The 119,868-nt window shown below is 39.7% G+C and overlaps 8 protein-coding genes across 11 annotated transcripts in view; 2 read left to right on the forward strand and 6 right to left on the reverse strand.

The window, feature by feature from the left end:
• Nucleotides 1-2,671, reverse strand: part of rpe (ribulose-5-phosphate-3-epimerase) — a 3,333-nt gene extending 662 nt beyond the window's left edge. Inside the window, exons 1-6 of the mRNA XM_044217521.1 lie at nucleotides 2,503-2,671; nucleotides 2,077-2,156; nucleotides 1,756-1,895; nucleotides 1,400-1,534; nucleotides 142-228; nucleotides 1-30 (exon numbers count right to left, since the gene is read on the reverse strand). The exon at nucleotides 1-30 is cut by the window's left edge and continues 662 nt beyond it. Coding sequence (XP_044073456.1) covers nucleotides 1-30; nucleotides 142-228; nucleotides 1,400-1,534; nucleotides 1,756-1,895; nucleotides 2,077-2,156; nucleotides 2,503-2,624 — 594 coding nt within the window. The 5' untranslated portion in view covers nucleotides 2,625-2,671. The remainder of the gene's footprint in view (nucleotides 31-141; nucleotides 229-1,399; nucleotides 1,535-1,755; nucleotides 1,896-2,076; nucleotides 2,157-2,502) is intronic.
• A 25,456-nt stretch (nucleotides 2,672-28,127) lies between these two features.
• ackr3a (atypical chemokine receptor 3a) lies at nucleotides 28,128-34,245 on the reverse strand. The gene is made up of 2 exons (XM_044217548.1): nucleotides 33,968-34,245; nucleotides 28,128-31,257 (listed from the first exon to the last, which is right to left on the reverse strand). The coding sequence occupies exon 2, from the start codon at nucleotides 31,189-31,191 to the stop codon at nucleotides 30,055-30,057; it is 1,137 nt and encodes a 378-aa protein (XP_044073483.1). The 5' UTR covers nucleotides 31,192-31,257; nucleotides 33,968-34,245; the 3' UTR covers nucleotides 28,128-30,054.
• A 10,419-nt stretch (nucleotides 34,246-44,664) lies between these two features.
• LOC122886065 (NAD(P)H dehydrogenase [quinone] 1-like) lies at nucleotides 44,665-46,167 on the reverse strand. The gene is made up of 6 exons (XM_044217934.1): nucleotides 46,026-46,167; nucleotides 45,731-45,895; nucleotides 45,521-45,651; nucleotides 45,328-45,441; nucleotides 45,141-45,242; nucleotides 44,665-45,053 (listed from the first exon to the last, which is right to left on the reverse strand). Exons 1-6 carry the CDS (start codon nucleotides 46,027-46,029, stop codon nucleotides 44,754-44,756), a joined length of 816 nt encoding a protein of 271 aa, XP_044073869.1. The 5' UTR covers nucleotides 46,030-46,167; the 3' UTR covers nucleotides 44,665-44,753.
• An 8,544-nt stretch (nucleotides 46,168-54,711) lies between these two features.
• On the forward strand, nucleotides 54,712-59,506 carry LOC122886017 (helix-loop-helix protein 2-like). 2 transcript variants are annotated; one of them, XM_044217875.1, is made up of 3 exons: nucleotides 54,712-55,238; nucleotides 55,748-55,781; nucleotides 56,237-59,506. In XM_044217875.1, the coding sequence occupies exon 3, from the start codon at nucleotides 56,397-56,399 to the stop codon at nucleotides 56,769-56,771; it is 375 nt and encodes a 124-aa protein (XP_044073810.1). In that variant the 5' UTR covers nucleotides 54,712-55,238; nucleotides 55,748-55,781; nucleotides 56,237-56,396; the 3' UTR covers nucleotides 56,772-59,506. The 2 variants fall into 2 exon arrangements, with proteins under 2 accessions (XP_044073810.1, XP_044073809.1); XM_044217874.1 differs by having other exon boundaries at nucleotides 54,712-55,910.
• Nucleotides 59,507-60,225: 719 nt separating this feature from the next.
• LOC122885924 (vang-like protein 1) lies at nucleotides 60,226-81,580 on the forward strand. The gene is made up of 9 exons (XM_044217703.1): nucleotides 60,226-60,411; nucleotides 65,525-65,774; nucleotides 66,757-66,928; nucleotides 72,260-72,688; nucleotides 74,167-74,342; nucleotides 75,576-75,709; nucleotides 77,415-77,565; nucleotides 78,511-78,745; nucleotides 79,463-81,580. The coding sequence occupies exons 2-9, from the start codon at nucleotides 65,704-65,706 to the stop codon at nucleotides 79,721-79,723; spliced, it is 1,629 nt and encodes a 542-aa protein (XP_044073638.1). The 5' UTR covers nucleotides 60,226-60,411; nucleotides 65,525-65,703; the 3' UTR covers nucleotides 79,724-81,580.
• Nucleotides 81,581-82,808: 1,228 nt separating this feature from the next.
• Nucleotides 82,809-90,650, reverse strand: casq2 (calsequestrin 2). Its single transcript, XM_044216522.1, has 11 exons — nucleotides 89,009-90,650; nucleotides 86,485-86,569; nucleotides 86,217-86,317; nucleotides 85,998-86,109; nucleotides 85,444-85,517; nucleotides 85,245-85,375; nucleotides 85,088-85,133; nucleotides 84,951-85,005; nucleotides 84,269-84,369; nucleotides 84,047-84,121; nucleotides 82,809-83,944 (listed from the first exon to the last, which is right to left on the reverse strand). Exons 1-11 carry the CDS (start codon nucleotides 89,243-89,245, stop codon nucleotides 83,663-83,665), a joined length of 1,299 nt encoding a protein of 432 aa, XP_044072457.1. The 5' UTR covers nucleotides 89,246-90,650; the 3' UTR covers nucleotides 82,809-83,662.
• Nucleotides 90,651-91,385: 735 nt separating this feature from the next.
• Nucleotides 91,386-111,297, reverse strand: LOC122885439 (potassium voltage-gated channel subfamily E member 2-like). 2 transcript variants are annotated; one of them, XM_044216523.1, is made up of 3 exons: nucleotides 111,159-111,297; nucleotides 92,189-93,104; nucleotides 91,386-91,842 (listed from the first exon to the last, which is right to left on the reverse strand). In XM_044216523.1, the coding sequence occupies exons 2-3, from the start codon at nucleotides 92,315-92,317 to the stop codon at nucleotides 91,525-91,527; spliced, it is 447 nt and encodes a 148-aa protein (XP_044072458.1). In that variant the 5' UTR covers nucleotides 92,318-93,104; nucleotides 111,159-111,297; the 3' UTR covers nucleotides 91,386-91,524. The 2 variants fall into 2 exon arrangements, with proteins under 2 accessions (XP_044072458.1, XP_044072459.1); XM_044216524.1 differs by lacking the exon at nucleotides 92,189-93,104 and having other exon boundaries at nucleotides 111,159-111,290.
• LOC122885437 (sodium/myo-inositol cotransporter-like) lies at nucleotides 93,281-111,295 on the reverse strand. 2 transcript variants are annotated; one of them, XM_044216519.1, is made up of 2 exons: nucleotides 111,159-111,295; nucleotides 93,281-107,812 (listed from the first exon to the last, which is right to left on the reverse strand). In XM_044216519.1, the coding sequence occupies exon 2, from the start codon at nucleotides 107,537-107,539 to the stop codon at nucleotides 105,404-105,406; it is 2,136 nt and encodes a 711-aa protein (XP_044072454.1). In that variant the 5' UTR covers nucleotides 107,540-107,812; nucleotides 111,159-111,295; the 3' UTR covers nucleotides 93,281-105,403. The 2 variants fall into 2 exon arrangements, with proteins under 2 accessions (XP_044072454.1, XP_044072455.1); XM_044216520.1 differs by having other exon boundaries at nucleotides 111,061-111,197.
• Nucleotides 111,298-119,868: the final 8,571 nt, after the last annotated feature.

The following is a 119,868-nucleotide window of genomic DNA, read 5'->3' on the forward strand; positions in this document are numbered from 1 at the left end:
GCTGCCTGACACAATCATGTTGGCTCCCGCCTGGAGAAAACATGAGCACATACAACACTGTAAGAGACACTCACAAAATCTGATTTGAATTTTAGGTGGTTATTTTAACAGGCTGATATGTGCAGTTGTGTTCTTGTATACCTCTGCACACTTGTGAATGGTGTCAGGGCCGACCCCTCCATCTACTTCAATGTCTAAAGAAGGGAACTGACTCCTCAACCAGCTCACCTGGGTCACATGCACAGAAATAAAACAAAGAGCTCAAAACATGCCTATCAACATTTCTATAACACAATTTTCAGATATTAGCGAGAATGCAAAGAGAGAAGAGAGTGATGTGGGTTAAAATCAAAAATGTCCTTTTGACCAGGTTTGAATGCAGGTCAGACATAATTTCTGCGCTTTGATGAATAAGAGCTTCTAGCAGGGCTGTGAACTATTAAAGACATTTAAACGACATCTAATCGACTTCCTATTCGTGTTAAAAAGAGAAACGAGATGAGAGACAATGAGAAGGCGAGAAAGAGAGAGAAGAGAGCACTGAAAATGAAACTTATCTTTACTTGGTACTTATGTAATATCATTTGGTGTATTTCTGTAGTTTAGCAGAAACCTGTAATTGAAGTCTCATTGTGAAAGTGAAACGTAACTTTACCTGGCACTTGTATGTTAATGTTAGTCTGTATATTTTTAGTTCACCAGAGGTGTGTATGAAACCACAGTTGCAGTCTGTCATTATACCCATGTCTCCTGTGTGAAACACATACATAACAATCATCTTGTTGAGATTTATAATTCTTGTTTATACAACTTGTCTGATCTATCCCATAATTATTTTGGCTGTAGGGAGTTCTGCTTGTCATGAGAACCCAGCAGGTGCCTAAACTCTGTCTCTTCCCCTAACAACAACTGTGAATCAGTAGCAATGAATGAAGCATGCATCTGTAATTGCAGTGGCTCAAAGAGAATTGGCCAGTAGTTTGTTTCTGTCACAAAGGTCAACTTGTTTATGTATTCTCCATGACTGTGATAGCGTGCTTGTTATGTTACCAGTTTACACAAGGCACAAAGGTGTGGCACAATATGCAAACTGCTGTCTTTTTGTCAGTGCACTGCACATTTGATATGTGCTGATAAGTTTTAGGGTATGGTATATACTAGGGGAAAGCAAAATATTGCCATACTGGTGATTTCAATGATGCAGAAATCTAACTTCATCTCTGCTCTCATGCTGCTATCTTAATGTAACACAACGTCAAATCAGTAGGCTGCATGTACTCCACTATGGCTCGCTATGTATCTCATTGTGTCTCAAAATAACAAGAGGACCATACAGTAGTATAGACCGACAATGAACACCACTTGTTATTTTTTCCTCTACCTGTGGTGTTGTCCTTACCTTGGGCATCATGTCCTCCATGAACTTCTGTCCTCCAAAGCCAGGTTCAACAGTCATAACCAGAGCCATGTCGATCTGGTTAGCCCAGGGTGCTAGCTCTTCAACAGTAGTACCAGGCTTTATGGCCAAACCCACCTATAATACTCACATAGTGTTAGTAATCAGACATATAAAAAAATAATTCACCTCAGAACTTGTATGTTTATAGCTGATGCCAATATTTCATATTTTCCAATCAACATCATTTGCTACAGATTCTGATAGTATTTTCAGACAACCCTGCCCAATATATGGTTCTATACACACTAAAGCTCTAATGCTATTCTCTCTCTTGCTTTGCAGCATTATTTTCTCACCTTCATGCCACTCTCTTTTATCTCCTTGATGAGGTTTCCGGGGTTGGTGGTGGCCTCTATGTGGAATGTGTACTGGTTGGCTCCTGCTGCAGCCATGGGCTTCACCCACTGCTCCGGCCGAGACACCATCATGTGCATGTCTGCAACATTAACTCTGTCACAATACTGCACTCCACCACACAGCAGAGGCATTCACGATTCAATTCAATGAGGATAACTGGGTTAAAGTCTATATATATATATATATATATATATATATATATATATATATATATATATATATATATATATATATATATATATATATGGGGTTTCTCTCACCAAAGAAAGGGTCTTGGCCTATTGACTTCCTTAGGCACTCTACCATGGGATGTCCAAATGTGATGTTAGGGACAAAATGCCTTTGAAGGGAAATAAAAACAGAACTTTAACTTCCAGCCGTGTTGAAATTTTCTCATCTTGCATAAACAGTTGCAAACTAACGCCTTGCATAAGTGTTGAGGAAGATATAACAATGTCTAAACTAGCAGGAAGAAGACTTGAAAGACAGTATAATGTTTGACACTTCACTAACATACTTAAGCCAGAAAAATCCAGTTACATACATACTGGCTTCCCCAACTTAACTTCTGGCAAGCTAGCTTAGCTTGTTGATGTTAGCCAACTTTAGCTCTCACGCATTGAACTTCCATCGGTTTGCTAGTCGTTAGCATTCTAGTTTATCTAACTAACTACTGACAAACTGACCCGTCCATCACATCAAGGTGCAGGTAATCTGCCCCGGACTCCATCATCCGCACACACTCGCTGCCCAGACAGGACAGGTCGCTGCTCAGGATGGACGGACCGATCTTCGCACTGTAAGCCATGCTGTTTACTGTTACTGCTGTTGCTAACTGCCTGCAGCCTGGCAGCTAACACCAAGCCAAGTTAACCACAACACAAAGTACAACTTCCGCTGACAACCTTCAAAATAAAAACCACAAGTAGACAGTAGGGACTTTGAATGTTGGGACTATGACAGGGAAGGCTAGAGAGTTGATTGACATGATGCAGAGAAGGAAGGTGGACATACTGTGTCCAGGAGACCAGGTGGAAAGGTAGCAAGGCTAGAAGCTTAGGAGCAGGGTTCAAGTTGTTCTACCATGGGTCAGATAGGAAGAGAAACGGAGTAGGAGTTATCCTGAAAGAGGAGTTTGTGAGGAATGTTCTAGAGGTGAAACGAGTATTAGACAGGTTGATGAGTCTGAAGCTGGAAATTGAAGGGGTGATGTTCAATGTTGTGAGTGGTTATGCCCCACAGGTAGGATGTGAGTTAGAAGAGAAGGAGAAATTCTGGAGTGAGTTAGATGAAGTGATGCAGAACATCCCCAGAGGTGAGAGAGTGGTGATTGGTGCAGATTTCAATGGGCATGTAGGCGAAAGTAACAGAGGTGATGAGAATGTGATGGGCATGTTTGGTCTTCAGGACAGGAACGCAGAAGGACAGATGGTGGTAGACTTTGCAAAGAGGATGGAAATGGTTGTAGTGAACACTTTCTTCCAGAAGAGGCAGGAACACAGGGTGACATATAAGAGCGGAGATAGAAGCACTCAGGTGGACTACATCTTGTGTAGACGTTGTAATCTGAAAATAGTGTAAAATAGTGGTAGGGGAGAGTGTTGCCAGACAACACAGGATGATAGTGTGTAAAATGTCTCTGGCGGTGAGGAAGATGAAGAGGACAAAGGCAGAGCAGAGGACGAAGTGGTGGAAGTTGAAAAAGGAAGAATGTCGTGTAGTTTTCAGGGAGGAGCTGAGACAGACTCTGGGTGGTCAGGAAGTGCTCCCAGATGACTGGACCACTACAGCTACTGTGATCAGGGAGACAGGTAGGAGGGTACTCGGTGTGTCATCTGGAAAGAGGAAAGTGGACAAGGAGACTTGGTGGTGGAACAAGGAAGTTCAGGAGTGTATACAGAGAAAGAGGTTAGCTAAGAAGAAATGGGACACTGAGAGGACTGAAGAGAGTAGACAGGAGTACAGGGAGATGCAGCGTAAGGTGAAGGTAGAGGTGGCAAAGGCCAAACAAAGAGCATATGAGGACTTGTATGCAAGGTTGGACACTAAAGAGGGAGAGGTGGATTTGTACAGGTTGGCCAGACAAAGAGATAGAGATGGGAAGGATGTGCAGCAGGTTATGGTGATTAAAGATAAGGATGGAAATGTATTGACAGGTGCCAGGAGTGTGATGGGAAGATGGAAGGAGTACTTTGAAGAGTTGATGAATGAGGAAAATGAAAGTGAACGAAGAGTAGAAGAGGTGACTGGTGTGGAGCAGGAAGTAGCAAAGATTAGCAAGAGTGAAGTGAGGAGGACGTTGAAGAGGATGAAGAGTGGAAAGGCAGTTGGTCCTGATGACATACCTGTGGAGGTATGGAAGTGTCTAGGAGAGGTGGCAGTAGAGTTTCTGACTAGTTTGTTTAACAAGATCTTGGAGAGTGAGAGGATGCCCGAGGAATGGAGGAGAAGTGTACTGGTGCCAATTTTTAAGAACAAGGGAGATGTGCAGAGCTGTGGCAACTACAGAGGAATAAAGCTGATGAGCCATACAATGAAGTTGTGGGAAAGAGTAGTGGAAGCTAGGCTAACGGCAGAGGTGAGCATTTGTGAGCAGCAATATGGTTTCATGCCTAGAAAGAGTACAACAGATGCAGTATTTGCTTTGAGGATGCTGATGGAGAAGTACAGAGAAAAGAAAGTAGAGAAAACGTATGACAGGGTGCCAAGAGAGGAGCTGTGGTATTGTATGAGGAAGTCTGGAGTGGCAGAGAAGTATGTTAGAGTGGTGCAGGACATGTATGAGAGCTGTAAGACCGTGGTGAGGTGTGCTGTAGATGTGACAGTGGAGTTCAAGGTGGAGGTGGGTCTGCATCAAGGATCGGCTCTGAGCCCCTTCTTGTTTGCTCTGGTGATGGACGGGCTGACAGATGAGGTTAGACAGGAATCTCCATGGACTATGATGTTTGCGGATGACATTGTGATTTGTAGTGAGAGCAGGGAGCAGGTGGAGGAAAATCTAGAGAGATGGAGGTGTGAAAACAGGTGTGGAAAACAGAGGAATGAAGCTTAGCCGCAGTAAGACAGAATACATGTGCGTCAATGAGAGGGACCCCAGTGGAACGGTGAGGTTACAGGGAGCAGAGGTGAAGAAGGTGCAGGACTTTAAGTACTTAGGGTCAACGGTTCAGAGCAATGGAGACTGTAGAAAAGAGGTGAAGAGGAGAGTGCAAGCAGGTAGGAACGGGTGGAGAAAAGTGCCAGGTGTGTTGTGTGATAAAAGAGTATCAGCAAGAATGGAAGGAAAGGTGTTCAAGACAGTGGTGAGACCAGCGATGTTGTACAGCTTAGAGACAGTGGCACTGAAGAAAAGACAAGAGGCAGAGCTGGAGGTAGCAGAGCTTAAGATGTTGAGGTTCTCTTTGGGAGTGACGAGGACGGACAGGATCAGGAATGAGTACATCAGAGGGACAGCTCATGTTAGATGTTGTAGAGATAAAGTCAGAGAGGCCAGATTGAGGTGGTTTGGACATGTTCAAAGGAGAGACTATGAATATATTGGTAGAAGGATGCTGAGGTTGGAGCTGCCAGGCAGGAGGTCTAGAGGAAGACCAAATAGGAGATTTATGGTTGTAGTGAGAGAGGAGTATGTCAGGATCAAAAGATAAAATGTAAGAATTAAGAAATTAATTCCTGCATTGCTTTGTCAATCAGCCTACATTTTCATCTACCATCTTTGAGGTCAAACAAGTTCCATTGTTTGGTGTTAGCCTGTTCTTCTGTCTATACTTTAATTAATATTCTTCTTTTTCATGCAGTCTCAACTATTGTAAGGCAAAATTTCCTCACTTCCGGTCTCACTCTAGGTGTCAGTGTGTAACTTGATGCAATTCTAACTCTGGCCCATGTTCTGGCCTCACACTTCCGCCTTCAAAATAACAGTGCCTACTTCATGACACTAGATGGCGAAAAGCTCATATGGGTAATGAACTCTCATCTCAGCTGTACACAGTGGATTTCATTTGAATGCAAAAACGGCTCAATACTTGTTATTGAACCTTTTTTCATATATAACGTAACGTTTTTGTCCCCTGCATACAATAATTACCTGCAATTAAAAATGTTTCTTAATCTTAAAATGTTTCTCTGTTATGAAAAAGGCTAAGCCATTTTCTGAGAAGTCATAACAGACAATTCTTGGAGTACAACCTAAAAACCAGATTTCTTTTGGGCTGTTTAGTAATAGGACACTTTGTTGGGTGATATGGGACACAGTGTTGTAATCAGTGTATTGTGTTTAGTAGGATATGTTAAGTAACATGGGACACAGTTTACAAAATGGTGTAAAAAAGCAAAACATTTCCAAACCTTTTGAATCCTTTCTCAATTCAAATGATCCAGCATGCTCTCTGCTTCTGTTTTCTCTCTGTATTTGGTCATTGATTTCATGTTTTAATGTCTCTCAGATTTCACAGACGTATTCTTGTCAGCTACCACCCACCATCTGTCTCATTCTGCTGTGCCATCACTTGAAATATAAGTTACGTGTCAGTATGACAAGATAGATATTTTAATGGCCTCATAGAAGAACACATTTTTACACTTGGTGCTATAAGGACACAGGCATTTAATGATATAAAGTTGTCTGGGCTTTAGAAAAATAGGTTTTATTGATTCAAGCAGTTGGCTGGATGGAGAGCAGGTTATCCTGCAGGGTTACTATTGTCTGCCAAAGAACTGTGATGAATCTATTCCTCAAAAGAAAGAAAACCTCTTACAGAAATGAAAAAAAAACCAGTAGGACTCTTACTTTTAGAAAATCTATTAATGTCCCATAATACCTGACAACAACTTAAAAATGAACAAATGATTAAACAGACAAAACAAGCAAATATGTTTCCTTGCTTGCTACCCATTCAATGATGTCACAACTGTGATGTCTTACCAATTGGATCATGTGATATATATCATGTATAAGTATCGTCAGTTGACACAAGTTTGTGGACAGCTTCCAGACAAGGAAATATACAAGTTTTAGTCAGTCCCAGATGTCTCATAATACCTGCATAATCCCATACTTTATGACATTTTATCTCCCTCGATTTGTTTGTCACCTTCATCATCTTGGACACAGTCCTCTGAAATGGTATGAATGTTTTTCAGATGAGCGTGTAAGTTGTTGTGATTTATAAGAAGCAGATGGCTGAGGTTTTAAAAAGCTTCTGCAGCACTTTGCTGAGGCTCAGCCCACAAAGAGCCACACTCATATACCCAGATTGGCTAAACAGAATCTGACATTTATGTTTTACCCACATTTTGCATTACTGCAGCAATGATGAACAGTGATGGCACAACATACTCTGGCCGACAGGAAGATTTTTGAGTAGGGTGGATGCAGAGTGAGTTGGCTTCACAAAGAACTGGGGCCTCAAGAGTCTCTGAGGAAGGTAATGAAAAAGCTTCAGGCTTTAACAGTCATTTTGTGGACCGGTTCCATAACTGCAAGGGGCTGAGTTTTATAAGTCTGTCCATACAAAAGTCCCTAGTGGTGTGCTCCCTGATTCTTAAAAGCAGGGTTGATGGGGATGTCCAAAGAAGATTCACTGCAGCTCATTAAGTGACAATTATCGTAGTTAAGAAGATAATATTTTGAGCAAGGGAAAATTTGTGGTTAAATATTCCATTTCCACAGAGGTCACACTCAAGGTTGATGCATTGCACCAGCCTGGATGATGCATTTGTGTTTTGTTTTTAAGAGGGGTCATTCTTTTTCCTGCAGCTGACACTAAGACACATTCTTTGCCTTTACTGTAAACACTAAGCACATCATTTCAGTCAACCAAAGGCTTCTGTTCACTGGAGGTCCCCATTAAAGACACCTTTTTTGGTTTACTGGTGGAAGAACAGCTCAGGAATGTGACTTGCACTCATTTTCAGGATGCTGTGAAGCTGTTCTCTATTGCTCATTGTTGACATATTCTCATTTAAAAACACTACTAACTGGTACTGTACCAGTACTGTACTGTCACATACTGTATGCTCACATAATTACCTTATTGACATTGATATGTATAATAAACTTTTTTTAAAAGCACTATGAGAAATGCTATGAATATGAAAGTTTTTAATTATTCTGAGTTGTATTAATACTGCACATTATGTATAAAGACATAAATGAATCCATTATTGTTGTAAAGCTGATTCACCAGGCTTACATTGTTGAGCTTCAAGTCTTGCCTCTCTGTAATACCATCTCATCTTACTAGAGGTATAGGGTGGGCCCCTCCAGATTTAATGGCAAGACTTTCAGAATTTATTTGGATGATCAAAATCCTTAAGTGTGTATATGTACTTTACATATTCTACTTCTTTGTGGCGTGTATGGTCTGTGGTCCTAATGAGCTTGTGGATGAAAGATTTCTTGTTACATGCATTCCTGCATCTCAGTCATCTGTGAAGACAATTAAAAACTGTCTTTTGCTGAAATGTGGAAGACTAATCAATTCCATTCCCGGTCTACTAAATTAGTGTGTGTTCATTTTCATATGTATTAGCTGTTGCCATTTTTTCGCTGTTGAACTGCTAATTAGTGTGAGTATTCTTTTAAATGAATATTTGTTTTTTCATCTTGTTCCCACAAGGTATCAGCACTTTTTCACTAAGTTGGCATGTGGCTTCATCAGCACTTTCAATTGTGTCCCTGTAAGTTTAGATTTAGCTTTTACAGTTGGCTAATTAACAGCTACACAGCAGCGTGTATTAAACATGTTTGAACTTGTTAACAGTCTTTTGAAGTGCATCATTTACTGACCATGAATTAATTATCTGGTAAATCAGTAGCAAGCTCAGCTCCAATGAAGAACCCACTGAAAACAACGTACTGAAAAACAGCCCCCTATGTCACAATTGCTGATCTGCAGGGGAAATGGTGTGCTGATTACATATAGGAACGAATTGTATGTGTACATTTGCATTCAGCAGTATGTGAGCTGTACCCTTAGATAAGTTTGGTTTATATGACCTTTAACTTCTGCAATAGAAGTTAGGAACAGGAATGGAGACGGTGCTGCTGTGTTTTTCTTTTTCTTGTGCAGTGGTTGATTATTAAAGACTTGGTACACCTCCAAACTTTTCATGTATTATCTTGATTGAAACCTTCCTCCTGCTTCCCTCCAGCAGTTCACTAGCCTCCTGAGCAAACAGATAACGATAACCCAGTTTCTTGTGATGGTTGGAAGGAAAGGAACACATGTCCTTGCAGCCTCTCCCTTCCTGGGCTTTATGTCATCGTGGTCAGGGTCCATAAGTGGAAAGGGAAGCATGGGGTAAGTGCTACCTCCCTCTGCTAGGTTAGGGGGGGTCACAGGGAGTATTTTTGTGTGTGTGACTCCAGTATGGATGCTCAAGATGGGGAGTAGGATTAGGAAAGAGCACAGCAGGACAGTCTCTGCATCCTGTAAATTGCAACTTTATATGTTGTGTATAATTTTAAGATATAATTTTACTTTTCAAGGCCCATTTTGAAAGTGTTCAGCCTTGCCCATTATACAAGTCAATGTTCCCTGAATGTTGTAGAAAGTCTTTTCATTATGATGATGCACTCACAGGGAATGCAGTATCTGCAAAGACTCATTGTGGCCCCCAGACCTGTAATCATTAACCATGTTAGACTGGTTAACGTTAGACTGAGACTTTTGAAGCAGGAAAACTAAAGCTGTGGTCTTTATTTGTGCTGTTCGGCCTGTGCTTGCGGGATTTGGGGTGTTCTTAGTGTACGTTGTATGTCACACAGTATGTCACACCATTACAAGTATAGAAAAAGCTCATTTGAAATCAGTGAAGTGGTCCTTTAACATTAACATATTTATTTGGTTAGATGTTGTCTTGCTACATGTCCAAATCTGCTAGTGTCATCAGAATAATTAGCTTTATGCCAATTTTTTAAACAGCATTAAATCAGTTGATGTCATGGTGTGTATTCTTTGATATGAGCTTAACTTTATGTAGCCTGACCACAGCACACTTCAGAGCACTGGTGGCCAGCATATTATAGTAACTGCCTGTGAAAACCCCCGCTAGGGAGAACTGGACCCTTCCACCAGTCATAATCTAGTGCTTTATGGAGGACATAGTGTCACTTCACAGGGCCAGAAATGTGACTACAGGAGCACCGCTGACATTTCAACTTGACAGTGTGTAGTTATGAAAGAATAAAAACACAGATTTATTCAGAATATATTTTTTGTGATTTAATACCAGTCGCCCAAGGGTTATGTGTGCAAAGCTTACCTCCCGACTTCATAAAAAATCTAATCCTCCTGATTTAATCTTTAATATTTGAAAATTGTGGATGCAAGAAGACTGCTGAAAAAAAACACAGCAGGGTTTAATATTCCCTCACAATATGTGCTCTAAGAGTTCAGGGGTTTGGTTTATGAAAAAGGGAGAACCTTTCCCCCCCTTTAAACTGTGTGTAATCCTGTATTTGGTAAATTGTCCTTTAAGATATGTTTTTAAATAGCTGTCCACCAACCTAAATCTTAATGCTCAAATAATGTCTCCACATTGCATTGATACATTCACACATACATGATACAGGCACAGTCTTGAAGCTTAAGCAAATCTGGCAACAAATCTGAGAGTAAGAAAGTATTTGTCCAAACTCTTCTCTGTATCCATAGTATGCAGGCTGCACTGTGAGGATTCTCTGCTCTGCTGGAAAGAGTGTAATGTGCAGGCAGTGCTAAGAATACAACACAAACATCAGCTGTAGAGCATTACTCTGCTGTTGAAAAAAGGACATGTAGCAAACTAACTGTTGTGAAAAAACGTGAGAAATATCATTATCACATGATCCAAATGGAAGTATGAATCCTGACTCCATCTGGTGCTTCCAACAGCTGTTGGACCTACTGTGGAAAGTGCCAAAGAGTCGAGCAGTATCAACAAATTCTCCAAAATCCTTGTCCTCAGTAAAGAGTCATTTAGGGATTTCAACTGCAGCACACTGCAAGATAGATAACCAGGATGCACACAGATGCAGTTACGTACATAGTTGAAACATGTGCACTTGTTCACAAACTTGAACAAACACACACTAACTCTCCATGACATTCTCTCTAACTGTCTTTGACAGGATGACTCTCCAGAGAGAAGAGCAGTCAGTGACCCACACCTAGTGACTGCAAACAAGATTGACATTGAGACTTAGAAAAGTTATTGATTCAAACCAAATAGCAAACGGGGAAAAATGCGCAATAAAAACAGTTGCTAACAAAATCACACAGTTTTACAATATTTATGAGATCAAAGTAATAGTTACACACAAGGTTGTCATTACAGATGATGAACACAACTGAATGCTCAAACTTCCAGAAGCTATTAAAACGAAATCATTTGTAAACTGTACCATGTGTTTCTAAGACTTTAACACACAATGTTCTGCATGTTGGATTAGCATCTGTGGCTGTGAGTGAGTGAGTGTAACCAGTACAACATTCAATGAAACAAGGAACATTTACTAGAACTAACAAGTTCAACTCTATAATCTCAGATTTCAAAGAGCTAAATAACCTCTCAAAATTAAAAATACTCGTAGGAGAAGGAGACAGTGCATATCTTGCTGTCCAATATGTATCAACATGCCACAACCTGAGGGACAGTGAATGACCTACACACACTCACACGCACACACACATTCATAAAAAATAAATGTTGCAGTGTTTATGTAGTTTTCACTTTTTGTATTTGTAATCTGTTTCCCATGCCAATAAAGGCAATCTGAATTGAACTGAATTGATTACGTGAGTGCAGCTGTATTGGTAGTGCAAAGGCAAAACTATAAGCAAGTCCCAAAAAATCGGCTGTTAGAGTAGCTGATAAAGAACCTTACTCTTCCTAATCTTGTTGTTTGGTGTATTTTTCTTAGACGGGCAGATGACTCACCAAACGCAGATAATGTCACTTAATGTCAGGGTATTTCTGATGCAGCTTATGCTCAGCCACTTCAGTCATCGACACTAAATGTCAGGTTTTCAAAATAAAAGGGCATTGGCTTTCTCTCCAGATTCATCTTTGTTTATTGTAACATTTATTTAATCAAGTAATGCCATTGAGATCAAGATCTCTTTTGCAAGAGAGACCATAGTTTAGCAACCATACAGGGTGAAAGAGGCACATCGTTCCAAAGCACTAAATATTTCATAATGCAATAAAGCCACAGCTTGCATGTGACATGACACACCAAGGTGTTGTGCTCTCCCTGCTGTTTATCAAGTAAAAAAGTTATCAATCCATACCCTATCGCTCAGCACAGAGAGGCAGTCTAAAGTTACCTTTGAAATGGCAGAAAGTAACTCAAACGCACTGAACAACAAATTCATGATGATTGTCACTGTAATAGTATCATAGCTTGGATTTCTGTTACCTTTATACTCCTTCTGAGTGAATTTTCAGTCATGGCAGTGAAACATGTGAGCACTGTTATCAGGGGAAATCGCTTGTTCCATTAAGAAAAAGGCCTGTGTGAGTGAGTCGAAAGACTCACACATGCATCCTGACAAAGTGTTGTCCAATTAACCTCACACAGAGAATGGACGGAAGTGAGAGCAGGAGTGTGATGGGTTACAGCTCCCTGGAGACACACAAACTTAAGGCAGCACTTCACCAAACTCCATGTTTTATTGTGGCAGAGTTCCTACTATAAGTGTTTTCATTCAGCCTTCTGATATCCTTTGAGGTATTTTGGCTTCTTTTACTCTGCTCTAGCTGCTGCTGGTTGGCAGCATAAAAGGCCAATATTGACTTTACTGATGTGTTTTTGTTTGGCATGGGAACGCTTCAGGCTTTGGCTTGTGCTGGCCTCTTTGAGTGGCTTACCAGAGGGGCCTGGCAGATAGCCAGCATGTATAGCAGCTAATAATGGACTCTGCTATATAGAACCGCTCTGCTCATCAGATGAGACAAGATGGAGTGGAAAGAAACAGCTATATTGATATGAGCCACTGTAATTTGGGATAGCACAGCATTGCATAAAAATGGTATTACAGTTATGGTGTTATCCACAGATGTCAGAGATTAATGGAGCATTTAACTTGGCCCCTGTTGATTTCCTGAAGCATAAGCACTGGAACACTGGAGAACAGCTCCATAGAGGAAGGTACTTGTGTTTTATCTTCTCTGCCAGGGAACATCCCGTGGCATTGAGAGAGAATAATAGAACACAAAAAAATATGGATCACAATTGAGGAGCAAGGATCAATGGGCCCTCTTCCAACAGATTTCACGAGCTACTCCATCAACAGTAATGGAGGCACGATAGGGAGGTGTTGCAGCACACCCAACACAAAGTAAACCACAAATTCACATGAGCCTTGACAAATGTTTTTCTCACTAATGCGGAAACTATCTGAGAGACAAATAGAAACGCTGGCAATTTTGGAGGAGATCCACCCAGCAATAAAGTTTAGCAACGTAACAAATCAATGTTGTTTTTCAGGCTGTGACAGGGTGTTCCCTTACTGGGTTATGTATGGTCTAGCACTGGAGAACCAAAGCTGTTTGTGGTTCATTAGGGTGGAATTCCCTTGAGTAAAATAACCAGTCATGCGGGTAACTCATTAATTACGGTAACCATGTTAGTCAAGGATTCCGCTTTATTTTTGCGAAGACAGCTTTTGTTATTACAGTTTCTTTTCTACCTAATATTTTAAATTGTGAGCTGCAAAGAAAACGGTAATAAGATTGTCAAAAAACAATGTACTTTTATCTAATATATTGCATAAAATCAATACAATACAAAATGCAGTACTTTAATATTATATTTTATCATTGTTTGAACTGAAATAATTGGAATCTTCCTAATGGAATGAATGTTGTTATTTAAAATAATAGTTTGACATTTTGGGAAAGTCTTTTCACTTTCTTGGCGAGGGTTAGATGAGACTATTGATATCAGTATCAAGTTTGTATGGTAAATATGAAGTTACAGCCAGCAGCCAGTTAGCTTATCTTAGCATAAAGACTGGAAACAGGGGGAAACAGCTAGCCGAAGGTAACAAACCAACCAGCCAACCAGCGTCTCTAAAGCTCAATAATTAGGACATTATGACCTGTTTGTTTCTAACTAACTCTCTAACTCTCAGCATGAAAGTGAATAGGCATATTTTCCAAAATGTCAAACTATTCCTTTGATTTATATAAAATACAAGTAGACATGTACCAACATTATAAATGCTATACAAAATGCAGTACTAATGTTACATTTTATCCTTGTTTGAACTTAAATTACTGGAATATTCCTTAAGGAATGAATTTTGTTATCTAAAGAAATACTGCTTTGTTTTGGGAAAAAAATGCTTGTTTGCTGTCTTACGAGGAATTAGATGATAAGATTGATATTATTTTCATTTTGTTTTGATGTTTCCACGTATGTCAACATAATGCAAGTCTTGTTAAGAGACCACACACATTCTGTGATGATTTCTTGAAGACTTGATTGCTGTAAACAAGCAACATATTTTTACAGTCTGTCTTTATGTAACAATGTGATAAAACTGAAAACAAACTGCTGATATGTCGGCAACTATTCACTAACAAATAAGAACAAACAGTAACAGTACCAGTAACGGCCATAATGCTGCTCAGGACAACCTGGGTTTCTCTGTAGTTGTGATGACAGTCACGTAAATTTCACTTGTGCATTCCTGTGGTATTAAGACACTCATGGATCCCTGGCAGGAATTTCCCCTGGCCCACTTTCTGTTTTTCTGCTGTGTCCCTGCCCTGCCTCTGGAGGTGAGGGAAAGTTCAACCACACCAAATCTGGAATCTGAAAGAGCATCTCTATTTTTCACATACATAGTGTTCCTCTGCACTGTTCTTGGCGCTCGTGTTCGGCAAAAATTTCACTCATAATTATTTTGTATACTTTTGGCAGGTTCCTGAATTTATAATGAAAGTAAAACAATATGTGTGTTTCTGTGTGTGTTTTGTCTGTGTGGGTTTGTTTCACAGTGTACTCAGATCTGTGTCGAATCCTTTGTGTAATACAAAGGCTGAAAATAATGCTCAACAAACTCACGAATACATAAAGGAATAGGATAACTGTTGATTATGGTAGTGACCAGTGGGAGTATCACTTTACTTGCAGACAAAGGAAAAGAGAGGAAAAGAGGAAACTGGTGAATAACATCTTCAAATAATACCAGAAAAACAAGAAGTGATTCATATCATTGACTTGGAAACATCTCAATGTTCTGTGCTGGAAATGTTTTTTTATAGCAAAGAGCAGCTCGTTGCCATCAGGGGCCAGTTTTCATCATTCTGTCCAGAGCTGTCTCCAAGCTGTGTTCCCCAAGTGATTTCTAAACATTTGTAAACGTAGACTATAATCGATTTCACCGTTGTGTAAAATCGTCCATAAGGGTTTGACATTTTCAGTGATGGCAAAGATCAGGAGAATGGAGACATGGGTTGCAAGGGTGGGACTCTGGGTTTTCCTTCTGCGTCATTCCTGAGAAGCGGTGGTATATATCATGTCCAGATGTTTTTGCCGGTCAGAGTGGACACTGCGATACCTCCCCTCTTTGCTCTTTGATAACTGAATGATTCTTCACTTTACAAAAGATTTACTCTTTAAAGCTGTTATAATGAATAGTTTTAAAATAATGGTGGATGAATGTGTAATGTGAAAGAGGTTGCTCGTAGTGACAAACCCACTAATAATTATCACCAGATTCTGTTAGTCCTGCGCTCTACAGAACGTTTTAGCGCCTTTTTGCTGCAACTTTACTGTTTTGGTTCACTCTCTCATAATGTTGTTTATGGCTGTGCTATTGCAGCTGTTTTCAGCTAAAAAAGCATACTAAAGCCCTAAAGTGGCCAAAAAAGTCAATTAATGCAGGTTTAAAAATTTCAAGCCACCTGTCCAGGTACTGTAAGATGTCACAAATCAACAAATATACATTTCACATATGAAATCCTCTGTGAGGCCTGCATGTGTGTGAGCAATGTTAGTATGACTCTCCTTAGACTGTAGTGGTGTCCTTTTACTTCTGAAGTTCTTCTTTATCCTGCACCAGAGGCCAATTTCGGTTATTTGCACACTTCTGCTTCTATTTTACAAGTCAGTATTGTTTCCCAGCAGAGCAACCACCTGCAGCAGCTCTATGACACCACTTTCATCACCACAGCATTCAAGTTAAGACATTTATAGCTGCAACTGTCACTCCATAGCTCGATTCTGACTCATGCTGGAAAACTACTCAGTAACTAAATCACAAAAACATTATGTAACCAGGCAAAAGTTTACACATCACAAATGGTGACATTTATGTGATTACTTCTTATTTGTAAAATCATGATACTCAGTATTCCTGCTCAGAGGAGTGAGTTTTCTTTACGGAGCACATGGCAGCTATGTCAGGACCTTGCTGACTCCCTGACAGTGAAAGAAATTAGGTAATACTGAAGACCACTGTTACCACAGCAGTGCCTTATTCCTGAACCCAAACTGTCAACCCCTTTATCTCACCTTCATCATGCTGACACCGCAACAGGGACACACTTAGATACAAGATCATACCCCCATCAGTCATTTTACACCAAATGTAGGAGCCTACCACAAGCCCTGGAGGTAAGATAGGAAGCAGGACCCTACAACACAGTGTTGTAAAAGACTCAGTTGAAAGGTGAGATCTGCACTGGAATTACTTTTGCTTTGGGCTGATGGACACTAATGTCACCTAGAATGCTCTGTAACTGCATCCCAGTTTAAACTGAAACTACAACAGGACACAAAACATGGTGAACCCACAAGCACAGATGGTTAACGTAGTAAAGTGTTCAAGCTGACGAAACAAATAGAAAATCAGAAGACAATAGAGGCTGTTCTCTCCGCAAGATGAGACCATTCCATTTGAGAAGAACCAGGTCATGGGAATAGGATCAGGGAAGAGCGACCAAATGTACACTTAAGTACACTAAGCGTCTCATGACTGATGCTAATGGAATAGTAGAGTTGATACTGTTACTCAGGACTGTGTGTCATGAACACATTTACCTCTGTACTGAGTTACAATCCCATTTCTTTCAGTCATTACCCCTCAGCTTGTGAATGAAACGGGCTGAAGATGTTGCATGGAAGTGCAAATCCACAAGTTGATTAAGCTATTCGTTTAAACATCTTTAAGCCTACCTGAAGCTTTTACTGAGCCTGCCCTTGTGAGAAAGTGTAAACTGTGTTGCCATATGTTCTCACCCGCTGGCATGACATGTACACACAAATTTCCAGACATGCATGGGTGCATACTGCACATTTACAGCCACACATATGCAGAAAGCAGCACACACATGTGCTCAGAGACATCTGTGAAACACACGGCTTGATTAATGTGTGTAGATTTTGAAAGAAGGAGGCTGAGCCTTTGATATCTGTATATCTGTGCGTCCATTACAAGGCCACCTACTCAGCACTATTTATACACCGTACTGCAAACATAATCCTCATAGCGGGAGAAGCAGGAGGAGGGGAAAAGTCTGGTGAGAATGGGTGGAAAGTAGTGGAAAAATGTATGAAGATTTAATTAAGAATGTGGATTAAGGACTGAAAATAATTACACAGTGAAATGACAGAGAGGGAGGTGAAATGTTTTTATAGCTTGGAGCAATGTAAAAGGGCACATGTGTGCGCTTGTACTTGACCTGTGTTTTATGTGTGTTGGTATTTGTCCACCCCCAGAAATAGGTCTGTGTGTGTCCAGTCTGTAGCCTGGTGTGGATCAGGTTCGCTGCCTGTGTGTGTCCCAGCCGTGGACCCCCTCTGGTGGACTGAGGTGATGGATGATGCCTGGAAGCTCTGGAGCTGCAGAGTGTTCATATGAGTGCTGTCTGAGCAGCTACTAGGCAGTTATAGATGACGGATGCTTTTGAGTTTGTATGCATGTGTGAATAAGTTTGGGTATGAATGAGTGACAGGTTACTGATGGCTGTTGTGTTTCAGGTGTTATTCTAGCATTATTGATTACAAGGTGACAGGTATGTGAAGGAAAGCCATATAATTCTGTAGCAGAGAGTGGTGAAACACACACCTACGCATGCCTCCTACCTTAAACTTGTGTTTGTTCAAAGCCCCCACTTCTCCTATAGAATTACAGACCATATACCAAGTGTAAGGCCAGGATGGAAAGCCCAGTATGGGTTGCAGCCTTTACATGTGACATATCAACCTCAATGAAAATGTTCATCCATCAATCTACAACACAGAAAGGGATAAGTTTACAGACCAGACTAAAAAACTTTACCACTTTTCATCTGGTGAAAGGTAGGATCCGTGGAAGGCAAGCACGTGATTCTTGACAAAACCAGTTTGTCTACTGAGAATACTTCTGCATACAGTTAAACAATGAGCCTTTGTTTTATACAGGTAAGTGCTGTAGCATACGTCTTGACTTCATCATTGTTTTACTGATATTCCTCTTCTTCTTCTGTGCAGCCCCCTTATTTGGTAACTTTTAAGAACAATTTAGCTGTAAACCCCCCTGAGATCAACGTTAAAACAAGAGTCAACAGCCCAGCATAGTGTTTTTTGAGCTAAATGCTAACATCAGCATGCAAACATTCTGAGGTTATGTTTACCATATTCACCATCTTAGTTCAGTGAATTAGCATGCTATCATTTGCTAATTAGCACCAAACACAAAGTACAGCTGAGGCTTTCATTTGTTTTGCAGGTATTTGGTCTTAAACCAAAACAAGGACAAATTACAATTTTGACCTGATGATGGTGCTAGATGAAAAATTGAGGGATCACCACAGTAATTACAATTTACTCTGAGGTTGACATGAATGTTTATGTGTATCAAATTTCATGGAAAGTCATCTAATAGTTGTTGAGACATTTCATTAAAAATCACAAATGTCAACTCATGATGGAGCTAGAGGAAAAGTCATTAGAATTTATCATTTGGGGACCATGAATGTCTATACCCTATTTCATGACAATCCATCTGACTGTTGTTGAGATATATGTCAGTCTGGACCAAAGTGGTGAACAGACATGGTTAGCATAGCTAAAAACAGATGGGTATGGTAAATTGTCTTGTTTTGTGTGTCTGTATGTAAGTTTTAGTGTGAATTTAAATTTAAACCTTTATTTGGATGTTTGCAAATTGACCTCAAAATGAAAGTGCACCAAAATAAATTATGTTTCTCTGTAATTTTTCTTCCTTTCATGTTTTTTGTCATTTTTTCAAAGGGTCTTCGTTTTCATTAAGGGGATTTCCACTCAAATTAGAAATTCAGACACAAAATACTTACATTCCATCTCTTGCTCACTCCCTCCATCTTTCCTGTAATCTCTGGCATTTTCTTGGCTCCAAACCCCAAATGATGGTCCTTTGATGTTCCATGTTACTATGGCAACTTAATTGGACAATGCTGCAAATTATCAAGATCATACTTTTTTTCCAATGAGATGAGATGCTACTGAGATGAAACACTAGTGCAGGGTTGTTTTTTTCCCATGTCTACATGGTACAGCTAAAATATAACGCTGTACCGGACAATAACTATAAATTAAACTTAGTGAAAATTGAGTTCTCTATACTGTACTTAGAATCAATCTGATTTACCATAACTCTAGATAATTGGCCTTCTACAGTGGAGCTAGGTGGTGCTTGCTACATTAGTTATTTTACTGTTTCTCCTACAGCTCTCTGTTTCAAAATCTTTGTTTTTGACAATGAAATAGCTCCAGCTGTGACAACAATGATGAAATGAAGCAAATAAACTGGTCATTGATACATGAGGGTGACTCAAAACCACGGGGACAGAAGAGGACAAAGCCTGAGTTCAACTTCTGAAAATCTAAGGCCAGAGGGGAAATACAATCCATGGCATGTTTTCATTTGGTCATGAATGCGATTTGGTGTCGCACACACAGACATTGGGTGTGTCAGCTCTCAGCTTCCCCACCCAAACCACCCAAACCACCCTCACACCCATACCCGGAAACTACAGCTTCCTCCCTCCATTCATCTCCCTGAGATCTTGTTTTATTTCTCAGGAGCTGTTTTACAAACTCATTTGTCAAGCCACACAAAAGTTTATTGAGTCCTGTGAAACCAAGCGTAGGAAAACAGTGGCAAGGAAACTCATTTTATACACAAAGAAGGATAACAGAAAGAAGCAATCAGTTTGGTTTTGAGGTTAATGTAGCAAGGCCAACTGCAGCAAACCTCGTCCACAATGAGACAGAAGTTTCAGTTTCAGAATCAAAGTTGGTTTATATTGGAAACAGTCAAATGTAGTTCATCTTGTTTGTAAGGGTGTATTCATGCATGCTCATTATGATTTCCTTCTCATCCCAGCCGGGTGCGTGAGGGTTGCTTGAGCTACAGAGTGAACCGTCAACCAAAACAACATAATGGAGGAGTTGAGTGAGTCCCAGGGAAGCAGTGGAAGTTTCATTCCTGCGGGGGGGAGTAACTGTGGTGTTATGGAGGATGACGAGTACCTCTTGCTAAAGCCAAGACACTCCGAGGTGGTTGTTGAATGACATACAGACATTCATTTTCACCTAAGGGTGTGAATAGTGTGTGTGTGTCATGGTGGGAGAAACTCCCTGTAAACTGATACCATGCAGAGTCTATCTGTCCTGCTATCCAGAAGAAAAAGGAAGCAGAGAGGGAAAATATGTTTTTCTTTTCTTTTCCATGACAGACATAAACACTGACACATCATCAGTGACAATAATTGTTGAACTAACATTCTGTATATACAATAGAGTGTCTGTGATGAACAATGTGAATTGTGGATGGGTAAAGATGGAGAAATGCAACGTAACCACAGCTGCAGCTATAAAGTCTAAACACAAAAATGTGAAAACTTCACAGCAGGAGTAACTTTGTCTCCTTGAAAATATATACTACTAAATTGCAGCAACAAATACATATGAAGGAAATGTAATGCCATCACGATTACGTTTTCTGTTAACATAATGAGGAAACATTGTTATGTGTGTGTATAGGTGTGTGTGTGTTGATCTGGTGAAGATTCTGCTGCTTGTGTTTTGTATTTATATATATTGCATCACTTAGGGACTCACTAAATTAGCTGTCCAATGACAATAAAGGCATTCTGATTTTGATTTAATTTGCCAAGTTGCAAAATTATACTGAATGTGTCAGTAAAATGTTCTGACAACATATTTCATTTGTTTTCCATATAATATCTGCTCTTGCAATGTAATATCCATTTGTAGCAACTAAAGCATGATTCAACATTTTTATGGTTATGTATAGGCACTCACAGCTTTTTATTAAGGTTAGGGAAAGATCATGGTCTTGTAAAATATTGGACGAGACACAATGTCTTTAGCCTTCTTTACTAACCACAATCTTAGGGTAAGTGCTTCTGTTAACTAACATAACTGTAACGCTTAACATAATCCAGGCAGCAATTTCCTTACCTAAAACATAATTGAGAAAACTTATTAACAGTATATAAATTTACCATAATTTCTAGAAGACCTCCAGGAGAGACCTGGATTTGACTCAGGATCTTTGTTCTTTTTGTATGAGCTGAAAAACTGTCAATGGCTTTGACAAATCATTATCAAATCATTATACAAGAATAATGTATGCTAACCCCCATGACCCTGTAATGGAGTCAGCAGGTGTAGAGAATGAGTATATACAGTCAAATTACATTTATTAATTCATGCCATCTCTTTTTCTTTGTTTCCCCAATGATTTTGTTGAGAGAAGACTGACTTGGGGATATTGCTTTACATGGAGTCTTTTTAAGAATTCAGGTGTTTTAATGACATTTAATAATTTCCAGGCAAAACTCAAATAAGTTGAATTACATCTTTGGCAACATACAGTATACTCTGTGTCATTTTATACTGGCATTCGTTCAAATGGTACATTTCATCTTGGGTAAGAAACTTTCAGTGATTGTAATGAGAATATCAGGATACAGAAAAAACAGAATTGCTATTGTGTGCGCTGCATTAATTTCTGAAGGCAAAAGCTGGTAACTCTAGTTTGGGGGATTTCCATGTTTTCACCTTAGCTGTAGAATTTTATGCTCCAGCGTTGTAGAAAAAGACACAGACCTTAGTTATATATACTTTTCAAAGCCAATATAAACTATTGAATGTTCTTAAGACTCTCTGCTTAGTTCATCAAAAGAATAAAATTTTGGGGTGTAATAATTTGACTTCAAAACACCTCCACATGACTGATGCACTATTTCTGAGTCTCACAAAGCCTATTTTTCAGGAAAAATCTCATGAAAGTGGCATGTCTTGCAAAGACAAAAGACTGAGGAGGCAACTTCAAGTTTATGAAGCTTGTTAAAGTGGGTTCTGGTGCAGTGATGTCATGTTGCTTTTGTTTTAACACACAGGCGTATATTTTCAGTGGAATGCCCGAGTCTGACCCCAGACAGGAACCAAAGGAGGACATTCGTCTGCTCGAACACCGTCACAGACAAAACATCACATGCAGCCAAAAGTTGGTATTTTTTTGTCACTTCAGAGAGGCACATAAAACGTACTTTTGATTTTAGCTGTCACTGATAACACACCCTGTCAGTTGAGATAAAAGTGTGTAACACCTTCTTTCTATTATTCTCTCCCAGGAGCCTCATCATTACCTTGAGGCAGTCTCAAAGTGCTGTAGGTAAGTCATTCATTATCCATTTTGGAAAAAGGGGTTGATTTGACAGAGTGAGACACTATGATAAACATAACTAAACTGTGTACTAAAGCTAGATTTTTGACCTTAGTACATTGTAGCTCTTTGGGTGTAGCATAGGTTCTTTGTGTTGTGATGTTATGTCTTATAATCCACTCTCATTATCTACACACCAGAGAATTAAAATACTAAATATGGAAAGATAAGGCAGATTAGTTAAATAAACAATGGTTGAATATAAATAATGTGATACTTTCACATGAAGTTATAATCAATATCCTCCTGATTCCTGGGTGCTAGTAAAATGCATGACAGATATTTAAATAATAACACAGGCAAAAGGTTTGTGTGGATTTGTGTGCCTCCACAAGCCGTAAAGCAGCTGCCTTCTCTTCTCTGACACATCTCTGAAGTTTCATCATCGACTCTGACAAGAGTGTGCTGCTGAGCTGATTGAGTGGAGAGTGAACTTAAAGTTGCACATTAGGCTGAGCTCTGAAAGCTGGACGGGATGCTGGATGAATTAGGTGATGTCTAAACACCAGATCAGTAGTTTGGGCACGTAGTGTGGTATAAATCAGCCCCCCCAAATATCAAGCCTTCATAGCCATGAAGGCTTGATATTTAACTGCCTATACAGTTACATTTTCGGATCTGGAAGAGATTAGAGCTTTCACACTAACAGTAAGCCATGGGATGGTTTATGAGGGGTTGAGCATTATCGGGCATGGGGTGGTAGGTAACGGGAGGGAACATCACAACCCATTATTCATGGTACATGTGAAGCTTATTTTGGAGCACTCTGTGTCTAATCTGGGTTTGGACCATAAATAAGAGTAAGAGGTGCAGTCCACAGGCGACCAGCTCTGATGGATATTTGAGCCAAGCAATCTGACTATGACAAACAGCTAGTCTTTTGTGGTTTTTAGCCGTACATAGTTATACTTTTAAAGAAAATTTGCCCTAGTACACCTTTTGGAATCATTGTGTAAAAGCCATATTATCATTAAAGCTGCACTAATCCATTTTTTAATATTATCTATGGAAAAAAATGACTGCGTAATGTAAAAGGGGTTGCACTTAGTGACGAACCCACAGAGAATTATCACCAAACTCAGCAGTTCCTCTCAGCGTGTGTTTTAGCATCTTTCAGCTCATTGTTTTGGGTTTTACAGCACACAGGTTTACTTTTTTAGTCCCAGTGCTCTTATCAACCAGTTACCAGCAGCAGCAGGCAGCTGTTTTCAGCGAAAAAGCTCCAAAAACCCATTATACACTTCCTGCCCAGCACCAAACAGCGGACAGACAAAGTTAGCGACTACCTGGTGAACATAGTGGAGCATTTAGCAGCTAAAGGGCCAGATATTACTTTCAGGAGTTGATGGAGACCAAACCTAAGCTAAAAAGAGAGTGAATATTGAACTTACTGAACTTATGCTGAATGAGTAAATTGGCAACTGTTTGCTAGCACGTTTGCCATATCAACTTCATAAAGTGATAACATGTTGTTTACACCTTCAAACAAATCACTTACTGCTGGTTTAGAGATATTCTTTATTGTGATCATTTGTGTAAAGAATGTTCTCCTCAATATGATTCTCCTAATAATTATGTCCAGTAATAAAGGGTCGTTCATCCAAATTACAAAATATCATATTTAAAACATTCACCAGTAACATCTCTTTCCTAACAGAACCCACTGTATCCACACTTAAATTTGATTCACTTCCATTGTATTGGGTTGGAGACAGAAATCTCAGAGACAGATATCTCAAAACCTGGACAAATAAAACCAAAACTCGGCGAGATACCAAAAAAGTTCATGTGTTTTTGGTCATTTGGTCAACCTAACCATTTAACATCCCCTCAGCTGCAGGACTTTTCGCTCTGTTTCTCCCTGTCTGAAGCAGAAAAAAATAGCGTGCATGGGCCATTAGTTCTCAAAGACCTTTACAGTATCATCATTAGTCCTCAACACAGTAACATAAATTCCAGCTTTGGTCAGTCCTCAGTTTCTGTTGATGTATTTCAGTGCACACAAAGAATCGGGCCTCAGGTTAATGTTATCAGGCCTGCGCTAGGAAGGTTAAATAAGCCATGACTTTGTAAATTGACGTGCGCCATTGGTGTTGTTTGATGCAAATTCAGGTCGGATGGTCTTTTAACAAATTTTTCCTTTCACCTTTTACTGAACATCTGTGCAACATCTGGCCATAGCACTAGTCCTCCTCTTCTGACAGGAGTGGAGTCATGGAGTGTTAAACTAACCCTATCCTCTGACTTTCTTTATACTCACACCAAAAACTCTCTGTGAGCACAAGCAGCTGCTGCTTTCTCCTTCTACTTCACTAATAATTCAAGACCCTTTATTCGCCACAAGTCCTCATGTGAAATTCCTGCCAGACTGAGGGAAACAAGCACAGACTTGATTGGGAATTGAACTTATTCTAAATTCTTGGAAATGGGCCAGAAATAATGTAAGTTGCATTTAACTACACATGCATGCAGTGTATGTACTTAGTACATTTTGAAAGTGTGCTCCTTCTGTAGAGAACATAAAAAATTACAGTTGGTCTAAATTACTCTCCACCTCTGCACCTCCTCCCTGTTTCATCATTCATTAATGTTATCTCTCCTCAGCATAAGGTATAGACTATCATCGTGATGTAAAGCAACACTCCCTTAATCGACTTCATTTCTGCCCATTTCCTATACTTTGTAAATCAAGCTGAAACAGATAGCACCATTAAGAATGTAACTCATATACGAACCAGCCGTAAGAAAACCCAGGCCTGAGTTTGACATCGGATGATTTCAGTATCCAGTTTTGAATACTGAAATCACTGAGCTTTTTGAATCTCACAAATTTTGTTATAAATCTTTCCTTTTGTTTGGAAAGGACAGATTTACATTATGCGCTCCAGATAGTGATACAGAAAACTGCAAACAGCGAGACAGTGTGTCTTAGAAGTAAAGTGTTAAGAGGGCAACATTTCAGAGTTTACGCCTGTGTAGGCAGTTTAACATTTCACCCACTGTACAGTGTTTGGGTTTCGCATAGAAGACGGGCTCAGTAGTGTGTTTGACACGTCCTGTATAAGCAACTTATAATGGGAACAAAGGAGAATGAAAAGCTAATCATAACTGGCAAACTGTAAAAGGAAGCACAGTACTTCCCAGCATATGTGCTTGCCAAGTAAAATACAAGCCATTCAGTCACGGAGCAGCAGAAGTGTGTGTTACACTCTGTTCCCCCTCAATGTATTCAAAAATGACACATGAACATCTACTGTAAGGGTGGGATAGTTTAGAATAATGGGATTTGGTCTTTAATACAGTACAGCACCTCATCTGGAAAAAACAATTGAACTGCAGTATCTCTGTCCAAGGCTGGATTAGCAGCTGGGCAAAGCAAGCAACTGCCTCAAGTGCAGGAGACTCTCAGGGCCCAAAGCCTCCGGGTTTGCTGTGTGGCAGTTGGTTTGTGGTAATTTGATGCATTGATTAATATAAACTGGAATGGGAGGGGTTTTAAATGGGACCACCTCCAATTTTAAACATCATCAAGTCTGTTTACAGATCTTGGGGAGTACTAATGCATATGTGAAAACCGAACATTTGGCGGTCGAGTTGCATTGTGGGTAATGTAGGTGCCAGGTTTTGACAAGGAAGAGCAATGAGTAGAATAAAAAAAGATGACCTTTCATCTTATCTTTTCTTTTATTATCCATTGTGAGTCCAACAATTTTATACTGTAGGAGTGAAACTCTAAATCAGTGGAGTACTCTCCGGGTTTTGTACCTAATCTTTAGGCCCTGTCTTCTAGAGGGGTTATGTTCCCAAATCGACTTTTAATGACTTTAATATTTCAGTTGATATTATTCTTACATGGTGCATATTCTTAGATATTCTTAAATTCAAATTTTATCAACTTATAAACGTACTGTGGCTTAACAGGGGCCCACAGTTCACTTTTCTCCCCAGGGTCTGCTTGCAGGTTAATTTGGCCCTCACTCTGTTAAAAGCAAAAGTCTGAGTTCCTGTAACTACAAAGCTGTCTTATTTACACATTGCATCTTGTTTAGTACCTTAGTTGGTGGAAGTTCACTGACCTGGAGCAAGCCGTCAGCAGGCTGCAGCATGAGGAAGATATTGACAGGGTTCAGGTCAGACGAGTAGGTCTTGTGTGGGGAAAATCATTCACACAAGAAAGGAGAGGAAGGCCATGGTTGTGGCAGAGGTCACACCAGGCGTGCTGGAAGATCAAGGCAGTGTCTCAGAGAAGAAGGAAGCTGGGAGGGTATCATCAGCAGATCACTCACTCGGTTTGACCTTTGGAAATCCCTGCACAGCTTCCTCATCAGAGTAAACTATGACACCTGGCCTGCCTGCACTAGTGGTTCAGCAAGAGTGAGTGCAGAGCTGCACCTCTCTTGTCAATGCAAGCCTTCAACACATTCTGTCAGCAAGACTATACTGTCTCTGATGACATGATTCTGAAAAAGGAGGCAAAGACAATGGAAATCCGTAGTTAAGAGTTGAAAAACCAAACAAAAAGAAGGATGTGATTGTCCAAAATTATTTTCAGATCTTAGAAAGAGGGGGCATACAAACAAAATGAAAAATGTCACCGAGGGACTGCTGACACTTCTTTTTTTATTGTGAGGACACAAACGACAGCGACTCTTCAGTAAAAAAAAATCTTATCCATTTCCTCACGATAGGAGGGAACACTGGAAGGAGCCGCATCAACACTCCTCCCCTCAGGCAAAAATGACGGTTGACCTTGGCAGGGACATCTCCCAGGGGGATCAACACATTCCTTCGCCCAGACAGTGGTGTGGTCCTTGGCCGCCAAGATGGTCTTCCTTATTGAGCTCATCATCCCATGGGAAGAGGGGGGCAAGGAGGCAGGCTGGAGGGTTGTCATGTATCCTGAGGATAACAGTGGCAGGGTGTTGCCCCTCCCAAAGGAGAGTAGGTCAAGTACTGGGGTTAAAGGAGTAAAACACAAATGAGTTGTTGTCCCCATGTGACAATTCTGCAAGAGCACAGTTGGAGGTGCAAAAGACAGCAAAGCCACACTAATATTACCATGCACCTGTTTAATCTTCTGAGTTGTTGGGGGCAAATTGGCACTTTTGATGGAGCTAAAGTGTTTAATTCTTGTCTCACTGAATGAGGAAACACATCATAAATCTAACAAAATATTGTACTGGATGCAAGAGAACAAACTCATCAGTCTGTCAGACTGTGCCTTTAAATTGGCAGGAGTAACATCTCTTTCTTCTTTTGCTGTCTGAAAGAAAGTTGGGGTGACAATATTTGAAAAATGTATATTCTCTGTCACACTAAAGTCTAGCCCATGTTTCATAACTGAACCACGACTTGCCTAGAGTACAGAGCATAACTCACATTACTGGGATAAACTACACAAAGTGCTGTTATGTTTTAGCTGATTCTGTTTGTTATGTATGAATTCAATGCCGCCAATGGAGCAGTGAAAGCATTTCTGAAACACATTCCATTGGAGCTTCTCAGTTAAAAAACATTATTTTAGGAATCTTGGCATGGAGGTATTACATTGTGAGATTATTTTGACAAGAACCAAATAAATCACTGAGGCAAAACATTTTATCTGTATTTAATATATAACAAAACACATGTTACACATTACAATACCAAAGGAATGCCTTGTTCTTGTAGACACATGTCCGTGTCTCCAGTCTTTTCTATTTGCAACGATGAAATCTTTTCAGTGTAAAAGCATACATGTGTAACCAATCACATGACACAATGCGCTCTATGTCAGCATATCAAAAGAATATGTTTTTTCCTACAACAGACAGTGAGTATACTGTATAATTCAAGGTTTGTGACACATACATCATCATCTCTTGGTGTCAAGCTGTGGCAAACAACACACACACACACACACACACACACACACACACACACACACACACACACACACTCTAAATTAATGCAGTGATGTTTTTTGTTATTTGGTCCCTAATAAACACTTGGTTGTTGCACACCACAGCTGCTGCCTACATGAAACTAGTAAAGCTATTCATTCATGTTATTTGGTCATAAATGTTTTAGCTGTCTGTGGCCTGTGTGCTGACACAGACCACATGGATATGTGCATCCTTTCCCATCCTGTTAGCACTAACGCAAAATATAGTGACACTACAGTATATTACGTAATGCTGTATGTTTCAGAAGAGACAGGCGCTACATCTATCTGCTCTTTAAGCTCAGTAGTCGAGCCAGTTGAAACCTCCAGGCAAAGTTTGGAAATATTTTGAACCAAAAGAAAACTGAGAAGTCAATAATTGTCCATTGGACGATGTAAATCATTTGTAAGCACAACACCTCAGCTTTCTTTAAAGGAATAATTGGACATTTTGGGAAATACACTTATTTGCTTTCTTGCAGAGTGTTAGATGAGAAGGTTGATACAGTACCACTCTCATGTCCGGCATAGTCCAGCACATAATTTCCTGTAAAAACCACAATTGTTCGTTTTTACACTTTGGTTTTTGTACAGATTAAAGAAACAAGATCTAATGTGTTATTTAGTGAGCTTTGGAGGGGCTGGTAAGCAGATTTTTTGCCTGCATACAGAGCCAGGCTGGTTGTTTCCCCCTGTTTCCAGTCTTTATGCTAAGTTAAGCTTAGCAACTGGCTGTAGCTTCATATTTAGTGTACAGACATGAGAGTGGTATCAATCTTCTCATCTAACTTTAGCAACAAAAAAAAGTGTATTTCCACAAAAAGTCAAAATATTCCTTTAACTATGAAACACAGACCACACACTTGTTTAGACAATTTACAAACCTTAGTCGCATGAAAGAACTCAAAACTGATTTACATTACTTGTCTGAAGGATTCAACTGATGTGCCACAAGGTTATGATTAACAATGAGACAGCAGGACTAAAACACTGAGCCAGTCAGTGGCTCGACTAACATGATGAGGCAGCATTGTATGAAGTGGAGCACTGAGCAGACATCAGTGTGTGAAGACTTTGAATTACAATATGAAAGAGGCAAAATAGTTCAAATGTACAGTATATAAATATAACTTGATACAAAAAGATTAACAGTATTACTCTACTGATACTAACAATATCTAATGCCTGTCAGATTATGCACACAACCCACACAAACACACACACAATAACATCCTACATACACAGTACAGGCAATGATTTTAGATATTTATGGTCACTGTTTTGGCTTATCAAAGAAGTGACTATATTCATATGATTTCAGTATCAGCTTTTATAATAAAACTTGCTTTCTAAGTGCTTTTAAATCAGTCCATCAAAGCTGATATTAGCCAGCTTTTCTACATGACACAAACAGATTTCTGTAAAAAAGATGCTGATTGGCTTTTTTCTCTCTTCACTATCATCTAATGTCAAACACAATGCTGATAGCAGGCAGATTCTGATAAGAACACATCAGTTGTAACATAAGTTTATATTGCATTAAAGCCATTTAGATTTAAAAACAGTGTTCAAGAAATGTTAATTGAGTTTTGTAAGTTTCAGATCTGTGGTGGATTTTCTACAGCTACAGCAGAGTACTCAGTCTCAGACATGTTGGAAGCCTCGATGAGGCGCGCCAAGCCCGTCCTCGTGGAGTATTTAAAGATGAAGGCCTTCATGAGGTCATAGCGGTAGTTTCTGTTGATGAAGTTGTAGAGGATGGGGTTAAAACAGCAGTGGAGCAAGGACAGGCACTGGGTGAGGTGTAAGGCCACGTAGATCACATTCTCCAGGCCACAGGTCAGAGTCACCAGGCCCAGCTGAGACAGAGCATCAACCAGGAGGACGCTGTGGTAGGGCCCCCAGCAGCCCAGAAACACCACGATGTAGGCCAGGATTACCCTGCGGCTCACACGATGCTCCTGCTCCACTGTGGAAGACGATGAAGAAGAAGAGGAGCGAGTGAAAACACTGGCTAGCAGAGCGTAAAACACTGCAATGACAGGGAAGGGGAGAACAAAGCCCAGCAGGATGAAGCTCAGCTGCACGCCCACCATCCACTCCCTGGGGTTTTCCTCTGGGTACACAGGCCTGCACAGCATGGTGTCCCCATGTGTTGACTTCACTGTACGCAGGAAGTAGGTGTCTGGTAGGGAGGCGACCAGAGCCAGAAGCCACACCCCTACACACGCTCCACGGCGGATTAGCTTCCTGCGCACGCCTCCCTCATTGTCACCGTGCTTCGTCACACTTAAGTAACTGTCAACACTCATGCAGGCCAGGAAGAAGATGCTGCTGAAGAGGTTGACAGAGAACAGCAGGTGTGTGAGTTTACATGCCCCCTCACCAAAGGGCCAGTGGCCATGCTGGGCCAGTGAGCTCACCCACACAGGCAGGGTGACGCACACACACAGGTCTGCAACTGCCAGGTGAGCGATGTACATGTGTGTCTCATGGCGAGGGGTGGAGTCTCTTTGTGCACGGATGTTTACCCAGAGGACTAGAGTGTTAGCAGCCAGACCGACAATGAAGATAAAAGTGTAGAGGACACACATGGAGTAGAGCAGAGCACTGCGGTTGAACGCCGTGGCACACACCATTGCATCCACACTCGATATGTTGCTAAAGGCGTCGGAGAAGTTGAGGTCCCCCCACGACTCCCACAGGTCCTCCAGCTCACTGGTGCTCAGGCTCATTTTTGCAGCACTGGGAGAAGACCACAGACCACTGGGAGGTAACACACACCACCTCTGGGATAGATCCTGTAAAAAGAAGATATCAACTCATCATTTCTTGCAGCATACATTTATCTGTATAAAGACAGCTAAATGCTACCAGTTTTTTCATTTAACCTTCTGGTATCATATTTAAGAAGCAATTTTCTGTTACATAAAGCATGGCTTATTTTACCCATGTGGACTCGAACTGCATGAGCTAATAAAACATAAAGCCATTTGTGGTATGCCACCAGATCCTGAAGAATCTTAATGTGGTTAACTTGTTAAAACACTGCTTTCATGAGTTAATAGAGGCTCTCTGTTGCCGTGTCACAAACACAGGAGTTCTCTGTGATTGATGTGCAGTCAGGGGGCAGTACAATGAATGTTTACATTAGCTCCACTAGCACAGAGTGCAGATTAGACATAAGGAAGTGGGATCGAGAAATCCAAACAGGGTGTATTTCCGGAGCGTTCCGGGCATTCCAAGATAAAGTGTTGGTCATGGTGGGAAACCTGATGCCATTTTAAAGAATGTTTTCCCTTAACATGCTTGTTATAGTAAAAAAAATCCCATGTTTCTCATCTGCTCTTGAAAGAGAGGGTGAGAGAAGAGCTGTCACCACCCAGATGATCAAAGAAAAGGTTGCTCATAACCTTGAATATTCCATTTTACAACATCTGAATCTTATAACACAGGAACACATGAACACAATTTCAATCACAGGGTACATTAACGCTATGAGTAAGGTGACTGAAGCAATATGCAAGATCATAGAATCAGTAGTCTAGAGTAGCTTGGCATGCCAACAACCTGGCACGATTCTTTTGAGCCTGGAGGGCCACTGAAATGTCCAACCCTGCATGGCCTGCATTCACAGTTTTTTGCTGTGATGTCTCTCTCAGCTCCCCTAACTGGCAGCCTGCCACAGTGGAAAGATCAGAGGTGAAAGGCAATAGATCAAAACCAGAGCACGAGTGGCTTAACCCTGCTGTTGCCCCTGACTGACTTGTACACCCACAGAGTGAATTGTGCGCAGAGATCAGCGGGAGGCTTAACGCCTGCAAAATGGTCCGACCTATAGGTTAAAAACAAGGGTCACTGACCACTGGGTGACACAGCACGCCGGAAAGCAGTGAAATGTGACCGCGTCAGACATCTGTCTGTGAAGGAGACTTGTGCTGTCCACAGGATAATTGGCACAAAGTCACAGAGGATGATGAAAGAAAAAGGCAAAGTGAAAATAAGTATGTACAAGGACACCTGGAACATATTAAGATGTGTAGCTGTCAAGTGTGTGTTATGTCTGCCTTTGGTATCTGTAATCGGTGTGCTTGTGTATTTCCATTTTATGCTACTGTAAACTTCTACTCCACCATATTTCAGGGGCAAATATTTAACTTTTTTATCCACAACATTTATTGACCATGGTATTTCCCCAGTAATAATAATGAAATAATCTGAAAAATAATAATATAGCATGCAGGTGTATAGGTTATTGTAGGCTGTATAGCAAATTATTGAGCTGAACTGATTTAGGGAAATATTAGATTTTTGTATGATTTTTGCATCAATGCGATAGAGTACCTTGATTTTTTGATCTGTAATAGATTATTTTTTACTTTGGTATTGATACTTCTACATAGCAATGGGTCAAAATACTTCTTCCACCACCGCCTGTGGTAAAGCAGTTGCAAGAAATGTCAGAATCCTGATGAAACACTGGAAAGTGCTTTTCATTCTAATAGAGAGATTTTCTATGCTGAGATAATCCCTCACAATGGTCTCTGTCTAATTCCCTTATATTATATGGAAAATACCTGGAGGTGCCAGGTACCCCCACAGGCTTCAAGCTAATTAACCTTTTAACACCCACATCATCAGATAACAGACATGTAGCTCATCTCGCCCTCTCTCTCTCTCTCTCTCTCTCTCTCGCTCTTTCTCTCTCTCTCCCTCCCTGTTTCTCCCCTTTTCACCCCGCGAGCTTCCAGTTACAAATTAGCTGAAAAAGTCTTTTGTTACTCAATACACAGAAAATAAAAGCGACTCAATGCATTTTCATGTGCTAATGCTGCCGACAAGAATGCTGCAGGTGCAGCATGATTGTCAGAAGTTTCTCCTGTCAGTCGCTATTTGTTTGCTTTAGTTTCGGATAAAATCTTTGCCCTTTAGGACAGGACATCAGGTTTCCCCGCAGATTACGAGTAGAAGTGTTGCCTTGTGCGTCATTACGCACAAGTAGCGAATCCAGCGAAAGATCCCAGGCTGCTGCTGACTGCAAACTCATACAATGCCATTGTTGTCATTGCTGATTTATATCTGCCTGGAAACAAACTTCTCTTATCAGATGTCAGCTTGGTAAAGGCTACAGTAGCCTGACTTCGTGTTTGAACGGTTAGGCAAATAAACAAGGCAGAGACACGCTGGGAAGATGGAGAACTACAAAAAAAAATATCACCAAAATGTTACTGAAATATCCCTATTAGAACTTTCTGTTTCTCTTTCAGTAACAATATTGAGCATATGATTTTATCTCGGTTTGGTATCTGTAATAATAAGAGTTAATAAAATTGTTAAATGTTATATATTTTATTCTCATTAAACTCATTAAGTATATTTTCATAAATGCAGTATACGCACTGATAATCGCAGGTATCGAGCATCTCAGAGGCTTTTAAAGTGTTTGATAGCCGAGAAACTTATTTTACACTCTCTTCTCCTGCCCGACGTGAGCTCATTTAATCAGCTTACCTGTTTTTGATTCCTCCTGAAGTATCTTCTTTTAAAGAACAGATTTGTTTTCGCTTCGTTTTGATGCTGAAGGATAACTTCAACTCCACTGCAGGAAACTTCTGCGCGCTACACCCTCCGCCTCCTTAAATGAATCCTGCTCCTTGTTCTGCACTTGCTGATACTCAGAAGAGCTACGCCTCCGAGGCTGGTCCTAACAGCTGCGTATTGACATGGCATCGCCTCAGGCGTTCAATAAACAGCAAGCAGCCCGGCGAGTTTCGGCCAGACGAAAAAAAGAACTCGCGGGATTTCCTGCTTACGACGCACATATACACATTGCTGAACATTATATGTATTACTTCATGCACTGTATAGGACAATATTCAGGATGTTATTATCATTGTGTTATATAAAAAAGGCGTCTAATATATAAACTTTTTGGGAAAGTGGCTATCATCTAAGAAAAATGGAATTATATTGTATAGTTAAGAAAGAAACAAAGAAATATTACTTTTACATAAAATCCCAGTGCTTTTTAAATGACACTCCTACCTGTTTAGACATTGCACGTATGTTCTGTAACAGAGATTTTTAAAAATATAATACATAATGAATAATAATAATACATAAAGAAACATGCATGCAACATTCAACATTAAACTGTATGTTGCCGTTTTGTAGGTTTTGTATGTAGTATGTAGTATGTAGTAAGTATGTATAGCATAATATTCTATATTATTATTATCATTTAGGAAAGTGACATCATCTAAGAAGAACACGGTGATATTGTACAGTACATGCAAACATTTTGACATCTGTTTAGATGCTGTACACATGTTCTGTAACAGTGAGTTTTTTGTTATGATTTAGTGACTATAGTGCTATATGTAGGCTAGTAAGACATAATAAATAACAATACATAATAATTCATAAAACATTCAACATTAAACTGTATTTCACCGCATTTTATTTGACATGCAGGTCTATGTCTATAACTTCTTCAATCATATCATTCCTGTTAAGTATCTATAACATAATATTCTATATTATACAGCATAATATTTTATATTATTATTATTATCAGGTGTTACAAACTTGGCTCAGGCTTGTAACAAAAGGGAATCCACACACACAAAAGTTCCAAAAGCCAAATCAATTTAATTAACTAATAAGAAAATAAGGTGGAGTGTGGCAATCTGGATGTAGTCAGTGGTGTGAGGCATGTATGGATGAATGAAAGTATGTGTGTAAGTGTTGTAACAGATGCAAATCCAAACCAAACTAAAAAGGTATGAAGGCCATCAGAATATGCTGAGGCTGCCCAACAAGAGAGAGCACCGCCTGGGAGAGCAGCCCTTTTGTGCCTTTGACCCCTCCTTCCTCTCAGGTGCAGGCAGTTGCTCTGACAACCCATCTAGGCTCCTTAGAAAAGAAAACAGGAAGCCAGACGTGTAGGCTGTCACATAGGGTAAATGTATAATAAACACAAATGCACAATACACATTAACTACATTAAACCATATTACAAGGGCACCTCCTTATGCTCCCTGCAGTGCCCCACCCAGTTACCTAAATATGAAACTAGAGCTGTAGACATTCTGTTTCCACCCAAAACCAAGAAAAGGGTTAAACCCAACATCCAGTTCCGCAGAGAACTGAAAACACCCTCTGAATAACGAACAACACCAAAAACTATATTCATGATTTATAGAATCATTTTGAACAATATGACCAAATTAAGGTGAAATTTTTTTTTTGTTTTTTTTTATTAATACAATGCTTGTCTTGAAACTATGAGCAACAACATCAGCTGCAGAAGCCTAATGTGTTTCATTGTCGTTTGAGCCTTATTCAGTCTCCTTTCAGGCACATCCTCTGGAAGCAGCACAAAGCCGTGTGGGAGGCTCATGTGTTTACTGAAAGCTGCTGAAAGCTCACCTGCAACTCTGGTGGCCTCACAGCTGCTCCCACCAAGGCAATTAACCCCAAGTTAAATACAAAGTCAGAATCACAAAAAGAAGAAGAAACTGGAATTTATAAAAGTATACACATTAACTATTGTTTGAAGTGTCGCATCGTGATAATAAACTTTGATAGAGCTCATAAGTGAAAGTAATTCTTTTTATGTCATGTTCAGTGATTGAAGAATATCCAGCAAGTTTGCTCAGCTAAAAGATACCGTTGACTTGTACAGGTCACCTAAAGTTTATTTATTTATGACTGTATGACCTGTATTCAGCAATGAAATGCAGCCAGCAGGCTACTCTGACCTCATTAAAGAGCAGAGTAGTGAAGTCAGTTTCAATGAGGCTTTAAAGAGAGCTCCCACTACGCACGCATACCCATTGTCCTCCATATCAGGAGCATCAGGGGGGATTTGTAAGCCTTTCTGTAAAGCATCCACAGCCCTGCAGACTGCTGCCAACCTCTGTTCTGCAGTCCTGATTCACAGGGAGGCCGGTCTGGGAACAGCAGGGGTGTGTGTGTGTGTGTGTGTGTGTGTGTGTGTGTGTGTGTGTGTGTGTGTGTGTGTGTGTGTGTGTGTGTGTGTGTGTGTTGTCTGAGAAAAGGCCATCCAGCTACCATGTACCTGCAAGAAAAATGTTCTCATTAAGAATCTAATTAGAATAAGATGGAAGAGGATTACTTTAGATACATTTTGAGTGATGCAAAACAAACATGAACATACAACAATAAGGAAACACCAAATAGAATTTAATACATAGGGCACAATTAAATGAAAGGAAGTGAAATTAAATTAAGTTACAAAGTTGATTGACAGTTTCTGTGTGAGCCACAGTCTTCACTCCACACACTTTCACCTTTTGCCTGAATCTGTTCTACTATTGGTACTTTTGTCCACTTTATACATATGACACCTATTGCATGTATGCCAGTTCTGGAAGAGGAGTCCCTCCTCTGTTGCTGTTGTTAAGGTTTCTCTTGTTAAGGTTGAGGGTCTTAGGATAGAAGATGTCTTTTGTTGTACTGATTGTAAAGCACTGTTAGACAATTTTTTGACTATAGGCTGAATTATTTAAATGGACTTGACTTTATGGTTTTGACAAAGAAAATGTTGCTGGGATGAAGCGTTTTGCTCTATTTGTGTCCATGCTCAAAACAACATCCAGGGTTTTATTTGATCACTATTCAAACACAAGTGTGTTTCCCTAATTCTTTTTTAGAGAATGTATTTATACAGTATGGTCACTTTAAACTATTCGTACAGTATTTTAGACAAGGCCAAGTTCATCGTACACATTTTCACAAACAGGACAAACAGAACGATCAAGAGATAAGGAGATGGAAAAGGGAAGGCGACTACAAGAAGGAAACAGGGTAACTATGACGTTAAAGAATGAGGAGGGTGGACGGGGGTGTGGGAGAAAAAAGTTGAGGAAAACAGAGGAAGCAAGATTGAGAGAGTTATTCCTAATGACTGCTGTTTCTTTTGTAGTTCAGCCCTGCATCACAGTGGGGGGTCTGACAGACACAATCTATTTTCGTGCAAATCTCCATTCAGAGGGTCCCCCTGAAACTCATTCTCAACCACATCTTTACCATCACTCGACCTCCCTCCTACTCTGAGGCACCCTCTTGTATTTCTATACTCCCTCACATTCCTGCTCTTCTAACCTCACTCATCTTCCACTTAATTACTTATTCATTTACAATTATCTTTCAGGAGTATAAGGGCCTGTGTGAGTGAAGCTGAAAGTAGTGCTCACATGGAGTGGATGGAGCTTGTGAAGAAGTGTGTGAGCATGACGGAGCAATGGACGTGAAAAATTTGAAGGACAGAAGATTGGCAGCTATTTGTTCAATTGGACTTCGTCTTGGTTTTTCGAGCCAGTGTTTTATCACTGCTGATATTCTGAGCTTGTGATGAGGTGATCTTTTGTGTCTCTCAGGGATATGTTCATGCAGGTGCGTGTTTGGCAGAAAGAGTGCGTCCCTTGGTAAATGTAGCATTCAAGGCATTCCTCTCATTGACAGGGCGGGACACCAGCCCATGAATGTCAGTGAAACCTGAGAACTGCTCAAATGTCTAACATGCAATATGCCTGATTTAGATAGGTATGTGAAATAAATTATTTCTTAAACCTGATTTTTAGACCATGTGGGGACAGCAGAAACAAGCTGTCCCGACAAATCATTACGTTTTAAGTTGATATGGTGAACTTGTTAGCAAACAGTTGCTTATTTATACATCCAGCAGCCACAGAGCAACAACATCATTGGGAGTTATATTTCTGGCCACGTGGTGAATGTAACTCTCCTCTCTGTTCACTCTTCTTTTAGATCTGCATTGTTTGCTCTATACCAACTTGAGGGAAATATCTGACTGAAGATGCTAAATGCAACATTATGTTCACCAGCTAGTTGCTAACTGTGTCTGTCTGCCATTTGGTACTTGGAAGGTACAGTGGGCTTTTTAGAGCTTTTTCACTGAAAACAGCTGCCGGCTGTGGCTGGGAACGGCGCTGATGAGAGCAGTGAGAGTGAACTCTGTAAAGCTGAGGGGAGCTGCAGAGTTGGGTGATAACTCTCTGTGGGTTTGTCACTATGTGCAACACATTTCACGTACACATAATTTGATCCATTTTTATTAAACCAGAGTAAGAGTTCACAGCCATGCTAACTGTTCTGTGGGGCTGTACTTGAGCTAAATGCTAACATCAGCAAGCAAAGTATTGGACAAAATGAAATTTGGACCAGATGGGGGCACTAGATGAAAAATCAATGAATCAAAATGTATAATTCACCCTCTGAAGACCATGAATGTGTGTGCCAGATTCCACAGCAATTCATCCAATAGTTGCAGAGTAATTTCAATAAAGAACTAAAAATTCAACCTCAAGATGGCGCTAGAGGGAAAGTCAAGAGATCACCAAAGTCAGTAAGACACATAGTCTGGGAACCATACATGCTCATAAAAATTCCATAGCATCCATCCAACAATAGTTGTTGAGGCATTTCAGTCTGGACAAAAGTGGTGGACAGACCAACTGACAGACAGACAGACAGACAGACAGACAGACAGTGTCATCCCTAGAGCCATACCGCTAGCATGGCTAAAAATATTGATTATAGCATCTTTAAAGTCTTGCAAGTCTTTACATTGTCTTTCTCTCACTGGCTTTCAGAGCTTTGCTGTCTTTTTCTCTCTGTCTCTTTGTCTGACCTCACTGAATCTGTCAGTGCCTTCATGCTTAGCTGTTGACCGTGACTGGCTGTGGCTCACACAGTCCATTGACTTTGTCTATCATCTCTGCACGCAACAGTAACTCAAACAAAGTGCAAGGTCTGCTTTCCCCTAGCCTTACAGGTTTCTGTTCACCCCCACCCTTTCAGCGCTCTTGCACACACACAAACATACACACCCATGTTCATTAATATGAGCCAGGTCATTTGGATCATGCAGAAGATGGATAAAAAGCTGAAGAAAAGTCTTGCTCTAGGGGACAGCGAGTGTCCAGTATGGATTAGTGAATGACAGAATCTGTCCACAGGCGAAGCGATGAGAAGGTGTCCGTCTCACTGTGTTCCTCTGGGGGCTGTAGCTTTAATCTAGTAATCCTATCCTGACAATCCTGATGTATGCTTCACAACACGCTGCCTTCCCATGCTGCTGACACAGAGTTCACAGATAAGGTGGTTAACTTTCACCCCTATTGTCCTGTCACGCTAAATGAAAAATGGACCATCAGTACTGCTGGAATGCGCTGGTGTTTTGGAGAAGCCTGCAGCAATAGCTTCACCGGCTACATTACTTGTAGGTGTTGCCTAGATAGCCTACGGCTGTGCATGGGAGCCTCAGTGTTGACATACTGTCACTGGGATCAAGTTCGTGGTTTAACTTGAGTTTGAAACTTTTAAGTTACATCAACAGTAAACAGGCCATTTTAACATAGACAAAGTGACGTTCCAACTGCAAACAAGAAATGTCAAGTTTTACAAGAGCATGAGCACTGAGGGAAAACCAAACACTGCAGGCTTTATTGGATATAAACAAGACTCCTCAGCAACTCAAACAAGATGATGAAATAAATAATGTAGATAAACATGTTAGCAGAATGAAGCCTGACTAACTTTAATGGGAAAAGATCTAAATGGCGATACACTGTAAATATCATGTCCTTTAAAAATTACCCTGGGGCACAAAATGATTGATCAAAATTACCAGAGCAACTTGTGATGAAAAATTACCTCAAGCCATTTTTCTCTGTCCCAGGTGGTTCCTATTCATGGTCTCACCACCGATTGCATACACACAAGCGAATGTGGCACTGCAGGGGGATTACGGCCAGGATGTGGCAACCCAGGCAGCATCTGGAGTTGAGCCCTGTGCGCCTGGAGCTCCCAGTGAGGGGCACTAGCACTAGCACTCCCATTCATCTAGTCTTTCTTCATAGTCTCATCTGTAACCCTGAGCTTCAGTTACATCTATTACTCACAGGCAACACACATATGAGGCCATTTGTAGTCTTTCATTGTTTATACCGATGTCTGACAGTTGGAAAAATATTCAAGGGAGATACATGAAACAAAAGCCAGAAAAAAGACTGAATCAGAGATAGAAAGGAAACATCGGAGCAAGGGATCAAACAGGAGTGAGGGACAGGAAGTATTGTGTTCACCATGTGTCTGTTTCCCCCATCACTCTGCAGGCTGTGGTGGAGATAGTAAAGATCTGCTTCTCATTATAATATAGAAAAGGATTTAGAGAGGAGCATAATGGGTGAATGCAGTCTTAACCCTGTCACTCTGATGCCCCAAACTACCAAGAGCCTTCCCTGAACCTCCCAGCCACACTCAAACCTCAGCTTGTAAATGCGAAACAGCTTTGCTGCCTCACGTCAGCCTCCCAGTGCCAGGCACCCCATACTTTAGAGCCTGAATGAAGGCCAATAGCCTGATGTCCACCCATTCATCAAAACCATGATGGCAGGCCTTCCGTGTAAGAGTTTCAAAGTTGCACAGTGCAGGCTTGCCTGGGCCCTATCACTGCTAGCCGAGCCGAGTGAAGCGTATGTCAGGAGCCTGATTTGTGAAAGTGTTTGCTTATATATGTGGTAAAATACAATCAGTTCCCCTCAGGAATACGCCTCCAGTGAACATCCATATCCCTAATGAGCAAAAGCTGTGTGCAAAAGTCCCATTGTAGTAAAAGTTTCCTGTGTATTTTCACACTGGTGAGAGGAGAAGACTAACACAAAAGAAGGATGGAGATGAGGATGAAAAGAGCAAGGCATGAAAGAGACATCCTGCAGAAGTTCATGAAAAGAGGAAAGAGGCAGTGATTGTTATTATTTTTTCACCCATGTTTTCCTCTCCTTTTTTGGACCTTGTAAAGAGCTCCTTGGCTCTATTTGTGGTCTTGTTCCTCCACAGCTGTTGTAGTCCACCCTTTTTATCATTTTTCTAACCAGCTGTTCAGGCTGTGATCACAAGCATAGGGCCCTGAGAGATTTATCTTTGATGCACAGACAAGCATGCATTTTCAGATACTCATGCAAGTAGTTAACACCCTGATTTATGAGAAAATAAAACCATAAAAATACTTTATCTCCTGACACGCCAAAGGCAAATCAACCTGAAATATATAAACTGTTTTAACAATGTTGCATGTTTGAGAAAGGGATATGTAAAGCAATGTTTTGTTGGACTATCAACCTCATAATGATTTCTCTTTAACAAAGAAGGTGGGAACTTATCTGTGTGCTGTAAGAAAAACCTGAGGCTACTTTGATTGGTGTAGTTTGGGGGATGATTATGCTCAGATGTCAGACTGAATTCCTCACTTTCATAATCATGGGGAACATACAATGGACACTCTGTGATATGAAAGTAAAGGGGGCAGTTAGAACTTCATTTAAAGCATAAAGATAAACGCCAGTGCAGTTCTTCATTACAAACCTTTCCTGCTGCCAATCTTAATATAACCGCCCTGGACTGTGCCTCACTTTCCTCATGTATATGCACACATGGACTCACTCTCATACACACTCTCTCACACACAGGCAAAGTTCAACAAGCTGTGGTTTTCATTGAGGTATAATTGATTGGATTTGAATGCAGCTCCTGAAAGAGTGAGAGAATGGTTGATATAAATAATTTGCCTCATTTCCCAGCCAAGCTCTTTTTCTCCTGCACTTTACTCTGTGCTCTCTCGCTCTTTCGCTCTCTCTCTCTCATCGTAGTGTTTAATGGCTGGCTTGTTGTTAACCCTATGACAGCTGGTCTAAACACAGGGACCCATTTATGGCCTAATCAAAACACCCAAAAGACAACAAAGAACACATCTGGCTCAGCACGGCATTCTCAATGTTCTCGCTCAAATCTCACTGCAGTTTTAAGGAATCATGTCTTTATGTATATGTTTTTTACATTTACATTTTAAACTTTATTCCAATCCTTTAAAGGAATAGTTCGACATTTTGGGGAATACGCTTATTTGCTTTCTTGCCCAGAGTTAGATGAGGAGATTGATACCATTCTCATGTCTGTATGGTAAATATTAAGCTACCTGCTAGCCGTTAGCTTAGCTTAGCATAAAGACTGGAAACGGGGGGAATCAGCTAGCCTAGCTCTGTCCAACGGTAACAAAACCAGCACATCTAAAACTCACTAATTAACTTCTTGTTTGTTTAATCCTTGGAAGCTGTTTCCAGACAACAGACTCCAAGAAGTTACTTTGCCTGGACAAAGGACAGTCTGTCACACATCTCCCCATAAAGCGTGTCATTTTCCCACTTTGGAAGTAGTCGGGACCCAAGGTGGCAGTATTGCACCCCAGTATTTACCCCGTCTGAAATCACTTCAACTCTTGGCTTTGAAGTGAATAAGCCTATTTCCTAAAATTTCAAACTATTCCTTTAACACAATCCTAGCTTGATGTTAATAAAAATAATCTCCACATGCACAGTGCGTTTGGTGAAAAGTGTGGTTATGAATTAGGTCCACTCAACCTTCAGGCTTTGTCTCAACATTATATTGCTATTTTTTTAACTGAAGGATTGTGTGTATTTGAGCTTTCAGTAAAGCAGAACTGCTTTTCCGGAGACTCTGTTCCATGGCTGGTATAAAACGGTGCCCACTTCCTCCCATTGAACCAGCCAAAAATGGCCTTCCCTGCAGCCAGGCTGGGAGAAATGGGATCGACAATGGGCGAGCAGGATGGACACCAGATCAGAGACTGTGGTATAACCCTTACATACATAAACACTCAATGCCCCCAAACCCAGCAATTCTAACTCAAACACTATAGTTTTCTGTCTGGGACAATGATGCATAAAGAAAAAGCTAAATTCTAAATCTTCAAACTGACAATAGTCCATGTTACTGTGTAGATCTGATGCAGTAAGCCTATTTTAATTATATGAAAGAAGCAATTAGTGCATAATGATTTACACATTTCAAACACTTCACACTCAAGACATTTCATCCACACTATCATCTATGACTCCTTTCATATGGTAAGAAAGTGTTTAGCTGAGAAGCCTCAAGTCTTAGCACAACGTTAAACAAATGTCTTATTTTGATTACTGAATTTCTTCTGCTTTTTGACAGCAAAAGGAGGAAATGATCTGAACCTGTTCTGGCTTCAGAGACAGGTGATTATGAAACTGGCCCTGACTCAACACAAACAAACAGTGACCTTGTGAAACCTCAGCTGTGAAATACACACACCGTCAAGTTCCTACATGTCAAAGGCTGTGGTCTGGACATCAGAGTGCAAGGCCATTTCCTTGAGTGTGCCCCCTCACCCCACCCCCATCTCATTTCCTCCATACCCAAACAAAAGATGCTTCTCTGGGTAAAGTGCTTGGCTGCTTATGTTTGTGTAGAGCCCCAACCTGCTTGCAAGCAGACTCTTCGGTCGTTAGCATGTCTGTATACAGGGTATAGAGCACTTCCGCTTCAACTAAACAGCATGCGAGACAATTGTTCAAAATAAGCAGTCCAAAACAAAGCACACAACTTACCTCACCCAAACATTCAAGTCACAACTTCAAGAAAATGAGATTAAGCTTTAATGCACTTGCAGAACCAAAAGACTGGTGTTCATCACTACCCTCCAGCTTTCATCTGGCTGTTGGGTAGGAGTGGTTTCCCCCTGTCAGAATAAACTCCTTGTTTAGCATATTTCAAATCGAGTTTAGGGTTCAGCTGGAAAGTCTTCTGCCCATTAAAGCAATTAGGGTGTGTAAAAGGAGGGGCATGTCTCAAGATGCCCAGTACATCTTAGGGGGTCAGAACCAGGATACCATTCTAGAGATGGGACAAGTAGAAGAGCATGCTTTGAGAGTGACAAAGGCCATCAAAGTCCCAAAAAAAAAAAAAAAAAACCTTGGTAAAGTATTCACTAGCTGAAAATATTGACTCAAGGAATCTTTTAAACTTTGTGCTGTTTAGTAAAACATGCATTAGTGTCATACCCACTAACAGCAAAATCTTGCCAATAAGATCCCAGTAGAAGCTTGAAAACGAACATGTGGCCTAATACTTGTTTTTTTCTAGAAATGGCCCATTAAATACTTCTGGTTGCCAGAGTAACAAGAAATGAGTTAAACCTAGTTGTGAGTTATTACCCTAAGACTTAAGATAATATTGAAATATGGTGCAAATGCTGTCCAAGTCCTTTACCTGACTTTCTTGTTGTACATTACATACAGAATTTAACTTGCCATGATTCAATTACCAAGACAGTATGTTTTGAGTACTTCAGTAATGAAGCATTTTAGTCTTATTTTTTTTTTTATTTTATTCATTTAAACAAGACACTCAGTTCTTGTTGTCTTCAGACTCCAGCTTTCATCTGGTTGTTAGGTGGCAGTGGCTTGCCCAGGTGAATCCCCACAGTCAGTCCAAACTCCATAGTGGCATGTTTTTCACACACTTCAGGCTTCAGCTGGAAACCCTTCTCCCCATCGAAGCAGTCCAAAGGAGTGAAGTTCAGTGGTTCTTCTTCTAGGAGGCCTTGCAGACGTGTACGCCAGCCTTCAAGCATGGTGGTGCGTGCCTCAGAGGGAACGTGAGATGGAGCCCAGAAGATTTGAGGGGCCAGAACCTGGAAGCCACAGTAGTGCAAGATGCCATTCTGGAGAGAGAAAGTGTTGATATAGTCACTTGAAATGCTGTTCCCCCCCCCCCCCAATTCAAACAGCCCATTTCTCTTAAGCTATACCTGTAGTGGCCACAGTGTGACATTCATGTCTCCATTAATGCCATTTGCACTGAACATGGACTCATGAGACCCAGTGGTGAAGGACAGCATGGCTTTTTTGTCCTGTGCAGAAAAGACAAGAAAATAATAGAAGGGGGAAAAAAAGCTGCAAGACTTGTAATGCAAACTAGTTGATTTGATCCCTTACCTTGAAGATTCCCTGGCTGTATCGCTTCTCTTGAGAGTAGGCGAAGCCTAGTGTGAGCACCCGGTCAATCCAGCCCTTCATGATTGCAGGAAGCGTGAACCAGTACATGGGGAACTGAGAAGTAGGAGTTAGTTTGTGTTAAACCCTTTACATTAGACCCTACATTAATATACATACGTCACTCAGGTTCTACCTGAAAGATGATGAGGTCTGCCTCAGTTAGTTTACGTTGTTCTTCAGTGATGTCAGCAGATAGTTTTCCTGCCTCCCATGCTAGCTTGGTCTCCTCTGCATAAAGGAAGTGATCTGCATTCTTCACATCACCTGCACAGACAATGAATGTTGTAATCAATTCTGAAGAGCAGTCAAAAGCTAAACTTTAATGCCAGAGATATTTATATACCAGTGATGTCCTCAGCAGTAGCAGTGGCTTTAAATTTCATGGCGTATAGGTCAGATACTTCTACTGTGCAGCCCTTAGCCACTAAAACTTCCACAGCAGCATCTTTAGCTGCAGCGTTGAATGAGCCAGAGCTCTGGTGGGCATATACAATCAACACTTTGGTTGCTGTTGAAGCAAGAATTAAAGATTAGAAATTTTACAAATGAAACACTAGTACAACTTATGATATCCAACCTTAAGAACACTGTCAAAACTTTAAGCAAATACAAGAAGAAGTCCAAAAAAAACCACTTACCCATTCTGAAACACACTGTCAAGAATGCACTTTATAAATATCTGTTGATGAAAAGAGCTGTTGGTACTGGAGCAAAGCCCAGGATGCTGTTTTTATACACCAAGCCTTCTGGCTCATTTGCACTCTCCCAGGTGCTGTCAATCAGCAATCAAGCTCATCAATCAATCAGCTGACACTGGGGTATTATCTCTCAGGACTCTCATCCACATATCTACATATCTTTTACTGAATTTGGACAGCATTTTTTAATGGGGAGTGGAATTTTTGTACCACTAAAAGCCAAGAATATGTAGGTTTTATCGGTGAAAGCAGCTGCAGATCCAGCCTGTTTTAAACACAGAATAAGATGATAATCTACTTCAAGGCAATGTGTGCTTTTCCCATTTTAGCCTACCCAGCAAGAGACAGAGCGTATGTTTGTCTGTCTCTTTTCTGTGTGTGTTATACAGTAACCATGTGGATATTTAAGAGTATCTATGTCTGTGTACAAGATGTTTAAAAATTGTGTGCCACTCCTGATGTCTTCAAACCACATGAAGCAGATGTGGTTGAGTGATCCTCTCACTCTACTGTTACTGGTTTCCAGCTCTGTTTTCCGTTACATTACTTTCCTCTAAAGAAACAGTTGCCTGCGGTCGAGCCAGCTCACGAATGTTGCCCCGTAAAAAAAAATGCAAAAAAATAGACTCAGCAATGGACATCAAAGGCAGACATGAGCTGGAACACATCTGGGACCAAAATCAGTCCTAAGTCCCATCTATCCAGCCACTGTGAGGAGGAGGGGTTAATGAACAACTGCTACATAGGCTCACATGCATGCAAGCACACCACAGTCTCACACCAGAGTGAGTGCTTTGTCAGCTATCTTTCTTCCCATTGTCTCTCCTTTTTCTCACTTATTGAGAGTAATTTGAGTTTTAAGGGTTGGTAGGTACAGTATTTCATAACATGCATTGTTCACATTTAAAATTATGAGGCATTTTGGTGTTTACGAGGCCTACTCTTTTCATCTCTGTGGCCTCCCTGTTTTTTTTACACCATCACCACACTAGTATGTTGGTCTTCATTGTGCTTCATAATGAGCCTCTGGCTGCATTCTCTCTGTTGTGACAGGATGGGATCATGTGTTTTGCTGGGAGGTATGTTTTTATGGTTTGTGATGTATTCAGCTACATGATCCCCAACTGATTTGTTGCAAAATGGCACGATGTGCTCACAAGTATGTTTCACACTTTCTACTACACATGTCAGATATTTGGTGTGTACTACTCAAGGCTTTCAGCCCGGTTTACGTATCTTATTCTGGTCATACAACATAAAAAGAACATCTGCAGCCCACCTTTAGGAGCTCCTTTACATATAACCACAACCATGTAATTATTATTATGAGTACATAGGGGCATAAAAAGGTACATACACAAGGTACACACACATAAGTACAGAGGCTTTTGGCTTTTTTGTCTTTATAATAAATGCTGGATAATAATATGAAAATGTAGCTTACAGTGCCATCACATGGCCAATGTGAGAAAATACAATTTGGTCATTTTTATATAAGGCCAAACTTAAAAAAAAATGCTTATACTTACTGCACTGAAGGATACGTTGCAACACTAGATGTTACAAAAGCAAAATAAGATTATAATATTTTTTGTAAAGATGACAAGGACAACACTAAGCTATTAGCAAAATGATTACCAAACTGGCCTACCAGGGTCCTAAGGGATCAAGAGGCCTCTGTTTGAAGTGACTGAATAAAATAGCAGAAAAAGGCCGGGTTCAGTCAAAAAAAGGGATGTCCCAATCTCTCCGTTTTGGCTCCTGATATTGATCTGAGTTCTTTCATACTGGGAATCTAAGTAGAGTAAGGGCACCTCATCCAGCTGCATTAAAATTAGTAAAGAAATTTAAATATGTTTGGCAGCAGAACAGATCTGCCTTAAGAAATTATTATATTATATATTATATTCATTTGATGGTTCTATATCAAATTTTGTAGTATCCCATAATTTCTTGTATAATACCTGTGGGAAGGGGTGTCACTGTGGATCCGCTGTGGTGGGAAGCTCTGGACTTCATCTTCAGCATGAACAGAATACTAAAGTTGAGGTGCATTGTTTGGATAACCTGCAAAATGTGACTGAAAAGAGGCAAGATTGCGATGGAGTGGGTGTGGAGTGCCTTTTTGGCACATCTTTGCCCAGGGGCTCAGTGTCCCATGATCCATCTGTTTTCCTACCATACAGAAATTTTCCTCCTGTTTTGTACCACTAGATGGTGACAGTGCTCAGTTTCTCTTCCAGTGAAGAGATTGATTTGACACAGTTTATGGTTTAATCACAGTTTGTGACTAGCTGCCAGAGCTTGAGGAGGTTAAGGCCAAGTGAGTAATAGACCCCCAGATGGTGATTCATGAATTGTGGCTATATATTGGCAGAACAGAATCATCGTAAAGCATGCAAACTGCAACCTTTAACAGATTAATGTCACAGATCTAATCACTGGAATGACCAGAAGTAAACAGAGCTCCAGGATTTACTGTGATACTTCTGGCACACTCTCAGCACTGCTGCCTGGCAGGGATACAAATTAAAAGTCTTTCAGGTTGTTTCAGCTGGAGGAAGTTTAGGTCTTGCAGAGGCCTCTAAAATATCTTCAAAATATTTGCTAAACTGGACACTTCCGCTACTGTCTCACCATTGTAACTCAGTCATCAAACACACACAAATTATCTGATTATAAGAGAAAATGTCACTATCCCTGACCCCTTTTTCCATGTTAACCCTAGCCCTGAGATTAGTTTAAACTCATACAGTATCTGCCATATTACCTGAAACTCAGTACGGTTATGTACCTTTTAACAACAGTAGGTTATCAGCTTTATTAGACAGGCTAAATTATGGTGTGACTGAGATTAAATTACAAGAAGTAACTTCCATGAAATGAATTCTCTTCAACAAAGTAGTTATACAGTAAGTACTAGTCCACTAGAGAGCAGCACACACCAGTAAGCGCCATGTTGCATCACCTGCAGCAAGGAAATCACCCTTTCTCATGACTTTGACATTGCAGCAGCTGCACCATTGCTGGATATTTATACAAAGTATGAAACTGTAATAAAAGTTTGTGATTGGTAAAAACATTATAGTCAGATCAGGCAAGAGCTCCATTTTATACATTTATATCAAACAGCTGCTTCTGTGGTTTCCTCTCTTAAACCAGAAGCTGTTATGATTTTCTAAAGAAACAGAAGTGGCCACAAGAGGATACATCTGGTGTATCCTTAAAAACGACCTGTTTCGTTGAGTGGATGTGGACAGTACTACATCACTGGTTGCTTCCTCAGATATACAGCATAGATGACCAAGCATATGAAAACCTCTTATACACCACATGCAAGAGTGCTTACAAGCAAGTGTCTGTAACTCATATGCATATGCATTTAATTTTTTGGCTTAAGAATAACAACTCATATCGAATCATTTGCCACATTTAATTGTAGATAACTTTAATGCCTTATAAAGAAAGCAGGTGAACATAAATAAGAGGCCTCTTTACTGTTGGCTCTTAATGAATCAAAAAACGTACATAGGCTTTTATATGTATGTCACAGCATGCATAGCATACTGATCTCAAGGTGGATTATGCTCATGTTCTGTTCATGTTTGTATTGTAGGATGGGCAGAAAAGTGTGACTAAGATTGAAAACATCCCCAATGAGATAGTTCTGAGTTCACAAAATCACAGTAAATTAATATATGTTGGGAAGAAACTGTCAAGGGATTCTCATTCTGATATCTATAATGATGGAAAACAATGAAAGCCTCAAGAGAGGAAAATGTAATCAAATCTTTCTCTCACCTTCAGTTCCTCACACATCTGTGGTAGTCTCCATTTGGATTAACGTTAACATCTCACAATACTTTCCTTATTACTGCGGTCAAAGACGGTCTGCTCGGTCTGGATTGTCTGCCTTATTCCTAACCAGCTTCAAAACCCCTTTTTATATAATGCTATTACTGTACGTATTGCATTTGGCCTGACTTGTGACCATGTATTTTAATCAGTTCACATTCCTGGCTGTTATATCAGACCAATAAACTGACCTCAGTTCAATTATAAAGGGGGGATAAGGGTCAGCTGACAGCTGTGAATGTGAGTTTCCTGGCAACGGATGGTCCCAAAATAAAGAGAGATACACGCCTCTTCTTGCAACAAAAAAGAAAAGGAAACAGAAAAGAATTTACATCATGCATTTGCAAAGTTGAAATAAAGAATCTGTCTACATTTTTTTTGACACGACTTAGTAACTTTGATTACTTTGTGTCCTCCTCTTTGTCATTTTTTCTTTTTTAGTTTTTCAATCTAAATTTCATTTTAAATGCTCCCTGCCATTGCAGTTTTTGCCCTTTTCTGATGTCTCTTATTTCATTGTATAACTTCAGTTCGAAAGTTAATATATATGCTGATATACTTCTGCTCTACTTCAATGGACCAGTCAATGTTACATATTATAGTCTCATACTATGCTCAGCTATTCTTCTCTTCTGTCCTCATCAGGATAATAAGGCACTTATTATGTGTTTGTCAGCCAAGTAGGGTTTCCTGAGCCAAAGCCCCTGAAGGCAATGCAATGAAGGGATGTTCACTGAACTGTGACAGCGTCTAGCAGCACAACACGGAATTACATTGTTAATATAGTGGATGACAGACAAACCTTGTGCATATTTATTTAACGTTACAGTACCGGCATGTAGTGAAATAAGAGTCACTGCTTCCAGATTAAATTCTCTGACTGAAGTGAAAGTCTCCATCATTATCTGTCTTTATCTCTGCCCCTGAGGAGTTAGAAACAGGTGTCCTCTGTAATGTCTGTCTTATTGAATTAGCTGAGCAGAAGTCCTATTTAAGTAGTTAGAGTAAGCAACAAATTGAAATTGCTGCTTTTAAGTTGGAAGGAGATAACTCTGGAATTTTAACTCACATAAAACCTCATATATGCATTCCCCAGTGTTATTCTCAGGTTTGCAACAAATCTGTCTTCTTTGCTTTTCCATTTAAGCTTCTTCATATCAGCTATATTTTGTAAGGGCTCTGTTTACTGCTTCATCCTGCTTCTCTGGGTTGTTCTGTCTCTTACTTTACTGTTGGGAATCGTGTGCCCAGGCCTGAAAGCAAAACTGAACTAAGTGCCAGATTGAAATTAAAACTGTATGAAAACTTGTTAAGGTGACTGGATAGGTTGTTTGTTTTGTTTTCAATAAACAGAAGACAATGGGACAACTCCACTGTATTAAATTATAGCACAGCTCTTAACTTTACTTTTACAAAGTGATGGCACAAACTTGGTACCACATCTTTTAATTTTCTTGAAAGAACTGCTCCATTTAAACAATTTAAATTTAAAGTAAATATTTATCATGCATTTACTGTATTATTATAAACTTTATTCTTCATATGTTGCACTGTATACAATGTAATATATTCTGTCTTTTCTTATTCAAATAGGATGCCTCTAATTAATCGATTAGTCGATTGACAGAAAATCTGTCACTAACTATTATCAAAATAAGCGTTTGTTGCAGCCCTGACACAATCAGTCAGTTCTTGTCCTTTATAGTCCCAACAAATGCATTATTCATTTGACTATAATTTGTGATGAATACTTTTGTCATTGACATTGTCTAAAGTGCCTAATTTTCCTTCAATAATTAATTAGAAAAGATAATGTGCTTTTGGAAGTTGTGCCAAAAACCTTGAGAAATGCAGCATAGCTGCTGTAATGTCTCACCTCTCTTCCCCTCCTCCACTCCCCTCTTCCTCCTCACCGCTGTAGCCATGGTGACAAAGCTGATCGATTAGATGTCATCTGATTCCAAAACAGCAAAAACAATATGTGACAGCAGATGGTAACCAGACACAGAGGAGAAGTGAGGAGGGGGTGGGAAAAATCAGGGACCACATTAAAATTAAACTACTTCAGCTCATTTGCATTTACAGTGTGTGATTTGTTGGTAACACATTAAGGTTACAGAAATTGGCACATGGACGTGACAGAGGGTAAAAGTGATAGAAAGAAAGAGGAAGTATAGAGGAACAAAAAGTTGGACTAAAACATGCAGTAATATATGCAAACACAAACAAACACAGTGGGTCAACACAAACTGTTTCACCACTGAAATACAGATATTGCATATGCCTTGACATATAGTTTGAACTCGGAAACATACTGAAAATGCATTTGTTTTACTTTGGGTGTTTGCACACACATGTTCATTAACACACAGACGCACAAGTGCATGCATGAACAGATGAGGAGGAGGAGATGAAAATGTGAGGTTTGTGGCACTGGCCTTTAAACAGATGGTGTCCAGGCTCAGACAGACGAGGAGTTAAACCCAAGAGAATTGGTGTAAAAAAGGGGGAGGAGAGGACACACGAGAGAGTAGTAAGTGTAGAAAAGGGCACAGAACCTGAAAGTCTTCCTATAATATGTTCACAGGGGATTCTACTGAAATCAAGTGGTTGTTGTAGTTTTTTGAGTGTTGTCCATTGGAGGTCTAGTTTTACAACTGCAGTACACACACAGGACTTTTTATTATATGATTATATGATCTTCATGGCATCACATGCATCATTAGTCCTGGCCAGGTGTCTGAGCTTATTCCAGATCTGCAGTATAGAGTTAAAGTTCTGACAGATGTGGAGGGATCAGGCATTATCTGTTCATTAGACCTACTGTGAAGTTAGACTGCAGTCAAAGCTGGAACTTTTAGATAAAAGAGGTTTCTCTCAAAACTCTTAAATGAAAGGTAGATGAATAAAATAGGGAATTTAAGAGAAGTATAGACAGACTATTATGTGTATAGCCTGATTTGTTCAGGCCAAGCTGCAGTATCTTCTTTGCTGTTTCTTTGAGAAAAAAACATTTAATCTTGACATTAATTGTATTTTGTATATTTTGCATATATTAGAGACCGTACACATAAATCAACATTGAATAAAATGGAAATGCCAGAGTTAGCCAAGATTAGCTTGTTTACATATGCAGTGCCTTGCTAAAATGTTATGGTCCTACCTACAAAGATGAAGATTCAGGCTCATGAGGCAAGAATCTCTTTCAGTGAAATAATGAGCAAGTAACATTTTGTTTAAATTAAAGAGTTACTCTAGTTTTTTGGTTTGGTCGTTTGTTTTCATAAATAATACTGGCCAGCTGCATGCCTCTACATGGACGGTATTGATTGTTAGATACTAATAAATGGTAATGATTCTAATTCATATACAGGACAGGATGTTTTTAACTGTTAAAAGGTTTTGATGGACAGAAAGGGACATTTTCAGATCTCATAATATTTGATAATACTTTACCAAAGAACCAAAACTATTCTCATTGCATTCTCCTGAATATCATATACATCCCTAAATAAGGACGTATCCCTTTTTCACCATTGTTGTTTTCACTTTTTTCACAGTTACAATGTACACACATATGATGTTGATAGTTTAAGAGTCTAGATTTGATGTTAAAATTCAACGGAAATGAAAGTGTTTGAGGCAATTTACACTCCTAATACCTCAATATACAACACATATCCAAATCAATGAAAAAGCCACATTACATTTAACCAGACTGGAGAAATGCAAGGTAAAGGATGCATTCCCTGCCCTCGAATCAATCATGTCATCACAGAGAAGGGTGTGCAAATACTAATGTTTACTAACAACAATTCTTCCTGTGATGAGCAGCGTCTCCAGGATGATATTTCCCAGTCGACAGAAATGGTCACGTCTTGGAGAGGGAATGATAATGATGTTAGCCATATGCCAAGGCCTTCTCAATAACCACTCATGGTCCCCACTGAGCGTTTATGGTGCCATTTCTGAAAGTGTCTGAGGAAACATTTTCCACCATCGGCACAGAGGTGGAGGCCCTTAGGTGATTTACTCGCAATGATTATGTTAGTAATGATTAGCAGTGACATTTCACTCTAAGAGTTGAGCAGATTAAGCAAATAAAATGCCAAAGCCCCAATACCACACCTACCACACAACAGCCTATACACACAAACTGAACCACAATCAGGCTTTATTCTTCTATAGATACTTTACATGTATTGTAACAAAAGGCACTAGATTGAGTAACTTGGTATCCATCTTTTTTTTCCTGCTTGAATAAGTGAGCTGTTTTGATGTCCAGCCCTCATGCAGACTGCTTCTCCCTCACCCTCCACCTCCAAACCCTGCATCTCTATCAGCACTGGGCCTGTTAAAGTGCTGCAAATGGCAAAGCACGTGCTCTGGTGAAATTAACAGTTCATGGCCAAACCAAATGTTGTGCACTGTGGTTTACAGATTCCCAGCTATCTACAGGCCCATTGGGGCTTTTAAACCTCTCATCACTAGCTCAGGCTTCACAGATATGACCCAGTCTTTCTTCAGTCAAAGGCTACAATGAGCTGTTTCTGTTTTGTTGTTTTTATTTTGTAAGTTTTAATAGACAGACCAGGTGGAGGCAATTTTTGTTTTGGCATGAGACTATAAGACAAATTTCACTCGATTTTCTTTCTCTTTAGACACAGGTGCTCACTTGACCTTATACAACAGGATCCAGGAAACTATGGCGTCACTGGAATTAGTTTCACGTCAAGCAGACTATAATCAATTTACGTTCATCGACAACAGGACTGCTAATAAGTTCACTTGGTTGTAACCTTTAGAAGGAAACTCTGCACCTCAAATAAATCGAACTAGTAAAGCTCTGCATGCATGTGAGCAGAGAAGAGGTTTGGACAACAACTCATTATCCCGCTGTGAGTGTCGTCACTTCGCTCCAGTTTTGTAGGGGTGTCTTATCTTGCGCACAAGCAGGCGAGATTGGATGGAAGAAACAGACAGAGAAACAAGCCAGACTGCCACTTAGCCCACTGAAGGATGTGATGGGCACCTGACACCATGACGGACAGGGAGGAGGACGAGCGGGACTGCATCGCTTTTTCACCCTAAATCAAACCTAATCTCACGTCCTGTTTCCAGCTCTTTAATTCGACTCAACAAAATAAAAACCAAGACAGCATGGAGGCTGATGGAGAGATAACTTTACCTGCTGGTACCTGCACTGACGAGGGGATGCAACTTTAATAATATGCGAGATTCTTGAATCAGTTGGTTCAGTTTTTTTGTTTTTTTTTTTTTTTTTTTTGGATGTGCAAGGTAAGTTAAAATCTACGGTTTACGTATCCTGCACCTTTACTCAATGCTGCGCTGTTTCAAAGGTTTCAGCTGTTTCTTTATAAAGGATCAGCTGATTGTAAGCTGTAAGTGTTTACAAGTTGTTGTTTTTTAAAGTAAGTTTTGTTCAAGCTTGAAACATAATGAAATGCAAACACACACTCAAACACAAAAGAAATCCTAGCCTTCAAGCTACACCTGCTCGTTCGAAACAGGCAGCTGATATGCTAAATAATAAGTCCAGAAGAAGAAAAAGAAAGATATTTTGAGTCGGTAATGGGTTATGAAAAATGTATTTTCCTTAAACAAAAAGGGTTACAATTCCATCCATTTCCAGTGTAGAAGTAATTTCACCAAGCAGAATATGATGTTCACCTCACTAATGCTTGGTAATTCCATTCTTCAATTATTTTGAGACTACGAAAATGTATTTTAAATATTCGTCATTTTACTAAATGATTTAATAAGTCGCATTTGTTTTTGTGTTTCAGCACCTCGGACAGCGCTGGTCTCTGCTAGCAGCAAGTGTGTAGATCCGCCACTAGGGGGCAGCACAAGTCCCTCGTATTTAGGGGTCCTCTGTCTTTGGCCAAGTTTTACAATTTGACCTAAAAAAGATTAAATCTGACTGTCAAAAGAGCGGCAACCAGAGATGTAATGAACACAAGCCGACAGTTATAATGTCACACAACAACTAAAACTGTATTTTTAGAAATTGCATGAATGTTTGTAGGCTATTGTTCTTAAAAATAAAGCCTCTTTCGGAATTAAAGCTTGTACAAGTTTGATATGCTCCATCTACTTAAGATGCTTTACATTGCATTAATGTAGAGCATGAGTTTTCGTATGTGAAACAAAATTGCCTTTCCTTGCTTGATATTGGTTATATTTTTCCCAGTTCCTGGCAATTAGTCATAAAACAGAATCATGTCCAAACATCTCTGGATGTATTTTTACTGACTTCTACCATTCTCCTTTAGGATCGTGCCAGTTTGCCTTCAGGGATTTCTGCCTTTCTTTTTTCCTAAACCAAACCTTTCTGGTGCCTAAACCTAACCAAGTGGCTTTCTGGCAGAAAGCCTTTCTGCCCCCCCTGAGGGCAAATTTCACCCATGTGCTTTCCAATCTGAGGACAGAAGCATGATGCTCAGTACTGACCAGCCCGAGGCCGACCTGCCCTGGGGACAAACGGACACCGAGACCTTTCTGGACACTTTCAACGTGCAGTGTGGGTCCGTGCCGGCCGATCTCGCGGACGGAGAGAGCAAGGCGCGCTCCGTGCTCGTGCCCGCTCTCAGCAGGGAGGAGAAGAGGCGAAGGAGGCGCGCGACGGCTAAATATCGATCAGCGCACGCCACCAGGGAGCGGATCCGTGTCGTGGCCTTCAACGTGGCCTTTGCAGAGCTGAGGAAACTGCTCCCAACGCTCCCACCAGACAAGAAGTTGTCCAAGATTGAGATCCTGCGACTCGCGATTTGTTACATCTCCTACCTCAACCACGTGCTGGACGTTTAGGCTGTGAGGACCAACAGGAGGACGGACTGAGGCAGGATGAGTGTTTGTAGCGAGCCACGACAGCTGAATGATTTCTAGAAGCAACTATAAAGGATATTCATACCACAGTTTGAAGAATACCCTGTAACTATACTTGTGGGGTTATAAGGTTATATTAAACTAATGGAGTAACTCTACACACACACACTGTTGACTACTGTGCATCCTAAGATTATTAGGGGACTATCACACAGATTTTTCATCATGGAAAGACTTGCAAGACTATAGGTTTACTATCATCAAAAGGGTGAAAAGAATGGAAATATTTTTAAATCTGCTGTATGTTATAGTTGTGTAGCCAAACTACTAAAACACTGCAATGCTCGACCTTAAATTTGTTGTATTTAGTTCAATCTGTTGTGACTTTGTTTCCTTTTTGCACCAATTTGTAAATATATTTATTTCAATCACACACAAAAATAGTCTACCAGACTTTTGTGTGCTTTGACTATGTGGGATTCAGTTGCAGCTTAAATTGCATTTCCAATCCATATGTTGTAAATAAACTGTGACAGCTAAAAGATGTTTAAGAAACCTGTTTGATCCCAGTTATCTTTCAATATCTCTGAACCCAGAAGGTCTTTGCAAAGGCACAATCTGATTTGTAGGCCTTGTTCATCTTAAAATGTGTCTTTTGAACACATTTTGCAAGTAGTTTTATTTCTTTTTGTAGCTCTTTTTTATTTCAAGTAAAAAACCATTAAGGGAAGCTACCACACAAGCTGTTCCTCTTCCACATGTGTGAGGTCTTGGTATTTGCTGGGGTTTCTCTCCCTCTGGACGGGGCAGGTGTTTCTCCAGACGAACCAAAACAACCTTATTATGGCCATCCATCTGCTTCGTCTCTGGACGCGCACACACACACACACACACACACACACTAATGCACATACATACAAATGAGACAGTAATGTGAAATTATACAAGAAAAAACCTTGTTTCACTAACGCTAATTCTATGTAGCAGTGATAAACTTACTGTAGGTGAAAGTGGCAGTGAGAGGGGGTCAAATACACATTTTAGAATATTTTTCAACATTAGATATGCATGATTGTCTTACTGTCAGCAGCCCACAGTCAAAGACCCATTTTTTCTACTATATACTAGGAATTTCTATTTTAAAAGACAAGAAAGAAAGAAGTAGTAGTAAGTCAACATGATTTAATTAATACATTTGGTAACTTTAGCCAAAAATATCCAAGCAAACCAGTTCCACTACCACATTTTGAAATGGAATCTGCCATTTCTTTTGTCATTTCATTTAGTCAGATGGAATAATAAATAATTTATGGTCACATTGAACATTTGAGGTTTTTCTCAATGTTTTAACATGCTGCCCTGCCTTTGCACATTACCAGAAGAGGGCTTTTATATTTTCATATGAGATCAGGCAGTGGATATAAACTCCTGCTTGTCCCTTTAATTTCTCTCTCCATTAGTCAGAAGCTGCCTGTGCTCCTTCTCTCGTCCCCTTTATGTGAGTCTCTGCGGTGTAATGTGGCCCAAGGGGCTCGAGGTATTGTTCATGTCCACTCCAGCAGCAAGAGTGACAGCCCTTTGTCTACACACGGCACATTGCACACACTGCACACTTGGTCTACACACTGGATACAATAGGTATGTTGGGGAGCAGAGGGAGAGAGGCCAAGCCTAACATCAGATTTTAAGATAAATGGGGCAGGAAAAGTTGTGAAGCTCATATGGTTATTAATATTCTGTGGGTCAAATACTAAAACTAGGCAAGAACTTTAGGCTATTTAAGTCTGCACACATACCACAGTGTCTGGGAATTAGACTTAAATTTTCTCTTGAAGTTAAATTTACTTTCATGTGTGAACAGGTTGGGAGCTGTGGTTTGATGTTATTCTGGACGTTCCCTCTTTAAATGTTATGCTTCCTGCATACATATCCTTCAGTTTAGTAAAGACTTGTCAGACAGTGTTTGGAAGGAGCAACACTGCCCTCTGATGGAGTTTCATAGAGGGAAATGTAACTAAAAAAGTTCATATTCACTTTTTTATATCCTTAGCCTCTGTGGATGTATAATTTAAAGGGAATCTTGCACATTTTGCCTGTTGTTTAAAGAGGCCTTTCCTAAAATATATTTGAGACAATTGTATAGGCATGTGTATCTGTGTCACTGATGCCTGCATGCTCTGCTGAGTAAAGACTTGCAACAGTAATGGTTTAAATGTTTGCCCTCTAGGCTTAGAGTCTTCCTCTGGCTTGTTTTTTTTTTTTTTTTTTTTTTCCTCAGGACCAGTTGGTTTTGCGTACATCAATGACGGTGGCTCACATAAGTGTTTTTTTTTTATCACCACCTAACCCAAGTTGTGTGTGTGTGTGGAGGGTTATTGCTGTTCAGGTGATATTCAGAGTTATAGCTGCATGGTTTTTGTGTGCCTTGAGCCATTGAAAACACTGCTTTGTTTGCATTTACTGTAGTAGCTGTTCTGGAGCTTTCAATCATATCACATGAGATTCACCAGCAGATGGAGTTTGCTCAGTTGTTTTGAAATTGTAGATGTGATATGATCAAAAGCTCTGGAACAGCTAATAAATAGACCTTGAGGTGACCTTTTTTGTCAACTGCTGTTTTTAAGGTCATTAAACTCAACACTGCTATATTGCGCATTACTGATAGTATTGTTGTTGCGTTTTGCTCTTGATGCAGTGAATAAAATGCAGCAAACATCTGTTGGACATTTAATGAAGTTTTTATTTTATTTTTTTTACAAATACCTCCACCCTGCCACCTGTTACCACTGTGGCCTACCTTGGGCTTTTTTAGGTGCAAAAGTGACTCTTTTCTTTTCTTGATCTTATCATGTTATGAAAAATACCCGCTCCAGGCATGTTTTAAGACACATAAAAACATTCTGCTTTGAATAATAATTTGTCTGATGTGTTTGGTTAAAGTTCAGTGAAATACAAACTCAAGTAAATTACATCTACTCATTCTCCCTCATTGAAAAATGCAGATTTCAGAAATTCTGGATGTCTCCTACTTTGCTGAGTCCACACTCAGCGTATGTGCACTGGAGGTTTCCACATCACACTTGTTTAAGCTGCATACTGGACCACATTTACCTCCAAACTAGTAGTGATGTTACAACATCACCAAAATCAAACTCAGATTTTATGATGAACACAGAGAAACTTTCCTCCTTCAGCAGATGAATGTGAAAACAGCCTTCAAGTGTCAAACTCTGCGCACACATCATTCTGCACAGTGAAAGTTAAACATCCAAGAGAAGTAACAATGAGCAAAACACATTTTTGAATGGGGGGTGATTTTAAACTTTGATTCAGAGGCAAAATGTACCAACTTCCTGCTTATAGCAGTTCTAAATCTGTCGTAAAGGACGACCTCTTGTGGGCTGCATCTGAAAATACTCATTTTAGTGCACTTGAAGTGTAGTATACCTCCATGCTGCCTCCCTCTCCGGTGCCGCTAACCACAATGGCCAGGCTCGTATGAGGGATCTGCCCCTGTCAGTACAGTGGGCTAGACGCGCCTCAGCAGCAGTAGCAGCAGCAGCAGATTCACTGACACCGAGACGCAAGCGGAGGAATATGACACACATCTGAGAGGGAAAAGGTAGGTAAATGAAGTGATAATCGCGATGCTTTGTTCATTACACCGGGCATATCCTTCCCAAAAGCCTGTGAGCCACCTCTCACAGGAATTGCTGATGAAGTTCAATGCTGCCGTCGTGGAAAAAAATGGTTTCCTTCTCATCAGACAGATGTAGCGTTTAGTCCTCCTAACCCATATTTATGTGGGGGCTAACCTTCATGCTTTTTATTTAGACACTGCTCCAGTACCTCTTATGTGTAAACAAATAGATAGAACCTTAAGAAGGCATGCGTTATTTGAGGTGATAGCAGCTTACAACCTGCTGTGATGTGTTAATGGTGTTCAGGATGCGACTGAAACGAGATCTACTGTAACCGAAACTGCAGCTGTGTAACAGAAGTAACAGCACATCCCCGGCTCGCTCAGACCCAGAAGCCTGTAAAATAAAGGGCGTTTCAGATCAAGCGGCCTCTGCGGGGTGATGCTGTGTGTCGCCATCAGCAGCAGCTGTCTGGAGAGCACACTGTGCACAGCTGGATGAGGTGTTACTATGACTGAAGCCGCTTCACGTGCCTCCTCTGACACTGTCTGTGCTGTCCTCCTCAGTGTCTCAGAGTCATGATGCTGCAGTGAAACTGTGCAGCACCTACAGTCATTTATTATTGAGCAGTGCTGACAGGTCCTGTGCAGAGAGGTGTAGGGACACTGCGAGGTATATGGGAACCCCTTAAATAGAAAAGTCATTCCCTGGAAGCTATGAATGATCAAAAGAAAGTGGTGTTGGCTCTGCTTTTGTCATTGTTCTCTTTTAAACCATATTTTCTGGCTGGCAGGGCAGTGTTTCACAAGTGAAGAAGTGGAGCTACCTTTAGGCTACTGAGGAGCATTAGCAGCCTGAAAAGCTTGCATGGTGTACTGCCTGATGCATTGTAGAGTAGTGTACCGTAGTGTATTTACAGACACTGCTCTTAAATAGGAATGTACTGAGATAGCTCTCCCACGCGCACCACCTCACTCCCTCTCCCTCTACTGTACTCTTATTTAGTTCCACATGAGCGAATCAGAGGGGACTAAGTTTGCATTCCAGAGAACTGTGTCAGGTCTTAACTTTCTCCTTTTACTGTGGAGTGTGTGGTTGTGTGTGGGTGTGGGTGTGGGTGTGGGTGTGTGTGTGTGAAAGGGCAGCAGGGTGGGAGTGGCTGAGACTCTATCCAGTCACTCAAAGGTCACAGGTTTGCTCTCTGCACATATCTAACAAATACCTTTGTGCCAAGAATCAATTGTTAACGTGTCACAGCAAACAATGAAAGGAACATACACAGGAAGCAAGTTCCTAATTACATCATGTATCCTAGTGGTGAGGTCTACGAAGTAAGAAAAAATGCTGTTTCCATGGGAGTTTTCATATCTCTGCATCCTTGGCTCAGTTTGTGTAATTTTAGTCAGTCAACAGCAATGTTATAATACGTTAATCAGCAGCTGTTCCTCTGGGTTATCTGAAGTCCATGGAGGGATTGGAGATTGTTATCACTATAAATAACACTGGCACACACTGTATGGCCCATTATTTGATTTCAAAGAAGTCTTACCCAGATTGCTGGATGTGTGTTACTCATGTGTGTTTATGTGTGTTTGTCTGCTTATGTTTTTTTTTATTACACCAAAATAATATGCAGCTGAAATAATTAGTTTGTAATTCTGTCGATCAACAGAAAATCAGCAACTATTTTGATAATCGGTTAATTGTTTAAAGCATTTTTTTGTAAAAATGCCAACAATTCAGTTGTTCCAGGTCCTCAAGTGTGACTATTTGCTGGTTTTATTAGTCTTCTGTGATAGTTAATTAAATACTGTTGGCATTTGAACTGTTGGTTGGACGAAACAAGCAATCTGAAGAAGTCACCATGGGCTCTGGAAAACTGCGTCACTATAAATGACTCTGTATAGACCAAACGGTTAATCCATTAATCAAGAAAATACTTAGCAGATTAAGCAAAAATTAAAATAATCATTAGTTGTGGCCCTAAAGTAATATGTGTTGTATATGTAGTAGATGGGGTTTTGTACTTTGTTGATTGCTTTGAAATTGTGAAACAAACGATAAAGGAAATAAACTAACACAGCAGACTCCCAGCTGCTGCATCTGGCAGATTATGGCATAATGCCACTAGGGCAGGGCACACATGAAGGAAGGAAGGCACAAGGGCTAATGGGTGTGAGGGAGGGCACAGATGCCATGGTAACCAGGCCTCAGCATGTGCTCTAGATGAGCTATGAGGCTGGTCTGTGCCGTTTAGGGTGCCAACATTGCATCGGACACTTTAATGGAATCTCAAATTCCACACCTCTCCTTCTCTGCCCAGATTGGAGACCGAAGTCTTTGTAGTCAAGGACATTAAACTAAAATCCCACATTCTCAGTTTTATTATTAATTGATGAGTTGCATCAGCAGGGAAAAATGCTGCAAACAACCTGACCTATCAGATGTTACAGCTCTCCGCACGGAGACCCACACATATTTGTTGCAGTAGTGCAGTCTGTTTAAATTCTCTCTTTGGAATAAAACAAAAAAAAATGAGCCCATAACACCTCATGTGCCTGTACCTCTGAGCATGACCATATGTAATTACAGTAGCTCCCACTGTGCAACAGCCTCCATCCAATAAACGAACACGTTAATGAGTGTTTGTTTTACATTAGTGTCACTTTCTGCCCTTGTGAATCTCTTCTTGGTGCAGCCAACCAGAAAGGTCTGTGGCGAAGCAATTACGCTTCACTAGAGAATCCATTTTCCACACAGAGTCCCTCACAGAGGACTTCTGAGTTTTTTGGATGGACTGACTCAGAGTAAGCAGGCAGCCGCACGTCTCTAACGCACGTTGTTATGCCCGCATGCTTTATTCATAGTTATCCGTTGGTTTGTAACCGATAGTTTTTCTTACCCCGTGGCTGCGATTTTCCACATGGCCTGGTTCACTGTGCCTCTTCATGCTCGTCTCGTGAATGAGTGGCCTCTCAGAGGGATCATCTTGGCCCACATACCACTGCCATGCGTTCATAGATCAGCACTCAGGGGGTTAACAGCTTTTATTCAAAGCATAGCCTTATTCATTTAACCATACGGGTGCTGGGTGTGATGAGAAGCCATTGTTTGCTCTTTGTGCCCTCTCACTGTGCCACCCCCCACCCTCACTCTCTTATACACACACACATACACAAGTGTATCACACAAATTTACTCTCAGCAGGGGTGATTGATTATTGCTGCTAGATGGGGCCTCCTGCCCCCGGTGTTGTCAAGGCAACAGTGGACGCTCCAGATGTGGGTTAGAGATGAGAGATATGACTTTCTTCTGTCAAAAAAAACTCTGCCTTGTGTTTAAAATTTGATGCAACATCAGCTTTGATGCTGTGAGTGGTATGTTCCAGTATGTTCATGTACAATATTTATTGAAGTCCTGCATATATAAAGCTCTGCCTTATTCAACATATGTTCCCCTGTTTCAATAGCATAAGTGGCTGTATCAGTAGAGATTGATGTCCAATTCTTGCTCAGAGAAACTGTGCTTTTTGTCACATATGTGTGATAGTAAGTTACTATACAGCTCTGCAAGAAAATACAAATTTTAGCTTTTGTCTGACACATGTAATCCTGTAGACAGTCAGTGGTAATGTACATAATTTATATGCATTGTACAGCAATCCCTAATGGAAAATCTGTGGTTTCTCATATATGCACCGTCCACATTTCCCATGGTGGGTAACGGAAGGAGAGAAAAACTTTCAACCCGATCTGTATCATCTTAATGGAAATCAGCTATATTGCAGTGTCTTCTTCGAACTCCATGCCACTGTGTGCATTCACATCTTAATATGCTGAATGGGCTATTTTACTGTTTATATGCACCACTGGCTACAGAGATAACAAATAGCTTGTAAATGAGGAAGGAATAATCCCGGTTAGTAAAATGAGACTGTGCTGGGGATAGTGATTGGCAGGTGGTTGTCAGGACAACAGCTGGGAGACAGACAGCGTGTAGATTAAGGTCTAAATGAATGGTCATGCATGGTGAAGCACTAAGACATCCTCATGCATCACACAGCATACATTAGGGCCCAGGAAGTGAGTCTGGTAGATTCAGTCTGACCCTCATATTGACTTAAATGGGAATGACAGGATGGAGAGGTAGTTCATATAAAACTGAGAATTTAGTTGTTTAAAAAAGGACCATATTTTATTGCTTTCAATATGGCCATAGCTATTAAAGAGGACAATATGGTAACATCCTTGTTTTATTTATTTATTTATCTATTTATTTTGTGGATGTATTGGTTTTAGCAACCTGATGGGAATTTAAATTTCTACAATTAAAATATTGCACATGGGGGATTCCAGTATTTTTTAGAATCATTGTGTTTAAATTTGACTGTTTTTATTCCAAAAAGTAATAAATAAATAAAGGCATCAGCATTACTCCCGAGAATTGTATTCCTGGCAAACATTTACAGAAAGGACAATTGAATTACTAAATAAATAAAATGTGAAAAATCAAAGAAATTAGAGACCTTTTTAGTTTCTATCAACAATCTTGTAAAAGTAGCTGTTGTATTGTGTCAAATTTGACATTTTGAAACCCATTTTTCAGTCATATCTTCTAATAGTGCTGTTTGAAACTGGTTGCACTGGCTCTTTTCTCTGAATCTCCTACAGTAAGTCTGTAGGATTTTCAACAAAAAAAATATAAAAAAAATGTATATTTAACCTATATTTAACCAGGAGGTCTCCTGAGATGCATTATTTCTTTTACAGGAGGGAACTGGCCAAAATGGCAGCAAAATTCACACACAATTAATTTGAGAGGCATAAAGGAGAGAGCCTGACTAACAGTTACAACCTTCATGAAACATGTTTTGAATGTGGCTGTCCTACAGTACAGATAATAGAAATGGATGATGTCTCTAATATTTTGATTACTGGTTGTTCTGCTCTCTTTTAATATACATTGAATGATAAGAATCAGCACAAGTGTGTACAGAAATATACTGCCTGGTAGCCTGGCTAGTGTATCAAATGCGTTATTTGTTAGACGTTGCAAGCAAGTTTTAATGCAAGCCTCTATCTCTCCATCTCTCAGGTCAATGTGGCTACTAAAGCAGCTCTCTGGAGTAGTTGTCCGTCGTAGTGGATTCCCGAGTCCCGTCTCTATAGCAACCCATTCCTCCTCCTGAGTACTGCTGCCAACTTACCCTCTCTGCCACACGACGAATCTCTCCTCATCCCCCTGGCCAATCGCCAGCTCCGAACTGCGTTGGAATGGACACTGAGTCGACCCACTCGGGCTACTCCTATCACTCCAGCCGCTCTGGGAGATCAAACCGACATGGGTATGCTTCCTGTCTGCTCGCCTTTCCATCTGACTGTCTGCTGCTCCGCTTTATCCGTCCATCTCTCCCTTTTTATGACTCCTAGATCACATGCTGCATCTCTCACAGTACCCTTTGCTTTGGTATTTCATGTAATGCCTTCAGTGCACTTTGAGTTTGTTGTGTTTGTCTTCAGTTATGAGCGGGACACATGTTTGTTGTAGCCAAATAATCAGATGAGAGACTAAGAGAGAGACAGAGAGGGAAGAAGCTAGAGATTGAAACAGACAGAGTTTGTGGATTAGGGTCGTCACAGCTGAGTGGCTCTAACCTATTTCAGTGATTCACTCGGTCCATTCTGCAAATGAGTGAATCATTTGATTCCCGTCCTGCTGATGCCACGCCTGTGTTTGTCTGCATTTCCCTTCCTTTCCACCAGCTTTTTGCCATGTAGGGCTGCAACTATTATTATTATTTTCATTATTGAATAATCTGTCTATAATTGTTCCTATTCCTAATCCAACCTAATCAATTAATCACTTAGCCTATAGAGTGTAAGAAAATAATAAAAATTGCCAATCACAAGTTCCCCAGAGTCCGTGGTGACATTTTCATATATCTTGATTTGTCAGACAAATGGTCCAAAACCCAAAGATATTCAGTTTAATATCATAAAAGACAAAGATAAGCATCAGATTTAAAGCACATTTTTCAGAAGCTGGAACCAGGACACTTTTTGCTTCAAAAAAGATTTAAATGATTAAAAGATTGTCAAAATGGTTTCCGATTAATTTTCTGTCAATCGGCTTATTGTTTCAGCTCTTGTTTTGTGCGTGTATTTGTGTTTGAGTACTCATAAACAACTTGGATGATTTGCTTGTATGCATGAGTTTAGACCTGAAATTATCAGTCACACATATTTTGATAATTGATTCTTTTGCCATTTGTCAACCAAAAATGCTTCCAGCTTCTTCATGTTTATTGTGTGTCTGTTCAACTCCAGGGATCGAAGCCGTGAGCGGCACAAGGCCAGCAGCAGTAAAGACAGCAGTCGCTCTGAGAGGTCCGTCGTCATCAACCCCCCTGACACTCCCTCTCAGGACTCCCCTGTTCACAATGGAGAGCCACTGCCAGGAGAACCCTCGCCAGTAGCAGATCATGGAGATGAGGCCCAGGTATTTTCCATTACAGTGTACAATGGAGTAACATAAAACTGTACACACTACAAAAATGGAATGTCTAAACTGTGAAGGAATGCAGGCTGTTTTTTAGACAAATGATTTATTCATTTAGAATAAATCAGAAGGCCCAGTAATCCATCTATGAATTCTGCACCATAACCTTATAAACTCGTCCTCACACAGCTGGCTGCCCATTAGCACAGCATCTGACACACAATAACAATGGTGACAAGGGATCAAATAGGTCAGAGGATTAGCATCCCTCTTGTAGGCCTGGACGGATTTGTACGGACACTGTGTTACAGTGTGTGTGTGTGTGTGTGTGTGTGTGTGTGTGTGTGTGTGTGTGTGTGTGTGTGTGTGTGTGATACTAGGTATAACTGTCATGCCTGATAGCTTTGAAAGCAGAGAAAATTGGTTCCAGTCATTCCATAAAGCTGATTTTGCTGAGCTCTGCAAGCAAAATAGGTTTTTAAGTAGACGCAGGGAAGCAAAATGCTGTGATAACGCAGCTCAAAGACAGAGTGGGTATTGAACTAAGTCAACGCTGCAGGGATTAAAGATGCTTTCAAATCGTGATCATTATTTAAAGAAGTTGTTTGTCATTTTGGGAAATACACTTATTTCTTGTCTTGCAGAGAGCTGGATGAGAAGATCGATTCTACTCTCATATCTGTCAGTTAAATATGAAGCCACAGCCAGCAGCTGGTTAGCTTAGCTTAGCACAGAGACTGGAACAGGGGGAAACAGTTAGCCTGGGTCTGTCTAAAGGCAAAAAACTAAATTCACATATCAGCACCTCCAAAGCTCACTAATTAGTATTAGTATAGTATATCTTGTTTGTTTAATCTGTACAAAAACCAAAATTTAAAAAAAATATGTTGTTTTACGGGGTGTTATGTGCTAGACTATTTCTTTGCCGGGAGCAGAGACTTCTTGTCTTGTTGACACTGAAATTGCTAGGCTTTATAACCCCCTCTAGCAACTTGTTGTTTTTACATTTTGGTTTTTGTGCCTATTAAACAAACAAGATATAACATGTTAATTAGTGAACTGTAGAGGTGCTGGTAAGCGTTTTCTTTAGCTTTGAACAGAGCCAGGCTAACTGTTTCCAGTCTTTATGCTAAGCTAACTGTCTCCTGGCTCCAGCTTCATATGCAACGGACACATATGAGAATGGTATCAATCTTCTCATCTAACTCTTAGCAAGAAAGCAAATAAGTGTATTTCCCAAAATGTCACACTATTCCTGTCTATATCCTATAGATTGTTCTTCAGAAAGAACTCTGCCTTTGGCTGCCTTCACATGTTCTCTGACCTAGTTGAAATCCATAGTAAAATTGTGTATGTACTGTTAGTTTGAAGAGAAAAACGTGTGTGTGTATGTGAAGTGGCTGAGTACAAGTTGCCTGCAAAAGATGTAGTTCCCCACAGTGATTATAATTTAAAAGTATAGAATATTATTTAATGTGATTAGGACCTGAACGTGTCTCCAGCCAGACTTTTTGACCATTTCTGAGACGTCTGACCTATTTTGCCGTCTCTGCTCAGCATTCCCTTCTGGCTGGGCAGCCACATTCCACCCTGTCATGTGATTGTCAGCTTGTAGCTTACGTCCATTGTCCGCAATGTAAGGTAATCTGCCATTGTATTACATTAGCCCTCCAGACAAATATGTCCAAATGGCACAGCAGCAACAGCACCATCATTACCACCACCACCAACACCAAAGTCCACCCCAGCCAGTGTTTTTTTGGAGCAGCTCTGTTAGATGGCAGAGCTGTTGTAACATTAACAGGCTCCAGTGCAAAGAGACATTCTCACAGACTGAGATTAGCTTTAGCATCCAGCCAAATGCCACTTTGAGGAAAGCTGATATGAATAATCCTCCATGTTTACACGCATGCCTATGACATAAGGATACGGTCTTGGACCACAGCTCCTGTGTGTGTGTGTGTGTGTGTGAGTGAGTCATAGAGAGAGCGCCAAGTCTGTTACTGAGACTGTCCATGCTTTGTGCCAGAAGGCAGCGGCTTCAATTCACAATGTTAGCTCCAGCAACACCAAAGCGTATATGGAGAAGCACATACTCTTGTTTTGGAATATCACACTTTGCTTCTTTGCCCTTTTCAATGACTACATGGACACACACACCTACTCATATCTGCTACACTCACATCTTTTTATGTAATGTAAAAATATCCACCACAATAAAATGAAATGAGTAAATTAAATGAGTAAATTGTAGGAAACCTGCCAGACATTTTAAACTTATGCCATTTGTTTTTGTCCCATATCTCCTATGACTCATTTGAACACAAACACATACACAGTGACACTGATCTGCTCACCAACACAAACACACCAATGTATAAATGTCGTTTTAACCTCCACCCAGGCCAGTGGGGCTTAACCATTGTGTTTTGCAGTTGGCAGACTGTTCGGTGTGTGTATGTCTCTGTGAACGGTGATAATCAGTATGTTGTTGTGCTTTGTGACGGTGAAACAGGCCTAACCATAATCCATATTCACCCTCTGCCAGATAAAAAGACTGCCAAGTAAGCAGCAGGAGTCATGTTACTCTCTCTCTCTCTCTCTCCTGTAACCCTTCTCTGTTTCATTCACTCTCAATTACTTAATCTTTTCCTCACTTTACTGCATATAGAGATCAGGCCTGATTAGTGTAGCATTAATCTTTGGGATTTTAAATCTTAAATACAGCCTGTTAAAACAACAAACAATAATTCCAGTGAGACATCAGTCCAATCCCTATTTTATGATTGCAAAAATACACATTTTCCACATTAATACACGCAGCAGGAGTTTTCAGACTTATCCACTCTAAAGGCTGTTTATTTGGTGAGAAAATCAAAAGCTTAATATGGACAAAGGACCAAAATGGAGTGGGAAAAAAGACAGATTTCAGAATTTGGTCCACTATGTATACTCTAAAAGACAGCATCTGTGCACAAGTAACAACTGAGCAAACTTAATCTACTGATGAATACTGTGTAATGCTGTCAGATGCTCCAGAATAATAAGTGGACCTTAAGTGGAGATTGTTTAGTCAACTACTGTTTCCACGATTAAGAATGAACTGTCAAGCTTTGTTTTTGTATTCCCACTTGTTCTGCTCTTTCACTGAAGTGTGGAATGACGTTGATTGTTCACAGACCCTGTTCCAAAGGTTGGGACCCTGTTAAATAACTTGGCTTAAGAAAGAAAAGGAGCAAAAAAGGAGAGATGTGTGAGGAATAGAAATGAGATCAGATACTAAATGGAGTTGACACTGCACTTACATAGCTGACCTCTGGCCACACACATTAGTCTGGCAGACAGATACCAAGAATTAAATGCTGCTTCTGCATCCCCCCACAGCCTTTCTTTCGCTACTCATCTATGTCTATTTCACACCTTAACCACTGCCACCCTCCCTCTCTCACTTTCCATCCCTCTCCTCTTCTCATGCTCATTCATCTTCTGGCTCTTGTTGGCATCTGCTCCTCCAGCATGGCTGAGGTAATTAGCTGTGAACAGTAATGGAGGCAGAATTCATATTTATGTACCATATTCATGCTTCATTTTCCTGATTGGAAATATGCAAACGCAATGTTGATTTCATATTTCACATTCCACAAATAGCAGCAGGGTTCACTTAATCTTAGAAAGTTATATGAACATAATAGCCTGGGGTGGCACAGTTTAAAGTGGGATACAGACACTCAAGACAGGTGAGAATGAATGTGACCGTCTTCTGTCTGTGTTACTCACAGCCTGTCTGGTTTCCCAGACATCATCAAGCCCATATGGCTGGAGTTTGGGGCTTTATAGACAGTCTGATGAGCTTAGGTGTATGCGTGTGCACACGTGTTTGAAGCCATGAAGGTATATCGGTTCAGCTTGTCATTTTTCTAGCCCTCATCTCTCTCCCTCTTTCCGCAGCTGCTGCTCCTGTGATTGGTTGTAGTTGGAGAGATATACAGTGCAGTTGCACTCTAGGGGAACATAGAATGGCTAATTACCTAAATAATGACAGGCACACAAAAAAATTAATGCCCTTTAAGAGCAGATTTGTCATAAATTTATTCTCCCTGTGTCTCTTTGTTGAACAGATTTATTCTTAAAATTACCCTAATTTGCAATGATGGGCCTGGAAAGCTTCAGCTTTTCTTGTTGTGATTCAGTGTGTGTGTGTGTGTGTGTGTGTGTGTGTGTGTGTGTAAGTGTGTACCCGCATATGTCAGTGTGCATCTTCCTGCCAACGTGAATGTTACTGCGCGTCCCAGCCTGTCATATTACATCAGTGGGACTTTGCAGGGCCTGTCATAATGACACAAAACTCCAAGAAAATCAAACATCTCTAAATAGCGTGTGCACAGTGCATAAAATCTGTGGTGATTGAAGTGAAGTGAGTAAAATAGGATAATGGAGGCATTGTTGCCTGTCAGATTCATGTTTATATTTATCAGTTGATTTGCCAGTTTCTCATGAATTTGACTCTGGTTTGTCTATTTTGTCAACCATTTTACAATTACAAACACATGTCTCTTACCGCTAGTAGTATCTAGCAATGAAGATAGTTTTTGGTTTTCTTTGCCCAGATTATATCCATTTTCTCCTTTATCCCAATACAGTAGAGGTTAACAGATTTTTTTGTGGTCCACACAGCGTTGAAAAATTAGACTACATTTAAAGCTGCACTAGCCAATGTTTTCATATTTTCAATGGATTGAATAACTATGTGTAATGTGAAACAGGTCGCTCCTAGAGACAAAGCCACAGAGAATGATCACCCAAATCTAAGCTCCTCAGCTCGAGTATTTTAGCATGTTTTAGCTCATTGTCTAGGTTTTCCTGTGCATTCTGCTCTCATCAACCTTGTTTCCAGACACAGCAGGCAGCTGTTTTCAGCAAAAAAGCTCTGATAAACCCACTATAGACGACCTGCCCAGCACCAAACGCCAGACAGACAAAGTTAGTGACTAGCTGGTAAACATAGTGGAGCATTAGTATAAGCTAAAAAGAGAGTGACTACTGGACATACATTCATATGAATGCAAATGTTGCATTGTGTATGCTGGAAGTATAAATAAGAACCTGTTTTGTTCATTTAACAATGTGATAATATGCCATTATTGATTGTACAGCTTGTTCTGCTGCCCACAAATGGCCAAAAACATCAATTAATGCAGCTTTTTTTTTCAAGTTTTTTGTGTAATTTCGGTGAACCAACCCTGTGTCAACAATCCAACATATCCATATCCAAATGTACATCCATTGCTTGTAACATACCCTTCCTTCACCTTTCTTTCTTTCCTCCTTCAGGATGATAACTGGGGGGAAACCACTACCGCAGTGACAGGCACCTCAGAGCTGAGTATTTCCCAGGAGGAAGTGGTTGGACTAGGGAAGGGAATACAGGACCGGACCCAAGGCTTCCGCCGCTATCTTCCCCTTGCTGTGGGTTCGTGTGTGGGGCTGCTGGTGCTAGCCACGCCCCTGGTCTTCCTGCTTCTTCCGGCTGTCATGTGGCCCGACAGACTGCAGGCTTGTGGCGCAGCCTGTGAGGGCCTCTTCCTCTCGATCGCCTTCAAGCTCCTCATCCTCCTGGTGGCCATTTGGGCCTTGTTTCTCCGACCGGGCCGCGCCAGCCTGCCCAGAGTGTGTGTGTTCCGTGCCTTCCTCACCACACTTACACTCTTGCTCACCATGTCTTATTGGCTCTTCTATGGGGTCCGGATCCTTGATGCCCAGGTGGGTTTGAAAGTGTGCTACAGTATGAGTATTTAATTTATGGCTCTAAGAAAAATAGGTACTCTCTGTTTAAGTTTTACAAAATATTTTTATTATTTTCATATAATGTCATTCATGGTTGAAAAACATTTTATTTGAAATTTAGGAGCACAATTTAAGAGAGTTTAAGGGGTTATTTAAAACAGTAATGAGGCTGCTGCATCAGAGCTGTGTGGTTTTCTCAAAATAATTTTAAAAAATGTGACTCAAACATTCTCTGTGGCCACGTTATGACTTTTATTCATACATACGGAGTCCCCTAAAGGTCATGGCGAGATTTTTTTGAGGACTACTTTTGCATATGTTTTGCATTCCCTCACAATACTTTTGTGTTACCTCGCAATATACCTTATATGATGTCCGTTGCAAAGAAGTTATCAGAGAGAACATTATCAAACTTCTAGGTAGGAGCTGTATGTATAAGGAACATCAGTTATTGCTCCACAGACCTTCTACTAAAACCTGTTTCAGCATTAAAGATTACTTTAATTTGTTTTGTGCAAAGAACAGAGGACCTTGTGCAAAAATGCAAAAAGCTTTCCAACTTGTATTGGTCTGCATTCCTGATGTATCTCTGCAAGTGGTTCAGTGTTGTCTGCTCTTTCTGTGACTGAACCACAGATTCTGTTTGCAGCATTTCAGTCGCCTTCTTGTTTGTTGCTTTCTTTGACTTGTGCTGTATTGATACAAATACAGCACATTAGCTTAATGAGGTATATTCAAATGCACATCTGTAATAACGCCTCTGAGGATGTCTCCTTTCTTCAGTTAAACCCCTCTGGGGTACAGTAGAGTACAGAGTACAGAAACGAATGAAACCGACAGCATCCTGCAGATTAACCATTCTGCTTTCTTCTGGAGAGACCTCTTGATCTAAGAATTTGATTAATTTTACTTTCACTAATTACATATCCATGCATGCCTATTGAGCAGTAGTACTATATCAGCATACTTAATGCCCAGTTCAAAGTAAAGTTCAATGAACAGATATACTGCTGCATTGCGCTGGGAGCAGCTGAGCGGAAATAGACATATGGCTCAGAAGGAATGAAAGAAGAAAAGTATTGCAAAATCTTATGTTGTACAGTGTGCACATAAGCATAGAACTTTGAGTTTTTATAGTTTTAGATAGCTCTTGGATTGTTTTTAAGGTACCATTTTAGGTTATTCTAGATTAAACCTCCAAGGAGGTGTAATCTTTGATATTTTTATTAATGATTTTATAATTGTATTTTGTTTCATTCATATTTTATGTTATCTGTGTGTTGTTTGTGTTTAACGCGTTACTGCTGTCTATCCTGCCCATGACTCTCTTGAAAGATGTATTTTTAATCTCCATGACACTTTCCAGGTTAAATATAGGTTAAATAAAATTAAAGAAGAGGTTTTCACCCAAAGCAGTGAATGTTTTCATGAAACCTGTGATGTGGTATAAGCAGGATGAGGACTACCATGGTATCGTCCAGTTTGCCGTGTCCCTTGTGGACTCCCAGCTGTTTGTCCACTACCTGGCCGTGGTGCTGCTGGAGCTTCGTCACTTCCAGCCCTGCTACAGCGTGTGTGTCATGCGCTCCACTGACGGAGAGACACGTCACTACAACATAGGACAGCTCAGGTATGAACGCTCTCTCACTGTAATTACCTCCTCTGTGTGCTTTACATGCAGTTCCTAATGAAAAAATATGATTGAAAACGATTTTACCTTTTACAGTTTCACATGTGAATATGAACTTTCTGTACAGTACATGTTGAGACACACACACTGGCACTTGATCACAGTCATTACACTCTATCATGTTGAAGTATGTGTGTAATTGGAGACTCATGTCCACAGGGAAGACTGGCACAGGCAGTAATTGAGTTACTCATCAGCCTCCGCGTCTAGTTTGCTCAAGGCGAGCTATTCTAGTAGTTCGGGGGGAGGGATGAGAAAGTGCCGGACACAGGCGCTATGGTTGTCTTACTTTGTTTCTATTCTGATCGAGTGTGTGACTACGACAGGACAAAGAGACAACAGTGGTAATAAGATAAGGTTTAATGGCTTAATGGGTTTATCATTTGCATTCTTCTTGTTGGTGTGAATGAGAATTAATTTGCAGGATGGTAAACAGGAAGTTAAGACCTGTACAGGAGGCAGAAACACATACACATTGTATTCATAGCTTCCAACAACTTAAAGGGGAACTGCACTGATTTTACACGTCAAAGTCTGTTTACAGTTCTTGGGGAGTACTACTGCATATGTTAAAAAAAAAAAAAAAGAAAAGAAAGAAAAGTTATATAAAGCCTTTTGTGGCAACAGGGAGCTGCGCGAAATCTGATAAATTGCCTCACGTGATGTCACTTGAGTCATCGTCGGTTGCAGCTGAAGACTAGAAGTCTGAAAATGAAAAAAATCTGGTGTGGAGTTAGAAAGAAGTGAGCTTACCAGACCTATGTAGCCCACTCCTCAGCTCTGCTCAAGGCTAGCAGCTCGGGCTACATTAGCCACTTCTAGCATAACATACCTGAACCTCAAGTTGCATTGTGGGTAATGTAGGCGCCAGGTTTTGACAAGGACGAAGAATGCATGTAATAAAAAAGACAATATCTCTGGTTATGCTACATTAATTTTTATCCTTTTTTGTAAACTGTCATCATGAGTCTGACAATGTTTTAGGAGTGCAATGCTAAACTGGTATAGTCTTTTAATTGAAGCAACATTTTAATTTCACATAGGTCTTCATCAGGAAAAACTCACTGTCCAGTGGATTCATTATTCAGTGTCCTATATAAGTCAGCCATAATGTAAACCGTATCCCTACTGTCTCTGAGTTTTCTCTCTCTATCCTTCTCTCATCTCACACAGCATTCAGAGGGCTGCTCTGTCCATTTTGGAGTATTACTACAGAGATTTTCCACTCCATAACCCAGCACTTCTCTCTGCCTCAAAGCACCGGGCTGCCAAACACCTGGCCGGCTTAAAGGTCTACAATGTGGACGGTTAGTCGCCTCATCTGTCCCAATAGTTACCTGCCATATTATATTACATTTTTGTTGTTGTCCCCTTTGTTGTTACCTTTCATTCCGTGTTCACCAGGTTTTCCACTCCTTCTGCTTTCTTGTTATGATGTTTTCCTTTCCATCTCCATCTCTTCCATAAGCAGCTTTTAAAAACAAACTGAGAACATACCTTTTGGACAGTAAGTAAAAATAAAAGTCCTCAACATCACTCGCACAGCATTTTATCACAGGAAGCCGCAAATTTCACGGTTCAGTTCACTCCATCTCTAGTGCACTCTGAAGCCTCCGTGCTTGACATAATGTATATACTGCATCTGTGGCAAACACTCCAGCTACACGCGCACACACATACACACACATGCTCTTGATACATTGCCTCCCTGCTCCCACACACACACATTCTGTACTGCCACATATTGGACTCTTTTTAAAAGGGTCTTTCACTCGCCATCCATCAATCCCCCATTAGCTGCACAACACTGAGGATTTGATGATCTATGGCAGGGATGCAGTATGGGATATGATGTCCTCATAGCACCTCCAATCCACCCCACCCCCTTTCCTATCAAAGTGCAGCAGAAAGGCCTCTAGGGGGCCGTGGATTTTCAAGCCTTAAATAATTCATCACAGTAACGCTCATTCCTCACATACTCCCACATCACTCCTTCCTCCCGCTTAGCGTGTCTCCACCTCGGCTCGCTCTGGCATTCTTTTTCTACCCTCTTCTTTATTTCATTTTTTGCTTGCTTCAACCCCCACTCACCCTCCACCCACCCACCCCATTTCTCTCATTCAAAGTCATTCACAGGCGCTCTTCTCATAGCATGAAAATGTAGGCCAGAAAGTTAAAGAGGCTGGTGTTTACCCATATTTTCATTGGAAAATATTTATAAGGTTCCCTGTGCAAATGATCTGACAGCATTCTTTCCACAGTATACACTAGGATGGTTTTTCATCCATGTTTTATTACTACATTCAATCTCTCTTTTTCTCCTGCACACACACACATAAACACACATATGCAGATCCGATTATTAATTATTTATATCTTCACCTTACCTGCAGCGTTTACTCCCTATAACCTCCCCCAAATTGTACTGATCTTCATGAATATGGACCAGATCTGACTCCCCCACAATAAAAAACCCCATGAACTCTAATATACTGCTGTACAAGCTCCATTAGCTTTATGGGTTTGTCACACAAACCAGTAAATTCACAGATCAGACAAGAACTATGTCCTTTGAAGTGTAAAATGATGAATATTTAATCCACACCCCAATAAAAAGGTTTCTGCATCAGACTGTCTGTGGAGAGACATGGATGCTTCCAGTAGAAATTGCCTCTTTTCTCAGTGCTATAATTAACATTCTCTCTGACTGAGACACATGATCTGGCAGGATGCCCCAGATAAGTAACAAAGATTAACATACATTCTTCTCAAATCTTTCTCAAACGTCAGTGGACTTAAAAATGAACATAATACTGGCCAAGGAGGTTGATTCCCTGTTGTTTTACACCTCTTGTGATGTGTAGATCTGAGCTCTCATCCCATCTGACCTTTTCTGTCCATGATTCAGATTGAGATACAGCCCATTAATCAGAGTCTGGTGGGGTCAGGTGCCACTACCTCCAGGTCAAACTGATATAACCAATTTGCCTGTGTCCTCTCCTTTTGGTGCAGCCCCAGGGACCACAGCAGGAGCGCAGCCTGGTAATGGGAATCAGACACGGACCATGGTTACAGCTGCCGCCAAGCGCAAAGACAGCGCCCACAATGAGCTGTACTACGAAGAGGCCGATTACGAGAGAAGAGTCCGTAAACGTAGAGCCAGGTGAGTCATGGGAACAAATGACAGCATGTCGGGCGGCAGCTTACTGATCTAAAGACTCTTTCGGCCACACACCTTTGTACGTAAATGTGATGGCAATTTTGCACGTCGGTTTGAATGAACTTCTTGTTTTGCCTCCTTAAAGGAGAGGTTCACAATTTTTCAAGTCTGTCTTAAAACAATAGTCAGGTGCCCATATGAACCTTGAAACAGGTTTTTGTTGCTATAATCATTCCTCTTGTTCATACTGGCCATTAAAAAAATCCCTTCCTAATGTGCTTTCAATGTAAGTGATGGGGGAGTTAGTCAAGTCAAGTGGATATCTTCCAATGTTACAGTCTTTTTAGTAACTATGGATCTTTTAATGGCCAGTATAAACAGGAAGTATAATTACAGCAAGCAAAACCTGTTTCAATGTACATATGGATGCTTGACTAAAGAACTGAGAAAAAACCCTTGTACAATCACATTTTAAATCAAACCTGCAGTCTCCCTCCCTATATTTACAATTTTTATTCATGCCCAACAGGATGGATGAAAATATAAATATCATGCAAAAGAGTCCCAACTTAACGTCTTGTCATTCTATGCATGTGCTTTTGTTGGACAAGTGAGAAGCGAGATGAGCCATCAGACTCACGATTGCTTCAATAGCAAAATTAGTTTTAAATCTCTCACTGATGGATTTTGGCTCTTTCCATAACAGTCCTGTCATGTCTGAATAAAGCTGTCAAGAACGTTGACATAACTGACAGAATGTCTGAATGACTAAAAGCCATTACTTTAACTTTAAATGATAGACGAAGCCAGCAATATTATGAATTCCATGTCTGAAAAGGACTTAACACTGGTGCATCAGAGTGTTGCTTAATGATCGGTATGGATTAAATACAAGCATAGAGATCTAACAGTAAGCTAGGTGCCGTGTGTATGTTCCTTTTTTGTCAGGCTGGTGGTGGCTGTGGAGGAGGCCTTCACACATGTCCGGCGGATGAAGAAAGAGGATGAGCATGCAACTCCATCCGACATTATGGATGTGCGTGAAGCAGCTCTGGCTATATTTCCCTCCATGGCCCGTGCCCTGCAGAAGTACCTCCGCACCACCAGGAGGCAGCACTGCCACAGCATGGAGAGCATCCAGAAGCACCTCGCTTTCTGCCTCGTCAACAACATGAGCCCTAAGGTGAGTTTGACTTTGAACCCTTGAATTAGATAACTGAAATTCTAATGAGAATAGATATGTTACAGGACCTGAAGGATAATTCCAGTTTATTACAACTTGGGTGTTGTTTTAATAGTCCTGGCCATCATGTCTCTCAGTTATGATAACAGTGTACTCACCAATGTAATTGCTAAGATCTGGGAACACAATGACATTGCTGCAAAAAACAGGGTAACAAGCCAACACTTTAGCCTGATTATCCAAACCACTTTTAAACTAGGATTGTGGAACTCCAAAAACACACAAAAAATCTCAATATTATGGCATCTGTTTACTACTTTTTGAGCTCTTATTTCTTTAAACCGAGGACAGATTTCTTTTTTTTGTTGTGCTGATATCACAGTTCACATGGCATGAAGAACGCACAGAGGCTTGGAGTTGCAGGAATTCTGGCTTGCAACACGTTTCAACCTTGGCGCTCTTCCTCAGGCAGCATCAGGCAACTTGTGTTTCTTGCCTTGTCTCACAGTTTGTAGTGATGATCTCAACAGTTAATGTAGTGGTATAATGTTGTTTTTGCAATTAGGCCAAATGGTGGCCAAAATAATGCAAACAAGACCAACTGAGGTTGTAATAAACTGGAAATAGGTTTAAAATAAACTTCTCAGTATTGTGCTGTTAAAAGAAAGGTTTTCTTGGTGAACATTGTAGTGTCATTGGCTGTTTCTGTGTGTCCAGGCTTTCCTTGAAGCCTACCTGGCCCCTGGTCCGACCCTGCAGTACGCCCCTGAGCGCTGGATGGCTGACCAGTGGACTTTGGTCAGCGAGGCTTCTGTCACTGGCGGTATAAAGGAGGGGACAGAGTTCCTACTGAGGTGTCTTGACTTTAGCTTAGCTGTGACCATCAAGAGCATCCCTTACATCCGACTAACTGAGGAGTACATCGACCCCAAGTCTCACAAGTTTATACTGCTGCTCCAATCAGAAACCTCAGTTTAACAGCGACACAGTGGACCAGTGCTGCTCCTCTGGACTTAGAGGACTGTTACAGTTATCCTGCTGAATTTTTCAAAAATAACTTTTTGTACTGTTTTTTGTACTTATGTTTATGTAATTTTCTCACATAGAGTTATCTTTGTGTCCTTGTCTTTGTCCCGGGCGACATGAAAAACGATAAAAGACAGAAAACGAGAGGGAATATGCTTTGATTTCTCTGTCCTGACATTTGCAGAACACAGTTCAGGTATTCCTCTATGCACTGCAGATGACCCTCACAAGTTTTCTTCTTCCTTTATTTGCATGTGCCAGTGTGTGCCTGCGAGCGAGAGTTAATGATTTTAGGAGGAGTGTGTGATTTAGGTGTGTGTGTGTGTATGTGTGTGTTTTGAGTGTAGTGTACACCCGGGATCTGTCTGCCTGTCTCTTCTTTCTCTTTAGAGTTACTATAGCGACCAGGACATTTAACATAACCCGAACCTATTTCACCAAAACTGCTCTTTTCCAGTCTTAGCAATGATTATTTAACTGTCCTGTATTACAGATGTATGTACAGTATTTATATGTGAATATACTTTATCCCTCCAGACTTTTTATATCAAAATTGTGCATTGCTTGAATGTTTTTTTTAACCTTGTCAAAGATTTTTTTTTTTTTTTACCTTGTCTGTTCGTGCTGTATTTGTGGAGATAACTGGACTGTTAATAGGTGAAGACATGTTTATAAATGTCAGACAAATCACTGGAGTCTCTCGGACTGAATGCCAACCACAGTACAGCTGAATACAGATGGTCTAACCAATAGAGTATGAATAAACACATGTGACTGCTCATTATGTTTGCTTTTGTACAGTTAGGTGTGTGCAGTGTACGCTGATCTTTTTGTATGGTAGCAGAGACAAAATGTTTGGACGGCTATGAGGTTCATGTGGTAGACCTTTTTATATCTCATATTAAAACTGTTGCCTTTGTGCTGTTTAATTGCAAAACATATGCCCCTGATTTTCATCTAAATTCATCATGAAAGGGGTGTATTATTACAGCGCCTCTCTGCATAATGTAAATCCTGTCAGCCAAGTGAAATATACTCAGCCATGAGCATAAGACAATGCACAACCTAAAGGAATATTTATTTCAGCAATTTCAAAAGATTTAGGACATTCTCTCCAAATCTCTCTCCAAACTGAATAGTCACTTATCTCATGCTGGCAAGTGTTTAAACAAGTGTTGAAAATTAATAATTTTGTGTAAATTAGCTCAACCCAGTGTCAGTATTTCTACTGTCAGTATTTTGTCTCAGTGTCATACTACTGCCACCTGTCTACAGCTACTGCAACAGGAACACTGTCCTGAGCATCAATCAAACTGTTAATTTTAATAAATATTTGATCTGTATTTTTAAAACCCTCTGTATTTATGAGGCCTGTTATGTTGTAAATTTATATTTACACAAGTGTTAACTGTGGTCACAGACAGTGTAGTTTTGTTTAGGCTTTTAGAATGTTGATGGTTGTAAATAGTTCTTGACTACACATGTGCCTCAGTTATACATATTTAGGATGTGCTCAGCATTTGCAGTTTTCAAGCGTGTGTGTGTGTGTGTGTGTGTGTGTGTGTGTGTGTGTGTGTGTGTGTGTGTGTGTGTGAGAGAGAGAGAGAGAGTGAGAGAGAGAGTAAAAGAGAGCATAGGGAGCAAAGGGAACATAATGAAGAAAAGAGATTGCTTTCCCAAATGTCATGCAGCTAACTAGTCATGTTGTCTAGTTGTCAGCTGTCTTCTTTTATACAACCGAACATGTAAAATCACAACAGCTGTGTCAAAGTCACATTTGTAAAAAATAAATCTTTGTATTTCAAGGCATTTGATTATTGTTGTATTTTTATGTAATGATGATTGATATAAATGGGTCACCTGGTATATTTTATTAAGAATGGTCCGCTTTTAGTAGCCTTTACAGTAGCAGTTTGGCTGTTAGTGAAAAAAAAAATCCTGAAAAAACTGTATTTAATGAATTTTACCTGATGAAGGTCTGAGGACTAAAGACATTTTTTTGGTTCTTGTGTTATTTTGAGGAAGAGTTAACAACAATAAGGTCTATATACAGTATAGTTATTATATTGGTTATACAGAAGTGGGAAACATTTCTTTGCATATCTTATCCTCATTAGAATTGTCGCATTGTATTAATTTAGTATTTTGTATTCAACAGAAAGGTGACTTTTCTCGCACCTTTTGTCTGTGAGTAAGACAAATGTAAGTAAGTGTGTCGGTGTTCACGACCAGACGTGCATGTGAGTGCGAATATGATGAACTAAATATTAAAAAGAACATTAATATTTCTTACACTTCCTCCTGTGTTGAACCCAGGCAGGATTAAAGGTTTCTATCAATGTCCAGCTATCAGAATGTCAGGCATAATGAACACAGTGCACATCACTTTATTTGAAATAAAATTACTAACTAACCATACATTACAAAGAATATTAATTTGATAAGGAAAAATATCTTCTGAATAAAAATCTTGATGTGTCTCTCTTGAGGTTCATTTTACTGGTTAGCTTTTCAAACACAGGCTTTGTTCTGTCTCAGTACATTTGAGAAGTCGCCAAGCACCCATGGATCAAGAAACCTCCCCTGTCGTTGCATATTGTGTTTCTTTAATTGTGTGCAGAGGGCGACGAGGAGAGAGCAATGAGTTACAAAAGAAAAGAGAAAGCAACAAAGCAAAGTAAAAGTGCAGGGATGCAAGAGAGGAAGAGAAACATGAGGAATTAGAATTCTAATGAGCTTTACAGCATCAATCCAGTGGTGTAATAACAATATTATCTCCCCATGCAGCTGCTGCCTGCCCCATTAATTCAGGTGAGAAATAAACCTGATGGAGAAAGAGGAAGTAGTGAGTAGTGATGAAAGAAGAGATTAGATTTTTGCTATTGATAAAAGAGATTGTCAGCATGTGGTTTTACAATTTCAAAGCTGTAAGCCCCCGGGCAGAAAATGTACCTTTTCTAGGTAAACCAAACATTAAATCTTAAATTGTATTACTTGAAAGGAGGATGGAGAATAAAAGCAAAGGGAAATGGAAACACACATTTACCAGCCAGTTTGGTTTATTGACACTGAGGACAATGAGCCACAACTTATGTAATTGTACAGATTACAAGTAAAAGAAATTACATTTTTAAAGTGCTGCTTAGTGGTGGAAGAAGTACTCAGATCCTTTACTTGAAACGTGAAATTGCCAATACAACAATGTAAAGATACTCAATTACAAGTAAAAGTCCTGAATTCAACATTTCACCTAAGTAAAAGTACAGAAGTATTATCAGCAAAATGCACTTAAAAGTATAAAAGTGAAACTACTCGCTCTGACAGATGATGACATAGAGGGCTCATGAGATGATTAATGAGGTAGGAGAGAAGAAAGAAAAAGTTCTGCTACAAAAGACTGTATTTATATTTTGGACTCTAATCTTTACTCTGAAGTGAGGAGCCCACAATAGACATTACTTTTTGTGGAACCACTGTTTTAATTGTTAACAATATGTATCTAATAAACTTCATCATATGTTTACATATTTAAGTAAGCAGTGTTTCTCTTGAAGATTGAGGTTTTCACAATTTACTTGTTTAAAAGAAGAAATGAATTTGATGACAGTGATAGTGACATCGACAGTCATTTATTATTAACAGACTTTATATATATGAATGTCAAAATGTAATTTGAGGCAAATGTCTGGTCCAGACATATAAGTATATACTGTATATATTTTATTTTAAATCCCAAAACCCATTCCATTTCTGGATATTAAATAGACTTGCTTATTATTAGCAGGCACATATTCAGTACAAATTTGGAATTATTTATTTTACTGTACAGTAGTTTGTCTGAAATTTATGTTAAAAACTGAAGAGTCAACATATATTCTCCATGGCTATGTATTACTCATCATCATCATCATCATCATCATCATCATCATCATCATCATCCTCTTCATCATCATTGTCGCCATCCTCCTCATCACCATTATCGTCACCATCATTGTCATCATTATCTTCATCATCGTCGTCGTCGTCATCATTGTCGTCATCATCGTCGTCATCGTCGTCATCATCATCTTCAGTGTTGACTTTTCCAGAGAGCACATCCTCAATCCACTCCTCCAGCTCCTGGGCGGTGGGCAGGTCCTCGTCATCGTCCATCTCCATCCACACGCTGTCAGCCTGCTCACAAACACACAGGCAGAGAGGTCAAATGATGTCAGGAGAAACTCAACACAACATTCGTGTCACGTCAGACAGGCTGTTAGGTTGTCAGGGACTTACATCTGTAACATTGACAACTCCAATCTGTGGTCTGAACAGGTCCACCTTGAAGGTCTTCTCCCAGTAGGGGATCAGCTGAAGGGAGTCAGTGAAAAAAGAGACCATATTAAGAGCACAATGTAAGCTAAATATCTATCCACATGGTGTCTTTTTTAGATGTTTCACTACTTTCTTGTCTGCCTGCCTCTGTGTCTGTCTAAGCCCAGAGGTGTCATGGCTCACCAGGGGAAAGTCATCAGGGTCAATCCAGATGATGCTGAGGTCAGGTAGGTGGGTGTTGTCTCTGGCCACCTCCTTCAGGATCTCCAAGAACTCGTAACCATCTGGAAGCAATTTTACACAACGTCAGTTGTGATTCAAAACTTATTACAACCAATTTAAAGAAACATTTTCATGCTGGTAAGTTAGATATAAGGCTACAACCAGCAGCCAGTTCGCTTAGCTTAGCATTAAGACTAAGAAGAAACAGGGAAACACATTATATCTTGTTTGTTTTATCCATAAAAAAAACAAAAATGCAATGTAAACCCAACACGTTGTGGTTTTCTATTTCTGGGTAGAATGACTTCCTGATGAGACTGGACTATATAAATAAAGTTGACTTGACTTGAATATTATGTGTGACATTAGCCTCCTATTGTCAATTGTCTGACTGTTTATTTGTCTTATTTTAGCTTGTCATGCATTAACCTGTATGAAAGGTGCCGTCTAGAGCAAATATGTTCTACAGTCTCATGTTTATCCACTCCAATAACAAATAGTGTAATATTATCAAGAGTACGGTCTAGACCTGCTCTATGTGAAAAGTGCCCTGAGATAACATCTGTTATGATTTGGCACTATATAATTAAAATTGAATTGAATTTAATAAATTGAATTGCCATAACATATAACATGTTCTTACCAGGGTCCTCCTCCTCTGCAAAAGCTACAATGTGGGTGCCCTCAATATCATCCTCCTGAGAAGAAGAGAAATTGGTTGGTGTCAGGAAAAACTAAATTTAAGTTGTTAATGTTGCCTGCAGCCAGACAATCACGCACCCAGGTCTCAAACATATCTTCTGCACGCAGCTTTCTCAGAGTTGGTCTGATGGCACAGAAACACATTGCATGTTACAATAGACCTCAAAAAATGCATCTTTTAAAAAAGTTGGTTAAATACACATTTGTTGGAGTATTCAGTTCAATATTTGTTTACCGCCTGTGTTCAGTTATGAATTCCACCAGATCCTCCTCAGAGTGAGGCTTGCCTGGGATGGTGACTGCCTCCTCCATGAAGGGCTCATAGAAATCCACCTCATTCAACTTCAGAGTCAGCTCCTTGGCCACCTGAAGCAACAAAGACAAATCACTCAAGAATAATGATGTGTCTGTTTATTTGTTTGTTTGTTACTTACAGATTTCTCAAATGTGGCAAAGAACTTAATGTAGGGCTGGAACTGCTCTGCAGCTTCTTTAAATGCATCATAGTCTGAGGATTAAAGAGAACAGGGTGAAATAAGGAGAATACATTTTTTTGTAAGCAACAGGGTTTTGTTGTATTCTTGTTTCCTGATCACACATCTGTTTGTGCTTTCTCTGGCTCTTGTATACATGACATTTACACACCAGGGAGCAGAAATAGCTGAACTTTGACCTCCACTTAATGCTCCCACAGTTGGTCAGATGGGATGTAGCTGTAGCTCAAGTAAACTACTCTAGACTCAGCTCTTCCACAGTATGTGAGATGTGACCAGGCAGTGCAGTGACAGCTGTGTGTGCAGCAGTGGTAAAAATGGATCTGTAAATCCATGGAGATGAGGGGGTTAAAATGCACTCATGTTATAATAAAGGGCATGAGCCACAGAAAGCCCATCACAGACCCAGCTAACAAGGTACTATGCTGTGTTCAGACAGCAAAAAACATACATTTTACAAACATATCATTCATGCAACAGCCTCACACACTCACGATCAGAGTCCTCGCTCTTGAAGTAACCAATGAGGCGGATGTCTTCCTCCATCCTATCAAAGGCTCTCAGCTCCAGAGCATTTCCTATCACCTCCACTGGCTCCTCCAACAGCTAGAGACAGAAGAGGAGAAACAAGAGGGGAAAGTTTGTGACTTTGGCAAGACTGGTGTGGATTAGTGCTAGCAGCTGGGAATCTGCCCTTAAATCACTCTACTCACATCCAACAAGAACTCGACCAGGGTGTTAGCAGAGAGCAAGCCGTCAAACTCGATCACCCGATCAGCCTTAAAAACATACACACTGCCTTCCTCTTCCAGGCCTGTGTTTGAGGGAAATCACATATCAGTACATACATTCAAAGACTGTTCTTAAAGTTATTTGACCCTTGACTAAATCTGTGACTAAGGGCAATCATCTTTCAGGACTTGCAAGTATCAATCAGTTAAAGGAGGCTAAATAAAGGTTCTGCAGTATTTATATACTCACCCAGTTTCTTTGCCACCTTTGCATCTTTGTGGGAGTCGACCATTCCAAATCCAATGCCCTTCTCTTCCAAAACCTGAGCTGCAAGCTGCAGCCAAAAGAAAAAAGACCATGAAGGACTAAAAGGTAAGAACAGGACTAAACACATGAGATGTAAAGAAACAAGACATAAAGAAAATTATTCATTTTGGATTTTGAGCACTGGAAACGGAAAAGTCAAAAACAAATTCAGTTAAAATCTTAATTGAAGCTGAAAGATGAATGGGAGCTTGACCACAGTGTCAGGTAAGGTCTTAAGAAAGAAAAAAGACCAAAGTTGGCAATATCACAGAAGTGCTGAAGCTGCCCAGGGGCCATGGAAACACACTTACGTAATCACCCAGACTGCCTTGCTCTAAATATAACCAAAGCAAGAGTATATGTAATTGTTCTGGCAATTGTTCTGTGAAGTACAGTAGGTGAGCTAAGTTAGACTCCGTCCTGCCAGAAAAGATTCTTACACAAATGGAACAAGCTTGTTTACACTTGTAATGTGCTGTCTTCAACCTTTGGACAAATAAATTAATTAAAATTAAAATTATTATTTAAATATAATTAAACGTATCCTTTGGAGTTCTGACCACTAGTAGCACTATGCAGCAATGGTTTTTATAAGTGGGTACCCATTTTGTTTGCATCATATACGAGGACGTTCATGCATATGTGTGCGCATGCAGGCGGTGTGTTTCATGTCCTGCCATCGGTTTATTGCTATTCTGCTGATCTACAGTTGGTGGTTGTAACACGCCAACAAATGTAGCAATGTGCCAACAATGGCAGTGAATAAGAAAATTGCTTGCAAGAAAACATTAATGTAAACAATGCACGATTTACATAATATCTTTTGTATGTTTACAAGAAAATTCCTCAGGGCACCTTTAAAGAGTAACTAAATCCCCAAACCACTTTTTTCAGCTGAAAACCAATGTATATGGGTATTTATCGATTCGGTCCAAATCTTGACATTTTAGTACAAAGTATTTGGCCCCCTGTCGTGTTATAAAAGTCACATGTCACGTTTCGCCGCTCTGATTGGTTGTAGGTCTGGGCCTGCGTGCAGTCTGCAGGTCCGTCCACCAGGCTCACAAAACTCAGATCAAACTGTCAAACTAGGCAGTACTAATCAAATATTAATCAAGATTATGTTACTGTATTGCATATTTCCCGCCTCAAATGTTTTCAGAAACACATGTCAGTGTATTTTTTAACTGTAATCTGAGAAAGTTTCTGACCAGGCCGCCATTTTGTTCCTGCTTGAAAACGGACCAAGCACCGCTCCGTCGCTCAGCGCTACGTAACGTCACACGTTTCGTTGCTCTGATTGGTTGTAGGTCTATCCAATTGCGCCCCCTCCCAACGCTGCCCATGTTGACACTTTTTTGCGTTCTGGAGGAATTTTTGAGATTTCCAGGGTATATGCAATTCAACCAAAACTTTGGGGTTTAGGTTCATTTTTTTCCCCCACCAATTAACAAAGAGGAAGTGAACAGATATCAAACAGGCTTAAACGATCTGCAAGTTGTAGATTTTTATTTTGGGGCAAATATGTTAAATACTATATCTGCTCACTCTGCTCACCAGCAGTTATCAGTCATCAGCTTTAACAAGTTCATCTTTGTACATGGTTACTGTACGCATGGCCCACCTGTGCTGTGTAAAATAAGTGAAGCTAATATCAGGACTGAACAGCTGGGCTCAAATTACCTTCAACAGATCAGAGAACAACTCACCCTCAGCCATGTGTAACATGAGACAGGGCACAATGGATCTGTTTCCTACTGTATGGGATTCAAACAGAGAGATTTAATCTATCAATTAGATGTGTATCCATCTGCTTAGCTGAGCCGGAATAAAAAAATACCTTCAAGCTGTCTTACTTTTGCTTTGACCACCAAAGTCAACTACAAAAGAGGAGAAGGAAGTTGTGCCCTTCACATGTATTGCTCAAAAACATAATACACATGAGTTCTTGGCCTATTTCTGCCAGTGAAGGAGAGGCACAGGGAGAATCAGCCTGATACATTTCTAAGGGATAGAAGCACACATTGAATTAAGCTAATAACCTTAAGTGACAGCATTGCATCTCACTGGACTACTGTGCACTCACAGAGTGCATACATGTACGCATTGACCTTGACAAAACTCACACAAACAAACATTAAAATGGAAAGATCTGGAGTTTTATATCGCACCAGTTGGCTCTCTCTCTGATTACTTGAGCAATAACGTGGAGTTGTTATATGCTAAATCTTTTATATGAGTCTGGTTAATTGGACTGTAAGTGTCCTCTCTCATACCACTGCCACTAAACCAAACCTTGTCCTTTCCTTTATCTTTCTTTCCTTTATCTCCTTCAGTGACACCTTTATTTTCCATAACATTTTTAATTTCATTCCTGTTCTTTTCCCTCTGTCCTGTTCCTTTATTTTGGTCCTGCACCTCTTCTCTACCTGCTTCCTGCTTTGTTTTCCTCTTCTTAATACTTTACCTCCAGCACCAACTCAGTCATCTGGTGTTGTTTTTGCAGCTCCTTGTTGTCTGGTATGGGCCCATGGTAGGACAGGCACAGCATGCTGTGCTTCTTCAAGGCTTTCTTGTAGTTCTTGTCATTGATATCTAGGACGCGGTCTTTCCCGTCATACTGTGGGAACTCCAGGCCCTTCTCGGCCGGGGCCAGAGGCACTAAGCTCAGGCAAGGGAACAGGAACAACCACAGGGAGAGCATGGTCCGGAGCTACCACACACCCCGGAAAATCAAAGTTTGGTTTTAGGTTCACAGTATAAAACTGTACAATCTAAAAGGTCACCTAAGCCCTGTGAATGGGTAGGGAAATGTAGGAAATGCAGCAGAAAGTTTTAGAGATAAACGGAGGTCTGTCAGTGGCAGTTCTCAAGCATCCCAAGCTGTGCAGAGAAATCCAACTTCTACAAGCATCTTCAGAGTCTAGCAACTCTTTCTCCTACTGTAATCACTCCTTCATGCCTTCCCTCTGCAGACACAAAGGCGAAAGAGGAGTGCTGTTGGGGCCTGTGAGGTACTGGGGGGTGGATACCATACATAGCAGCACTCCTCTCTCCTCTCCCCCTACCCATGCAGGACAGGCCCATTTTTAGGACACCAGTTGTTTGAATGCTAAAAATAAAGCTGCAAGGGGAAAAGAGCGATAGCACGGGGGGGTGTTAATAGTGAGTACAGTTCTTGCTCCCTGTGATGTCTCTTTCTGGGAGTCAGTAATGTGGGAAGAGGGAGTTGAGCCCCAGAGATTTGGGGGTTCAATTATTTTGAGGTGTGGCGTCTGTGAGGACCAAAGACACAGTGGATGTGTGGTTTGGTGCTAGAGTAGAAAATGGCGGTGTATTTTAAATGACAGCTCATGAGACAATCTGAAAACAGGTGTGCAAAGGGCAACTCAAATAGTCTGTGTGTAGTGGTTGTTCTGCAGATGTGGTCTCATGAGTTTTGTTTGCGATGCGCAATGTGCTATCTGCAATGTGATTTCCCCATTTTGTTCTTCACAAACCTACACACTGACTCAAAGCTCTTCCTCTTAAACTGTATATTTAATCTCCACATACACCATTATTACACTACTGACAAAGCAGCAGCTGCCTCCTCTATTTTGCCCCCCTTCTTCATCTCCACTCTCAACAATAGTTCTCTAGCTGCATTTAAAGGAGCCTCTTCTGCCCTCTGCTGGTAAAAATCATGCATGACCTGCTGAATCTTGAGAGTTATGGCAATACCACTCCTAAATGTTTAAGATCCTTATTCATTGTTTCCCAACCAGAGGTACTTGTATCCCAGCAGGTATTTTCTGCAGTTGCCAGGGAATATGTGGAAAAAATATGGAGTAGCTCAGCTTTTTGGAAAATAACATATTATAATTTTGCAAAAAAAGAAAACAGAAATAAGGTTATAATTGGTGAGATCTGATCTTTAGTACATTTGGTGTTACTAATAACATTAACGATGGCTCCGTTCTATTCAGGTGTCCTGTCAGGTGAGTAATGACAGTGTGACAGAGAGCCAGCTTGCACAATACCAGGATCCTGAAACTGAAGCAGCTAAATGGAATTCAGCCATTATCAGTTTTATTATTTGCACCTGTGCTTTTCCTGCTGTGACATGTCAAAATGTCTCCTGTGAAAACGGCCTATCAATTAACTGATTAGCTCCAGGAAGTAACTGTACCCAGCTTCTTTTCGCTAAGAAATAGTTACTGCAGGTAACTTGTTGTTTCTACATTTCTGTATGTGTATGAATTAAACAAACAAGGTATGTGATAAGGAATTTAGAAGTTTTATTTAACTCTTGAATAAAAAGTGAATAAGGGTAATTTCCCAAAATGTCGAACAAGAGCATAGAGTGAAATATGCATGAATGTCCAAAGGGCAGTAACAAGCAAATAATGTAATATATTTCATTTAAACTTATATATAGTGGCTGAAGATGATAGCTGTTACTAAATGGCAACAATGGGCCTTTTTCAAAGCAGACATTTTGACTTGTCAAGAGGAAATACACAGGTGTTACTAATAACATTAACGATGGCTCTGTTCTATTCAAATGTCCCAGTACGCCATGACAGCAAGCCAGCATGAATGATACCAGAACGATGAAACTGAAGCAGCTAAATGGAATTCAGCCATTTTAAATTGTATTATTTCAGGGTCACTTTTATACAATTAATAGTGTTAAATAACATCCTCTTCAAAATTAATTTAAATGAACACATTTGGAAGCTAACACGTGGTGTCAATAACACAGTACAGCAAAAAAGCTTGGGAACCCCTGTCCTAATGCATTATTGATGTTAATGGATTAAAGATCTAGAGATCTAAAGAGCTAAACCACAAGTTAGATACACGTTTATTATCAATTAGACTTTATTATTCTGATTACAAATTTGATCATGAGAAAGGACCACTTTTGTGAAAATCTGTTATAGTTATGCTGCTGCTCCTGCTACTGATGATAATAATGATTTGCTGTGAGTTAAGTGTCTATCTAATGACGTCATTCTGTGGTATCTGAGCAGTCCAGTCCTCCTTGATGTATTGGTGGTAAGGGTCATTGGAATGCTCTCTCCTCTTGGATTTGACTGTGCTCACCAGGATGGCCACAACAATGAAGGCAAACATGCCAATCATCACTGCCAGATACCAGATGACGTTCCTGAAGTTCTCCTCAGCCATAATCTTATCCAAACTGTTGGCAGCAGCTGTCACGTTGCGCCTCCAGTTGTCCAGGTAATGACCCAAAGCACTGGTCAGGGACTCCTCCAGGTTAAGGGTCAGGTTGGACCAATCCGATGCACTCATCTAGTTGGAGGAAAAAGAAAGGATGATTTTCTACTACTTCCAGATAGTTTAAGACAGTAAATTTAGTCTATTGTATCCAAATTCCATTAATACAACTACAGAACTTAAACTTGTGCAAACTTAATTCTAGAGCAAGCAGAACAACAAAACTGTGTTAATTTAGTGACCACAGCAAACACTGCTAGAGTTTTTAAAGCAGCATGCAACAAGTAATAGAGTTCTAAAAAAGGTCAAATCATCAGTGCCCAAACTGACCTTTCAAAATAATTTTGTCCAACCACTTACCCTCATTCAAGCCAAGTCAACCACATACAGAATTTCTTCAGCTTTTCTATACTGTACCAACCTTTTGCCAGGTTTTCGAAGGCCACATCATGAAATTGGTCAGGAGATCAAGATACCGGGAGCAAAAACCGAACAGTATAAAGAGGCACTGGCAGAGAGCACAGCTGGTTAGAGTAAGAAGCAAAGTCATTAACTCACGGGTACGCAGTCAACCACTGCTCATACTTTGTTTACTTTTTTAATCTTTTCTGCTTGGCTGAACAGTGGGGTTTGAGGGAAAGATAGTGGGGCATGACCTTGAAAATGTTAGGCATACAGTATGCTGATATTTCCTCCAGCTCCAGCTTATAACCAAACACACACACACAAATCTTTCTCAAATTATGGTAACAAATATGGGTGAGATATCGACCTGACTGGTTTTTAAAGTCTGGTTGTGTTTATTCACCTGTAATTCCTAATCTGCCCACACAGAGGGAGTACCATACAAGGGAACATTATCAGTCTGGCAGTTTTAATGTAGCTTCCTCTAGATGGCAGTATAATGCAACACATTTCAGAGGCATACTTACACTTACATTTCTCCAGTGAAATATGCCAATGATTACTTCATTATCAAATTATCAAATTAACATTGTTTGTCTTCCTGTAAAATCAAAATCAAATGTGTGCTATTTGGTTAAGTAAGGAATTGAAATGGAGTCTTCATTTAAGGTAAAATGAGGTATCAGTCTCAGCCACAAAGCAGCACCCTGAGGTCATTAGAGATTCATTGTCTTGCTCAAGGACACTTCAGTGTGTTATCTGTTTGCTGACAAGAATCCTTGAAACGGGACACTGTGTTTGAAGAGGCGGCGTTTCTCCCCCTCAGAGCCACACTGCTGGAGTAGATGACTTCCACCACCTCTGATCATTCCCAGATCATTTATGTTTTGCTGTGCAGTGCCAGCGGGTGGTCGCTATGCTGACTTTCTGCTCTGTAGTGAAACAAGAGAAAAATGGAACAGTATGTTCAAAGAAACACAAACACAAAGAAACAGATACAGACATACATAAACACAGAAAAGTGGAATTGAAAATGAGCTTGTAACTGGTAAAATTCCACAGCCTCAAGGAGCAGTGGAGAGATGAGAAGAGGGAAACATTAACTGCAAGACCCTAATCTGATGTGCAATATGTCTTTTAAAATGTTAAACTGTTCTATGCAAAAAAAGGTTTTATGAAATAAAAAAGGGAATGTTATCTACATTGCAAATGCAGGGCTTTCCACGTGCAAAACCTACAAGTGAAAATTTGCATGTGCAAATATGGGCTTATTATAAAATATTCTAAGTGTATCCAAACCTCCACATTGTCATGACCCTGGATTTTTTCCTCAATCTCATGCTTCACAACTTAATGTTTCTTTAGAAGATCAGGAATTTCTCTGTTGGCTCAGTGTGATGAAAGCCTGTTACAACACAATGTGTGTTGAAATGAACTGACAACAGGGGACCAGAACATCTGATGCTTTTCACAATGAAGGACAGGGGTACTGCATCAACCTAAACAGCTTTGTTATCCTTCCCACATTATGTACGAAGTAAACTCACTCAGAGCAGTAAGCTATAGCAGACAAATTTTTTGCAATGGCAGAAACACCCTGGTATAATTTGATGCAACATTGCATATTGAGGTTAAAAGTATTCCAGCTTCAAAGCGTTATTCTGTAACATTTTCTAAAACTTTCTAATAAGGCACCCTTTGTAAAGGACCCTTTGGTCCAAATAAGTGGTCAAATGGTCCGACCACTCAAAGGAATTTTTCACAATCTGGCCACCCAAAAGTTGTTCTTATTAATGGCTTACAACTTATCTGTAAAGCATTAGTCAACCATTAAGGAAACAATTAATTACAACTTATAAACCCTTTATAAAGGGTACCTTATCATGTTACCGAACAATGCTTTAAAGCTGGAATACTTTTACCCTCAACATACTTTAAATATGCAAAAAGGCCCATATGATAGAAATACTTGATTAATTCAAAGTACATCAAAAATGTTGTGAAATACAGCTCCCCCCTGGGTGTAAACAAGTTAAGGACAGCAAAGCTATGACTGAAATAACCAAAGGCCATCTGACATCATCACAAGCCTGGCTGGATTAAACATCAGGGGTCAGAGACGGACCAGAACAGCAACGGAAACCCCAAAGCAACTGGCATATGCAAAAGAGAGGGCAGTGCCAAAGTAGCCAGTGAACCATAAACCCCCCTGCTAGGCTTGAATGTTACATAAACTCTGAAATGCAGATTCACACACACTGACACCGTATGCTGTGCTTACTTATTTATGCACATTGACATGAATGCACTCATCCAAAGCGTGTTCTGTTGCCTCACATGTTAAGTGTCTATGTTAGTGTGTGTATGTGTGTGCTTGTGGGGAACTGGTGTTATGTCATTCATAAAGCATGAACATAAACCAGTCTTCTGTAAGTAAGGAGTCAGCATAATGAATGAGCACAATTACTGCTGGATGGGATGGGAGTCATCCTCCATATCTCTCCCTTCTGATTTGTTTGACCTTGAAGGACAATGCAGCAGTACTTTTCCACATACGTACATTATGCTTCTTGCTTCTGTTACCACTCCCTTTTCCTGGAGCAGGTGATGATCACATCTGTTATCTCACTGAGCTGCTGTAAAGGTAAATACACCTGAACTCTGGCCTAACAAGAGCAGTGATCAATATAGATTCAGGGCCAGGTTTATTATGGATTAGGGTTAGGGTTAGATTTGAGACCATCAGGAGTTTCATAATGGAACAGATTATCCAGAGATACTGTGACAGTTACATGTTAAAGTCACACTGTTTTTATCATGACAGTCAAAGTTACATTATTGTTGCATGGCGATGCAGCTGTAAGTGAAGATTCATTTGACATGTCTGCCCGGCATTGACAGACCTGGAGGAATCTGTAATCCATGTTCAAAACAGAGATCCTGGAAGAGTTAATCACTGCTCATTTTGATACTTTTAACTTTCTTTTATCGAGAGGCCATATTGTGATTGGCCAGATCCACGTATCTGAATCTAAACCCACTTTGTGTTTTGACTACTTGGCTCTAAACAAAGAACTTCTTGGCATTTGCATTTAACCCTTGTTATTGATAGTTAGCATAGCTATTTTCCCATGCTCCACCTCTGCAAATCTCTCAACTCAGCACAAAACATAGGCCGACAGCCAAGTACAGTTGAGTCACAAAGATGATTAATTGCTGTTTGATAGACAGCTACTTACAAAGAGTGGGCAAGAATATTTCATGATAAAACCAACCAACAGTTTGTCAAGACTATTCCCCTTCACTCCTTTCTTTCTTTGTACACATTCACTGGGTTTCTGCTATAAATTTGTTTATCAATTGACTTGTTAAAGCTGTGTGTAGAGTTTGAAAAGTTCTAACTTTGGTGGCCCCTGTGGTAGTATCAAAAAATGACAACATGCTGCTAGACAGCAGGCTTGATTAACCCCTTTAACCAAAGAGTAAAGTTACAGTCACATTTACCTTAGGTCCAAGGAATTTGTGCAACACGTCAGTCATTTGACAATTCTGTCAGTAAAGACACCACAAGTGAACAGATGCTTTCTTTAAAAAAGAGGTGATGACCACATCAATTTGATCAATTTGTAATGTTACAACCTAAAAATAAATGGACACCTTGACGAGGCCTGACACTGGTGATGGCTGTGGGGCAATGGGGTGGTTGAGGGGCAAAGCAGTTTAGACTACAATAACAGAGAGACAAAACTGGTAACGTAGATTTAAAAAGATGATTGGTTGAAAATTAGAATGATAATTGTCTTCCTGTTTAATCACATAAATTTGTTCCAGAACAGTCAGGAGTGTCTGGTAAACCAGTACAATTACTTTTTATTGACTGGGCGGCGTCCAGGCATAGATAGATAGTGATATACGTCGCTACCATAACTCCAGCAGATCTGTCAATAAATGAACTGATCGAGTATCAATGGTATTTATTAAAACAGCATGGGTTACTTTTAATGGTCAATAATTAAGTAAAGAGGACTAGCCATCATATTTTCGTTTAATCTGTTTTGCATTAAATTGGATCACACTGACACACCTGCAGCAGTGCTTAGGTTACTCAGTGCTCAGTTTGATAATCAGTTTAACTGACAGCAAAGTATGTATTGCAAAACATCATGGCTTACTTTTAAAAGTCAAAAGTTTACGAGGACTAACTAGCATTTTCCTAACATTTTTCATAGCTAATGTATTTAAAACAATGACATAAGACAAACAGAAGATTTCTAAAGTCATTTGAAATCATATATTTCGAAAGTAGTAGCCTTTTAAAGCTATGATAACACTGCTATTTATCATTTGGTGAAATGCCTAGTTCTATCATACACAATTATGACACTGCTTCTTCCAGGAAAATGCAAAACATGTTAGTACAAGAAGGCTTGAAATATTACATGTTTCTAACCTGAGCCATCACTGTCTCCCTCTCTACTGTCTTATAAATGTCCATACACCCTCACCTACTTTCTGGATGTCGTGGCAGTGAGTTCATAGTCCCATGCTATTAAGGGACCATGTGGCAAATATGATAAGGATTGTTTTTCTCTAAGAATGAGAACTGATAGGGTTTGCTTCATTACATACAAACTAAACTGCTATTAGTTTCTGCATCATATCAATAACTAAGTGTTTTCATATCAGCAAACTCTTTATCAGCAGTTTACACTTGACACTCAGGCGTGCTGTTGATTTGTCACTAATCAAGAATGTTGTTGTCACTGGTCAGTTTGACCCATAAAGACGGGAAAAGGCCGCATGCGTCATTGATTCTCCTGTTGCTGCCCTATACACTATTCTTCCCACTGTTATTACTAAGGGAGGTAAATATTTCCTTTTGCCATTTAAGCCCTATTCCATGGATTCATGCCAGAATACCAGGCATGCCTCTATAGTTTAGTCGGGGCTGTGCACGGGGAATGACAGGAACGCATTGACTATGTGTTTGCTCCACATTCCCTAAACAGCTGCTTCTGTTCTCATCCCAATAAGAATGAATAACATAGACATTTTTAGTTTAAAAATCATTAAATGACTAAATAAGTGCAAAAAAGGTATTCATTGTGATGGGAAAACAAACGTAAAACGTTATGTAATATGTACATATGTAACTTGCTAATAACAATAACTAGCTCAGCTCATATCAGAAAACAGATCTGTCACTTTCATTTTTAGTTGTAGTATAGTCTTAATAACCATGATTTCATCCTTTAGTTGCAATGATATGGTTGAGGTAATTCATAATTAATAGGAGTAGACAAAATAAAACATTAAGTTTTATATAGTAATACTCACTCATACACTATGCATCAATATTCACTGATCACTCAAATCTCTGATTTTCCTAGATGCAAAGTGCTGAGGTCCTAGAAAGTTTGTGGACTTGCGGACATCCGCTGCACTTCCTTTACAGGCCAGAGACTGGCAGCCATCTGCGTGGTAATGCAAAGCAATGCAGGTTTTCCTCACAAACAGAGACTTCACCAAGTGAGCTGATTGACTAGCTTGTGCAGCCGGTATGCTTATCATCAAACCACCTGAAGTATGTTAAAAAATGAAGCAGTTTACATTGGCATCACTGGTAAAGAAAACATTGGTAGTGAATTACTTATTTCAGCAGAGCTGCATGTCTATCAACAGAGCGTCTTGCCTTATGACAGGCCAGACTCTGAAAGACCATACAAAGATAGTCAAACTTCTGCAAATGGCTTGTATTGAAAGCATAGTTAACAGAATTAAAGTAACTGTGTTACAGTCTTCAAATCAAATCTGTGCATCATATTGGCCCCCAATACCTGACAGAACTGTTTATGTGGGCTCCACCACCAGCCCAATGGTCGCACCGAGTCAACAGCAAAGGATTTTGGATTTTGGGTCCTAATTTTCTGGAAACCCCTGTATTCAAAAAGGCTGCGTTCAAGAGCCTCACCAGCTGAAGAGCCCTACAAGAGAACAAACTAGTCTCCAGGCTTTTCAATATAAGCCTTGCAGATGACTGTGCTGACTGTTACTATTGTTTAATATGTTTCAGTGTGTTCATAGTTTTATTGTTTGTTTTCAATATGTACCCAGGACTCCTTGTGAAGCAGAATTGATACTGAATGGGTTATCCTGATGGAAGGGATGGGAAATTTGCATCTGTCTATTAGAGAGAGAGGTCAGCAGGCCTAATGCCCACAATTCTCCACCCTGAACTGCCTAACTGCCACTCATCCCTGTTGAACCCAGCTGTTGCATGAATGGTACTGCCTCTCTGTTGACAGAAACATATGGAGTTAAAGGCATTCTGACGCTTGTGCCTTGTAAACCCAACTTGCAAAGTTGTCACATCCTCCCCAGCTCAACAAGATGCAATGTGCATCTGGATGCAGCTGCTGGATCAAAGAATAGTGCATTACTACTGTAAGCATAAAACAAATACAAAAGTGAAAGCACAAACATTAAGAAAACACAGTTCAAATCACAAAATGCAATAAATACCAAAATATGCATGAAGTGAAAGCATAAACATTGATATAATTGTGTTTCAAATGTAAATATACTTACAACAGCCTTTACCTCACCTTCACAGGTAAAGTTTTTGCTTTTTGCTTTATCGACAACAGTCTAATATATTTATAGGAATAGAACAATAACGTCCTGGACTTATTTCCATCATTGTCCCAGGTGTTTACACAGTCCACCAACCTTAAGTATCATAGTTAGTTTTAAACATACACCAGGAAATGCAGCTACCTCTGTTACCTGTAAATGTATTATTTTAATGTATTTTATCCCCCACTCCATTTAGCCACCACCACCTTTAAAGACAGACCCTCTACAAGAGCAAACTTCTATTTCTTGATGTGGTGGATGATATTTTCAGATCATAAGAAAAAAACAGAACACAAAAGGCAAAAGCAGGAACATGAGGGATATATAAAAATAAATGCATAAATGATAATAAAAAACAACAAATACTGAATCACAAACAATGGAAACATGCAGCAACAGAGTAACAAAAGAAACATTGTGGAAAGTAGCGATGGACCTCTTTTTGACAGTGCTGTCCCCAGTTAATTGGCAGGCAGTGGGAAGTAAAAGGAATAATTTGACCTATGTGCTTTTTTGAATTAGATGAGACGATCGATACCACTCTCATGTCTCTGCGTTATGGAGCCAGAGCCAAAGCAATTAGCTTAGCTTGGCTCCAGGAAGTTACGGCACCTAGCTGCTGCCTGCTAAAACATAGTTTCAGCGTAACTATGTAACACTACAACTTGTCGATTTTATATTTCTATTGTGTACAGATTTAAAAAACAACATAAGATAAGTAGTAAGCCTTAGAGGTGATGGTACGCAGAATTTTGAGCTTTGAGGGCCAGGCTAGCTGTTTCCCCCAGCTTCAGGGCTGTGAGAAGTAGGGGTTCTGCGGGTGCTGCAGCGCTTCCTGCTGCAGACTTGCACAGCACTTTCTGCCAGATGCAAAATATAAAAACATTTGAAATCATTTTCCTGTTGTTATTTACCTAAGAATTGAATGCTTGAGGAAGTTTTGAGAAATAATTAGCAATACTGAATAATTATTAATTATTAAAATAATGCCGAGCATCATGGTCAACGAACGTTACCTCCTCAACCCCTGAGCTTAATATAACTTGAGCACCCAGCTCAAGGTAAACAGTTTGGTTTATTATGAGCTGCTGCCAAGCAGTTTAACATTATCATTAAACAATAATATCACACTGATACTCTTGCTGCAAAAAATGGATAGGCTTTTGGACCATTTAAAATATTGTGCGTATTTGGCTATGTTCTTGTATGCAATGGGGCTTGGTAGTTGCAAGACTGGCATACTTTGTCTCCTGGCTTCACTGAATATGCTGATGATGAATCCCCCCCGCATAAAAATAACTATACAATATATAATTACATTCATATAAAATTACAATTTTTATTTTTTTTATGCATGTTACACAAAGCTGTTGACAGATTATAATGCATACAGCCTAATTAATTCCATCTAATAATATCATCATTCCAACGCTGTGAAGCCATTTGAAGCATTTGTTTCAGACTATTGTCTGTGTTTTCACTGTCCAAAATATACAATGGACAAAGCATAGCCTGGATGCCAGTACTTTTCCACAAGGACAATATCATTATTTTCCTTTTGGGAAAGAGGGAGGGTATGAGTCGGGTGGGGGTTTGTGGAGGAGTAAGCAAAGTGTGTAAGAGACACAGAATGATAATAAGTTACAAAGAGAATTCAAACTTGTTTGAAGCACTGTCAAACTCAGAAGTGTGTGTTGTGTCTTACAGCAGTAATGTAAATAACACCAACACAGAGAGCTTAAGTATACAATTAGAGGGGAAACACAAGCACGGGTTATTGTGCACAGGTAGAGTATCCACTGAATAAGTGCATTTACGTGAGAGCTATCCATCTTTTAAAAATGGCTAAAGTTGTAAAGATGATCTATAAAACTTTAGAAGTTTTCAGATCATTTACTTAAGTAAAAGTAGCAATACAACATTATAAAATAATATTACAAGTCCTGTATTCAAGGTCAAGTACAGAAGTATTAGCAACAAAATGCATTTAAAGCATCAAAAGAACTGGAGATGCATGATGCATTAACAGGTAAATGCAATATTCGTAGCTGGTAGGGGTTTAGCTAATTTTAACTGCTTATAGTCTTGGGAAGTTTAATCTATAATTTTAAAATTATTTTATAATTTTTTTACTAACTGATTGGAGGTTAATGGAAAAGTATTAAGTATAAAGCTATATAATTTTTTACACAATAGAATTTTTAGCCATGCTAGTGGCAATGTCAGTCTCTCGATCAGTCCACCACTTTGGTCCAGTCTGGAATATCTCACCAACTATTAAAATTAATTGCAATGACATTTTGTACAGATATTCATGGTTTCCAAAGTATGAATCCTCTGACTTTGGTGATCCTTTGACTTTTCCTCTAGCGCACTTTTGCCTTACTGAAATATCTCAACTATTTTACTAATTTACATGAAATTTGGTACAGATATCCATTGTATCCAGAGGTTGTACACAGGTGACTTGGGTGATTAAGCGCCACCAGCAGGTCAAAGGTTTCACTTATCCTGTGAAATATTTGAACATCTAAATGTATTTGAACTAAATTTTATACAAAAACATTCATGATCCCCACAGGATGTATCCTAATGACTTTTGTGATCCTCGCCACCAGCAGGTCTTTGTTTTGAGTGAAATATCTCAATATCAGATGGATTGAAATTTGGTACAGACATTCATGTTCCCCTTCAGAATGAATTGTAATCACTTTGATTGACTTTGCCTTCAGCCCCCTAATCAGATCAAATTGTAATTTGTCCAATACTTTTGATTTATGACCAAATACCTGAAAAACTAATGACATTTCCATCATCCTTACCTGTAGTTCTTGTTTAGTGCTACTTAGCAAATGTTAGCAGGCCAACACGCTGAATCAAGATAAATCAAGCATTTAGCTCAAAGCACTGGTTGCATAAGTACAGCTTAACAGAACCGCAAGCATGCCTGTAGACTACAGTTCAGTCTTTTACCAAGTGATTGGAGGTTAAAAGAAAAGTATGAAGCTATCATGTTTTACACTCCATTTTAATGATTTAACAATATTATTTATTGATGCATTCAGTTATATTACGGATTACCTTTTACTACATTTTGTCAGTTTTGGGGCTCCATACTTTTGAAGTGCTTGTATTTTTAATGAGTATTTCAGTGTTAGGTTACTTTCTACTTCTACTCTAATCAAATCAAAAATGACTCAGTTTTAGTTCTCCATACAAAAGTACAGTACTTAAATAATTGTACTTGGTTACTTTCCACCCCAGAAAATAAATACACTAATACCACAGTAGTGATAACATTTAAGGGACAGAGAAGGTATTGTCCAATCTCAGCTCAGAATCAACATTGGGAGGCATTTAATCTTCATTGAATGATTTGTTTGACATATGCTGCAGGGTGTAAAGGGCTGTAGCTCTCTTCAAGCAGAGGTGAATTAAGGTCATCCTCACACATGATGAAACATTCATAGTCATTCACACTCATGGTTGAGTGAATGATGCACAAACATTAATCACATCTTCCTGCACAGATCAACATCACATTTTCATGAGAGAAATGTACTCTTCCTGAAATCAAGCGAGGAACTAAAGGTAAGGCTTTGAGGTAACACTAAAACAAAGGTTTCCATTTAGCGAATTACTAATAGAGTTACGTGTTTACCTGCTTTTGTCAAGGTAAGGCAGGTTATTTTCTCAATTCATTCCCAACTGCTACCCACATGCTCCCTTTTGTAGTGTGCATGCTACATTTTAACTTGTTGCTATGGGCAGTCATAGGACATTAGTGATATGAGTCACTGTCCAAATAGGAAAACATTTCATGCCCTCTAAATGCCACCCTCTGACTAAAAGAGATTGATTCAAGAGCTCTGATTGTGTCATTCTTAAAAATAGTGTATTAGTGAACATTACCTAACTATGTGAGCCATTTTGATATTGCTTATTTTTGCATTTCGCACATTGGCCTCTGTGCTTCCTAACAAGTAGCATTACATTTTTAAGAGTATTTTCACAAGGTAACCTTTAATCCACTCTTAATTATGGAAAGTTACAGAAGTGTGAGGTTTGGTCGACAGGATAAATGGACGTATGGCTCTAAACTGGTAAGAAGTGGACATTTGTAAGCCACTGATCCTGGCTTTTTGATCGGTTGAATCTTATGTAAAGAAGCTTGGAATCACCCAGTCCTTTTCTGGTTCTGAGCAGATTAATAAAGCCTTGTTGGGGTTTATGTAATCCTGGTCAACCATAACAGAAAGCCCCAAAATATATAGGGCTTTTGAAAACAAAATCTCAATCACCACATGCAGGAATAAGTTTCAAAACATCACTGACAAATAATGCAGTTACTCAGGAGTTGTAATAAAATGAGTATCAGCATAACCACATGAGATAAATTTCAAAACCACATGAGATAAATTTCAAAGTCCACAACTATTCTGGTCTGAATTAAACTCCTTCTGCTATTTCATTAAAACAGATGCTGACATATTCTTACAACTTGGAACCAGCTGATAATCACATGATCAATAAAGAATGTTTCTGGTGTTGCAATATTCTTTAGTACCCAACAAGTCAACAAATCACCTGACTTTACAAGGAACTAATTAATGTTGAGCAAAACTGACTATGTTAGCCAGTGTGGCAAGAAAGCATATCCTCCAACTGTAAATAATGAGTACACATTTGTCTTTTTGTCTCCACAGAAACTTTATTTTCAGTCTCTAAAAATAAAATCCATAAAAATAATGTATATTCTCTCAGAAAGAAAAAAGGTTTTAAAGCTCTTTCCCATACAGCAATCATCACTTATCAATCCTCCATATGTTATGCATCATTTATGCCTGACATTAAAAAGGATTGGTCTGTCACATTATAACACTGACATTTTGGACTGAGGTCATTCAACAAATCCAAAATTACATATAACACAAAATGTTTTTCTTTATTTTTTTGTATTCTGGGAGTGAGGGTGTTGATGTCTGGACACCTTACACTGTGGAAATAATGACCAAAATTCAGAAGGCCAGCAACTTAATGCACCTGGTTGAATTACCCTTGATAATGTCATGAGTAAGCTCATCCAGTGATAATCCTGCACCAAACGTCTGAAATGTCATTTCTGCTTTGCATTTTCATTCTCTGCAGCTAACTGAAAATGTACTATATGACGAAGCTGTTAATCAAATGGCTTTAAACAAAAGTGGTATTCATTGCACAACATTTTCAGGACATAAAGCTGAACTCTTTATTTTTTGTTTTCTTTTACTTTAGCATTGCACACAAAGACATGTGGTAAGAGGTTTATAAAAGATGCACTTGAAACAAGATGAAATGACATTTCAGACCGCAGTGCACTAAAGGTACATTGACACACAGTTGACACACAGTAGATACAAGAGATTCCGATGTGAGATGCATAAAATGTAAATTGATACAGAATCATGAGCATTGGTACTTGTGGCTTTTTGTTATGATACAATAATAGTGCATAAAAAGCTGTATGGTAGCTTTGAAATGTAACAGAAAACAGCCACACACAAAAAATATTAAAAACAAAACACAATAGTAGAAATCACAATATATAAAGTCCCTTACAGTGATAACACATTGGACAGCCAATCAAAATGAATACGTACCATACTATATCAAGTTTCTTCTCTTAGGATGACTTTTTTTTTTTTTTTTTTTTTTTTTTTTTAAAAGGATAACAATTTCTAATCTTGTTCTTCTTCTCTTCATTTCCCGTGCTGCAAAGCACGTACATATTCAAAATACCATACATTTACTGTAAGCTTGACTATTTTTGATGCAATACCTGCAAGTAGGCTAAATCACACCAGTCTTTATGATAGTCACCATAAACATAATGGCCATATACAACAGCAGCAGAGAAGCAATGCTTCTTAGCACTTAATATTAACTCTTGTTTTACAAACTTCATAATGGTCCCCTTAAGAAAAGAGAGTTCATTTCTACTTATTCTCTTCAGCAAAATAAATGGGATATTTATTAGGTAATTTGCTAATAACCTTGAAATGACTGTCCAGGGCACAATAAAAATTAAATAGTAATCACATACTTGAAGTTCTGCTGATACAATGTAATAATCATACAGAAACGTATGTATGCTACACCATCAACTAAGCCTACAGTTATTTTCAACAAGTGAGGAAAAAAGCTCAAATCACAGAATACATTTGTTTTTCACCATACAAAAAAAGACAAGTGCATATAAGGCAAATATTAAATTCACTTAAGAGTACAACAATTCTAAAAATACCAGTAGATATTCTGAATGCAGGATTAACAACAAGCACTGTACAAAATGGACACGCCAGTGCCAAATAAGCTTCATAGTCATAAAGGAGTACAATTTGTCTTGTGTGGAGAAGCTTTAATCATTTAAAAAAAATGATTAGAATAAGCTTAGATCCCTGTTAGAGAGCTACAAAAGACAACTGTAAATATTACAGACAGAGCTTCTCAAATCTCTGAAGATTCAAATGTTTGTAACAGCCCCCAGCCCCCCACATAACTTTCACCTCAATAAAAGCCCCCATACCAGTCCCCGTTAGTTCAGTGCAGGGTTCAACTACAGTGAGAAATAAACAAACATGAAGATGCCCACAGAGCAGACGAATAACAGTCCCAAGTTGAGGAGAAGTTTAACTCTAGGTGTCTCATACAGCATCTCTGCAATGACTCTTGCATCCTCCTGCACTACTTTGTGCTGAACGCTCTGTGCACCCTCCTTACATCCACAAAACCATTCCAGAAAACGCATACACCTGCTAGTCTCCCCATTACAATGGCAGCCTTCTTCTGCTCTGATCATCTCCACCCTTTCATTACCAATTTGTTCTGCAGGAGTGGTGGCAGGGGGTGTTTCCGAACTAGGGGATGCTGGGTCACAGTTAGTCGATGGGACCAGGAGTTTGACATCCACCCCATCCAAACACCTCTCCTTTCTGACATCCAGGGGCATTTCTTTATGGAGGCTTCCATCGCCATTACTATGGCTCTTCTCAGTCAGTCTGTACATTTCATCTTGGTCCTTCGTGGTAACCATTTCAACGTAGCGGAGCCCCCAGACTGTGGTGGTGCGAACCTGCTCCTCATCTGGTGGAGAGGTGCAGAGGCTGACCACCACTGCCACCAATCCTGATATCCAGAACAGCCCAGCGGCAAAATACATGTAGTGAACACTAATAATGAAGGCAGGCCTATCATCTGGCTGGTCACAGGGAGGCTGGCGGTAAATAAAAGCTAGTATCAGTCGTAGGGCACCAAATGTGAAACCTGTCATGCCTCCCCAAAATGCACCCCTCTCATTACACCGTTTCCAGAACACACCTAGCAGAAAGAGGGCAGCAATTGGTGGAGTGAGGTAGCCAGCAACTTCCTGGATGTAGAGGTATGTCTGTCCACCTTGCATTTCAATAATAACAGGTACCCAGGCGATGCTGATCGTCACCATGAGCACAACAAACATGCGGCCCACAGTCAGCAGCTCCCGCTGAGACGCCTTCCCTCGAAAAGTTTGGTAGATGTCCAGTGTGAAGATGGTGCTTGCACTGTTGAAGATCGAATCTAGATCACTCATCAGGGCAGCGATCATGACTGCCATCATCAGACCCCTGAGGCCCACAGGCATCACTGCCATGACCAGGCGTGGGTAGGCAATGTTTGAGCAGCCAGCCTGAGAACCACACACAGCCATACAGTGCTCTGGCCCAATGCAGGCAATCTCGTCCGCAAACATGATGCGGGAGATCATTCCTGGAATGACTATTAAAAACATGGGCAGGATCTTGAGAAATCCAGCCATGAGTGTAGAACACTTAGCGTGAACAATGTTTTTTGCTGCTAGTACTCTCTGAACAATGACCTGGTCTGCACACCAGTACCAAATAGATGCAGGGGTCTGGCCAAGAATGAAGCCTGGCCATGGGATGTCTTCATCTAGGGGACCTCGAAGGATGCGTAGCGAGTCTGGTTTAGGCTCAATGCGGCAGGAAGGAGAATAGGTGAAGTTTCCAGTGGCCATTATAGCAGAAACATTGGGAACTGCCTGCATGTACTTAGTTCTGACACCCTCTAGCCCACCAACTTTGGCTAGGCTGATGATAGTTAAGGTTAGGGCTCCACCAATCATCAACACTGCCTGAAGTGCATCTGTGTACATTACTGCCACCAATCCACCAGTGATAGTGAGCAGTGCAGTCATACTGATGAGCAGTACAATAGACACATAAAGGTTCCACCCCATGGACTCCTGAATAAAGAGAGCTCCAGCATACAAGTCCACAGACAGCTTTGTAAAAATGTAAAGTAACACAGACAAGAGAGCAAAGTAAACCTTTAGCCTGTTGCCGCCGTAGCGTTTCGAGAGGTACTCAGGCATGGTGTAGACTCCCGAGTGGATATACACAGGGACAAACACCCAGCCAAGAAGCTGCAGAAGTAGAAGTGCATTAAATTCCCATGCTCCAACAGCAAAGCCACTTGCTGCTCCTGACCCAGCCAGGCCTATGAAATGTTCACTGCCAATGTTGCTGACGAAGAGTGATGCGCCTATCACTATCCCCGTCATGGAGCGTCCAGCCAGGAAGTAGCCACTCACAGTGCTGCGATTGGCTTTCCACATGGCAAGAAACCCGATGACTAGCACCAGGACAAAATACAGTGCTACCACAGCTATGTCCACTGCTTCCATTCCAGGACTCATTTTTATAGATTTTAAAAAAAAAATCTCACAGCTATATGAATCCTTGCAAAAAAGGGAATACAAATAGTCAAAGTTATGATTTAATTATTAAAAAAGGAGCAATGCAAATGCTCTGCTTTGGTTTGCTGTCTGGATGGAAGCTGTAGTATCCACTGTCAGGTCAAATTCACTAGGTGTGCTTCGGAGGGAGTTATCCACCGGCACTGAGGTCGTTCTAGTTTTAGAGGAGGATGTTGTAGGCCACTGGTCTAGAAAAGCCTAGAGTTAACATTCCTGCAAGACAGCAAAGACAAAGAAAAACACCTCATTAGAGCCTTAATTTGAGACCGAACACAAATGCTTGAAAGTTTAAAACAGTCTCTCTGAAAGCAGGACAGAAACGCAAAGTGGGGTTTAAAAATTACTAGAGTCAAATTGAACATCATATCACAATCCATAACATAAAATGATCAAAATCACTAATGAAAGAAATGGTCAAATATGGCATAGCACTCTACAAACCACATGAAGATTAATAAGAATTAATTCAGTTTTGCAACTGCAGTATTTTTCCAGTGCCAGTCCTTGGGTTCAGCCTGCGTATGACTTTCCTCCTTAATCTTTTTAAACACAAAGATCTCAAGCCATGCCACTGTAAAAACATCAAAGAAAGCTTAATAACATTCTGTAAGAAATCAAGAGGTCAAGAAGGAACAAAAACATGTAGCCAAAGACTATGCAGTTCCTAAATTACCTAACATGTGGCCTGACTTAGGTCATCTTCAGAAGAATCTTGCAATTCTTTAAGATAACAAACATGCCTGCATATAGGTTGTCCTAAGCATTTTTGGAAAATGTAAAGACAGCCATTCTCACAAAATTGTGGCATTCCAGTCTATGGTTTAGGTCATGAATAAATAAAGAGTACAGGGACACAACAAGACATTACCTTATCACACAAAATGAGGACCAATTCAAAATGTCATTTTTAAATTTTTCCATACCATAATCCATGCACACACAAGTTAACTCAGGCTAGAAGTAAAAGCACCAACTTACAGTTAGTTGTATGCTATATACATATGCTAAATAATTCAAATTCAACAGACACTTAGAGATAACAGTGAGATGGAATCCCTATGTCAGCAAAAAGTAATGGCATGGTGATGCGTGAGCTGTTACACACACACACACTTGAGGTTTCAGCCTGCCATGCATGGTAGAAAATAACCCCACGCATTTGTCTTCAAAACCAGGCTTTATACATAACCAGCCTTCTCAATAAAAGAAGCCTTTGTTTTCATTTTACCATCTCATCATCAAGGGCTACACTCCCATGTGTTCACCATAAACTGTCCAAGAGACTCTGAAATACAGCAAAGTCATTCAATAGTTAATATAATTTTATTCGCAAAGTTATATAATGTGGGATTCAAAGATAATCACTACCATTCTAGTATGCCAAGACAGACTTAAAGAGCACTTACTCAGGCCACTGCCAAAATAATAAAATATATGGTGCTGTCAGTGTCACTAACTTTAGCCCAGGCTGACTCATAATTGGGTTAAACAAAAACAACAAGTGTAATTCTTCTATTCTTCCTCTTTCTGCAACAGATTATTGACTCAGGCTATGCCAACAATTAAGTCCCACCAGTGGCGATGAAACTGGAGCTCTGCTATAAGAAAGTTTAATAAAAGAGTCTGTGTCAGGTATTCAAAAACCAATAGAGATATCAAGGCAAACCAGCCCTGACACGCATGAAGCCAAGAGAAATTAATTAATTAAACCCTAAGGTATAGCAAAGTTCAGACAACTAAATATCACCTGCCCAAAACAATTAAAGCCAAACTTATGTTGACCAGCTTACTTTGTACAACTGAAAGACATGTTAGATGAATGGTACTCTTGCAGAGGACCACACAGCTTAAAAAGGGAGACACTGAATGCTTCACCTTTGCTTTCAATCATAGCAATCAAAACAATATCAAAAGCCAGGCTTAATTGGGCTGCAGGTAAGACCAGCTGACGCCATGGTGGCACAGTGGCATAATGGATAGTTGGTGCACAGAACAATGGCGCTTTAATTAAACGGCCAGATGTGGCCTGAGACTGCCTTTGTGGAATACAAAAGGAGAAGCGACACCAGTCCAGGCAACATCTATTGTTACCAACCTACAATAGATGAAACCATGCCCACTTCCGTAGAAGTAGAGCTCGCCTACGAGTTCCTACATGAAACTGCTCCCAACAAGGTCTGTGGATTATCTTGAGTAAGCTGGTCATGATTTCTAGAAAGAGACATTGCTGTTGAGTTTTTCAAATGTATTTTTTTGCCGCTTTGAGCACCACAAGCCAAGTGCCATATAGTTTATATCTGAAAAAGGCAGACATCTCTACGACCGATATCTCCAAAACTAGGCAACTCACACCGAAACAATATAGATAGATAAATAGCACTACAGGTAAGAGGAAAAATATGTAATTTGTCCCTTTAACTGCAACTTTTTTTGCCTTGCAAAATTATCTTTTAAAATTGACATCATGTGTGTAATTCATGGCACAATTCAAACAGGATCAAAAAATGATTTGTCTATCACTGTTGACTACCACACATGTTTTGGTTACACTTCACTTGGATAGTCTGCCTACAGATAGTTTATAGAGTATCTGTAACAGCTTATTAGTTGAGTTTCAACTATTCAACTGTTTCACAAATAAAGGTTTGGTTAGGTTTAGGCACAAACAACATCTAGGTTAGGGTTTGTTCATCAATTGTCACATATACCTTATTGATCATCTCTGTAACATCTACAGCAAAACAGTTGAAATGTTAAAAATATTCTATAACCTACCTGTAGGCGGACTATCCAAATAAAGTGTTTTCCGAAATAAGGTCCCACGGGAGACACCGGAAGGGGAGGGACTTCGCCTCTATATAGCTAGCTGTTAAGGTGACAGGAAGTGTCCTCCTTTCTTAGCTTATTGGAATGCAGTCATTTAATGTGAGCTTATTGGCAACTTAAGGGTAATTAAGTAAGCGTGTCAATCTTACCACTCATAAAGTAGCGTTACAGGTTTTCCAATGCTGTCAAGTCATTGTTTTTGATAGAGACTGGCTGGGGGTTTAAACTATTCACATAAACTTAAGGTTGGAAAAACGACAGAGGCGTGCAGAGCACAGAAGCACCTATCATGCTGAAGGAAATTTCTGGAACAGTCATTCATCCGACTGCAAAAGCTGCGTATCTTCAGGGAGCTTGTGTTCCTCATTATTAGCTTATTTTAGGCGCACTGCAGGATTCATATTTGGATATTTAACACTACAGGCAAGTCTGACATAATCTTACTCAAGTGTTTAAAGCATTTCTGGCTCCATTTCTGGTAAAATATTGACCTAATGTCTCAACAGTCAGTGACACATTTGACACAGGTAATCAATATTAACTGCCATTACCGAAACCACAGCTTCACCGGCTCCACACTGACCTATGACCACACTTTTTTTTTTTAAAAGACACTCCAGTGTGGTCTGACTCACCGGCTCCAGTGTTTGAACGCAGATGCACACTAAGGATGTACGTTGTTAGCTAGTGTTAGCAGACGCGCTAACGATGCTAAAACGACACTGTAACTTACACCTCAGAGGAGAGATATGGATGAAGACGAAGTGACTCTCCTGGAGACCCGTAGATCGCTGCTTCCACGCCACGCAGTGCTCCTTGTCAATATGTTGATTTGACGTTTGTGGCCCGTTGTCTTCTCTGTGCTTTACGTTTCACAGGAGCTCTGATGCCTGCTTCTCCCCCCTTATAAGCACCCGTTCATGCCCACGCCCCACACGACACACCCGTGACGCGTGTGGGTGCAAAATCTCCTGCTAGAAATTTCTGCAGCTAATTATCCCGCATTCTTGCGTTAACCTGCATGGTTACATTTAAGAATAAGAAGGACACCTGTATTTTAAGCAACTGTCATTCAAAACGGGAAGTCAGTGGTCACTAAACACAACTTGTTTTAATTGCGGAAGATAATTTACCACTTTGTTGCAGGGTCATTTTTTTTAACTTAAAATAACTAATAAATGACACCTATACTTTTTTCAAACTGATGGGAACTAAACAATGACAGCTCTTCTAAAATATATCATCTCTGTAACATCTACAGCAAAACAGTTGAAATGTTAAAAATACATTTCAACATTTGTATATAGATATTTGTGGTGACTTTAACTGGAGAGAGTTGTCCAACTTTTTATTAACCTACAAACTACACTACTGCTTAGAGTAGCAAAGCTTACAGTAGCAAAGAAAAAGACCTCATTAAGCTTACCAAATCTTCTCCAGCATGCAATCACAAATATTTATCAAGGTGGCTAATTAACCTGAAATAACACAGTTGCAATGTCACTGAGCGAGAAACTACTAGAAACCCCTTCTCAGGCTGATTACAGAACTTTAATCAGATTTTAGGGTGACACTTGTAATGTGGAACAATCTAGAAACTGCTGCCTCTCTGAATAATAGTAAAAAATATAAGGTTTTTATTTTGACTTTTTCAGTGTTTTGATTTTTCTGAAGCCTCCCTAAAAAGGGAATTTCATCCTGTATGGCAATAATAATGCCCATAAGAGATATAAAGTTATGCATACTTAGCTTTTGCAAGCACACATGTTTTCATTTTACAAGTGACCTGGCACATATGAAGCTATTCACAGGAAAGCATCAGGCTTGTGATCAAGAGGAAATGGTTGTCATTTTAGAGCGATAGGAGGAAAACTCCCACCTCACAGCCTACCACCACCAGCTGATATACAGTAGGCTAATATATTGTGCCATCATTGTTTGAGGTTGCAACATAATACTGTTCCTCAGTGTTAAGTCATATTAGGTTCAAGCTATAAAGAAAATAATGATCTTATTATATGAAATATGGGAGAAAATGCAAACCTCCAATGCTCATCAGGCAGCACCACCATGCAGAGTGGGCTCCTGAGATGTACATTTGGATAAAATGAATATGCATGCAAGGTGTAGGTGTGTGGCTTCACATTCAGCTTGCTAATGTGTCATTGTATCATCTGAACGTGTGTGTGTGTAGGTCTACTTGACAATGGAAGCCATCAAATTACTTTGATCCTGCATTTGTGTGTGTGTGTGTGTGTGTGTGTGAGTGTATGTGTATCAGGTAGGCTGCATAATGTATTTGCCAACCTAATAGGCTTGTAATGACACTGAAAATCTACTATAACTACTACCATTGCTACCACTACCACCACTACTACTACTACTACCACTACTAATATTAATAATAATAATGTAGCATAACAAAACATAACATGCCATATGAAAACATACCACAGCATAACAATAATACAATAGTAATAAACATAATTGTCCCAATCATAGTCATATCCTAATAATCACATAATAATAATTGACAGCAGCCTCAGCAGTCAGATGAGGATAAGGTTAACATCGATGACTTTCAACAAAACATCCTGCAAGGCAGACGCAGCTCTGCATATCACGGGGGGGCAGAGTAAATTTCCACTCCACTCACTCCTCTAGACAGATATCTTGTAAATTTCCATTTAACGAAAAACTACATTCCCCAGCAAACACTGCGCGCCTCTGTTGCGTATTTGTTGAGCGACAGCAGGTCGCTCGGCGAAAAAAAAGGACAGTCTGAGGTGGAAGTATGAATTAATTCACTTTGGTTTTTTCCACGTATCGCTTTGCACTTCTCCTTTATTTTCTTTGGAAAGTTCATGTGAATATATTTTAACCATCGACTTCAAATGCAGACGTGTCTCTCCTGGTGTTGCTGGTTAATAGGCTACAGTAGAATATATTAGACTCGTTTATTCACTACATTTACTCTGTTAATAACAGAGATCAGGTAACTGATCTTGAAACTGGTATACCGGTAGGTTAATAATGATAGAGGAAAAATCTTACTTATCAATCGATCCAATTGGGATCGGATTGTCATAAGATTGAATGAAAGAATGAAAGATTTCATTTGTATCTGCTCATCCCCCGATCAGTGCAGGGTCAAAAAGAAACCAAAACCTCCAGTATTTTACAACACAATATATTGGCCCTGTACAAGCTTAAATAACCTACATAAAATATAATATTTCAGAAGATATCCAACAATAAGATGTAAATAAATACATTAACACAGCCTCACATTCACATAAATACAAACACATATAAACAAGTATAACCGGAACATTAACATAAAGCCGACATATTTGCACTAATTCATCTTGGTTAACATGTTTTAAAACTGATAAATAAATAAGTAATATATTTTATATATTTTAGTTTATTGTGTTATTTTTCTCCTCCTATTTGAAGCTTTAGAAATGTTTTCTGAAAACGCAAACACGTCAAAAAGTTAATCAATTAAAACTTCATCTGCACTTTTACTCAAATCTGAATTTGGAACTCAAAGGCTTAGACACAATGTTTGTTGCAAAACATGATATAAAGGACAGTAGTGTATGGAAGCGTATACGGGACTGTGTTGAAATGATAATGTAAACTTGAAATTTAAAATGCAATTCCACAATAGCATTATAATTTTCCAGGTGTGTTATTTGAGTAAAATTTAAAATGCAATAATCCAATTTTCATTTTCACATACTTGTATGAGCATTCTATGACTATATTAAAATGAAAATGGAAAAGTTGTTTGACATTTCATTTTCAAAGTTGTAATCTGCTGCACAGTGGACAATATTCAAATGTTAATTAAAATTTGAAAATTAAATATAAACAATGTAACCTGATTTTCCATTTATGCAAGCAAGTACTGTATTCCATGTCGGCCCTGAAAACCTCCTCCTCTCAGCAGTCCAAAGCTCCTGTGCTGACGGTGTAAACAACATCACTCAGCCGGTGCTCTGAGCTCCCAGTCCGGGCAAACCAGAAAATATTTTCTCCATGAAATATGATCTCTGTGATGTTGCAAATGGAGCTGCTGTGATGCAAGAAACATTTCAGACTCAATCTGACAATAAAGTATCATCATCATCCGGTTTCACCAAAATCAGTGAATAAAGTTATAAAAGTTGTGTGTTTTTGTACAGTAAACTAATCTGTGAGGCTTGAAACATTGCGGCACCTATTGTTTTTCAGACTTTATTCTTGTCTCATTTGTGGTCTGATGAACAGTAAATTCATCAAATGCAGTGCCTCATATCACTAGTTTCACCAAAATCAGTTAATACAGTTATAAAGTTGCGTTTTTGTACAGTAATCCAGAAGTCAGTGAGGCCCAGCCGCCTTCTCGCCTTTCTGCCACAAGCAGACTTCGCACATGAGCAAAGTAGCAGATGTTCAAGCAAGTGACATCCTAACTGAAGACTTACCTTGATGAGAGCACTGACAGATCACATTTTCATTTTCATGTTGACCCCAAAAGAGCGTGGTGACATGTAAATGTAAAAGATGGGCGCTGTTTTGTTTATTGCATTTGAATATACAATTTACAGCAGGTTAAGTCTTTAAAAATGAAATGTCAAATGCAGTTTTCATTTTCATTTTCAAATTGTTAGAAAATTTCATTTTCATTTTGACTTAAATATTGCTTGCATAAATGGAAAATCAGGTTACATTGTTTATATTTCATTTTTAAATTTTAATTAACATTTAAATATTGTCCACTGTACAGTGAGTTACAACTTTGAAAATTAAATGTCAAACAGCTTTTCTATTTTCATTTTCATTTTGTCATAGAACGCCCATATAAGTATGTGAAAATGAAAATTGAATTATTGCATTTTCATTTTATCTCAAATAATACATGTGGAAAATTAGATTGCTATTGTGGAATTACATTTTAATTTTCAAGTTTGCATTATCATTTGAATATAGTCCAGTTTACGCTTCCATAGTAGCAAACAAAATTAATAAATAAAATAATTGTTATTTAAATTATGTTCTGTATGATAGGCCATGGTAGAATCCTATACATTATTATACTTTAACTGCATTTATTCTTTAAGTCTCATGTTTATTGAAAATATGTAATTTTACCTCAAAATTCCATGAACACATTTCCATCCCAAAGTAAAGAAATTCTGGTCAAAACATTCTCACATAAAACAATAATACAATAATTATAGATACTAGATGTAGATATACAGAGAGAGGTCAAGAAGAAAATGCATATATGTTTTTATTCTCTGATATATCAAACATAAGTAAATTGTTTAACATCCAGTTGTACATGTTTTATTTTAAAAATGTCCACAGTTCAGCACTAATCAAAAAAGCACTGGTATTAAACATGAACTTTGTCATACATTTGCCAGCTTTATTTGCTCAAACTTATAAATAAATAAATATGAAATGCTCTCAGCTATTACAGTACTGCCAACATTGTGACCCTGGACAATGTTCAGTTGCTACATTACTATGTCTGACTGATGAGATCATATCAGATTTGAAAGCCTAATGAACTGTATCAAGTTCACAGGGCTGGCCAATAGTTTGTACTATACATCAAAACTTGTGTAAAACCTTTCAAAGTGATTTTTTCGGTCACCACAAAACGGTCTGATTTCTCACACCTAGCTCAGGCCATTACTCCAAAGTTTTGTAATGTCAAAGTACAGTATATGTAAATTTAACATACATGTGGACTTTGATTGACCATTAATTAGCAGTTTATTCAGTCTATTATTGGTGTGCTTTTTTGTGGTTATATTAGTGTTAATGTTTACAACCTTGTTCCCTCATTATCTTTCCATTCAGGTTTATGGGGTGGAAGACCGCAAAGCCAGAGCTCTCCTCTCTGCTGCTAGCACACAGAAAAAGCCAGACCAAGTGCAACAGGAGCTGGCTCCAGTGTCAGTCAGTTATTTTCAGCTGCCTATTTTCTTTAATCTATGAACTTGTCAGTGGTCAGCACTGAGGTTGTTTCTGCTCAGACATTTACCAAAACCATCTAGCAGAATATAACATCCACACTCATGATAACTTAATTTCACTGTGTCCTAAAAAGAAAGAACTCATATACAATTAATTGCAATAGCAAGTGGTTTAAGTTCTCCGTTAGATTTAAATTCCAATCGAACATGAAGGGAGCTGCTTTTTTTGTTTGTTTTTTCCTCAACGACATGATTGAAAACCACTGGGTTGCACCATAGTCTTAATGAGTTTCTCAATGAATGTAAGCTGCCAACTTGGGCCAGGAGTAAGAAATCAAAAAGCACTTAGAGTGTATACTTCTGCAAAAGCTGCACAATCCTCTAAATTATTATTTAGAGGTTAGACATTTTTAATCTTTTTCTGGATGCATATATTTATCCAAGTACAGATAGTGATGGACAATCATGCTGTTTTGTAGAGAATATCTAAATCTTGGGTTTTGTACATGGATGTATTGTGCAAAGTTTCAAGTGAGTCAGATTCATGACCACTGAGCTCACTGCAGGCAAAATGGCACAGAATTTTGCAGGATCGCTTGGAGTTGATATGTGCAGATGTCATCTGAATTTTGTTGAATTTGCAGTGTATTTAAGAATTATGGCAGAGAATTTAGCAACCAGTTGTAGGTAAATGGTATAGAATTAAAAACAAAAACAAATGAAGAACATGTCACAGTAGGAAAAGCTCTTCCTTCCAGTTCTTCCTTGGACAAAAGTCTATCTTTGCATCAAATATCACTGACATCTGTTTAGTAGTTTTTGAGATATCTTTTTAACTAACAGACAAACAGACAGACAAACGGGGGAAAACAACCCCCTTGGCGGAGCTAACAATAAACCCATTGTTTCCTCCTCCCTCTCATCCAACTTGGTTATGGCTGATTAGAAACACCAGTGTACTGTTGTACAGCAGTCTTCATAGTATACACACATGACAGCTCACCCTTTGTTAGTCATTGCCAGGCTGTCTTTGAGTTAGCTGACTTCACAAACACAAACATTGGTGAACCTGGAAAACAGGTCTCACAGGGCTAGTTATCAAGTGACTGTGTGTGTAACCCTGAATTTTACAAACCAGCAATGAGCTTGTTTAAGAAGTGGCATTTGTAACAAATAGTCCAGTCAGATCAGGTTCAGAGCAAATAGTGTAAATGACATAGATCAAATAAATAGAAAGCACTCAGAGAGCTTACAGCTATAAAGGCTGTGCAGTCTAACAAAAAATGTTTAGAATGAATATGCGTCTTTGTGCAAACCCCTGGTGATGGCAATTTTTCTGATAATACCAAAAATTCTGTGAATGTTAGAGCTTTGTACCAGGATGAAAAATTGTAGTTGAGTCAGACACATAACCACTGAGCTTTGGTCATTCAAAATGTTCATGTTGCTATAACACTACCTATTGTCAAAATTCCATTATATTTGCAGGATTGCTCTGAGTTGATATGTCCAGGTGTGTTTGTTTTTGCAATTGCACAATGTGTTTAATAATTATGTCCGTTTGTGCCAATAGGCCATGCCTCCAAGAATTTTGCAATCAGTTGTAGAAAAACAGTATGTAATTCCAAAAATAAATTAAAATGTTTAATAAACCAAATTTAATGAAGATTGGATTAAAGCTGTGGTGAAAAAAGTAATGGTAGAAAGTCTAAATACTGACAATATTTGCTTATATGCCTGAGTTTAGGAGATATTAGCAAAACATAAAGTGTTTTATGAATGGCCACATGGTGGCGCTATCCACCGTCCTAGATCTTTTTAAATCTTTAAAGTAGTTTTAATGATTTTGCCCTAAATAACAGACAGACAAGCAAGACTGGAAACAAAGTCCTGGGTGGAAGTTAAAATTAATGAAAAAGAGAAGATCATAAATAAAAGTATGACAAATGCAAATAACAGAAATAACAGGCTTATCACTGCCCCACTTTTAGAGCACAGTGGGCAGATACTTTCCAATACTGGGTTTTCTCACTCTGTCTATATAAAGCTTTCCTATTATTAGACATACTTTCCATTGGTAAATACAGTATTATGTCATTGAATCTATAAAAAGATTTTCTATTATGAAAGTGGGCCCCTGTTCTCTGGTGCGGCATAGATGAAACTAGTACAAAAGCCTAAGATGTAAGTGTTGTAAATGCCTAAAAACATGCGTATTGATGTAATTAATTTTCCCAAGTTTTAGAAACTGGTCTATAAAAATGTCACCCTTTGAGCAGGCTTTTCCTACACTCTGTTTATTCAACAGTAGCCTATTGAGTACTTGTTTAGTACCTGCCACTTTCAATTACATGCAAACTTGTTACAGTAAACAGTGAAATACTGTGGTGTCATCATATCAAAAGAAAACATCTCATACCAAGTTAGTAATTAGTAAAGGTGCTAGTGTGGCTAAGTATAATTCTGTTTTCTATATTCAGCTCATGCTGGATGTTATGGAATATACATGTGTATGTGTGCTATGTCAGAACATTGCAGTCTTTAAAATTACTCATTTGTATTGATACTTTAAATATAAAGCACTGTCATTGGCCACATTATCTGAGTTTTGGCAATTGTAGTATAGGCAGGTTCAAAAATGTTTGCATAATACAGGGGCTCCATCTAGTGACCGAAACATGTATTTGCCAGTTCTTGTGCGCACATTCAACCCGTTATATGACTAAACAACAATTATTCCAGTAGTGTGGTATTCAAAATACTCTAGTCCTTGACTCTGTCCCACACGTTGCTTATTGTCTTATTCATTTGAACTATGAAGATGAACATTGACCGTGCTGTATTTAAGTGAAAGGGAGGTCCACTAGGTTGGGTCTGTTGTTCCCTGCAACACACTGACATTATTGTTGCAGCAGTTTTTGGGTTGATACCATTTGTTACACAGATTTGGTGCAAAATTTTACCATTTTTCACCACTTTGAGACACCAAGACCTTGAGGAACGCCATAGAAAAATTCATGCTGTGATTTGGTATCAAAAACTTTTGACATTTGGAGATTTCTGTAAGAATTGCATTTTTCAGCGATTGGATGGTAAGCACTTCTGTTATGGATAGTCCTCAGAAATCCCCTTATTGCCATTATACCTAGGTAAGTCATACACCATGCCCTAGGTCTGTAGTTTGTGGTTGTAAAGTTTCATGAGGCTGTGATTATCCTAGAGGTCACAATAGGTCATGGTGATTTAAAAAAAATATTATTATTTTCTCACTATGAAATGGCTACTATGAGGACTAACATCATCACACATGAATACAATTAGGCTCATTGAATCCACAAGAGTCTCAGCTTTCCAGTGAATTTATGCAATTACAATACTGTTTAGGGACCCCAGTATGCAGAAACATTAAAATACATCATTTTTAAAATAGGCAAAAATAACACATTTATACTGCATGCAAAAAAC

The sequence above is a fragment of the Siniperca chuatsi genome, linkage group LG12, assembly GCF_020085105.1.
Source record: "Siniperca chuatsi isolate FFG_IHB_CAS linkage group LG12, ASM2008510v1, whole genome shotgun sequence".
In the NCBI taxonomy this organism is placed as follows: domain Eukaryota; kingdom Metazoa; phylum Chordata; class Actinopteri; order Centrarchiformes; family Sinipercidae; genus Siniperca; species Siniperca chuatsi.

What these genes read in the sequence shown, in the direction of transcription:
- LOC122885439 (XM_044216523.1), bottom strand. Translation starts at nt 92,317, where the DNA reads ATGACTTTGCTTCTTACTCTAACCAGCTGTGCTCTCTGCCAGTGCCTC. An exon ending in CTTCGAAAACCTGGCAAAAG is followed by an intron (nt 91,843 to 92,188) that starts GTTGGTACAGTA and finishes TCCTCCAACTAG; the next exon opens with ATGAGTGCATCGGATTGGTC.
- LOC122886065 (XM_044217934.1), bottom strand. An exon ending in TACTGCTGAGGACATCACTG is followed by an intron (nt 45,652 to 45,730) that starts GTATATAAATAT and finishes TTGTCTGTGCAG; the next exon opens with GTGATGTGAAGAATGCAGAT. An exon ending in CAGACCTCATCATCTTTCAG is followed by an intron (nt 45,442 to 45,520) that starts GTAGAACCTGAG and finishes CCTACTTCTCAG; the next exon opens with TTCCCCATGTACTGGTTCAC.
- ackr3a (XM_044217548.1), bottom strand. Translation starts at nt 31,191, where the DNA reads ATGAGCCTGAGCACCAGTGAGCTGGAGGACCTGTGGGAGTCGTGGGGG.
- LOC122886017 (XM_044217874.1), top strand. Translation starts at nt 56,397, where the DNA reads ATGATGCTCAGTACTGACCAGCCCGAGGCCGACCTGCCCTGGGGACAA.
- LOC122885437 (XM_044216519.1), bottom strand. Translation starts at nt 107,539, where the DNA reads ATGAGTCCTGGAATGGAAGCAGTGGACATAGCTGTGGTAGCACTGTAT.
- LOC122885924 (XM_044217703.1), top strand. Translation starts at nt 65,704, where the DNA reads ATGGACACTGAGTCGACCCACTCGGGCTACTCCTATCACTCCAGCCGC. An exon ending in GGGAGATCAAACCGACATGG is followed by an intron (nt 65,775 to 66,756) that starts GTATGCTTCCTG and finishes GTTCAACTCCAG; the next exon opens with GGATCGAAGCCGTGAGCGGC. An exon ending in TCAACAACATGAGCCCTAAG is followed by an intron (nt 78,746 to 79,462) that starts GTGAGTTTGACT and finishes CTGTGTGTCCAG; the next exon opens with GCTTTCCTTGAAGCCTACCT.
- casq2 (XM_044216522.1), bottom strand. Translation starts at nt 89,245, where the DNA reads ATGCTCTCCCTGTGGTTGTTCCTGTTCCCTTGCCTGAGCTTAGTGCCT. An exon ending in CAAGAGCGAGGACTCTGATC is followed by an intron (nt 85,518 to 85,997) that starts GTGAGTGTGTGA and finishes TTTAATCCTCAG; the next exon opens with ACTATGATGCATTTAAAGAA. An exon ending in TTCATAACTGAACACAGGCG is followed by an intron (nt 85,134 to 85,244) that starts GTAAACAAATAT and finishes CTGTGCCATCAG; the next exon opens with ACCAACTCTGAGAAAGCTGC.